The sequence below is a fragment of the Canis lupus genome, chromosome X (assembly GCF_003254725.2).
Source record: "Canis lupus dingo isolate Sandy chromosome X, ASM325472v2, whole genome shotgun sequence".
Classification (NCBI taxonomy): Eukaryota; Metazoa; Chordata; class Mammalia; order Carnivora; family Canidae; genus Canis; species Canis lupus.
In genome coordinates, this window is record NC_064281.1 from 104,567,642 (window position 1) to 104,711,820 (window position 144,179).

The 144,179-nt window shown below is 43.4% G+C and overlaps 2 protein-coding genes and 1 long non-coding RNA gene across 5 annotated transcripts; 1 reads left to right on the top strand and 2 right to left on the bottom strand.

Moving 5' to 3' along the window:
* Positions 1-2,228: 2,228 nt before the first annotated feature.
* Positions 2,229-119,171, bottom strand: GPC4 (glypican 4). 3 transcript variants are annotated; one of them, XM_025431307.3, is made up of 9 exons: positions 119,070-119,171; positions 37,811-37,969; positions 23,915-24,306; positions 12,494-12,659; positions 7,619-7,749; positions 7,366-7,512; positions 6,419-6,555; positions 4,415-4,590; positions 2,229-4,311 (listed from the first exon to the last, which is right to left on the bottom strand). In XM_025431307.3, exons 1-9 carry the CDS (start codon positions 119,140-119,142, stop codon positions 4,109-4,111), a joined length of 1,584 nt encoding a protein of 527 aa, XP_025287092.1. In that variant the 5' UTR covers positions 119,143-119,171; the 3' UTR covers positions 2,229-4,108. The 3 variants fall into 3 exon arrangements, with proteins under 3 accessions (XP_025287092.1, XP_025287091.1, XP_035567864.1); XM_025431306.3 differs by lacking the exon at positions 119,070-119,171 and adding an exon at positions 117,778-118,392; XM_035711971.2 differs by lacking the exon at positions 119,070-119,171 and adding an exon at positions 80,838-80,968.
* Positions 72,233-75,147, top strand: LOC112649187 (F-box only protein 16-like). Its single transcript, XM_025431308.3, has 2 exons — positions 72,233-72,659; positions 72,765-75,147. The coding sequence occupies exons 1-2, from the start codon at positions 72,318-72,320 to the stop codon at positions 73,164-73,166; spliced, it is 744 nt and encodes a 247-aa protein (XP_025287093.1). The 5' UTR covers positions 72,233-72,317; the 3' UTR covers positions 73,167-75,147.
* Positions 119,172-129,070: 9,899 nt separating the features above from the next.
* Positions 129,071-142,188, bottom strand: LOC112649358 (uncharacterized). Its single transcript, XR_004813075.2, has 3 exons — positions 142,075-142,188; positions 133,532-133,731; positions 129,071-129,186 (listed from the first exon to the last, which is right to left on the bottom strand). It is a non-coding gene; the product is annotated as an uncharacterized LOC112649358 (long non-coding RNA).
* Positions 142,189-144,179: the final 1,991 nt, after the last annotated feature.

Consider the following 144,179-nt stretch of genomic DNA (forward strand, 5'->3'; position numbering starts at 1 on the left):
ATGTTGGCAAATTGAACACCAATAAAAAATAAATTTATTATTAAAAAAATTTTAAAAAGTTCGTTATTCTAGTAAGAGTCATTTCTGGGGTATATTTCCTTTGAACCATTCCCAAACATTAACAGTGGTATTCGTGTGCTGTGTTGTCAAAGGATCTTCCCAATTGCTTTGGCCAGCCAGTATCTTCTCCACTGATGAGGCTATGGAAACAAACTACAGGGCATGAACCTTAACGTGAACACACAGTATCCTAGTGATGCACTCTGGGATTAGAGTGCCACAATGCCTAACTGCTCCTCATTCAATTTGATGTTTTTGAGCAAAAGTCACCTCAATTCATCTAGGCCAAATTATAGTACAACTCCCAAAAGGGGGACCCCTGAGCAGCCAAGCCTTTAAATGGGAATCTGCATCTTTAGGTATCCCTCCTCTCAATAATGTAATCGACCTAAAAAAGAGGGGAAAATCTCTATTCATATTTGCTTGCATATGCCTAAGGAAACTTTGTAAAGAGAGATATATAGGTATATATAACCAGACGGGTAATTGGACAGGGTGGATACAGGAACAGGAAGGAAACTTTTCCTCTATACCTTTATGTACATTTTGGTTTTTTTTTTTTTAATTTTTATTTTTTTTTATGATAGTCACAGAGAGAGAGAGAGAGAGAGAGGCAGAGACACAGGCAGAGGGAGAAGCAGGCTCCATGCACCGGGAGCCCGACGTGGGACTCGATCCCGGGTCTCCAGGATCGCACCCTGGGCCAAAGGCAGGCGCTAAACCACTGCGCCACCCAGGGATCCCTACATTTTGGTTTTTAAACCCTGTCAGAACATTACCCAATGAAAAAAATTAGACAAGTAAATGTCATATGGATTTGCCTTACTGCTGGACTAGAATTCCTAGATTACCAGATGATTATCTTTCAGAGATTCTTCACATTTGTATCCATAAGAAAATCACTAGAGAAGGTTAAAAATAGAAACTGAATTGGACAATAAAGCATATCCCCAGAATGCACAGCTATACTGTCCACACAAAGTTCTAAGTTGATAAAAATAGTTGTCAGTGTTTGTTTCCTCATTTCAAAAAGAGAAAGTTGTATGGTAGTTGGGCATTGGCTTGAGAGTGAGCATGCCCGCACGCAGCCTCCTGTAGCAGACCCTGTCAGTGTCTTACCACCCTTCAGCTCTGCAAGAGGGCATATTCAGCAGACATGAAAGGACAAGCAGAATGTTGCATGCATAGCATCATCTACATCTATTTTTATGTCAGTTCTAGAATCACCAATGACAAATTCTACTTCAGGAAAACTGTTAGGTTTCTAACCCTCAGGATCTTAAGTTTTAAAATGCATGTCAATTATTTGTACTTTGTCTTTTATCAAATAATAGGTGCTAATTACAGGCTGTTTTTGAAATAAAATGTAAATCTAAGGGTCGTCAAAATGTTTTTTTCTTAAGGTACAGGGTGGTGAAGTGTTGGAAAGAAAAATAATTTCCAAATGACTTTGTAAAACACAAAATCATATGCTATTAGCTGAGACTTTGGGAATGTCAGGTCTGCCGACAAAGCTTTTATTCTACCTCATACTCTGAACTCTTAAGATTTTAGAATATTCAACTTGCTTTTATTCTTTTTTTTGGCGGTGGTCGGGGTGGGGGTGGGGCAGAGTGCAATGGTGAGCCTGCCAGCTGGTTAGAAGCCAAGAGTTATCCAGTCTGATCTGAATGGAAAAATCTATGATTTGTTTATTTCATAGTTCAAGTTCAAAAGCAAGAGACAATTTAAATAATAAAAAGGTCACAGGAAAAAATGCAAAGAAAGAAAACAAATCAGTGAGAGTCCAGAAGAACCTTCAAGAATATTTAATTCGGAAAATGTTATTGGTGTAGAGAAGTTGACTGAAAGAAAACAGCTGGGCAGAGTTCAAAGTTTTAAATTAAAAACAATCTCACAAGGTCTACGGGGATAACTCTTTGAGCCACATTTTGGAGACCAGATTCATTTCTACCAAGTCAAAGTAATGGCAGTCTAAGCTAAAAAGGAAATTCCTCACAACTGAGGTAGTTACTAAGTATCAGCACATTTTCCAGGTTCTCACAAGGCAGCTTAGCTATTTACAATCCATTTTTCCTCATATATAAATGGAGCACCTTTTCATTTTAGGTCTTCCGTGATTGGTTTTAAAACAACAACAACAAAAAAAACCACTTATACACACCAGCCAGAATATGCCTATTTTATTAACATCATGCTTGAATAAATAACTGGCTACTGCTAATAAAATTAAGCCTCTGTTTACAACAGCCCCCAATATTCCATGTTGACCATTCGCGCAGAATTTGGTGTAAAAAGTCGAGTGAAATATAGACCCTGAGCTATTGAGTAATTATGCTTCAATATAAAAATAGAGAATTAGTCTTACAACTGAAGATCTGAACAGGAACACAAACCACCTCTCTGTGGGTTTTAGCTTTTGTGGAATAGGTCAGGATCTTAATGGGGGTCTAAGGCAGGAAGAGACTTGCAGGATTTTCTCATTTTGAAGACTTTTTGGGAACTCCTTTTTCAAGGGATTTGTTACTATCTCATAGTTTTATGGGTTGACATTTGGTAAGGATAGGAGGAATGGAGTCCTAGGGACCCAGGGACAACAGAACCAGCCTTTGCAAGATCCCCCCATCCCCTGGTGGCTATGGGATCACCACTAAGCTATTATCTTCTGGACTCTCTACTCCTTCCTGTCCCCCCTCCAAACAAAAACATTATGTGAAAAATATCTGGACACTCAGGTCCCACCAAGTGGAGTTCTTGGCTGAAAGGGTGTCACATGACCATGAACTGCACAGCCAGCCCTTTGCCTTTCTGAGGCAGGGGCCCAGGCAGACAACTCAAGTAGGGCACTTTAGAAATCTCTTTTTACAAAAATTGGGATCCCAAACCAAATGTAGATGCACAGGCAAAATCTTTGCTCGGAGGAGTGTTGACAGCTCTTCCGTGAGCCTGGGCTGTGCCCTGGTTTGGGCTGGTGCCCAGACAGTTCCCTATTCTATGTGGTTGGGGTTGAAATCTGGTACACTGTAACAAAGGGGACCAAATGATCTTCTTAGTCAATTGGTCATTTCTGCCATCAGGATAGGAATTTAAAGCAGGTCAGTGTGGACATGAAGACCAGCACACAGCGGCTTGCTAACTTGCCTGGATAAAACACAAAAAGACAAAAACCCACCCCCAAACTAAGTGTGAACGTGTGATAACTCAGACGTCCTGAATGCCTTCTATATTTCTAGGGAGAGTGTATGAAAAAGAATCTTCTAAATGGGTTCCACTTTTTAGTATAAGTGGGTTCGAGAAATAGACCTATCTACCTGCGATCTTAGTTTATGTAATTCAGTTCAGCCAAGACAGGTGTAGTCTGCAGTCTCTTCCAGTCCCTGGCTATCAATGAAGTACAGCCTTCTTCTCGTATTGATGCCTTAATACAACCCACCAAGTGGCTCAGAAGCCCCCCGTGCCTTCACATTCTGTCCTAACTTAATAATAATAATAAAAAAAAATCACATCCACTTCTCTCCAGATAAGGCAACTAAAACAACAGGGATGAATGGAATTTTTACTGCTTGTTGGGCTTTTTCTTTTAATAAGATAACATGATAAATAAAACCTGCTTCTGTACAGCTATTTAATATTTCAGAAATACGTACATGTTACATGCCAAGAAAGGACCCTGGTTTTCTTGTAAGAAACAAGGTAAGATCATAACTGAAGAAAAAAAAACCCACAAACAAAAAGGAAAAAAAAACACAAACAAATAAGAGAGTGATAAAATCACAAATGCACAACTAACTACAGTTCTGTACCTACACTGTTAGCCACATTTAACATGATTCTGGGGGAGCAGGAATCAACTTTACATACGAGTCCCTTTCCCCCACAAAACTGAATGAAAACACAAAGTTGGCATTTTTTAAACCAGTGGCCACATAGTAAAAACTGTACATCGTTGTCCATTCATTTAAAAAGCAAAGTCACTAAGATGGTATAAAAGTGATAACTGGTGCCTTTTTATCTTTTTGATGAAAACTTTTCCCTCTAAGATTCAGAATTATCTCCACTCTCGCTGCATGACCAGGAGCAAGATGCAGAAGACAGCAAGGAGGTAGGGCTGTGCCCCCACAAGGGCACCAGGGCTGCTGGCTTTATCATTGGCATTCTTCCCAGAGTGATCAGTCACGTTGTACTCAAACTCTGAAGGGCACTGCTGATACTCACAACCACTTCCACTTCCCTCTCCACTGCTCTCGTCACCTATTTAAAAAAAAAAAAAAGGAATAGAGATTTCAATCCACTTAGTCCTCATCACAAGCTGGTACAAAGAACAATGTTTAAGCTCCAAACCACAAATGCTTACTGATATCAAAGAAGTCCACATCGTTCCCGTTGTATGCATTCTTCATTTTACTGGTCATAACCCGAAGAGCCATGATCTGACGAAGGATCAGTATGTCTGGTTTGCTGGTGTCAACCTGGACCTCTGGATTATTGCCCTGGTTGGCTAAGCCATTTCCCGTCACTGCGAACAGGTATCTGAAATGAGAAATGACCCTGTGAATAGGAGTGGTTAAGACAAATGGTCGCCGCAGATCATCAGAGTATTCTGCCTAGATTCTAGTATTTCCATTGGGTACAATTCATGAGAAAGTTCTTTCATTTCTTGTTTCTCTGCTTTGATGGTGACCTTTTGGAAAGCTACCCCTTTTACGGAGGTTGGTGAGTCAGAGTCAAGTGCCGATACAGTGGGTACTTAGCAGAGTTACTAAGTGTGTTAGGGGAGCAACACAAGACATCCCCGAAGAGAATGAGGCCTTTTGGGAACTGGAACTTTGGGGAGCCAGGCCATTGGGCTGAGAACCACAAGGATTCAATCCTGTAAAGACCGAACTACTGTTTCTTTGGTGTTGAGTTTGATAAGTTCTTTATAGATCTTGGAAACTAGCCCTTTATCTGATATGTCATTTGCAAATATCTTCTCCCATTCTGTAGGTTGTCTTTGAGTTTTGTTGACTGTATCCTTTGCTGTGCAAAAGCTTCTTATCTTGATGAAGTCCCAATAGTTCATTTTTGCTTTTGTTTCTTTTGCCTTCGTGGATGTATCTTGCAAGAAGTTACTATGGCCGAGTTCAAAAAGGGTGTTGCCTGTGTTCTTCTCTAGGATTTTGATGGAATCTTGTCTCACATTTAGATCTTTCATCCATTTTGAGTTTATCTTTGTGTATGGTGAAAGAGAGTGGTCTAGTCCAATCATGAAATGGGCAAAAGACATGAACAGAAATCTCACAGAGGAAGACATAGACATGGCCAACATGCACATGAGAAAATGCTCTGCATCACTTGCCATCAGGGAAATACAAATCAAAACCACAATGAGATACCACCTCACACCAGTGAGAATGGGGAAAATTAACAAGGCAGGAAACAACAAATGTTGGAGAGGATGCGGAGAAAAGGGAACCCTCATACACTGTTGGTGGGAATGTGAACTGGTGCAGCCACTCTGGAAAACTGTGTGGAGGTTCCTCAAACAGTTAAAAATAGACCTGCCCTACGACCCAGCAATTGCACTGTTGGGGATTTACCCCAAAGATACAAATGCAATGAAACGCCGGGACACCTGCACCCCGATGTTTATAGCAGCAATGGCCACGATAGCCAAACTGTGGAAGGAGCCTCGGTGTCCATCCAAAGATGAATGGATAAAGAAGATGTGGTTTATGTATACAATGGAATATTACTCAGCTATTAGAAATGACAAATACCCACCATTTGCTTCAACGTGGATGGAACTGGAGGGTGTTATGCTGAGTGAAGTAAGTCAGTCGGTGAAGGACAAACATTATATGTTCTCATTCATTTGGGGAATATAAATAATAGTGAAAGGGAATATAAGGGAAGGGGGAAGAAATGTGTGGGAAATATAAGAAAGGGAGACAGAACGTAAAGACTGCTAACTCTGGGAAACGAACTAGGGGTGGTGGAAGGGGAGGAGGGCGGGGGGTGGGAGTGAATGGGTGACGGGCACTGGGGGTTATTCTGTATGTTAGTAAATTGAACACCAATAAAAAATAAAAAAAAATAAAATAAAAAAAAGACCGAACTACTGGAACAGCCTGACCTCGGGCTGCAGCCCCTGTACTGGGCTAGAGCCACCACCGCAGACTTCTGGCAGTACTCGCTGCAACTAGCTGGGTGCCTTCCCAAGGCTTTCGGGGCAAAGCCTGTTCCTTAGATTGTCTAGAGGCTGTCCACATTACTGATGCTTCCCTCAAGTGACACCAAGTGACCCCCGTCTGAAGAGCCCCGCAGTACCAGGCATGTGGGAGAAGGGAGACCACCAATCCACTTGCCCAAAGCTAACCTGCTCTTGCCTTTCCCATTCCAACAATCATCTTCATTGCCATTCCCGGCGGCCATCCTCTCATCGCTGCAAACATTGCTGGGCAGGGAGGACCAGAACTTCTTGGCCTGTTTCAGCTTCTCCTTGACATCAGTAACCTAATTAGAGAAGAGGGAAAAGAAGAAAGAAAAGAGGAGAAGAAAAGAGAAGACCTGTGTAAAAACACCCAACTGCCTACAAATGTGTCTTTTGACCATTTCTAAAGTCGCTCCAGAGTGCTATGCAATGCATTTTCAACTTGAATCACGAAAGAAAAAATGCAGATCAAATTTATACAGAAAAGAACAGAATTACTCAAATGAATGAATGGTGGGATACAAGGAGTTGCCCAGATCCACCGTCTACTCTACCTCTTTATTTACAACTACCATTGGAAGCCTGCTGGCCTCCAGGTCCCATGGATACCATGATAAAACTCCGTGTCTTTCTGTGAGGCTTTCATACTCTGGTTCCAGCGTCTATACCGTCCCCTCTATGAAACCGTGTCTGTCACTGCGCTCCCTCCCACTACTGTGTGTGCAGCATGTGTGGAAAGCAGTTTGCTTATGTTTTCCAACCGTCCTAACACTTATTACATATCCCCTTTTGCTAGTTAAGGCAAAAGGATGGCTGCTTCTCCCGCTTTGTTCGGGCTTCTGGAAAACAAGGATGGGTCTCACTGCCCTGTGCTTCCCTATGACAGGCACAATGATGGTCTCAGAGTAGATGCCTCACGTTTCCTAACTACGTACCAACTTTATGAGCTAGAAAATGAGAGGCAGAATTTATTGACACTCACATGCAATTTGCTTGAAAAGCTTCACCTGAAAGACCTGCACTTGAAAGCCTTCCAACTAAAAATGCATTTGGAGCAAATGTTTTTTTGGTTCTTGGTCATTAAACATGGCCACTGCTGCCAAAGTGCTCACCAGTCGGTCCAAACTAGTGCCAGCTGCTGTGGTTGGGCGTTCCTCAGGGTGATATGGTCTGAAGCGAGCACTGAAAGCCCCCTCAGAGATGGAACGTGAAATCCGGCCGGCTGGGAGGGGCTTGGGGGGTCCACATCCCTGGAAAACCTGCATTGAAGCATTCATGGTCACATTAGGGAAGTTGCATCCCAAGTTCGGGAGGGGTAGGGGTAGGGACTCTGTTTCTCCTTTTCAGTTATCCTGCCTCTGTTACCTTCTGAGACACTTGCACACTATTCTCCTGCATGTTCATTATAGCATCAGAAATCTTCACATCGATGGGATCCATGACCGATTCGATGTTGAAGGGACCCTCGAGCCTCTCCGCCACCATCAGCATCGCGTCTAACAGGGTGTTTGGGGAAGAGCAATATGGCATAAAAAGTAAACCGTTAGTTTGGCCTTGGGTGATCAGTCTGATTATTTTACTGTCTTTGTTTCCTATGGATGGGGGGAGAAGGGGAGGGAAGAGGGCATGTGTCGTAGTCAATTCAGGTTTTTCTGTCCGCTTCTACTACACCAAGCTGCATTTAGTCAGCATGTGTTGCTAGCTCTCTAAAGTGTGAAATGGCCAGGTGAATGCTTTATTCCACAGCAAGGACACCCAATTGGAACTGTTCTATTATAATGATTGTTTATTCTTTCGTGTGTCAGTGGTTGTCACTGTAAGGCGCCAAGCTGGCTCCTGCTGACAAACTTAAGGCTGGAGGCAGAATAACATGCCACTTCCACAGTGACTTCTTAGGATCTTTTCATTTAGGTTCCATTTACAAGACTCAAAAATATAAATCCGTTAAAATTCTGGCGTATCATTTCCTTTCTTTCATTTTTTAAATGAAACCCTTTCAGCTCCTTGAGCGCACAGTTGGAAAGTACAAATGACAGTGTTCCCAGGAATTCTAATGACTTTTCAAATAATGAAAATTTGAAAAAATGCAAATTTGTATTAAGATAAACTTCCCATTTCAAACACAAGGGCCTCAAGTTAAAGCCAAACATGTGCCTCTTTTCATTCGGGTGAAAAGACAACACAAGACACAGTACACAAAAAAAGCCTGCATTCACAGTGTGAGTCTTTGCGGATTATTCTGTGAGTCACCTTGGCATTCTGGAGGAGTCTAGAATGTTTTAGTACACATCAAATCTCTTAAACAAAATATGTGTCACTTGTTTTTCTGCCCTATGTGTTGGCTGCAATTATTAGGCTTGGTGGCTTTGCCGGATTATTTCCTGGTCAAAATGAAAGCAAACTGGAAATGGGAAAAGGGCTGCTTCACTCCTGACAAGCACCAAAGTTTGCAACTTGTCTGCTCTCCTTTCCACTCTAGGGCTTAAGGTTTGCAGGGAGAGGGTAGTCAGGGCCACCTTATCTGCAGGATTCAGGTAGGCCAAGGGTAGCTCCCAGCAAGAGGCCAAGGGCAGCTCCCAGCAAGGAGGGCTAGTTTCCAGAAGACCATGGGCCCTTCTCAGAGAACACTGCAGACCCCCAGGATCTTCTACCTCAGCTTTCTGGTGCAAAGGAGTTTTAGCATCAACATATTAATGAAACCAAATTTGGTCATCAACCTTTCACCTTCCACCTAGAACAGATGCAACACAACATTTTAAAGCACTGGGGGTCATTTCTCTAAACTGCAATTGCAATGTCACAAACCACAAATAGATTTCCGTGAAATGCACTTTTTTTTAAAGTAATAACAAATCAAGTTTCAGATTGCATTGTGGTAAGCACCAATAAAGTGACGCTTCCAACCTCCAAGTAAAGGCTGCCAGCATGAATATACCATTGTGCTAGAGGGGGAAAAATGCTTTTGATGTGCTAGCAAAAGGAGACTTTTGTAAACAAGTGGAGCACGACTTAAACGTGTTCATCATTGTCAAAGTATCAGGGCTGCCAAGTACAGAAAGCACATTCTTCGCAGAAGTCGCTTGCTCCAAATAAAAATATTATGAATAGACAGATAATCAACATCCAAAATGCAGAGGTTTAGACAAGAAAAAAACAGCGCATTTTGAAACTACTCATTCCCCTAGTGGCGAGGAGAGGCCAGATCACTGTGTTTGTGAAAGACTGAAAGGAAACATAAACCCGATTCTTCTGGCTGTTTGGCGTCTTTGTAAACTCTGGGAATGGAGGGAAGCCGAGCCTTTGTTGGGGCCGGTGCCATGGCGTTGTGCGGTGCACAGCTGAGGAATGCGCAAAGCTGCCTCCCACCCCTGGGGGGAGTCATGCTTGGCTATCAATGAGGCTCTGCCCTAGAAGCAGCCAGCCCTGATTAGTAGCTGAGAGAGAGTGAGTGACCGAGAGCGAGCGAGCGAGAGCAAGAGAGCCAAAGATGGTGGCTTTGGGGTATTTTTCTTCTGGTGGGTCTCAGCTACAGGTCTCTCATTTCCAGGATATCTCACTGACCCCTGCCTCCAGCCAGCAACCCCCAAATCCCAACACCCCAATATAAAAGTCCTGCTGGCAGCAACGTGTGACATTAATAAGGTTGGCTAGGAGTCAGATGACAGTAAGGCAACCACAGTATGTGATGGAAAACAAGGTGCATCCAAGCATAATTTATGGTTCTCTAGAAACAGGCTGTTTTGATGGTGGTGGGGGGGAGTATTGGGTTGACCTTTTGAGTCAACCTCTTATAAAACCAAGTCCAGGGTGTTTCAACTGGATCCATCTTGTTGATCAAGGCTGACAACGATTCAAGAGAGGGAAAAGAGGACATGGTAGGAAGAAGGCAGATGTGGAAAATGTATCCTTAGTCTCTTCAAGGGCCTGGTCCAACTGCAGGATTTCAAGGCTCAGGCTATGTGCACGAGGTCGCCCCCATCCATTAACAAAGCATCCCCTTCACACCAGGCAAAGTGATTCCTTTCGAACTGGGCCACCAATAATCATAAACCCCCATGTTCAGCCTCGGGGCCCACTGGGAGAACAAAAGGCAGTTTCCCAACTTACCCCCAAGACCTGATTTAAAGAAGTGGGGGGGGGAGCCCTTTGCTGTTCATTAACTGCAGTCATTTAAAGGGGAAAGAAAAATTCTTTGAAAAAAAAAAAAGGAGAAGAACTAGAGCAGAGGCATGTAAATTGGGCGTGAATTCTACAACCACAGAGCAAATTAAACCCTGGTGAAAATTCATAAAAAAGCACTGGGGATTAACAATGTCTATTACTCCTAACCAGTTAGATCAGCTTATGAGACATAAAGAATAAAATACCCATTAAAAATTAAGTTTAGACATGAATTATATACCTCATCCCTCCAAAAAAGATCATCTCAAATAACTGAGGAAAATTGATTCCGAAATTCTATCAATTTGCACTCGGGTTTAATTTTGTTTCTTGAAAGAGAGCAAACGTAGTTTGAAAACTCTCAATAAGAACAACAGCAGCAACGCAGTCTCCTTGTTTTAGAATACCTGGTTGAAAACATTAATTAAGCAAGCCAGAGTGCAGTTTTGATTTGACATGAACCTGCAAACTCTTTGGAAAAATAGGTCAAAAAAAAAAAAAAGAGCGAGAGAATTTCTATCTTAATACAATGAGTTACAGTTTATGTCAGAACAAGAGAATAAAGCAAGGAACATACCCCTTTGCCCCTTACTCCTGATCAATCTCTAGAAGAGTTGGCAAAACTAGGGAGCTGTCACTCTACCCTGTTTGTACTATATGGCAAATGCTCCTCCTTTGCCCCAAGAATGAGTACATTAGATGCTATAAAGTAAAAAGGCTAACCGACATTTACAAAAATGAATTTAGCAGAAGCAAACTGCAAATCTGGCATCTGGGTGTGGGGGAGAGGGTGGGATTTAAAAAAAGAGTAAAAACATCAACTTTAGATCTGGAAATGCCACGAGTTTTGATTTCCAGTGGAAATATTTTCAAGCTACAATTTCTCCCATGGCTTCCTTCTGGGCATGATGCACTGCTAGTGTGCGCATGCCTCCCCCGCCCTTTGGCCTTCCCTTTCATGGGACTCAGCTCTCCTGCATGTAAATTTTCTCAGGTCTTCTAGCTCTGAGCTATTTAGGCTACAATTGTGCTGAAGTGCTTAATATTCACATCTTTTATTTTTTTCTTGTGTCAGTGTTCTCAAGAATCTGTTGGAGCCAATTTATTGATGCATTTTCAAACAGAGTTAATATGGTAATTAGCTCTCATACAGACTAAAAAGCATTCTCTCCAACTCCAATCCCCCGCCCCCAAAAGTGCCAGCAAATTGCATCCATGTTCCATGATGTGAACAAGTAAGTGAAAAACAGGTGCTTCTAAAGGCACTTATGTTCTGCAATTACACCCATGTGACTGGGGGCCAGGGAAGAAAGCCGAGTTTGTTTTTGTGAGCCCTTAGTGTGTGTATGCAGTGCCACTATCATGGAGGATCAGGAGCTTCTGTACTGTAACGAGGTTTCAGGACTTAACATATGCATTAAGAGTGCATCAAGGAAGTTGATGACCAGTCATTTAAATGATCCCTAAGTTGTCCTTTCCCGAGGATGGTGATTAATCCTCTTGGAAAATGGGTACCTCCCTTACACTGCAGTCTGGACTCTGGGTTTCAGAGACAGGTGAGAATGCTTACCTCTAACATGACTAGAGCCAAAGGACCTCCATTCTTTCGGGACGTCAGTTCCTATTAAATCCTCTACAGAAACAGAACCCCTCAATTCCCCCCAATCAGGTTTCACCTGGTTCAAGCATCCAGCAGTTGTCTGGCCAATAATGCAGAAGGTTCAGTTGTAGCATGATAGACCAAACGATTTCAAAGCTCAGCCAGTGATGGCTGTACTCCCACCTTTACAGGAACACAGGCCTAGGATATACAACTAAAACTGACCTTTCGGGGGAAAATGCCAAAAAGTCATGTTCTCATTACGAAAACTCAGTATTCACTGTGTTTGAGGTCTTCCGTAATGCCACCATTAGTTCAAGAGAACATTTACTTGTAGAATGGTGGGAACTTTGAAGATAGTAAGAACTCTGGCAAACAACAAGGAACAGAAGAACCCTCACGGATGATAATTACGCTATTCCCCATGGCCAGAAGCTGAGCTCTGTCTGGCGACACAAATTTCTCCCTCGCTCACTCACCTATGAAATTGTTCCATTCAAAATCGAGATCCCCTTGGTTAGCCAGACAGCCTCTCATAATGTTCGAGCAGTAGTTGTAACAGGGCTTCACATTCACAAGCCCCTGGCAGTGGGAGCAGTAGATCATCTTCAGCAAGGCATGGGTACACTGGGCTGTGGGATTGACCTAGTTTGGGGAGAAGACAAAGACAATGGTGGGACAGAGGTACCAGAGCAATTCCAAGTCCATCAAGTTGACCTTGAACCTTTGGCCATGAATTCAACATAAGAATGAGTTGTGATGGATCACACTGAGCAGGCCTGGCCTGCTTCTTCTAGAAGAAGATTAGATAAAAGGAAGGGGTGTGCTAGGAAGAAAGCGGGTGGTGGCGAGGGATGAACATCGCTTTACCGTGAATAACCCAGGTGTGCATTATTTCCTCCAACATACTCCCCTTCTCATTTTACATGGCTCAATTGTTTCAAAATCCTCTTACACATATGGTGCCAGGATTGGCCAGAAGACGCCAGAGTAGAGGTGATCTCCTGCCCACCACACATGGCCTGCTGTGGCCTCTACCAACACTGTGTCTGGCTTGCCAGACTGGTACACAAACACGTCTTCTTTTCAAACACATGGACTACAAGACTGGCCTTTGACACTTAACCTCCCAATCAAGGTGAAGAAAGGTATCTAGTGTACACTCTGTTCTGTGCCAGGAGCTGAGGAGAAGGCAAAATCAATGCATCCTACAGGCAAGAATATGAATACATTTAACGTTGGGGTGAGGTGAAGGCCTTCTAAGTCCTGGGAGCAGTAAAGCACAGAGTGCTCTGAGAACACTGAATGGAAGAGACGTGACTTTAGTTACACTTGGAAGAAAGGGTTGGATTTAACTGGCCAAGTGAAAGGAGAACATCCCAACCAGGGAGAACAAAATGGGCTGGAGGAGAGTGTGCAGAGTGCCTGGGGGTGGGGGAATTGTAGGAAGTGTGGCTGGATGCACAGGTAGGAGTGTGTGCGTGGCCAGAACTTAAAGGCACAAGAAGAGGAAGCAGAATGAGAGGTAGCAGAACATGAGGGCTGTGAAAAGTTCACGGGGAAGGGGAGGAGCAAAGCTAAAAGTGGTACCAAAGTCAGAGAGGGCTGGCCGTCCTCTGTAGAGAAACAAGACCTCGTATCTTTCTGTTTCTCTTAACAATGACATTGTCTCATGCACCCCTCCCTGGTGGCTAACCCAAGGTTCCTGACTTCTCCATTCTCTCTGCCCTGCCCTCTGCTTTGGGAGTCACTATCAGAGGATGAGTGCATTCCTCTCTATCGCTCCCAACCAGTTCTGCGCACACAAACTTTTGAAAGCAGATACTGGCACAGGGAACAGATGCTGGAATATGGGGCCATCTAGCAAGGTGCTTCACCTGCTCTGGAGTGTGACTTTGGATACTGCTTATCAACAGGACCCTCAAGAACAGGAATGAGGGGTTAGAACTGTCGGGAGGAAAACTTAACACCAATGGGCTCCTATCTGATGTGCACACACACCACTGCTTATCCCTATCAGAACTCTGGCCTGAAGGGGGCGGGAACCTCCAGCAAACAAGGTGGTAACAGAGTATGTCAGAGTCAACATTCCCTACCCAAGAATTAGGACTTCGCCACAGTTCTAACCAGGCCCAAATTAGTCCTTCTAACTGTGTTTTAATGTGCAGTGAAATCTTGGCTACCCAATACCCTGGGGGAGGGGCCAGTCTGGAGAGCTTGATTTTCTGGACAGCTAAAAGTTCGTTCTTCTAAAGTCATCGATAATTAGGACTTTAATACCTGTCTGCTCCACCCCCTCACTTTACAGATGAGAAAACAGGCCTGGCAAAAGGAGGAGGCTGGAGAATCTGAGGATCACAGAAGTCAGAGTTGCAAGGGGCCTTAGAGGTCACATCGTCCAGCTCTCACATTTAAGATATAAGAAAACCAAGGCCACACAGATGAACTGACTTGGTGACAGTCACCCTGCTATATCGGATTCTAGTACTGCACCTTATCAAACATCTCCCTGCCTTCTTCAACACAAGATGTGAAATTCTCATCTTACGCACACTTGATTTCCTCTTGACACTATACTTCAGTTCCATGTTGATGATACCACTAAATGGCTGTATCTCAGAAAGGTGAAGAGTTAGTGTGTAAATGACTGAGAAACCAAAGAACAGGCTGTGGCATTTGTTGAATATTATGCTTAAGAGGAAACCATGCCCTGGTATGGAAACATGTACAAAGCTCAAGTGTCAACAAATAGTTACTGAGCACCTATCTCATGTTGGGGATTATTCTGGAATGTACTTGTGATTAGGTAGCAAAGCAAGTAGGAATCTATGTTAGAATAGGGAACCTGTTCTTTTTTTTGGTATTTTTTTTAATTGGAGTTCGATTTGCCAACATATAGCACACCACCCAGTGCTCATCCCGTCAAGTGCCCCCCTCAGTGCCCGTCACCCAGGCAGGTGGGCAGGGGGTTGGGGTGACTGGGAACCTGTTCTATGAAGCACAAACACATTCCAAAATAGTATGGGCCTTTAGAAAATAAGCAAAAATCTAAAACGCAATAGTTATATTCAACAAATTTTTTCCCTCCAAAAAGACCTTCCCATTCGTTTTCTTAACTATTTGTGGTCCACTGTATTCTTCATTCCATTGTAAGTCAAATCTGTGATGCAGTAGACCTTGTAGTACAGTGCCCTAACACAGGGAGATGTCAGCTCAAGTTTAAAGACAGGGACCAAACAAGATGACACAGTTGAGTTTTATTAAAGGAAGATTAAGCTGAGTTTGGCAGACTTCTTCCATTTCATTCCCTGGCTAAGTACTGGCTCATGCTCTACATGTAACTGGTTGTCTAACTACTAATAATGATCACCAAAAAAAAAAAAAAAAATCACCAAGGACTCAGCTTTAACATGCTATGTAATCACTAAACACCAGAACGGGGGCAGCCCGGGTGACTCAGTGGTTTAGCACCTGCCTTCGGCCCAGGGTGTGATCCTGGAGACCCAGGATCAAGTCCCACGTCGGGCTTCCTGCATGGAGCCTGCTTCTCCCTCTGCCTGTGTCTCTGCCTCTCTCTCTGTGTCTCTCAATAAATAAATTTTAAAAATCTTAAAAAAAAAACCCATCAGAATGGAGAAGAGAGATGGTAAAGTTCTAGAAGTAAACCACTATGGGGAAGAACCTGTGCCATACCCAGGCTAGGGGAAATTGAACAGTCTTTTGTCTCACAACCGCTATTTAGACCACTCTGCACAACTTCACATTATTCAGACCTGGGAAACAAAACTCTTGTGTGGGAATGAGGCCCTTGTACAGAGAAGGGTTGTTATTTTTTATGTTTATTTATTTGATAGAGAGAGAGAAAGAGAGAGAGAACACACAGAAGCAAGGAGGAAGGGCAGAGGGAGAGGGAGAAGCAGGCTCCCCGCTGAGCAGAGAGCCCAACACAGGGTTGTATCCTGGGACCCTTAGGATCAGGACTTGAGTTGAAGACAGATGCTTAACCAACTGAGCCACCCAGGAGCCCCTAGAGAAGGGTTTTAACACAGGAAAACGGAAAGAAACAGGGGCCCCCCTGCAATGTTCAGCCCCCCGAGAGGAAGTACCAATAAATATGACCATTCCTGAGGCCTTGGGTCCCCACCCTCATGGATCCAAACAAGCTCAGGATGGTGAACCCAAGGTGCCAAGGACCTCTCCCTTTTGACTCTGGAGTACTCGGTGGAGAAACAAAATGGTTGCCTATCTCTTGGAATCCTCAAGGGCTTCCTGCTGGCATTTTACTTATTTTGAATAGAAATTCAAGTTCATTCACATTCTACTCCCTTACTTTCTAGAGTACATTTACATGGGGACCCAAATCCAATGGATGGATCCTGTCACGTGGGGATTAACACAAGGGTTAACTTTACTCCAAGGCCACCTTTTAATCCTTAATTATATACTGATGCTCTATGGCACAGCATGCCAACTTAAAATATTCAACAATATTGTTCCTTTGGGTCACACTCTTGACCAAAATTTGAGGTTTTCCTATTGTTTAGAAGGGACTGCTGAGCCCCAATGCCAGAATCCTTGGGGCTGGGATAGGAATGGGAGTGGGAGTTGGGTGGTTTAGGGTTGCTTTGATAAAAGGCACATTTTTCAGACCTCCCTTAGAGATTCTTAAAACCATATTTAGAAACAGAGAAGGGAAAACTGGACACCCCTCCCTTCCCCCTTTGAACCACTAACATAAAGAATGGACCAATGATCTCAGGAGAAAATGCTTATTTAGCTTCTACGGTTTCATGATCATGAAGAGTCTTGATGTCAAAACAGAAAAGACACATATTCTGTTCAGTGTTGGAATTAGCTGTCTACTGGTCACTTTTATTGGTTTTTACTGATAGATAAGATACAGTTATAGAGTGCTTACTATGTGCCAGGCTCTCTTCTAAGTACTTTGCATGTATTAACTTATTTAAGCCTCCAAATAATCGTATGAGAGGAGTATTATCATTTCATTTCACAGATGAGAAAGGAGACATCAAAAGAGATTAAGGGACTCACACAAGATCTTCAAGGGAATAGCTAAGACCTGAATGTGCACATTTTGGTTCTAGAGCAGGTACACTCAACTTCCTTGTTGTGTATCAGAATGGCTTCTTTTGAGTAACAGAACAGTGAGGGAAACCTGAAGGGAGCACATGAAGCCAGTTCTTCTCCATAACGCCCCAGACCTAGCACAGCCTGTCTACACACAGTGAACATTAGGCTATGAGGTTGGCTGGTTTTCTGGTAAGAATTTGCAGTTTTCAAATTAAGTGACCAAATGAAATCATTTTTACATTGGAGGGCAAGTTAGGATTCATCCACACGGTGGGTATGCCTGACTAGACCTTTGGAGGAGATGACGTACTGCTTAATGACCAACAAAGACTTACTCAGCCAATGCTATATCCTCATAATGGGTCGAGACGCTACAAGGGTGAGGAAAAAATATATAAGCCACCTACCGGTCCCTGCCCACAAAGAATTCAAAAGCTCCAGTAAACACTGCTGCACAGAGAGAGAGAGAGAGAGAGAGAGAAAGAGCTCACTTAAACACTCCAAAAAATAATACACGTATTTTACCAAAGTTTTAACGGTTTCAAAGAATCGTAGCTAAATGTAGCAGAGATTATCGATTTCTACTAGGAAGTGGGAGGTTATGTAAGAAACATGTTTGACATTATCTAAGAATGAGGTGGTTTGACTTGTTTAGTTTTGGGAGACAGTATGGTAGAAAGGGGACATCGTCTGGACTCAATACTTCTATATATTCCCTTCAAATCAAAATCTGAGTTACTGACCCAGAATGAAGAAATATTAAACAGCCAATTTCCAAAACTTATAAAATCCTTCAAGACTGATCAAGGCCTTTTTAAATGTTGAAATGCCTTAGGATTTTAGGAGGCTGTCTGTGTTTCATGGTAAAAGTGGGACTTGGGGTGTGGGACGATGGAGAATCCTCATTACTCTTTTGTAAGATACTCATTCCTGCCACCCGATATATATTTGACATTGACATGTGCATGCCATTTCTGCTATAAAAAGCCTTTGCAGAGAAGTCCCCTTTTCTGCAAAGACTCTTTTAATATAGATTGAGACTTTTACTCAATAATCTGTGTTTTCCAAACACCACATTAAAAACTACTGCAAAGCAGCTGAAAAAAAGAAAACTGCTGGAGAAGAGCTCTTTGTGCAGCCTGGATTTCATTTTGGTAAATCCAAATGAGCCTTAAGCCACACTACAGTGATGGCAGTCAACATGCTGCACTGAAGTTAAAAACACATTTCCTTTTAGTTTATTCCAGTCCCTAACATACATTTGCTGCAACATTTTTTTGGTCTGCAAAGCCAATAGCACCAAACAAACAAAAAGGATGCAAAGCCAATAGCACCAAACAAACAAAAAAGACCTAGATTTTATCCGTTGCTTGGTAACATAAGCACCCAATAAAAATAAAGGGAAATATTTCCCAAAATTACGGTAAAAGAAAAAAAGAGATAGGGAACCCAAACATGCTGTGAGATGTGATGAGTTTATTCAACAATTTCCTAGGGTTTTTTTTTTAAGATTTTATTTATTTGAAAGAGAGAGAAGGAGAGAAGGAGGGAGAAGTAGATCCCTCACCTAGCAGGGAGCCTGATGCAGGGCTCGATCCCAGGCCCAAGATCATGACCTGAGGCCAAGGCAGATGCTTAACCAACTGAGCCACCCAGGCACCCCACAACTTCCTAGTTTTGGATTCACTGAACACACCCAAAGGAGGATGAGATGTTCCTATTACCCTCATAATAGGATTTTTAAGATCTAACAAAATATGCGGAACAAATCAGGGCCCACTAAGGAATATTTGTTGATATGCTGTAGATAAAACTAAAGCAGAGGGCTCAATTTTTGTCCTGAGAGCACGCCATCTCAAGTCCTTAACACTCCCCACTTCCTCCCCTACTTTCAGCTACAGCCCCACCGTTGCAATGCTAGTGTTTAAGGGTTGTGAGTGAAAACAAATTCAGGGTTGAATAGATCTCTACACCTAGCTTTTTAAAGGCTTTTTGTACAGACATTTACACAATTTCCATTTATAATGATTCAGGAAATGGCAAAATAATTTGTGCAGTACTCTTGCAGGTGTTGGGGCATTGTGAACACACAAAATCAAAGGGGGAGCAATGGAAATTATTCTCAAGGCAGGACAACCATTTAGATATCACAAGGGTAAGGCACGGATTTCTAATTATAGCCCCTGGAGTTTGGGGGGGCTGTAGACACAGTCCCATTATGTCAATGTTAATTGAAACCATGAGAATGCAAGTCTCTTTGGCAAAGGAGCTAGTCGTTTTCATGGTGCATGTTACCACTTGTGCACTTCTCAAAGACCACAACAGACTTCACCCTTCCAGGCAAAACTGCTGTTGGAGCAGGTAAATAGGAAAGGCATCATGAGCCATGACAAGTAAAAGAAGGAATAAGTACTACAGAGAGGTGTAGTGCCAGGGTGCTCTTGAACCATTTGTTACTAATTATAGGGACTTTTCTGAGTGGGAATTGTAAAGCTTAGTAAGCTGCCATCACTGGATGTCTGGGCCCAAAAATCTGAAGCAAGGCAAGTATACTTTGACTAAGAAGTGAGTTTCTCTAAGCTTACTGGTGCTAATGGCCTTTAAAAGGCTTAGTGATAATCAAATCATTGCTCAACATTTTAACTACAACCCTTGGGTTGCAAAAGGAAGATGGAAAAATAGGGCAGCCACTTACAAAGAGAAAGTGGGAACATGTTTAAGTATGCAGTAACTAGCTCCCGAGACCACAGTGCTTTTCATATTGGACTTTCAGAGACATCTTTGTAGATGGGGTGGGTGAGGTGACTTTTTAAAATTAGGATATATATTTTCTACTCGGAATGATCTTTCCTAATCCCAAGGTAATTAATTCTACAAGACACCAAATGAAGAAATGTCTATTTCCTGGGTTGCTCTATTTCTACCTGCAGACAACACTTGGACAGCAAGTGGCAGTGGTGGGAGCCCAAGTTGAAAAACAGTGCTTGGCCACCCAAATTGGTAGAGAAGCTTACTTATTTTATTAATCAAATGTAGATTTTTTTTTCTCAACATGTTCAATTTGAAATAAGGTTTTGATAGATCGTTTACTGTCTTTTCCATAGAACTATATCTTAAATTAATATCTTGGTTTATTTGGTAGCCATACTCCAAAAATGAATGTAATAAATGTTTTCTCAAATATCCAAGTATTCCTTGCATGCTTCTAAGTAGAAACATAATGATGAGAGATTTTTTTTGTGTTTTAACTACTTTAAAAATTGACTTGATGCCTGAGTATCTTACTATTGTTAATTTAGGTAACGTAACCCAACTCGGTTGAAGGGTTTAACTTCAAGTCAGTCCTTCCCTACTTAGGAAGCTCAGTAGGGAAGCAAAACATTATTAAAAAGTTTCCAATTACAAATTCAACTTTTAAAGTAGATATAAGAGGATTTTCAACTAAACAATTGACAAGTGATGTTTAGTTACAGTAAATTAAGCCCTATAGCTGGTATTCTCATATAACTAAGTATCTCTTACACAGATATGAAAAATTACAGTGAACATAGAACACAGATCAATTCTGAAGCAAATTTAGGGTTAAATTTAGAAAGGAACTTTCTTTTTTTTTTAAAGATTTATTTATTTATTCATTCAGAGAGAGCGAGAGAGAGGCAGAGACACAGGCAGAGGGAGAAGCAGGCTCCATGCAGAAAGCCCAATGCGGGACTTGATCCCGGGTCTCCAGGATCACACCCCGGGCTGCAGGCAGCGCTAAACCGCTGCACCACCGGGGCTGCCCAGAAAGGAACTTTCTCAAACAATTTACCAATACTAAGGTAACACAGAAAATCTCTTGCTTAAAAAAAATTCATACCAAAAGAAACACCAGAAATTGATTGCGACTCCTTTGAGTCACATATTCTTTATTGTATAGGTTAAGTGTGTTTGAATCTTCTATACAAAAGCCAACCTTATGGATTTCCCACCATGAATTTTAAGCACCAGGTCCAGAAGAAGAATGTGATACAGGGAAGCCACAACTGCTTCTTTCTCCCTACCCTGGTGGTGAGATGGGGTGCACAATGGCAAGCCTTCTAGCTCCTGACCTTCTTCTAATCTGCAATGAAGGGTCTAATCACTTTGTTTCATCTCTGCCTTCCACGGTGGGTTGGAGGTTCTGGAATCTCCAATCTCTAAGAGGGCTCCAATCTAGCCAAGTGAGGCTAACCAGACCTCTGCCAGCCTGGTCCCTCTCCCTAAGAAATGAAAGGGGTAATGGCTAATGTGAAGCAAACACTTTTCAGATGCTTGTAAAGGGCTTTCTACTTCTTGTCTTTCCTTTCACACCCACACGCGCTCGTTCAAAGCACACAGCAGCGCCTTTCCGCCTTTTCGGCTTAGGATGAACACAAGGACTTGTTGAAGAAGGGCAGATGTGTCAGGAGAGCTACAACATGAATAACTGCGAACTGGAGTAACTGTGCCTTGTTTTGGGACTGTGGCATGAGCATCTGCAAGACTCCTCATGGTTGCTCAGGCTGGCAGAAGTTCAGGAATCAGATTATTCCTTTAATTATAACCATTATCCCCCACTTGCTCCCTCATATGCCCTAACAAATGTTTGCAATTTACAAGGAGAATATCAGCAGGATGAGGAGTGAACCAATACATGCTGGGAAGAACTGTTCCCTGAAAGTGTATGGCCTGGAGATGAGAGCATACACACCTGTAATAATGAAGGCAATCAGCAAAGCCTCCTATCACCAAACCCTAGCATGAAATGTCCTAGAAACACCTAATTTTCATGGTATACGATTCTTCAGAATCTTTTCTTCACTGGGTGAATGTACATTTCCTCTCTAACTTGGGTAATCCATGAATCCTAGCCTGCTCAGGACAGCCCTGGCTGCGTTATTAAAAATTAGGAGCACATGTTGTCTGGTATGACTGGTAATAAGCACCCCTTGGTCTAGATAATAAGCATCCTGGTTTGGACAATAAATTCTTTGGTCACTTGAACTCTAAATGAACTCTGATAGGTGATCATATTGATATTCCAGTTGTTTGTATGGCTATTCAGTTTTCATTTTGACCACTCCCTTCTGTCCTCAAAACAACCAAATGATCCAAGTAGAAGCTGCTGCTGTCTTTATGTCTGCAGATTTTTTAGTAAATGGACAACAATTTGGCTTTTCCTTTGAGGGCAGAAATGTTACAGAACCAAGATCAGGGATCCCTGGGTGGCGCAGCGGTTTGGCGCCTGCCTTTGGCCCAGGGCGCGATCCTGGAGACCCGGGATCGAGTCCCACGTCGGGCTCCCGGTGCATGGAGCCTGCTTCTCCCTCTGCCTGTGTCTCTGCCTCTCTCTCTCTCTGTGACTATCATGAATAAATAAATAAAATCTTTAAAAAAAAAAAAAAAAGAACCAAGATCAGTCTTCCAAAGGTAACTTGCCCCAGATTATTGTTTCTTCATTGTTACTAAGTCATAGAAGAGTAGAGGTAGAAAGGCCTTCAAGAAGTCTTCAAATTTCATTTTTTTTCTGGGGAAGAAGGGAGTGAAGGAGCCATAAAACCTTTCCCCCACCTTGAAATCTTGCTCAAAATTATATTTTGAGGGGCACCTGGGTGGCAATTCAGTGTCTGATTCTTGATTCCAGGTCAGGTCATGATCTCAGGGTCATGAGATCGAGCCCTGCATTGGGGTCCTCACTCAGCACAAAGCATACTTGAGATTCTCTCTCTCTCCCTCTGCTCCTTCTCCCATGCTCATTTGCACACACATGCTTTCTCTCTCTTAAAATAAATAAAATCTTTAAAAAAAAAAACTTTGAAAAGTGAGAAAAGCAAAGATTCTCTAGTGCAGCCAGGAGGTAAAGACACAAATGCAGAGTCACTTACTAGAAGACTCCTCATACCTCCCTTGCTGAGAGGGAGACTCAAGGAGGCCCCTGAAACACATCCTTATCTTGTTTCAAAGGACATAGTCCAATTCCTTTAATGAACAAATGAGGAAAATGTGCCTCATTTCATATACTCTTGCCTATATATTACAATTTCATTCTCTTTTGGTAATCCTGTAAACAAAGCCGTAAGTCAAGAGCAGGTGCCCCACACTGTCATAAAAAGCCTCTAAAGAGCTCTGAGTATGCCTTCAAATAAGGAAACAACACATCCTAATGCATGTTAAATACTGCTCTAGACCGTAACTAGTTAAGCCTAATCCTAGTCACTCAAAGCAACCAATGATGGAGCCTGTCTCTTTCTTTCCCTGGAGGAGAAGTAAAATGGGGGCTGAAAACAATATGGCAATATTAAACCCATTTTGAAAATTAAGGTTCCCAAGTGAACATACATCCTGCTTCTAAGAAAAGCTACCAAAGAAACCACTGGAAAGAATGACGTTATAAGATGATAGTCATCACAGCACGGTCTCTAACTATATGGTGTATCTCCATCAGAACAAAGTGTATGAGGGAAAAGGCTAAGAGAAAGAAGAGAGCACAGAAGAAAATGGTTATCAAGCCAGTGGAATTCTACTGATTTTCTACCTCCCAAACTTTCTTTTTATTTACTTATTGCGGGGGTGGGAGCATGAGCGAGCCAGCACACAAGTGGGACGGGCAGAGGGAGAGAGAGAACCCTAAGCAGACTCCATACTGAGCTTGGAGCCTGACGTGGGGCTCAAACTCTTGACCCTGAGATCATGACTTGAGCTGGAACCAGGAGTCAGACGCTTAACTTACTGTGGCCCCCAGGTGCCCCCCAAAACCTTCTTTTAAAATGAAACAACATAAAACAACACAGGATGCAAACAGCACTTACCACAGAGACTTTGCTCACTACGTCTCTTGCAACCGCTAAGCCTTGAGCAAAAGTACGGGCTGCTACAAATGCACGAGTAACCTGCAGCTTCAGTTTCCGAGGGACGTCTCCGAAGGGCTTCAGCTGCTCGGTGTACTTGCTCACACATTCCAGATACTCATCTGTAAAGTGGTACTGGGAGTTCACCAAGCGGAACATCCGCTCCAAAAGGCGAGCCCAGAAGTCACTTAGCATTTCTTCCAGGTTCACACTTCCTGCCACGTAGTAGCGCTTCAGCTCCCCAAAGAGATCTTTGAACAGTTCAGAATTTTGCATGTATAGGCGGCCGTAGGTCTTCACAAACATATCATTCAGAGATTTCTCTGCATTTTCCAGTAGTTCTTTGAAGAATTCTAAAAACAAAACAAAAAAGAAAACAAGGATTTTCAGTAATTAACAGTGTTTTTCAGGTCAATTTAAAAACTGGGGAAAAAATGACAAAATGAAACTGGAAAACATGTTCACAGATGAGGTGGATTTCTTTTGGGGGGTGCAGATGTAGCACAACTGATCATTTATCAATGAAAGTAAATCAAGGTCACAAGTCACAAAGTCACTTACTTGTATCTACATCTAAGATACGGGGAAAAATGATATCTTGGACCAACAACTTCTCAGGAGTCAATATAAAACGTACACACACACTTCTCTCATTCAGTCACAAGGTAAATAAAGAACCAGATAAAAATGGGTACATGAAATCTAAAACATGAGGTTTGCCAGAACTTTCTACTACAAGAATCTAAACCAAAGCTAACTATGCCTTGTAAAGGCAATCTGACACCAGGACAGGTATTTTCAAAACACCTTGTTTTACTTGGACACAATTTTTTTTTCTTTTCTCCTTACATCTACATGACATGCAAGAACACTGCCTGAGGGGGATGCCTGGGTGGCTCAGCAGTTTAGTGCCTGCCGTTGGCCCAGGGCAAGATCCTGGAGTCCCAGGATGCGTCCCTGCATGGGCTCCCTGCATAGAGCCTGCTTCTCCCTCTGCCTGTGTCTCTGCCTCTCTCTCTCTCTCAATCTCATAAATAAATAAATAAACAAACAAACAAATAAAATCTTAAAAAAAAAGAACACTGCCTGGGAAATGCTGGAGGCCAAGAAACATAATGAAATACTCCAAAAGCTAGCACTCAGGTTTTCTGAAAATGGGTCCTCAGATGTTTCCCATGGCATTAGTACAAATTGGGGTATCCAAGTTAACCCTGGGTTCTTAAAGAGTTCATATGGCAACATCATGAGATTCTGTGGGGGGAGGGTGGGAGGAGGGAGAGAGACATGCAATGCCTAGCAGACTCAATTACAGATTTGGTAGATTTACAGGACAGCAGGGAAAATAACTTGAGAAAAATACATTAAGAATACCTGGTTATTCCAGGTATACTTTTTGGCTTGAGTGTTAAGAGATTTTAATCTCTTAAGTACAAAGGGCAAATTAGTTTCTCCTGAAGCTTTTCCTAGGCAGTTCAAAGAAGAAAAAAGTTAGTGGTGTATCTATAACAATAATTCTTAAAGAATCTATGGCTGGTATAAAAATAAACACTTCATGATATCAAGTTTACAAGCAGGAAATGTAATAAATACCAAAGCAAAATATAAGGACCACATCAATTAAGAAAGTGCCTCCAAATGAACATGGAGCAGAAAAGAAAATCTGGTGCCTCCTTTGAAGCCAGAACATTAGCAATCTTCTCAAAATGCAATAGCCCAACAAAGCCATTATCTTCTCATACTGGGTGGGCAAATCAGAGGCTGAGAACTACTTCCAAATAGTTTCTCAAATCAAAACAAAACAAAACAAACAACAACAACAAAAAAACAAATAGTTTATCAAAACCTGCATTGGAAACACTGAAGCCTTTTGGAGGGGATGTGTGTGACTTTGTTTACTTCCAAGAGATACCTATGCCTCTGCTCATCACCACATGGGGGCTTGAGCCTCAAAGTCCACGGTCTTCTGGGTTTCAGCTTTTCAAACTGTGTGTGTTTTGTTCATGGGGTATTTTTGTGGGGAGAGGGGCTCTTTCCTTTTCCTTTGGTTGAGTTTCGCTTTTTATTTCCTGGGTGCTCTTCAAAGAGACAAAGGGAAATGGATTCCCTCTGAAGAGCTAAAAAGAAAGGGTAGTGCACAAGTCAACCTCTCACCTCCATTCCAAGCGCATTGCCTGGTATTTTTTACAGAAGTTTTCTGCCTGGAAGACCACTGGAAAGTACGCAAGGAGCTAGAGAACCATAGGAAAAACGTTACTCAAATCAGATACCTGAGAGGCCTCTAATTCTCTCCAAAATCCCAAGTGATTCTCAAGTGTGGTCCCACGACAGGCAAACATCAACACCATGTTACCACATCACCAGGGCACTTGTTAGAAATGCAAGTTCCTGGGCCCCACCCTAAACCCACTGGATCAGAGATTCTGGGCATGGATCCTAGCCATCTGCAACTCTGTTTACCCTAATGTTTGAGAACCACCACTCTAGCCAAGGAAATGTGTCTCATTTCACCCCTCAATAGCAATCAACACCAGCTCAAGGCTGTGCTAAATACGAAGCATATAGGTTAAACGTTTTAATTAGAATGTCTTTCCAATGAGCTGGTTTTTTTCCCATTTTTTCCCTCACATTCCTGGGTGTGATTTATCATGTTTTGGTGGGGATAAATTTTCTTGTGTGGAAGTCTCTCAACTAAGTGTCCAGATGCAGGCAGCACTTTTCTAGAATTCAAAGCCAGAGAGTCTTGGGGTAAGAAGAGACCTGGAAATGCCATCAGGTCCACTTCCAGTGCCTTGCTTGAATCCCTAGCACCCTGGCCAAGTGCTGCTGGTTTATCAGGTATATAATAAACAAGGGAAGCTGAGTTGTATTAGTATGGGTCCAGTGGGTTACACACATAGCTCTCACATGCTGGGAAACTGAAGCCTGGTCATTGAGATCAGTATGCAAGCCTTGTGTCAATCCAGTGCTATGAGTATTTCACGATCCAAAAGAGAAGATTCCAAAGGCAACCACAGGTCCTTCCCTCACATTGGATTTTTATTATATTGCTCATAAAATTGGCACACATCATTTAGTGTAGAAGTAGGTTGTTGGAAATTATTAGACTTGTGCTTTGATGACTCATTTAATAAGTAACTGAATATTCACTTGTATTTCTAGTGAATGGCACCTTAGTTGTACAGATTTTATGGGTGGAGGCAGAGTGGCATTTCAGAGGTGTTTGAATTTAAAAACATCTATACAATGTCAGAATTCATTGTTTAGGCTTCTAAGTGTTCCAAGTCAAAGAAATGCTAAGACACTAAACATTTTATGGGAAAAAAAAATAAAAGTCGCAGACTTCCTCATTCAGATCAAGAACCTATGGGTTGGTGTCCCTGTATAATGTAGCTGCTCTGGAGCATAAGAGAAACAATCTAATTAAGAGGAGAACTGATTTCAAACCAGCATGCCCTCTGTCCAATACCACCATGGACCTTACTTTGTTTCCTAGGACTCAAATTCTGTCTAGGAAGGGTGTGTGTGTGTGTGTGTGTGTGTGTGTGTGTGTGTACCTGTGCTGTGTGTGATGTTAATTTAAACTTTAAGAAATCAGTTTGGCGCTCCATACATACTAAATTCTAATTCCTTTCATTGTTCAGAAAATGGATTTTCTTTCTGACACTCTTTTAAAGACTCTTTAGTATGGCCATATAAGTTGCAAATATAAAGATTGTTTGAGTGGGCTATACACAGAAATTCTACAAAATTGATGTATAACAAGTTAAAATCTGATAATTTAATCCTTCTTAATGGATATGCAATTTGACAGTTATGTACTGAGTGGCTATTATGGGCTCAAATCAAAGCACAGGTTTAGCACACGTCTTAACCTTCTCGCCCAATCAGACTATAATCAACATTTCCAATAAGACAAATTTCCTTCATCCAATTCACCTTTACTATACCACCAACCCTCCGCACATGGTTTTATGTGCACCAGAGATTTTTAAAGCATCTATAAAATCCTTAATCTTTCATTTCATATAGAAAGTTTTAAAGTATTCATCTCTTTCACCTATGGAAGTTAATGGAACAAAAGTCAAGGGATTCAAAAGACCTAAACTCCCTCCTCTTTAGACTTATTCTTACTGACTCTGTTAAATGGGACTCTTCAACCTATGCCTTTTGCCTCAGAGACCTTATAAGGATGATGGACATAACTTAAATTCTAAAAGTCACTTCAATTAGGTCCAATATCAGCCAAAGCATAATAATTTGCTATAAGGAGAAAAAACGGGGGCTTTTACACCTGCCCCTCCTACAAACTAGTAGCTTTCCTATGTTCGTGTATAACTCTTGTGCATCCCCAGTCCTCCTTTTATTCCTAGGACACCTCCTTCTACAATGAGGAATAGAGCAAAATTAGACATTTGAGTCCTGGTCCACGGCCATTAATGGCAACTTCATTAATCACTGTAATGTTCATCTTCACTTTCTCCTCCATTATTCAGAATTCAGGATCAGGATCAGATCTTAATTGCTGAAGAACAACTGTACAGGCCGGAGATACCTAGCAATCATTCCTTCTTAATTATTATACCTGAAGCCAATTATAAGATACTCAGTGGTGAAGAGAGGACCAACCAGCACGGTATAACCCAGGATTCCGCAACGATCAGAAGCTCCGTTAATTGGAAATTAGATCTCCCTTGTGGCAACAACTTCTATTCGTGGAAAATGGTGGGAAGGGAATCTGTTTCAAGGGATGCTACCAGTGTCTGAAAGACAGAGTCAATGAGGTGATGGTTTAAAAGCATTTAAAATATGGTATCTGTGATCATGGTTTATTTCTCCTTCAGCTTGCAGTTCGGAGGCTTGAGTGATTATGTTCTAAGGATCAAGCAACTGCTACTCCCAGGGCTCATGGATGAGCACTTAACATAGGGGTGGAAACAGAAACTAACATGATACATCTCTAAACCAGTGTGACACAGTGGGGAAACCATGGGATCTCTCACTTACGAACTGTGTGACTTCAGATGGATGAAAGATCTAACCTGATTTTCTGTGGCCTCATCCATAACATGACACTGTTACTACTCACCTTAGATGAATAATGCCCAGCACACCAAAGACGCTCAACAAATGGACACTACTTGTAATAGGTAGTGTTCTTATTGTCACCTTTAGGGTTTCTTCCTATCTACAATCACCTTAAAAGTCTCTTGATGCTTGTTTTTATCTCTCCTAGCAGAGTCAAATATTATCCAGCTCAGGAAGCCATTAAGCCAAAGTTGCTGGAGATCAGTTAAGGAGACTCAAGGCCTTATAATACTGGGAGCGATTTAGTCAAAGGAAATGCTTAACGGCTCTGGCTCCCAATGCTGTGCAATGTCCCAGACATCTACATGGGTGGGAGGGACCATTGAGAGAAAGAAACCAAAGAGAGAAACCTCAACGCATGGAAGAGGTTTTATATCAGAAGAGAGTATCACACACTTCATGCAAAGATAAAACACAGATCATGGTAAAGGATTAAGCAAAGAATCGGTGAAAGGAAAACTGAGAAGGAAGTGGCAGGACAATCACCACCCACCCCTCCCCACACATTTCATCTGCCAGAAGTCAGCTCAGAACAAGGGCTGAGCTAGGGGACTGAGTACTTCCCAGCTCTAAATGCGAATTATTCTTAATATCAATAATACCAGTTGAACATGGGAAAAACTAAAATGAGATGACTCCTTTTCCATATAAACAGTTTCTACTCAAATATCCTGTCTTTTAAAAAGAATGAAGAAGAACATCATTTCTTCTCTCCCCAGCCACTTGTCCTGCATCAAATAAACATTCAAAATTCTTGAAACAGTTCAAAAGGCCCCCAGTTCTGCTATTAAACACCATTAATTACTCCATTATAAACAATTGGCTGGCTATTGATTAATGAGCTAGAAAACATTCTAGAACTAACCCACGACCTTAAGAGATTGGAAGTCCTTTCTTTTCAATCCACTTGGCTGTGTGCTATAAATTACCACCTTGTGTTTATAGTATTAGGAAACTGCCTTTTATGTTGAAGGATTAATTTCCTCTTTACTGTAAAGACTGTACTTCACAGCCCTGGCATGGTGTGTGAACATTAAGTTACCACCTTGACAAAATTCCTGAGAAAAGAAGCCTCCTTGAAAGTGCTACAAATCATACTTTTCACACTGTTAAGAAAACTCAAAGAGTTATATTCACCCATTCATCCAAGAGCATGCATTTAATCAAGAACAGCGAGAATAAGCCATCGATGAATGTAAGAGAAAAAGGAAATTAAACGAACATCTTACTGACTGAAACGAAACTGAAACTTTGGTCTCTGAAGATCTCTTCCCTCTGTCTTGCTTTTTCGATAAAGTCTATTTAAGTTTTCAGCAGGCATTTTCCTCTATCTTGGCAAAATCTTACTCCTCAAAAGTACCTGCTAGGGCATGGTGTACTAAAAGGACACACACTCGATTAATGTTCATCGACCGATAGCACATCAACAGACCTCCCCTAGGATGACAGGACAATTGCCAATCACAGCAAGGGCTGTGAACATACGAAAAGGTGCTAGGGATCCTACCAAAATAGGCACAACCCTTTTTCTGCAAGGTTCATTTTCGTAGTTAATCCATTTTGAATGCTAAAGCTCCTTGTGTTCTCTCTCATGGCTCCCATCTCATGCTATTGTAGCCAGAGACATGGCTAAATACTCTAAGTCTTCCACTGGACACCATTCCTTCCACAGGAAGAGGGCACCTGGCTCCAGCTAGCCAATTCCCTTTAACACACCTATGCCTTCTCATTCCAGTGCCTGAAGAAGGCTGAGGGGATGGTTTAAGCAAGCCAGGAGGCTGGAGCAGCCATCCCAAGTGTTCCATATAATAACTCTATGTGGTTCTATTCTGTGGCCTCATAAACAAACCTTATAATACAGTTTAGGTGCTCATGACTTAGTGGCAAGAGAAAAATCAGGACATAAAGTATCAATAATCTGTTAAGACTCAAATTTGCATCTACATGCACAAAAAAGATAAGGCAAATATGATGCTGATGTAAATACAATGGGTGTCGGGCAGCCCAGGTGGCTCAGCGGTTTGGTACTGCCTTCAGCCCAGGGCCTGATCCTGGAGACCCAGGATTGAGTCCCACGTTGGGCTCCCTGCATGGAGCCTGCTTCTCCCTCTGCCTGGGTCTCTGCCTCTCTCTCTCTCTCTGTCTCTCTCATGAATAAATAAATAAAATCTTAAAAAAATACAACGGGTGTCAGGGACATAGGGTAATTATTTTTCAGTAGGTGTTTCTCACTTTTGTCCACCCAAATTTTTCAGTAACATTTATAACCAGAAAAATACTATACCTTCATTGTACTCAAAAAGTACTTTATTTCCCTTTATTCTATTCATTTAACTTAATCGCTGAAAGTTTCCATGCATTTTTCTACTGTCTACAAATGGTCTACAGTGACCACTGTGATACTTTTTTGGGGGGAACCCCAAATATTTTCTTAAAACACCACCAAAACAGTTATGTTTTTCATAAAAAATACAATTTCTTTTCCTATCAAGTATCCCTTTTCAAGCTATAGCAATCTAAAAAGTATGGAGAGATATGAAGAAAATAGAACCAAATTGTCGATTACCCCATCACTAAAAGACAGCCACAACAACAGTTTATCAAATTCCCTATGTTTTTCCTATGAAGATATGTATTGTTACAGGCTTAAGATCATACCGTATCTGTACCTGTTCTCAGGTAACACCGTACAGTTTTAGCATTTCCTATGGGTATGAGATTCTTTGGTAACACCATTTATAACAACTGCATATATATGACACCATATGCACAGACCGGGATCATTATGAGACATTTAAGACCGATTTCCTATTTTTCATTATTGTAAATAATGCTGTGATGGACACCCCTGAATATAAACCTGTATACAGATCTTTCTTTCCTTGAGATAAATACCTGAAAGCAGAATTACTAAATCAAAGGCTATGAGAGTGTCTTTCAAAATTTCTGACCCACTGAACTCCAGGAAAGGTTGTGCCCATGTAGTGCTCTCCCTGAGGCATATTTATTACAACAGTTTCAATTGCTTTGCTAATTCTTTCAAGGAGAAGCAGGTGGAGAAAGGCCTGGCCTGGCTGGAGAATTCTCCCTGTCAATCAGTGGAGACGCAGTGCAGGATCGAATATGCCCTTTTCTTTGCCTGGATGGACAGATACACGGAAAGAGGGTGGGCAGAGAGAAACAACAGCTTTCTGGACTCACGGGCTCAAAGTGCAACGAACCAACAAAATAGATAAAAGCAGTTCAGTCGAAGCTCTTCCACTGACTCACTTGCTGCTTCTTGCTGATGCCACTACTTCTTAAGAAGTCAAAGCTAACAGCAGAGGCCCACAGAGCCAAGTACCGGGGGCTCTGGGCTCCCTGGAAGTTGCACAAGCATTCTCAATCCGCAGAGATAGCCAATGCTAGAGCCACAATTGGTCACACTTCAGATAACAACTCAAAAGGCAGAAAACCTTTGTCAATACAGAAATGGGTGTGTTTTGTCTGAGCTCTTGATTTGATTACAGTAAGCTGCCAGTGGCTCTTTTTCACCAAGTTTCACAGAGATTATAAAGCAGTTAGCAAAATGTCTGGCCTTCTAGTCCCCTTCACATGGAAGGAAAAGAAAACAGAATTATAAAGAAAAGAGTAGTAGTGTCTTCTAAGGAAATCAAAGACCATTAGCATTATGATCTAGAAAGAGCGCTGCATTTGCAGGATGGCGAGAAGGCCTCATGTCTTTCTTTGTAGTTCTGTAGTTACTCAGCCTATGAAATGTTGTCCACTGCACTACAGCAGAGGTTTTAAAAAAGCAATGCATTTTTTTAATGTCTGAATGTATCAAATCTAAGGTGAGGATTAAAAAGCAACCCTAGGACATATGTAGGTTATACCCTTCTATGACACATTTATTTGGAGGATTTTTTTTTTTGACATAAAAAACTCCCCAGGGGTCTTTAGGGGGTCTTCAGTAAGTCAGTCAATATGGACACGCAAAGGACAAGAATAAAACCATGTAGTTGAAAAAACAGTGAAGGTCAGAGGTATTTGCCTTTTAAAGTGAGTAGCCAGCTTCCTCCCACTGAGGTCACTGTGTTCATGGGCCTGCGAATTCTAATGCCGTCAACTCCCTGCACCTCCACACTGGTTTCTCAACCGGCCTAATGAAGGGATGGCCAGTGTGAACTCTGGGAAACTTCCAGTCAGTGATTAAAACACAGATTTGGCAAAATCTTCAGAGTGCGAAACGTCCTGCCTTCGTGAAATGATAGAAAACAAGGGGGCTGAGGGCTTCAGGGAAGGGTGGCCACTTTGATTTACACTTGGCCTGTGCAGATAGATGGGACAGACAATTATTTCTTTTATGTGCGTTTTAAGCTAATTCAGAAAATTTCTACTATTCTTTGAGTTAACAAGCCTCAGGCTCATGGGAGGGTTTTCAAAGACCTGGGGAAAGTAGTGGAGTTAAGAAATGATAGCAGGAAAATAGAGGGTACCAGACAGGCGGCTAATTAACATCTTGTAAGACCTTTCACTAAAGCAGCTGGTCTAGTCACATGTTTAGAAGATTCACAGAATTTTTAGAATTGAAAGGGTCTTTAGAGAGCATCTAGCTCAACCCCTTCATTTTATGGATGGGAAAACTGAGACCCAGTTAATTGCCCCAGGTCACAGTGGGTTCACAGCAGAATCAGGCTGACAATTCAGTGTGCTCTGCCTCCCGAAGTTACTACATTTGCTCCCTACACTGATGAATTAACAGAGTTTTTGCAGTGGACTAGCATCAAGACAACATCTCTATTTCCTTAAGATTTAACATGCAAACTATTTGATTTTGGAAGTTAAGCAAAAATAAATTTTCGAACTTGTTACATCGGTTTTACTATGTGATTCAGAGATATATTTAACATGGCAGCTCTAATCTTCTTAATCTATTTGGGTTGTTTGATTGAACTATGCTTCTTTTAAAAACAACTAGTCTCTCACAAAACATGACATTTTGGGGTGGGCCTTTATGTTGTGGTCCCTAAACACGGATTATGCCCCACTTCTATTATTTCTATTCCTTTGCCTGGCAATTCTTTCAAAGCCCCCTGAACTGAGCATCTGATTAGCATATTCATGAGATAACCGATTCAGCTATGTTAATTAGCAGTTCTACTTCAAAAAAAAATTTTTTTTTTCCCAGAACTCACCAAGAGGGGGAGCAGCTAGCTCTGCCACTATCACTTTCTAGCTCCAGGTCTCTAGCCTAGGATAGTACATTTGTACATTTCTGGTACAGATCCTCAGTTAAAGAATGGGCAAGAGAGATTACAGTGTAGAAAAAAAAGAGGTGAGACCTTAAACTCAGACGTACAAGTTTAAAAATGAGAATCCTGAGAATTTTGGTGTGGAGGGGTAGTGCCTAAGTAAGTATACTTAATGTACTTTCTCCAGGTCTGTGAATACACACATGTACACAGTTTACAACTTTAAAAAAATGGGTTTACAGACTTTATAATCTCTTTAGATGGCAAATAATAAAAAATTAAACATGTAGAACGAAAAGCCTTTAAAGATAAGGGAATTGGCTCCGAAACACCAGGACTGGCATTTGAACTCTGGAGCTCCCTGAGGAAGAATGATAGAAAACCTGAGGCAATGGGATGATTTCTAGTTAATGAAGGCTGACCCCCTAAAAGCCTACAACCTTATTTTTGTTGAAAAGTTTATAACTTTAATAAGCAGGGTACCTGGGTAGCTCAGTTAGTTAAGCATTTACCTTCGGCTTGGGTCATGATCCCGGGATAGGGCCCCCGTGTGTGTGTGTGTGTGTGTGTGTGTGTGTGTGTGTGTGTGTGTGTAGATCCCTTGCTTGTGGAGGGGGGGGGTCTGCTTCCCCCCCCCCGCCCCTGCCCCTCTGCTCATGAGCTTGTGGAAGAGGACACATGCACATGCCTTCTCTCTCAAATAAATAAATAAATAATCTCAAACAAAAAGTTTATAACAAATTAACTGTTCCAGCCTTAGAAAGAAGTGTTATCTCAGAAACAGGAGTAAAGTTCTGATGGTAGAGGACCCTGGGCTCAGGGTCACCACTTTAAATTTACACTGTAAGCTTGGAGATGGCAAAAGAGGCTCTTTTGAAATTGCCTGACCTTATAGGTTCCCATGTGTCCCTCTGTTATTTCCTCAGGATTTGTCGTCAGCCTTTTTCCTGCCACCTTGAACACTCCATCATGGTTCTTCAGCTGCCATCTTATTGCTCTGCCCAATCTCTTCCCTTCCATTCACATCAATAGCCTCAGGCTTGGACAATTCTTTGACCAAAGCACCCTGCCACCCTTGGATTACGGAGCATCAAGACAGCCCCTAAACAATTTCACTCAACATCCTCTTTAGGCCTGAGGCACATTGGTGGGTCCTAACGGCCATCCTTAAAAATCAGTCAACAAATGCAGTACCCACTTGAGGATTATGGTTTATTGGATACCAGTCAACTGAAGTTTTAACCATACAAACACATTTAATTATCTCAGAAAACCTAGCTTGGAGGAAATAGGCAACGTATCCCAGAGGTCTGTTCTGATCTCCAGACCAAACACATTTAAGCTACTACTCCTTCAAAAGAAATGTAATCTGTATTAAAAAAAAAGAAAGAAAGAAATGTAATCTGTGCTCACTACCTTTGTTGTCTATGCCATATTTTAATTTGAAGTCAGAAGAAATAAACGAAAGCTTCATAATCATTTTTCAAGACCAGTTTTGAAACTGATAAAGAAACAATGTTAACACATTTATTGAATGTGAAACCTGGTAGGGAAGGGCCAGAGAATCGGTTTTTCCATCCTTTTTAAAAAAACATATGTTAACACTTACTGATAGTGTTTCTCTGTATGGCTTTTTAAAAACTACACGCTGGAATCATACGAGTAATGCTATAAAACCATGGGGAGTGGGAAGGGGAAAGAATAGCTAAAGCAGCAGGCCTGCAGGCAAGAGACGTCACTAATGTCTGTGGGCTCCGTACCAGGAGGAGACCCGTCTAACAGGAAATGGGGTGACTTGGAGGTGGCAGAACCTGAAAACAGCTTTGTCTCCACTCCATCATGCTACCAACAGGCTAGCCATTTGTAAAGAGCAGGACTTTTTCCTCCTACATGCCCTTATTAAACCCCAAGGGGTTGTTTTCATGTGTTAGCATCTCAAGTTTTCTAAGATGGCCATCTAATTGTCTAAGTATCCTCTTCAAAGTCAAAGAAAATGCTGAGGTTACTGTCTTGAATAAGAAATGCCAGTCAAGCGAATACCAGTCTTTTCAATGATTAAACTAAGAGTTTAGTGACCAAGAGAAACAGAGGTGGCCTAATGATGTCTTTTGGCAATAACACCCATCTTCGAGGGATGTTACCATGTTGTTAAGTACTCTTTATAGTTACAGCATGTGTTATGGGGTGGGGGTATAGACTAATAGACAGGATATACAGACATATAAAACATTTTCATCCACCCAGGAGAAGGAGGAGATAAATTCAAGATTGAATACAATATTGCATAGTAACTGGTGGTAAAATGGGTATGATAAATGACATGCTACATAGAGAGAACTTTAGTTCAACTACATTACAAATTAAATATGCTTTCATGGTCTAGCCTGGGAACCGAACACTTATTAAATTGGTTCTAAGTTTCAAATAACAAATCTCAAAAGCCAACATTTGAAATACAACCTGTTCTTTAGCTGGGGACTGCCTTATCAGCTATATAAATCTAATTTAGTCCAACTTCTCACCATGGTAACAAGCCCTTTGCAGAAATACTCAAAGACATTTCACATCTCGAAAATTTGCCTTGTACTTCACCACCACACATAATGTCAGGAAAAGCATGCTTCAAAGGTACTATGTAATTAGAATGGCCTTTAAAACAGGCACAAAGGAAATAATTCCTATTAAAATTAAATCTACTTCATAACACTCTTCAAACTGAGTGAAGAGCAACAGAGAAGAGAATCCTGAGGTGTTTGGAACCCAGACTCTAAAAGTCTGTTATCTGTAACATTGCCTCAGGTATGATTGAAGTGCTTCTCATTTGGCTTATCTTGGCCATTTCTTCACTATTAAAAGAAAGCGTTCATATGAGAATTCCTGTTTGGCGCAGGGGACTGAAATGGGTTGGGTCATGGCTTTACATGGATAGACTAAGCCAAGGTACTAGCTAAGGGATGAAACCCAGCTTAACGACAATTATAAATACAGGAGCTACTTCTGGGTCCCTGCTGCATGCAAACTCAAGAGCTGAATTTTAATCCTATCCATGTTCTACAGGGCTCCTAGGAATTCTGGTTGTCTCTGGGGAATCCAGTTTGAAATTTAATTTGAAGTCCAGCATCTGCAGAATCTCTATGCTTATTCTGTTTTCAGATGCCTGCTTTTTATTAGGGAGATTTTTTTTCCCCCAGTAACTTGCGTCAACAACACTATTTTGTGTTCACCCAAGAAAATAAATGAAAGCCTTTAAATTAAACTACTTAAATCTCTTTTTTGGCTCCTTGTGACCAGATTTCCATAATGCCTACCATACAGATTCTACTGTATCCAGAAGGATCCTAGCAATGAAGCTGGAAGGCTAACTTGCCCTTAGGGATCCAACAAGGAGAATGTCTTCGGAGAAGACAAAGGAGCTGTGAAAAAGCAATTGTATGAACTGAGCTGTTACTGTAAAATGTGACTTGCATAAAAGGTGTAAAACAAAGTCAAGAACAAAGCACATATTGATGCTTCTTTGGACCAGAGTTCCAATACCTACCATCAAACTTCTTGTAACGGGAAGCAAAGATGGCTTGCAAGTGGTTACATTGTTCGCTGACCACACTTTTGAAATCATCTTTACTTTGCAGGCTGTATTTCTCCTCCATCTCCTGAGAGCAGCAGGTATAGCCCTGGGGACAGATCTTCAAATGATCACCTGGAAGATAAAATTGTACGACAATCAATCTCCATCATCATTCATCAGGTCTAAGAGGCAAGACTTTTGCTTAAGTGCACACACTTCAATTCCACCTGAGAGGTTCCCGTAAAAGCCTAGGTATCATGTGTATCTGAAAAGTTTTATTGAAACTAAAAAAACATCAAGGCAGCTGGCTGGCTCAATCGTGTAGAGCATTCGACTCATGAACTCAGGGTCCTGGGTTTGAGCCCCATGTTGAGGGTAGAGTTTATTTAAGAAAATAAACTAAAAACATCCATTCCCTTATGGAAAAGCTAAAATAATAAAGCCACCTACAAAAGACAAAAGAACTTTCAAATCAAGAAGATTGCTATACCACAGGAGAATCAGTGTGGCCAATAAACAGTATCATTCAAGATCAACCCAAGGATTTTTTTAAAAAAATAAATTAGTCAAGATTCTATGCTAAATACTCTATAAATTATGCAAATGAGACATAAGTTTTTCTAGCTTTTGGGAGTTGACATTCCAAGAGAGGGTACCCTTAATGAATAATGATTTATAAAATATCTGACAGCCAAAGACTAAGCAAAGACACCAGAGGTAGTCACACTGTGGGGAAGCAAAGGAATAAGTGGATTTCAAGGAGTTGGTGGCCAAGAAGAAACAATGGGAGTTCACACTGGATAACTTCAGGCTTTAAGTCACAAATGGTAATGGCAAATGACCCTCAAATTTCAGACTTTCTCATCCAGTATCTTCTGCAGTTAGACACTATTTGACCTTATGATACTGGGATATGTAGCCACTCATCCCAATATAGACTGATAGCTTCCAATAAATGTAATCTTTATGAAGTAATGTAGTCCTCAGAGTCCAGAGAAATGCTTTAATATGCATCACTCCACAGCAGCCCAACCCGTAAAGTATCTCCCTCCCCTACACCAACTACATTCTGCTTGTGGTTAGCACAGGAGGGTTAGGAGGGCTTTTTTTTACTTTTAATAGATCCTGAATTCCACCCATACCTTGTTCCTCTTGCCAGAGAACACAACTGTGCTTTGCAGAGACCATACCTCTCCTTCATAATGACTAGGAGATATGGTGCCACTGAAAACCCAACCCCAACAGTTATCTAGTTTTTACACGTGTTTACAAGCATTCACTGCCATGGTTCCTCCTGCTATTGCTGTTCGTGTTCCATGTAAGATGAGAGGTCTGAAAACAAATCAAGATCGCAGGTACTCAGGAAATGAGTATGCTGAAGACATATGCACCTGTCAACCCAACCATAAGTACATACAATAAATAAAGGGCTGGAGAATGATGAGCCAATCAAACACCACCAATCATGGGAAATGAACTGAGCCATCAGCTGGCCATTGCTGCTTCTTGGCTAAGTGTGCTTAGAAGAATAAATCTTGACCTAAGACAGATATCACAGTGGCTTTGGTGATGTGGGGTACAGCAGATAAAACAAAGGTAAGCAACTTAATTTGACTAAACTAGGACTGTCAACAGCATGTATGCAAATCATTACATAATCTGATATATGCCTGATCATTCTTCCTTCTTGGCAATTAAAAAGTAGGGAGAATGTTACTGCCACACAAAAAAGGGGGAATATGTAATAAAGGACTATTGAGGGAAGGGAGGAGGGAAACAATCTTCAAATAACTTCCTCATCCAGAAAGAAACTGCTAAAAGTTTCTTTGAGCATTTTGGAAACCCTTGGTCAGCAGACAAATCTAACCCAAAAAGGAATGGGGGTGGGTAAGATTGTGTATAAGAGTTTAGAAGCTGTGAAGCTTCAGAGTATCTTAGATCTCATTAGCCAAAGAAGAAGGTTGCTAAGGCTCAGTTTTCTGCAAACATCTTTGTTACAACCAAAAACAAAACTCCCTCTTCACTGGCTTAACAAGTTCACAGTAGGACTTTGGTACTGAGACACATAATTAACAGAGAGCTATCCAGTTGTCTCCAGGTTTCAGGGTTGAGGATTTCCCCCAACATGGTCTTAACATGTGAACTAATACGAAGAACCCCAACTAATACAGCAATTGCTGTAGTTGCATTAAATAATCCATCACACACCCCACATAGAAAATTAATTGGAATGCTCAGAGTGAGAGCTTAAGACACGCAGTGCTATTTAAATGAATTATAATAAGGGGGCAGCTACTTTTTAAGATTGTCACAGGCTAAAATTCATCACATGCTGGTTTTTGAATGCCTGCAAAGATTCCATTGGGGTATGCACAGAATCTCCAAGGCAAAACAATTCATGAGTTTGGAAAATAATCCATGTTCAGGGGCTACTTATTGGATGCTATCAAAATAGGCTTCTAAGTCCAAGGGAAAGCCCACCTTTTTTCTACCGCCAATGCATACACACACAGACACACAACCTGAAGCTGGAAAACTTAGAGACAGCAGGAAAAAATAATTTTCTATACTTAAGAATGTGCTAGACAAAAAAAGAAGGTGCTAGACATTGAGGGGTATAAACTGCCCCACAGAAATTTTACACTGAGACACCCTTCAAAAATGGGTAACAGCAATAAAAGTTACCAGTAACCTGCTGAATGAAAACAGCACCATTTCCACTGACACATGAATACACTGGAGCATCAAAAAGGCCCAGCATATTGGGGCACCAAGGTGGCAGGTGAATCTTGATTTTGGCTCAGGTCATGATCTCGGGGTCATGGGACTGTGCCCCATGCCAGGCTCTGTACTCTGCACATGGTCAGCTTGTCCCCTTCCCTACTTCCCCTTGCTCTTGCATACGTGCATGCATGCTCTCATAAATAAATAAATCTTTAAACAAATAAATACATACACAAATGGCCCAGCATAGCCAGTGTACTCTGTCCATTTCATAGCCACCAGGGGCCCCTGGCAGGACCTTATGGAGACCAGCTTATACCAGAACACTGAAGTACAGATTTTTTGGCAATACCTAATTAAAAAAGAATCCACTTTCATTTTAGAGAGAAGGTATTTCCAGGAAGACTTTAATAGTAAAAGGGTTGCCTTGTATAAAGGACAACAACAGGGTTAAGGGTAGACACTTGGCTAATGCTTCTGCTGGCAAAGTCGTCTTCCTCTCTGTGCAAAGCAGCCCACTCCAACAGGCTACTTTTGCCCATGTAGCCTTGAATATGCCACTTACTCTGTCTGCATTTCTAAAAAGCATTACTTGAAAATGTAATCTGACATCTTTGCCCAAAGCCCTGTCTGAGACACACACAGTCCAAGACGCACTTGTAAATTAAATCCCAAGACATGCATACGCTACTGGGGACTCAGTGCCACAACCAATTTCTGCTGATGAGAAGTACAAGGAGGAAAGGGGGGGCAGTCTCAGTGCATTTGAAAATGGAACCAGGGCAGCCCCGGTGGCTCAGCGGTTTAGCGCCGCCTTTGGCCTAGGGTGAGATCCTGGAGTCCCGGGATCAAGTCCCACATCGGGCTCCCTGCATGGAGCCTGCCTGTGTCTCTGCCTGCCCCTCTCTCTCTCCCCTCTCTGTGTATTCTCATGAATAAATAAATAAAATCTTAAAAAAAAAAAGAAAATGGAATCAGAGCTCCGCATTCTGATAAGAACTTGAGTAAACTCATTTGATTTTTAAAAACTTAAGGGCATTTGGGTGGCACAGTTGGTTAAGCATCCCACTCTTGGTTTCAGTTCAAATTGGGATCTCAGGGTTGTGGGTTTGAGCCCCATCAGAGCCTGCTTGAGATTCTCTCTCTCCCCCTCTGCTCCTAACCATATCCCCCCCACCATCATGCACTAGCTCACTCTAAAATCAATCAATTTTTAAGATTTCTGGAGCACCTGACTGGCTCAGTCAGAAGAACATGCAACTCTTAATCTTGAATATTTTTACTTAAAGTGCCCAAAACAATTTATATTAAAAGCCAGGGCACACATAATATCTGAAAGACATTCTGCTAGGCTGCACCTGCTCCTAAAATGCTGTGTCTGAACAAGAAAGGCCTTTTCTTTTTGGAGATCTCCTTTCTAAACCTGGTGATCCTTTCTCATTTAAGAAAGATGGAACAGGGTGCCTGGGTGGCTCAGTTGGTTAAGCATCTGCCTTCAGCTCAGATCATGATCTCAGGGTCCTGGGATCGAGCCCTGCATTGGGCTCCCTGTTCAGTGGGAAGCCTGCTTCTCCCTTTCCCCCTGCCCCTGTTCATTCTCTCTTGCATTCTCTCAAAAACATAAAATTAAAAAAAAAAGAAAGATGGAGCAGTATTTTCTTGGCTGAGTGAGCAGAGGGACAATGGGATCCAGTATGAGACAGGTGGGCGCAGACAGTGCAACGGTAAGTGCTGGGCATATGCCTTTTTTTAAGGAGCTCTAGGTAATTCTGCTACATACACTTCTCTAAGAATTACTACGTGAAAGGCTTAAGCAATAGAGCCATGGAAGAGCTGGGAACAGTCATAAGCCAGTGAATTCAATGGCTCAGGTGACGATCTACAACTGTTGTTTGTTTCATCTATCGCCCTAACTCAACCTCCTCCTTCCATGACCTTTGCTGGTCATGTGGCTCTGTCCACATAGCTCTTCCAGGCTGTTTTCACTCCTTTCCTCTACCCTTACCATTCTGTGTGGCCCTCCCCCACAACTTTGGACTGCACCGAGTATGAACCTAAAGGCTTTTGTTTTTTTATTTATATTTGTTTAGAGTTCCCTGTTCTTCATTTAAAAAGCAGGGAAGTTGAAAAGGTTTTCTAAGGAAGCACCTAAAATAAGTTGCTTTTTCTACATGGCCCTAGACTTATTTTTTCTCTGTGGGTCAGTGGCCTTCTAAAGAAAAAAAGGTCCTCTAGCCCTGTCCTCTGAGGCTTGGATGAGATTCAATGAAGCATGCTTTTAAAGCATAACTCTGTGTAAAAAAAAATCACTCAAATAAGCCAAACTTTTTTCAATCATACCAGCTCTATGTAATTTCTCTTTAGTGTTGATATCCATGCCTTAGTTTTCAAAGATGAACAAAGACAATCACAGTAAATTACTACTCGATCCTGCCGAGTGTGTATTTGTTCTTTTTTGGAGGCACTTCAAATCAATGGTTAAACAAGAAGGCAATGAGAATGGGGAATCTAGTCTATCCTATAATAGGACTTGGTGGCATAACATCTGTGGAAATGTGCTTTCTCGTTTTATCTTGTCAACTTCCTTTTACCAAAGGCTGGCTCTGATGTACAAATGGGGTGTGGCCAATGTCTGTGGATGTTCAGTTGCTCATACTCACTTTCCCATAGAAAGTGTTACAGATGGATATCAGTTCCCAGGCCAGCTCTCTGCTTATTTACTATCAACTAGACTATTTTTAACCGTATCTTACAACCACTTCTCTAGGTTTTTCTCAGAAAATTCATTTTGAAGTCCGACTACATGCCAAGAAAATGTCTCTCTGATTCTCACATACTTGGGGGGAATGGTGATAGAAGAATACTTGTCACCACTAAGGTGTTAGTTTTCTGTATACATAGGAGATAAAGTTAATCTCAAGTCATTAGTCCCCCAGAGTTCTAAGTGGAGGGAACGGCGGCCAGAAACCTTTATGGGGCCCAGTGGCAGAGAACCCAGGCTTGCCTGCACCAGCAGGATTTGTAGGGCAAACGTTCTCTGCACTCCAAATGATTTTACCAATAAAACCACCAAATGCCATTAGTAAATAAGAGAGACGCAAATTGTACCCTAAGGGTGAGGGCTGCAGAGAAGAACATTTGAGAAGAACGAACTGGAAAGCACTTTGTAAATTGCAAATGTAAGAGACTGTAATTTTACATTGGTTGTTCTTGCAGAAACAGAATGCCTCACTTGGGTTTTGAAGAAAACTTAGCTCTTTACAAGGGGTTTTGAGAAAGGGAGTTTAAAAGGTTCCAAATACTTAACACAATTCAGAGGTTTTATTCTGCAAGGCTAATGGTAGTCTCAGGATAAGAAGACTCATGTGGGAAGTTAGGATCTGGGTTTGAGTCCCAGCTCTACACGACTCACGGCAGGCTCTGTGGAAAGTCAGAAAGTCACTTACCTACTAGAGCCTTACAAAAGCCCTTTGTAAACAAGGAAGCATTATGTAAATGAAAAAGTGCAATAAGGAAACAAAGACAGAAAGAAAGAAAGAAAGAACATCTATTATACCCTGATAAGCTACTGAAGTCCTCCAGGAAGAGACTTTTCTGACAACTTGTACTAGTTGAGGGAGAGGGAGGGGCTAGGCAGGCAGTACCTTCTCTCCTCTGGTTAGTTCAGGGAAATTTCTCCTTCAAGGGTGGATTTTAGGGGAGTCAAAATAGCCAGACAGGAGGTGTTGAATGGCATGCAGAAGTGATAGTGAACTGATGAAAACAAAACGCAGACATCTCAAGGGCCATCAAAAGCAAAGCCCTGGGAGCTTAAGGAGACATGATGATGGAAAAAGATATGGTATCCTAGATGGGTCCCTGGAACGGAAAAAAACATTGGGAAAAAACTAAGGAAATCGCACAAAGATGTGTATGTGAATATTCATAGTAGTATCATTCATAATGGCCAAAAGTCCATCAGCAGGGAGAAGCAAAATGTAGTATATCCGTACAATGGATCATTCAGCCATAAGGAGGAATGAAGTTCTGATACGTGCTAGAATCTCAAAACAAAACAAAACCCACGTGGCAGAATATCAAAACAAAACAAAAACAAAAACACGCCACAAAAATAACACACAACTACGCAAATGAAAGAGCCAGCCACCAAAGTCCACCTATTGTATGATTCCATTTATAGGAAATGTTTGGCATAGGTCACTTTACAGACACAGAAAGTGGATTAGTGGTTGCCTAGAGGAATGGGACATAAGGGGAGGCTACAGCTAAAAGGTAGGGGATTTTCTTTCTGGAATGATGAAAATGTTCTAAAATTGGTTTTGGTGATGAATCCACAATTCTGCAAATATATTAAAAGCCACTATATACTTTATTTTTTTTAAGATTTTATTTATTCATGAGAGACACAGAGAGAGAGAGAGAAAGAGAGAGAGAGAGAGAGAGAGAGAGAGAGAGAGAGAGAGAGAGGCAGAGTCATAGGCAGAGGGAGAAGCAGGCTGCATGCAGGGAGCCAGATGTGGGACTGACTCCAGGACTCCAGGATCATACCCTCATCCAAAGGCAGAGGCTGCTGAGCCACCCAGGCGTCCCAACCACCCTACACTTTAAAAGGGCAAACGTTTAGGATTTGAATTGTGTCTCAATAAAAGCATTAGTAAAATAAAAAAAAACTATGAATATCAAAATATGGTAGGGACTTCAAATAATAATGCGTCTTTACTGACGTATCAATTGTGACAATGTACCACACTAAGGTAAGATGCTAATAATAGGAAAACTATCCTGTGGTATCCTCCCAACTTTTGTAAATCTGGAACTCTTCTAGGATAAAAAAATTATAATTATTTTAAAGCAAGCACCAGTTTTCAAAGGAAAAAGGGGAAATGTGTGTATATGTGTCGGGGGGGTGGGCTTTCACGAAGCTTTTAAAAAATATAAACAATTGGTGTAATTTTACTAATGTGACCTACATTAAGCTATTATTTGCAGGGTGTGATTTCCCTAATCCCTCAATTGCCACTTTACTCTTTTTCTAACTCTTATTTGTTCCAAAAGTAAAACAATTCTTGCCATCAGTGTCAAGAGTTACCAAAATGATTTCTGCTCAGTTTCTAGATCTCTAAATCCATGCAGCCACAAAGTGAACTAAAAAGCAGGTTGCTGTGTAACACCAGTGCCTCTAAGCCACCTAAGAACCCCAGGAGGAATATACAATGTTCTGCTTCCCAGGAACAAAGAAAGAAAATCTCAAAAGGTTTTTCATACTCCCAGTGGGGAGGAACATATACATTAATCCACCCTCCTCTTTGCAAAAAGGAGTGAAATTACCGCACAGGATGCGCAATGCACATCGAAAGCCTTAAGTCATTTGACTCAAGCCTTAGTAAGAAAGCATATAAATTATGGTTATTATGCAGATGTAGCATTTGAGATTACCTACCAATCAGCAGGAGAAATGCAGCTAGTTAGTATTTTGCAAAACCTTGCCAAAATACAGCTCTGGAGGGCTTAACACTGCCAATTATTTTTAGGTCCACTAATCCTATAAGGTAGTCTAGAGAAGGCCAATCGGAAACACATAAATTCGGAAACTCAGTTGTATTACATTTTTCTAAGAATATCTTCCTGTAAGTGTAGTTGGAAGAGTTAGGGCTGCTACTTTAAAACTCCATGCATCATTCCAAGGAGCTTGCAACAGCTTGCAAATCCACTCCAGATAGAAATCAAGCAGGGCTTTTATTGCTTTTTAAATGATAAGCAAATTATGAACCAAAGTTTCTCTCTGGCAATCCTGGAACTCCATTTTAGTGGTAGTAAACCAAAGGTTTCCTCAAGTTAGGCCTATCAGCCCAGTGATTGAGTGGTGAGACATGCACTCTCTGCTGTAGGTTACCAGTCATTCTTGAGCAGCTAGAGCATTTGCATCGATCTTGCCCGTTTACAACCACTTTGTTCAAGGCCTCTGAGCTGGAATAGTAATACTGGTGATTAACCCCACACTCTTCAGTAATCTAGAGGACCCAATACATACTCCTTAAGCATCAGGTGCTAATGAAGGCTCACAAAACTGAGTTGGGGACTCTTCAGGGGTTGGCTAGGGGCAGGCAGGAAAAGACGAGCACTAATGAAAGAGAGCTTTTCTTGTCCGGGCTTTGGGAGTATATAACTTGGTAGCACATTTGAGAGTTTCTCTCCAACACCAATTTATAATTGTCTTTGGGCTCATAATTTAACAGAATGCCTAGAGGCATGCCTAGAGGGGTAAAGGATTCCAAACATCTCAGTTCCACATTTGGCTATCCATAAAAAAGTAGCCTAGAGACGAAATACTATTCATTGGCTAGGACATTCCTTTCTCTGGGGCCAAACAGTACTTCTGGCACGTGTGTACCCAAGCAATGATGCATCAACAATCCCTGGCAGAGCAAGGCTTCGGTAGGGTCATCTCTGAGACAGCTAGTCAGGCCAGGCTTGGAGGGCCATAGGGAGGGATTTCCAGGGTGGGGGAATGCTAGCCACCAGCATCTCCCTTTCTCTGCACACCTGCCTCTCCCCCCCCACCCCCACACACACCACCACAGTGTGCAGAAGTCTTAATGGTTGCCCCCGTGAGCAGTCTTCTGTGGGCAATCACTTAAGACTACAGAGAAAGTGGATGAGGGAGAGTATCCTCAGAAATACAGAGTGATTTTCTTTACTATTCCTAAATAATCTCTCCAGAAACCCACAGGAACCCTGTTCTCAGATAACCTGCCAAAGTCATTTTAGGTTAAGTAGCAAGACCAGAGAGGGTCAACAGCTGAGTCCTGAGTTTATCACAGGAGTGGTGGGAAATGCAGCCGATGGATGGGGAAGCTCACAGACACACACTTGCTCTAATACAAATAGGAACACCTTTCATTTCATATACATTACACAGGTCATGGCGGGTCATGAACATTTTAAAAAGTAGCTTCTCTTTTTTTAAATGGTTGTTTTCAATTTGGATACCTTGGAAAATAAAAACACTCCTAAGCTTTTTTTTTTTTTTTTTTTTACTCTCTTTCATGATACACCAAAAATTCCTCCCTCCCAAATACAGTGGGAGAATAAGTCTTCAGTAAACCCACTTTCTAGGAAAAATATACCTAAAGAACAACTCATTCATTAATCATGAATCCTCCCAAAGACATTTCTCCAAATGGCTATCTAGAAAGCTTTTTTTTTTTTTTTAAGATTTTCTTTATTCATGAGAGACACAGAGAGAGAGAGAGGCAGACACAGGCAGAGAGAGAAGCAGGCTCCATGCAGGGAACCCGATGTGGGACTCGATCCCAGGTCTCCAGGATCACGCCCTGAGCCCAAAGCAGATGCTCAACCTTTGAGCCACCCAGGAGTCCCTAGAAAGCTTTTATACTAAGTGATAGCAACATCTGCTGCTTCACATAAAGAAAAATTATTCTCTAACATCAGATTTCATGCCACATGAACCATTCTTTAAAATTCTAGCCAGATACCAATGAAATGGTGAAGAAAGAAGCATTTACATTTTCAGTGTTTGTACGTACATAATAACATCACTCAAAATCCACTTCCACAAAATTCTTGTTCGAGGTTATGGTGAGTTAGAGCTTACTGTGATACAGACTTGCATCAAATGACTCTTAATTAATCTCCATCCCATGGACATGGACAAGAGCCACAGGTGAAGAGAGGTTAGTTTCTGTAACATAAGGGGGAAAACTGCACCTTAGTGCAGGCAGATGCAGGAGGGGCAGGGTCCTCCTTTTACAGGGCTGAGTTCCAACCCTCAAAAGACCTCCTCTCCTCACCATTATCAAATACCATAGCACCTGGGCCTGCCACCTTTGGGGCATACAGCCTAGAATTTATTCCCTTTTAGCAAGTTCTTTGCTATTTAGAAAATGTTTGCTGACAGAAGTTTCTTTTTTGTTTTTTTTTTTAAAGGCTTTATTTTATTTATTCATGAGAGACAGAGAGAGAGAGGCAGAGACACAGGCAGAGAGGGAAGCAGGCTCTATGCAGGGAGCCCAATATGGGACTTGATCCTGGGACTTGGGCCCAAGGCAGACAGATGCTCAACCACTGAGCCACCCAGGCGTCCCAAGAAGTAATGTTTTCAATGTCTACTTCCTCTTCTAGGTCATTTATTGGATCTCTAAGTAAAATCTGTCTTGTTCCTAATTTTGCAGAGAATGTCACCACTAATATCACTCTCCAGAAAATTATCTTTTCTATTCCATACCCTTTGCTTCCTTCTTCCAAGTCAACTGTATAATGTTTGATGGAACAGTCCCACACTTCTGTGTTGATGCCAATTATTTTAAGTTTCCTTGGTGTGCAAACTCACATATAGCTTTCTGAAAGCCTAAGTAGATCACCTGTACTGGTTTCCCTTTGTCCACACATGCTTTAGTTGCTTGAAAACCATAAAATCATTCATTGGCCAAGCATAGCTTCTCCTCAGAGAAATGATGTTGCCTTTCCCAGAGGACTGGGTTTAAGTTTTCAGTGTTCTCACTCTTGATTAGAGATTCTCCTAGCTTACCTTTATAGTGAGGAAGCCCATGTCTGATTGGGATTTATCCTAAAGGCAATCCCACTAGAGCTCCTTGGCACCACTCCATCCCCCATCTTACCTTTCAGAATCTTTCTTTTAGGATCAGACCTGTTGATTAATTACATTTTATTTGTTCCTTAGGATTAGAAAATTTGGTATTATTTATCACTTCTTGAACTGGTTACTTCCACCGGTCCACCTCACGAGATTATCTGGGAAGAGAATGCTGCCTTAAAAATTTTCCAAGCCTACATCAACAGTTTACTTTACCCAAACTAACCTTTGACCCAATTTGGCAACACAAAAACAGTAATGCAGTATTTATCAAGCACTTCTTATGTGCCAGATGCCATCCATCAGTGCAGAAAATACAAAAGGCTTGGTCTCGACCATCGAGAATTACAAAATGCTCAGACATGAATTTTATTATCGCTCTACAGGCTTTTTCTTTCTCCCTCTTACTCTATAATCTGAATTCCTCCAGCCCCTATCCCCCAGAATCTTCAAGGTCCTCTGATCTTCTCTTAGAACAAACAACTCAAGCTCAAGACAGGAGAGTTGATACTTTTCTAGGGAAATCCACCCAACCCATGCTTCTCACACTGGGGCTTCAACAGATGTGCTTCTGGAGGTGCCTTTGGACAAACTGGGAGGAAAAGTCACATACTCAAATATAACTCATGTGTTACCAGATATACACTGTGTTCATTTTTTGAGTCATCCAAAACAGTAGGTATTTGTTTGGGCTCAAAGGAGAATCTTGCAAACTCCATGGGGATATGGTTCAGCTATCTTTCTTGGTCATCAAAGCAAAATCCACAAAGCAAAAACTTCTCACACAAATGCTTTTTAGTTATTTGGCTGGACACATAAGGTCACTAAACATTCAATTTTATTTTAAAACACCCCATTTCTCAGATGTTAATGGTTTGATTAAAAAAAAATATTGGGGTGCCTAGGTGGGTCAGGAGTTGAGTGTCTGCCTCTGGCTCAGGTTGTGATCCCAGGGTCCTGGGATCGAATCCTGCATCAGGCTCCTGGCGGGCAGCCTGCTTCTCCCTCTACCTATGTCTCTGCCTCTCTTTCTAGGTCTCTCATGAATAAATAAATAAATAAATAAATAAATAAATAAATAAATAATCTTTTAAAAATAAATAAAATAAAAAATTTTTTAAATTTAAAGTATCAAACTCTGATCACTTAAGGCTGAACTTCCCTAAACTTATATTCCAAATGACAAGAAATCATTGAAATGGCCTCATTCAATTTCCCCAACTGAGTTCTCAGGAAAAGAGCTTTTAGGCCTTTGGGTGACCAACACACCAAATAGCAAAGGAGTTGTGATACTACACAATTCCTCCGTGCCACACTAGGAGTAATCTCTGTTTGTTCTGGGCTCTGAAACTGATAAAACGGTGCTTGAAGCAAAATGCAAGGTATCAGTTAGGGAATTCTTCAGCTGGGCTACCATGCCAAGCTACCTACCATTTTACTCTTATTTCTTAAATATCGCAGAGAGGGAAAAAGAAAGGCAGATCTTGGGCACGAAATTGAAGTATTAATGTGATTATTTAGGACTTAAAAAAATTTACTTCCTTAAGGAAGAAGATGAAACAATGATTGCTGCTTTGCCAACAAGTGACAAGGAAAAGAAAGAAAACCAGTCATTTGCTCTGCATTCAAGTCCCTACAGGCCTATTCAATTCCTGACCATCCTCACCTGCCAGATAAGAGGCCTCATCATAGTTACCCCAGGGCCACATAGATGTGAATGTTTCAAAAAAACAAAAACAGAAAAAGCTAGTGCAATGGAGGTAGCCTGGCCCTCATTACTGCAGAACTGTCAGATAATCAAGAAAGAAGGGCTGCCTATTACCATCTTTGCTTTGGGTAGGGATGAAAGGAAAGAGGCCATTCTAGTGTGAGCCTCTAAGAAGAAAAGAAAGTTGCTGTCAGAGGGCTGACATTGGAGTCACTGCAGAATGGTGCCATCATAGAACCTAAGAAAGGCAGCAGAGCTTCAGAAACCTAGGCAAGGACAGACCGGGTGGCTCAGTGGTTTAGCGCCGCCGTCAGCCCAGGGCGTGATCCTGGAGTTGCAGGATTGAGTCCCATCATCAGGCTCCCCGCATGGAGCCTGCCTGCCCGCCCCCCCCCCCCCCCCCCGTCTTTCATGAATAAATAAATAAAATCTTGAAAGGAAAGGAAAGGAAAGGAAAGGAAAGGAAAGGAAAGGAAAGGAAAGGAAAGGAAAGGAAAGGAAAGGAAAGGAAAGGAAAGGAAAGGAGGAAGAAAGAAAGAGAAAGAAAGAAACAAACCTGGGCAAGAGTTGAGCTTGAGACATATGTTCATCATTCAGTGTCAGAAGCTTGCTATGGACTGGAGGACTGGAGCAACTGAGTAAGTGGGTGTGCGTTTCATTATGTCAATATCCAACTTGCCTTCCATATATCTTTTGGGTCATGGGTCAACTGCTCACTTGTAAAGCAATGAATTTGGTCAAATATCTGATCCCAAGGAAGTTCCAATCACTCTCCCAGTGTCAGAATGTGACCCATCATCAAGGCCACAGGAGTGAGAAAGAACAGACAAGAAATGGGTGAGGGACAAAGATAAGGAAGTTGGTATATGACCCGGGGCTGAGGAGTGGCAACCTGGCACCAGGGCCTCACGTTCCACAGCAACTCTTACCAAGCAGAGGGACATGTTTTCCTCCCTAGTTTCCATTACACAGAGGCTGCAGATGGCACACCATTACTACTGCAATTATTGACTATAATTATGAAAATCTGCTATCTTTGATGTGATAGCAAAAATTATTAAAATGGCCCTTCTTAGAAAAAGAAGGGCAATAAATATAGCCTCCTTTGCAAAATTCGATGACCAATTTCATACCAGAACCTTCTGCCAGAAAAGAGATCGTCAGTTTAATATACTTGCTTTCAGCTTCTCCCCTTCAAGATGTTTTATCCCATGTGGAAAATGAATAGTGACATGTGGTTCATGACATATTTTAAGAGTATACTTAAGGGTGCTTCAAAGGAAAATAAAAGGGTAAACTTCTCCTTGCAGACACACACATGTGATTTGCACAAGCTCCTAGATTTTTCTGCTCCCACAGTACCCAACAAGAGGTAATTTTTGAAATAGTCACTGGGCGCCTGGCTGGCTCAGTCAGTGGAACATGCTTCTCTTGATCTTAGGGTTGTGGATTTGAGTCTCACGTTGGATGTAGAGACAACTTTAAAAAAAAAAAAAAACTTCAAATTAAAAAATGAAAATAAAAGTCTTCATTTATGAGAATGAGAACAAATGGCAATAGATAAATGTCAGTCTTGGTTTAAAAAGGTAACACTTGGTGGTGCTGTGCTTATCTGTTGGAATTAGTACATATTTTCATGTACTTAAATGGTATTGGTAACTAGAAATATCAAAAGTGAAGGGCTCACTTTGGTCTCTTTGTCTTCTATAGGATCACAAACCGTGCAAGGTCACATTTTAATTCTTTTCTTAATCTACCTAATCTTAGGTTGAAACTAAGTCATAATCCCAAGTGTAGCCCATGTTAAAAGAGCACATACTTTAACACAGTGCAAGATTTTTTTTTTTTTCTCGATGTCAAAAACTTTTTTGTAGTAGGAACCTAGCATTTGGTCTCTGTTGTTATTCTTTTTTTTTAATTTATTTTTTATTGGTGTTCAATTTACTAACATACAGAATAACCCCCAGTGCCCGTCACACATTCACTCCCACCCCCCGCCCTCCTCCCCTTCTACCACCCCTAGTTCGTTTCCCAGAGTTAGCAGTCTTTACGTTCTGTCTCCCTTTCTGATATTTCCCACACATTTCTTCTCCCTTCCCTTATATTCCCTTTCACTATTATTTATATTCCCCAAATGAATGAGAACATATAATGTTTGTCCTTCTCCGACTGGCTTACTTCACTCAGCATAATACCCTCCAGTTCCATCCACGTTGAAGCAAATGGTGGGTATTTATCATTTCTAATAGCTGAGTAATATTCCATTGTATACATAAACCACATCTTCTTTATCCATTCATCTTTCGTTGGACACCGAGGCTCCTTCCACAGTTTGGCTATCGTGGCCATTGCTGCTATAAACATCGGGGTGCAGGTGTCCCGGCGTTTCATTGCATTTGTGACACAGTGCAAGATTTTTAATCATATTCTGGTAATCAGTTTCAGAAGGGGCCATTTCAAAAGCTGAAGCTAAAGCAAATGTCCAGCATTATAAGCCCTGCTTTTTTGCAAATGATGACTTATGTCAGAATAAGTCTGACCAGGCTAAGTGGGGTATCTCTATTTTTACTATATGATCCCAGCTCAATACAAAAACATCAACTAATCTAACTCAAGTATAAGTCTTCTTTGATAAATCAATCATACAGAATATTAATGCTACAATAAGCTTGGAGAAGAACCACAGTTTAATCTCAAGTTTCACAAACATTTGAGGAGGTGCTTGGTGGCACAAGCCTGAGCTTTCATTTGGCCTATATGACCAGGTTGAGTATGGGTAAATGTGGAGCATACTTATAAAAAGGTATGGTTTGGGGGCACCTGGGTGACTCAGTCGGTTAAGTGTCTAACCCTTGGTTTCAGCTCAGGTCATGATCTCATTGACTGGGAGATCAGAGCCTTGCTTCAGGCCCTGGGCCCTGCACTCAGCGGGAATCTGCTTGAGATTCATTCTCATTCTCATTCTCTCTCTCTCTCTCTCTCTCTCTCTCTCTCTCTCTCCCCCTGCCCCTCCCCCCTTGGCATGTGCACTCTCTCTAAAATAAATGAATCTTTTTGAAAAAGGCATGGTTTCATCATTGTGAGATTAATCCTCATGATTTGTGGGAACAAACAAACACAAATTATGCCAGGGATTATTACGAAATGAGCCTGTGTTTAAAAAAAAGAAAGAAAGAAAAAAAAAAGTCATGACGCATCTTGCTTATTGGTTAAAAGTCTTATAATAGCACTGACAAATTTGGTGGCCCTGGAAGAGTAGACAGAAGCCAAGCTTCTTTTTCAGTACCAAACAAATGAAGAAAGTCACAACAAGTAGGATGCTCACTGAATAAAGGGAAGAGAAAAGCTTTCCATACACAGTATTGGCCCTAAGTCTTTGAGGCAGGTAGGCTCCACGTGATATAAAGAGCTTCACTTAAGGACATTTGAGTTAAACAGGCTTGAATCTGAACTCAATTCTGTGCAACTCTGGTCAGTCTCTTCACTTCAGAGACAATTTCATCTTCTAGAAAATAAGGACAAAACTAGAACCTACCTCACAGAATCACTGAAAGCATTAAATGTATATGATGCCTCGCTCGATAATAGCTATCATTATAAATACTGCCATCAGAAAGACTCTCTATTCCTCAGAAGGGGGGGTCCTTTCTAGACCTCGGGATTGGCTATATATTTAAAGGAAGAGTGTTGTTTTCTTGTTACTCTTCTACTAGTAGTAGTCGTCATCATCTTTCGGAAGCATTTATTTTTAAAATTTACCCACCAAAGAGCAATTTAGCTTTATTTAGCCAAATATAAACTGTCTGTTGGTAAAAATCCAGGCTACAGCAATACCACTCTGGGATTACAGGCTAGAAAATCTTCTCTTTAATTCTGAAATAGCTGTTATGACCCTGGAGATTAATGAAAAACAAAGATGGACTCATATGAAACTGTCATTGTTTTAGGTCAAAAAGGCTAAGTATCAGAGATTTTATATAGCCTACACCTGATTATTTTGAGGAATCAACTTGGCATTAACATCCAAATATCATACATATCAACTGTTTGCATTCTAGAATTCCTGCATTCACGAATATGATTCAGAACAGTAAAAGAATATTTACTTCCTTAAATGTGCACCTTGCTTTTTACAAATGTGTGTGTCTAGGGTGTGCACTATGTCACTGCACCTGTCCCGACACATGATGGCCTCCTCCTTCATGGCCGATTGTTTTGCTGAAAGCACACCCTGCTCTATCAAATAGAAGTAGATGATTCAGACATTTAGAATATCTAAGGATAAACATATGTCAGAGAAAAAAAAAAACAAAAAAAAAGGAAAGAGAAAAGAAAAAAAATCAACAAACCCACCCTGAGATGAAGGGAGTTTGTTCCCTGTCACATCAAAGGGAGGGAGAACAAAGATGGAAATGACAGCTCCCCGCACAATTGTGACACATTTAAGTGCCATTTTTTTGATGTTTCCGATGAGAGTGTATCGACCTCAGATCGTCTGTCAGTTTAGCACCTGATCACCTCCTTATACTCTATTTCTTAAATATTTCTGTCAAATACATCTTCCTCTGCTAGGTTTTAGATGGGCACCATATATTTCCCTCCATTGCCCTCTTCCGATTATGCAGAAGATTCACAGACACGAATAAGAAAAAGAAAATTCATCAACATAATGCTTAACCTGCCAAGATGTGTAGGCAAGGTTTGGAGATGAAAAATGATGGCTTCCTGAACAAGTGTTTCTAGAAGTGTGTAGGAGGAGTGTGCAGAGAGGGAGGGAGGAACAGGTGCATTGGGAGATACCCTGGCCTTGGTCCTTAGTAGCATATAGGAAGGAGGGCACCACATAATCAATCAGATCAACAAGCATGTAATGGCAATCACAGCACTAATTCAACAGTGTGATTGGGAAAAGAAAAGTTCCAAACCCATTAAACGTAGTTTTCCTTATTTTAGGCTAAGAAGCTCTGGCAAAACCAGGCATTATTGAGGGAGAAAGAAAGAGTTCCAAGAGTAAACAACGTGCAAGATGCCTAGAGATTGGTTTAAAAATAGAGAGAAAAACAAGCCTTACCTATTGTTACCTCAGAGTAAGTGCTCCCAAGTACTTAAGATTTAGAGAGGGCTGCAGAGAGAAGGGAACCGTTTGTGTGGCTAAAAGGCAGAGTGAAAAGAAGTGAAGGTATCTTTGATGAGATAAAGAGCTAGTCCAGACGGAGAAGAGAGAAAAGCCCATAAGGCACTGCAGATTAGACACAACCTAAAAAACAGGCAGGAGCAACTTGCAAGAGATTGCAAAGCCAAGAGAATAAGAGGCTGTTTTTGCTCTATCAAAGGGAGGAAGCCATTTAGAGCATCGGCCGACCCACTTAATCACAGTCACCAGACTAAAAAGGAGATGGTCGATAGACTGAATGAATTCTTTGTCTTCTAAGGAGATTCGCATTCCCAAACCAGAACACTGAACTCCACAGGTCAGAGGTACTAGATCAAATAGTGGTAAACATGATGCTCTGCATCTAATCAACAAACCAGTAGTAGATAAATCACTGTGACCAGATGGTATCCACCAGCCAGTTCTGAAGTAAGTCAAGAGTGAAATTGTTTTGGCCAACATGTGTAGGTCGACTTTACAAACAGCCACTGTGCCCAAGAGACTGGTGCTTGTCAATGCGATTCCTAAGCTATTCATAAGAAGGGTTCCAGAAGGGACCCTGGGAAGTAGAAACCAGGAAGACTCATTTCCATATCAAGCAGGCTGGCAAACTTTACAATAAAGGTGCAATCACTACACATTACAAAAGTAAAGCCTATGGGTGAAGAGAAAAATAATTTGGCCAAGGAGACAAATCGCGTTCATCTAATAAACCAGAGCTCCTGGGGTGGGCAGTGCAAGAATAATATGCAGTTGGATAAAGGGACCCCTGAAGATCAAATGTACAAGGGTGTTAAAAACACAACAGAAAATAATACCCACGCCACTATGTCCTGGCACTGAATCTTGAGAGAGAAAGAGGGAGCTCAGCAAAATTTGAAAGTTGGATGAAAAGACAGGGGCAGTTCATTTCAGAGATGTGGGAGAGACAAAAGAAGATAAATTAAGGTTCAGTGTGGAAAGATGGGAATCTTATTTCTTTTAATCAAGCATATGGAGAGGCTTTAAGTATTCTTTTTATAGTCTCCTGATATACTGAACATATTCAACAACCAACCCTAGAAGTAGAGCAATGGCTCATTTACACACTGCTTCAACTTTTCGAACACCCCAAAAAGCAAGGGAAGCCTTGGTCTAAACAGAAACAAACAAACAAACAAAAAAGGATAAGTGGGATCCCTGGGTGGCTCAGCGGTTGAGCACTTGCCTTCAGCCCAGGGTGTGATCCTGGAGTCTCAGGATCGAGTCCCACATTGAGCTCCCTGCATGGAGCCTGCTACTCCCTCTGCCTGTCTCTGCCTCTCTCTGTGTGTCTCTCGTGAATAAATAAATAAAATCTAAAAAAAAGGAGAAGAAACAAAAAAGGTTAAGAAAAAAACATTCAAAGTCTGTAAAATTTGCTGTAGAAAATTGGAGCCACCCTCTGAGACACAGACTTTATTTTGCACGCAAATATTCCAGTTGCATGTTTAACCAACTCTGCTGTCTGATTTCTAGACATTCAGCTCTGCCCTGGATGAAAAGAGCCCTGAGGACTGACTGCTTTAGTGAACCATTTCTTAAATGATTTTCATGATGACCCTGAGTCTTCCTTTCTTCCTTAACTGATTACAGTTTGTATCCTCTTGTTTATAAGCCAGGGGAATAAATATTTCAGAAATATTTTCATTGAAATGTTTAGAACATTTTTAAAAACTATTTGGTATGTGAAAGAGTAATTATCTGGAAAAATCTCTTACTCAAAATATTTCCTTTTCAGATGAAGCAAGATAACGAAGATGTTATTTTAAAGCCACAACCATTAAGGTCAACAGTTGGAACAGGATGCAACTCAAAAGCTTCACAGAAGTTCTAGATGTATTCAGAGAGCAGATCAACAGGGTGATTTATTAAGGAAAATTCACTTGTTTTGTATATATTTAGATTCTTTGAATTTGTGTTCCAAAAAAGAACATTCATTTTCCTTCCACCTGACCACGGTGTCCTTGCCAGAGACACAACTGACCAGAGAACTGACCCATGTGGCAAGGCTATTTTTCCTTTCAAAAGACATCAAACAGCGGATTCATATTAGCAAAAACATTAATCTCAGAAGACTTAGAAGAAAAGAGTTAAGTAAATGTGAAAATAAGGTTTATTTCTTAGAATGGGCTTATTTATTTCTTCAAACACATAATTTCCCCATTGAGAAGAGAGATTCTGCTAACTGCACTCCTCACCATTCTTAATTCCTCTCAAGACAAGCCTGGTTTAGTGAAGGAAACATATCCAACATATTCGAGAAGAAAACAAAAATAAGATGCTTAAGGAAAACCAAATCTCAAGCCATGTACCTTTTAGGGCAGGCCACTGTGCACATCAGAAAAGCACCATTTTCGGTCTTTGTCATAAAAGGTATGAAGTGCTCCAGAAAATGAAATGGAACAAGCACTGGGTAACAGCATGGAAGGTCAAAATACCAATGTTTCCTGGAAAACTAAATTCATGCAGAAGTTCTATCATTCCTTCTCCTTCCTATCAGAATACCCAAATGCAAAAGTTACTCCTCTCTCACAGAAAAGAAAAGGTCGCAAGGCAGGATTCTGAGTAAGGAGAAGACTCCTGAACAAATCAAATACTGAATCATGGAAACAAAGATACTGAAGAAAAGATGGGGCAGGGAGAAACTGTGGCTCACTCATTTTCATCCTAAAAAGGCCAGTGTACAAAATGTCACATACCATATCTGTACCCTACATATGACACAGTACTAATGTTCTACATTTGAAAGAATGAGTTAAGAACGGTTTTACAATTTTAAATAGCCTTGTTCTGCAGACTGAACTTTGATATAAACCCATCATTGCTCCCAGTCTCTCACAGGGCATTTTATAAATGAACGTGTGTGTGGCCATGGATGGCACTTAGCACTGATATTCGGAGATCATTTCTTTAGAACAATGGCCTCTTAACATTTCCTACTTCTTAGCGGGATCAGACACTAAAAGCGCCAGAGTAATGCCTTGCTAAAGAAGGGATGAAAAGCTTACAATATTGCCAGCATTTCCGAGAGAAACAAACATCCTCTGTGAGGGCTGTCCTGAAAACAGCCCTCTGTGGTGGCTCACACAATCTTTATTTCATGAAAACCTACACAATGGTGACTTTTCAGTGAAAGCTTGTCAACTCCTGGTTTCCTCTCAGATAGCTGCTGTGGGTCCAGACCCCCTCAAACTCCTTCCACCACACAGCTATCTCCAACTAAAAAACAGGTAAGTCAAGTCAGAAGAGCCTGGCTAAGGGTAGGGAGGGGAAAGGGGAGGATGGGCTTCTTGGCAAAACAAGTGGTGGTGATGGTTTGCTCTTTGGACAGAAAGCTGGGTCAGGCATCACAGGGAGCTGGGAATGCCATGGCTGAGAGGTCAAGAGGCTCCTAGGTCAGTGTCATCACCACTACTGGTTCTATAACAGGAAATGAACCACATATGCGTGCCCTCAGCCAACAATCTGACAAGTAATGCTTGTTTTTAAACACATAATTTTGCTGTAATGCTTGTGTCGACCCGGGTTCCACATGTTGAAACAGAACACATGATGGTAGTTGTAGGTGGTACTTTGGAAGTAATTAGGTCATGAGGATGGAGCCCCCATCAATGGGATTAGTGCCCTTATAAAAGGGGCCCTCACAGCAGGCAAGGAATCTTTGGGGCACCCCGACCTTGGGACTTCCCAGCCACTGAAACTGTGAGAAATACACTTCTGTTGTTTAAGTCACACAGTCTCAGGGATTTTGTTATAGGAGCCAAAACAGACTAAGTAAGAAAAGCTAGTTTTTTCTCACACCTTTACCCAAACACCCTCAAGCCTTTTATTATGAAAATATGCCATTTACTGGCTGCTCACCTGCCAACATTTACTGCGTTCTCCCTAGGATGGAAAACAGTGAAATAAGGTTAGGTGTTAAGTAAAGGCTATCAAAGTTTCCAACCACTAAGAAGTGGAAGAGATCCATGGCCTTGAGATCTGATTCCCTCAGTTCATGGAAGAAAAGATGAAGTTCCCTGCAAATGTGAGTGAAACTGTCCACAGCGGCACGGTACGAAGTCATCCGGGATCTCCTGCCACCCAGTTTGATATTCCTTATCAATCAAGTGAACCCTGACATTAACCATTAGGAAAAAGCAAATGGGAAATTCATGAGTCCAACATAGTGCTAGACCCAGTGCTCATCCCCCACCCCCAACCATTTAGTATCTTCCCCCAACTATTCTTTAATTAAAATATAATTCATAACATTTAATGTGTACAGTTCATTGGGTTTTAGTTTATTCACCGAGTTGTGTAATCACTATCTAATTCTGGAACTTTTGCATCATCCCAAGAAGAAATTTCATTCCTATTAGCAGTCACTGCCACTCCATTCCCCCAGCCACCCATACACATCAGGTCTAGGCAACCACTAAGCTCTGTTCTGTCTCTGTGGGCTTGCCTATTCTTGACATCTTATATGAAAGGAAGTGTACATGTAGTCCTTTTGTACTGGCTTTCTTCATGAAGCATAAAGTCCTTAAGGTTCATCAGTTGTAATGTCTCAGTGCTTCTTTCCCCTTTTATGGCTCTATGTTATTCTGAGTGGACTGCACCAGGTTTTGTTTATCTATTTACCAGTTGATGAATATTTTAATTGTTCCTACCTTTTTGCAACCATGACTGCTGCCACAAACATCCTTAAATTATATTATTTATTATATTATTTGCTTTTTATTTTGACATTGGATACAGACATTGATAGGAAGCCCTTAGCAACACTAAAATCTTAGTAATATCCAAACTTACTTTTGCTTTCTTTTTTTCTTTGCCCAAAGGGTTTCAAATTCTCTTAGGTATATACATACCTAGGAATGGAAGCTCTGGGTCACATGGGCCAAAAAGTCTATGCTGAACTTTTTGAGAATCTGCCACCCATCGACTTTTCGGAGGTAACAATTCCATCTGGACCGGCCTCAGATATAAGCTTAACACAAGTTATTGGTCTCCACAAACTAGCTGCTCTGGCCACCAGAAACAACAATGACATTTAAATTGGGAGTGATGACCAAATCAAAACAAACCCCAAAACATGGGTTTTAATCTCTCAAATAAGAAAACACACTTAAATTTAGTCACTACTTCCTGTTTTCATCCTAAAATTTAGATGAGGCATTCTGAACTTCAATACACACGCATAATTGTAAAAGTGGAATGAAATGGTAAATAAGAATCAGATACCCACCTTTCTTTAATAACTCCCATGTGAAATACATCTTTCAGATATGGTAAAAGGAATACATAACTTTCTGGATAGGAACACAACAAATTATCTCAAAGAGATGTAGATATGAGTGCTGCTGAAAAATCTAAGAATATCCACTGTTCCTGACACAGCTAAAAACTCTGCTTCCTAGAGTTACTAAAACATTTAAGACAGTCCCATTCTCTAAATTAAGAGACCTTACTAATGCAGACATTATCAACTCATTTTAGGAGGATAGCCTAGGTGGGTAAATGGTCATTCTTGTCAAAGATGGGGGTGGGCAGCAATGGGCCTATCTTGGAGAGTCACGGAGCTTGTTGATTTCTTTTCATTCTGAAATTCTTTTTATTCATTACTAAGGCTGCTGGGCAGAGCATTTTCCATGATCACTGCTGCAGATTTTTAGCCCCAAAGCCAAATACTTTTTTACAACCTCCTCAATTTGTTTCTTAATGTTTTATTCTATTTCAACTATAGTTTTTTGATGGCTGCCTGTAAGGCACAACCCCCCCCCCATGGTTTCCACTTGATTTTTAAAACTTCACCTTTTTATCCCAATTTCATTAACCTTTCACCACTCCCATGCTTGCTCTACCTATATTCCCACAAGCTATCTTTTTCTTCTCTAGTCAATGAACATTTATTGGCTACCTCATATATATCAGGCATGGTGCCAAATTCTGAGGGTAAGAAATGAGCACATTCTCTGCCCTAAAGGAGCTCAGAGTCTAGTATAGATTATCTCGGCAGTGCGTCCTCCTTCTCATTTCCATCACAGTTATGACACCATCTTCCCAAGTGTCCATGTCAAAACCATCTCTTTGAGAGCCTGCTGAGTCTGAGATTTGGCTATCTTGGTGTTTCCTGTTCCCAGGAGACCCTCTACAACGGGATACAGACACTGATAGGGTAATCTCTTCAGAACATGAGAATCTTCAGAATCTCCACCCTTATTTAATAAATCAAAGTTGGAATGATTTTTATTTTCAAAGGTTTTTTTTTTTAAATCACAGTCTGTAGGTTTTTTATTTTGGGGTAGAAAAAGGAAACAAGCCTGTTAAAACCTGCAAGTATGCACTATTTACTGCATTACTCATCTTTCCTAAATAGTTGCAGCTGTTCTGCAAGTTTTTCTATGCAAAACTATGGGGCAACATCCTACACTGGATGCTAGGTTAGAGGGCATACGTTTTAGACAATAAGATCAGAATGGCAAATGGCTGGATGGTGAAATATTCACAAGCAATCCCTCAGGAGCTGTACAGAAAGAACAGAATACTGTAGCAGGACATTCATCAGCTCTCCGGGTGTTTACATGCCTTCTCAAGTTCTTATCAGCTTCATGGATTTCAGGTCAAATGTAATGAAGGCATGAATCAGGTATGCATGGAGAGGATTCAAGTTTAAAAGTATTTCAGTTCATAATATCAAGTTCCAAGACCCAAGCTCCAAATGTTATCATTACATAAAAGTATACACATATGTTTTCAATGGTTCTGTTCAGTGGTTCCCATACTGTGGGTCTTAAGAGGTATTTTTCCAAAGTCTATGGATTTACAGGTCTGCCAAGGACTCTCTGCACGCTGAATACCATCTCACTTACAGAACACACTATAGTTTTCTTGGACTACAAAAGGTTGGGATCCACTGCAGCCAACACTCGGCACTACTGTGCAGGGAGATCAACAGGTAACAGAATGTAGGCAGTTCACGAGACTGTGTGAGCAAAAAACAGTTGCAGGTAAAAATCCGATGAGCTGGTACACTTAAGACAAATTATCAGAATGGTTTAGGAAAGGATGGTGAACCCTTCTCACTTATGTACACTCAAGCAAACGGTCACCACAGAGGACACCAACCCACATCCTGGTGGAGCAAAAAGAGAGAGGACAACATTGCACAGTATCATCTAAGAAGCAATGATGAATAAATCAGAAACTATGGTCCTCGAAGTGACGACCACTAAGTGGCTGTGAGATGTGGGGCAAGAATCCCCCTCTCTGGCTCTCAAAGACTTCATTCTGTAAAATGACTTTTACCTCCTGTCTGGCTCCAACATTCAGAGGAGCTCTAAGATCGTATGTTCCCATGATTCTGTTTCTCAGAGGCACCCAGGGGCCTCCTGTGGAGGGCAGAGTTGACAAACGTTAACCCCCAAATGAGCTCCTAGACTGCATGCCTCTGCAGCAGCCAAGGGTTTATTTAATTCACCTGAGCATCCTGAGGGCCACAGGAGCTGGGTGAATTGCTCTCAATAAATACTTGTTTTGGATGAATGTGAGGGCCAGAAAGGGCTTATGACCACAGATGAGTATCAAATCTCTCACCGCCTAGTCAAGTGAGGTCCTTAGAGATTCGTAGGGAAATCTTCTGATAATTTCTGATTCTTTCTGCAGTGAATGTACTTTCTCTTCCCTAACCCTGCCTCTCCAAGCTCAACGGCAATTTCTACATTCTGCATTTAGTAGCAGGCCAAATAGGGTAGCTGTATTTTAATAGATTATGTATGAAACTAAAGCTATGTCTACCTCTGCAGGGTGGTTCAGTTTTATACATTCCAATCTCTGAACGCCAAAAGCTGGGAACCAGCAGGGCTTTCAGTCCATTACATCTGCAAGGCTGGAAGCCGGCCAAGGCTAATGGGGGGACATTTTTAGAGATAATAAACCGGCCCCTCTGCAGACTTTTGCTTTAGAAGCCAATTTAAACTTACACCACTGACAAACAGAATATGATTCCCATTCTATCAAAGGGTGAAGGACTGAAAAGCAGTAATGAATTAAAGCAAAACACTCTTCCCATGGCCACTGACAAGACTAACCTACCCTCAAGTGAAAACCTAGCAGGATGGAGATAAGGCCATAGGACCAATTTCATAAATTGTAGCCAAACAAAGCATTTAGCTTTCAGGATCTCAGTTTCCCCTTTCACACTGGATGCCCTGTAGGCTATTTCCAGTTCTAGTGTACTCTGGTCTTTATTTAACTTTTCAATTAAAAGAATCCAGGGGAAAACAAACTATTGGGATTACATCAAGTGAATAAGCTTTTGCACAGTCAAGGAAACCATCAACAAAAGGAAACCCCAACCTACTGAATGGGAGAAGAGATTTGCAAATGATATATCCATCCATTAGAGGGTCAATATCCAAAATATACAAGGATGTCATAAAACTCAGCACTGAAAGAAAACATAATAATCTCATTAAAATAGGCAGGGGACCTGAATAGACTTTTTTCAAAGAAGACATGCAAAATGCCAACAGACATGAAAAGATGAAAATCATCAATAATCACCAGGGAAATGCAAATCAGAACCACAATGAAATATCACCTCACACCTGTCAGAATGGCTAGTCTCAAAAAGACAAGAAATAACAGGTGTTGGCAAGGATGTAAAGAATGGGGAACCATCGGGGGGCCTGGATGGCTCAGTCTGTTGACCATCTGGCTCTTGGTTTTGACTTAGATCATGATCTTGGGATCCTGAGATTGAGCCCCATGTCAGGTTCCATATTCAGTGCCGTTTGCTTGAATGCCCCTCCCACTGCTCGCCCTCTAAATAAATATGAAATAAAATAAATCTTGAAAAAGAATAGGAAACTCTCTTGCAGTGTTGGGGGGAATGTAAATTGGTACAGCTACTGTGGAGAGAGTATGAGGGTTCCTTAGAATTAAAAATAGAAATACCATATAACCCAGTAATTCCAATACTTGCCCAAATAAACTGAAAACACTAATTGGAAAAGATATATGCACCCCAATGTTTACCGCGGTATTATTTACCATAGCCAAGATATGGGAGCAACCTAAGTGCCCATCCATAGATGAATGGATAAAGAAAATGTGGGATACACACACACACACACACACACACACAGAGGAATATTACTCAGGCATAAAAAAGAATGAAATCTTGCTAATTTACAACAATATGGATGGACCTAGAGAGCACTGTGCTAAGTGAAATAAGTCAGACAGAAAAAGGCAAATACCAAACTATTTCCCTTAAATGTGGAATCTAAAGAACAAAGCAAAGAAGTACAGAAGACAAACTGATGGTTGTGGGGGGTGGGGCAGGGTGCAGTTGGATGGGCAAAATAGGGGAAAGGGGCTAAGAGGCACAAACTTCCAGTTATAAAATAAATGAGTCATGGGGATGAAATGTATGAGGAACATAGTCAATTAATATTGTAATACTTTTGTCTGGTGATAGATGATGATGACACCTGTTGCGATGAGCACTGCTTAATATATACAATTGTCACATCACTATGTTGTACACCTGAGGTTTAGCGCCTGCCTTCGGCCCAGGGCATGGTCCTGGAGTCCTGGAATCGAATCCCACATCAGGCTTCCTGCATGGAGCCTGCTTCTCCCTCTGCCTGCGTCTCTGAGCCTCTCTCTCTCTCTCTCTCGCTCTCTCTCATGAATAAATAAATAAAATCTTTTTTAAAAATCCAGGGGAAATCACTTGCAATTGACTGAAATAAAATCCTAAGGAGTAAGTGTTTTAATGGCCACTGAAACCGAAAGTCAGCAAGACTAACTTAAACCCATTCACATTACCATAAAGGTCCATACCTTAAGTCCTCTAGCATGAACTGCAAAGACACGGGGCTCCAAGGGGGAGCGTGCTTAGGTGGTCCCGAAACTTCTAGGTAATGAACCTGTACATTATGAGCTAAGATACTTTCAAACCCTGAAGATCTGTGGCTTCATCCTTGCTTCTGTTTATTCTCCTCTCTATTCGGACTGCTTCAGGGGCACTTACAACTGCTACAAGGTCATCCAGTGATCTTCAGGAGATATTCACTGGTAAGAATCTTACCCACTGCTGCCCAAATAACTCAGTTTTCCTATAATCAGCAAGGGCTAGACTGGGACCCCACCATGGCCTGGCTTATACCTTCCCCACAGAGGACCTGCCACTCAAGGCTCCAGTTTACAACATGGCCCTGGAGAAGGAGCTGACCCACTCTGGTTCCCCCAGAACTAAACCTAATCCTGCAGGCTTTCGTATTTCCCACTACACTTGGAATGCACATACTTGTCCAGGGCCTCTCCACATCCTGAAGCGCATTATGTTCACTTGGGGCAAGGGTTGGAGCTGTAGGCACTCAGAAAGCCCTCCGTGACCTCCCCTATTTTAGCGAGTGAGACACCACACAAGGCTGATTGAGTGAATACATCTCTTGGAAGCAAGTAATTCACTTCTTTAACCCCAGAAGAGGATTTCTGTATCTTTGTTAAGCTTCAGAAAGTAGAAAAGGGTCCGAAGGCACAGAGGGATTAAGGGACTTATCCAAGGGCATCTAATACAGCGCAGGAATCAGTTTCCTAGCTCCAAGGCCACTAAACCACATGCCATCATAATAAGCACATAAATCTGATTGCAAAACACCTACTCTCCACTGTTTGGACATTTCTGTACAGCTCGGGTCTTATGGTGTTCCTGAGGCTGGTGATATTTGATCACTGGGCACAAAACCTAATTCGTACCTTAGCCTACAGCACTGTAACCAGTTTAAAAAAAAAAAACAAAATGGAAAAAAAAAAAACAAAATGCACAAATCCAAAAGAGAGTGCTTCTTTACTACTCTTTATAAACCTCTTCCCGGGGAGTAAGAAGGTTTATAAAGAATAAAAGATTCGCTACCAGTCGTTTCAAAACCAAAAACATTGGCAGGCCCTGAAACACACTTGCATACTGTGCATTCAACTTTCACACACAAGTTACATGAAGGGAGGCAGATATTTGTGAGTCCACAGGAGTCCTACTAGGGTGTGAGCCCCAACTCTTTCTGCATCTGCTTGCGTACCAGGATAATATGAAGGGATGCTCATAATGATGGCCCTGATGTGCGATCAGAATCATACTCAATTCTATTCTGTAAGATTCTTTTTTAGACATCAGTATATATGGCTTTCTTGCCTCTTTGAGAAGCACTGTCCCAACATAGGCAGAACCTGCTCAGCCAGGAGATCTGCCTGATGGTACTTCATTCAACAACGTAAGGCTAACTTACCTCTAGCCAAGAATTTAAAGTTCTCTCAACTTTTTTGAAGCAAAACTAGTTCAAATAATTTTTAACTCTCAAGTTCTTTTCTCGAATATCCCATTTCTTTTATTTTATTTATTTATTCATGAAGGACACAGAGACCGAGAGAGAGGCAGAGACACGGGCAGAGGGAGAAGCAGGCTCCATGCAGGGAGCCCGACGTGGGACTTGACCCCAGGTCTCCAGGATCACACCCTAGGCTGAAAAGGCTACACCAAACCACTGAGCCACCGGGCCACCCGAATATCCCATTTATTGTCCTCAGGGTGACCATAAATGATACTCCACAGCAAGACACATTTGAGAGGGAAAGGAGGCCCTATTAACCATCAGGCTGGGATAATAGGTGTGAGCCTGAACCACGCCCGGCAAACCAGAGCAGTGAGCCCCTCCCTCTCTTACCTATACTGTTTCAAGTATCTTCTGCTGAGATTCTTTTTCTTTTTTTAAAGATTTTATTTATTTATCAATGACAGACACAGAGAGAGAGAGAGAGAGGGGCAGGCAGAGACACAGGCAGAGGGAGAAGCAGGCTCCATGCAGGGAGTCCAACGTGGGACTCAATCCCAGGTCTCCAGGATCACACCCTGGGTTGAAGGTGGCACTAAACTGCTGAGCCAACTGGGCTGCCCTGCTGAGATTCTTTCAAATAAAAAGGGTAAAAAAAAAAAAAAATGTAACTGCTAAACTCCTTGCCATCTCTTCCAACTGTGAATCATCTTGAAACAGAGCTAGAGATTAACTGGATGTGCTTGGTTTTTTTTTCCTGACAGCATACAAAGTCTTAATTTCACTTCAATTATCAGGATGACCAACGTAAGCATATTTTCCAGTACTCCCGACATACAAAGTGACTAGAGACTGCATTCCTTCCATCCTCCACACCAAAGTCTAAGGGAATGTTTTTGATTCATGAAAGGGCTGTTAATAAAATCAGCTTTCAGGGGTGCCTGGGTGGCACAGTTGGTTAAGGGTCTGCCTTGGTCTCAGGTCATGATCTCTGGGTCCTGGGATGGAGCCCTGAATCAGGCTCCCTGCTCAGTGGGGAGTCTGCTTCTCCCTCTCCCTCTCTCTTTGCTCCTTCCCCCTGCTCATGCTCTTTCTCTCTCACACACATAAATAAATAAAACCTTTTAAAAAAATCAGCCATCTTTCAACACATTTTATAATCCTTATCATCTAAGTTTTGTTGCTTCATTTACAGCTTCACTTGTAAGATTATTAAGAGCATGGTTATTTTATCACTGAAGAAAACACTGAGAACATTACTTCAATATAATATATTAGGTAACATGTTTTTATACTCGGATGTGGCTTCTTGATTTTGTTCATATATCCAAGAGTAGACCCTACTTTACACATAGGTGTATATATGGAGGATGTCATAAATTATAGTGTCTTATACGCAAAACCAGAGAACTAATTTTATTCCACTTGCAATTCAACAATCATAGAAAACCACATCCTTAATCCCCCCAAGAGGTAGGATGTACAATTAATTTAATCCTTAATAGTGCTATAGGTTTGCTTTCAATCCTGTTACTGTATTCCTTCACGCAATTAAGTGCTCTTGAAAAACTATTATATCACTTAAGTTTGCCTCCTCAGAGAAAGATTATGACCCTCTTATACCCCATGAGGCTTTTGACCATAGTTCCTATTTTTCTTATATTTCTGTTAAGTTACAGTTCTCACAGAACCATCATCATTTACATGAGATAATACAAGTCTGTCTTAAATGATACGAAACTTGTAACCATTAGATAGTGTGAGCTAAGCAAGAAAACCTAATATTATGATGCAGTTGATTTAAAAATGACATGAAAATCTAGTCAAGACTGTCAAAATATTTTTCAAATGCTTCGCTTGCACAGTGACTTATAATGCAGTCACACTCAATTCCCTGGTTTTGCATATCTTAAGGTACTGTAATTTATGACATCTTCCATGTGTAAGGTAGGACTCTGTCCTTGGATATATGAACAAAATCAAGAAGCCACCTCAAAGTAGGGGTGCCAGGGTGGCTTGGTCGTTTAAGCATCTAACTCTTGGGTTTGGCTCAGGTCATGATCTTGGGGTTGTGGGATAGAGCCCCGAGACAGGCTCCAGCCCCGAGTCTGGTTCCATGTTCAGCGCAGTCTGCTTGGAACACTCTCTTTCTCTAATAATTAAATAAAATCTTAAAAAAAGAAGCCATGTCAAAGTATTTTTTAAAAAGTGTTGATCACCCAGTATCATATTTCTTTACATTGAAGTAATTTAATTTTTTCTTAGATGATAAAAGTACTACACTCAATCCACAGAGCTAGTTTCTTCAAAATGAATTTAAATTGAATTAAACACCCTAGTATTTACAAAGCTTTCTTCCCAGGATAAATCATTCTTTCCGCTTACGATATGAATATTTAAATGAGGATTCTTGAACAGTAAGTAATTAGTTAGATGTATAGTACTGGCCATTTAATTATCCTAAGAGATTGGGGAAAGACAAAGTTTGAGAACTGGGATTCAAATAAATCATTTTCATCAGAAAACTATTTAGTGACCTATAAAACATGCAACCAAGGAACCTGGAGTCGAACACTCACAGCCCAGCTGTGACTAATATTACTATTAACAACCCACCATTCAAGAGGCAGATCAAAATAATTAACACTCAACTTGATAAAAAAAAAAGGCCAAATTATTCCCATATGATTGCTTGTAAAATAAGCAAGTTATGTCAACTAGTTGATTACTTAGTTAAAAATGAAAGTTGACAAGGTAGATTGAGTGGAGGTGGGAGGTCAGGTCTCTCAAGCCAGTACGTATGAAAATAAAATTTCAAAGTCAAGTGTCTTCTTACCAAATGCTTTAAAACAAAAACAGAAGAGCTCCTCAAAACCCACCCACATCGCTCCCAAAATAAGCTTTTGCCCTGAGAATAGAGGATATGCAATCTGAGGATTTTGTTCACCTCAGCAGCCACAGCAGCAAAATCTGTCCCCCCATTTTTTGGTCAAGTCAACAATCTGTTTTGTCTTTTACTGTTAACCCAAAACAAAAGATGGTTGGAAGGGAGGGAGGAGGGGACTATTTTATAACAGTTGGTTAAGAGCTCCAGCATTGTTTTTATTTGCTGGAAAAAGCAATTTTCTAGGGAACCACTTGAAATAATGCAGCAAACAACATGGAGCACTAGGAAATTCATTACTTTAGCTCATCTGCATCAATTGAGAGCTCCTGTAAAGTTCTTCAGTTTTGTTGTCAATTGGAGCTTATTTTTTCATACCTTCTTTGTTCCAGAGGGACAGTTCCATCATCTCTACTTTTCATCCGAGATCACATTTCCAGGCTTACCCAAGAGATGCTTTAAATGCTCAAGTTGTAATAACCCTTTTTTTCTCCTTGGATATTCTTTGGCCTCCAAAAGCCACTTGCAGATTTAACTAATTTCCCTTCCAAGGATTGAATGACCACTACACTCAATAACTATTTGAGGAACTAGTTCTACATTCAGAAAAATTCCACAGCATTGCTAACCAAAAGAGATGTTCTTTTAAGACGGTAGCTCTTGGAATGGAGTGGGGGGAACTCAAAGCAAAAAGGGAAGTTTCAATTACTTTGTGAAGTGAAGCAGAAAAATTAAGTGAGATCCAAGCAAACTTTATTAGCTATGACAAGCAATCCTTAATGCTTTTGTCTCATGAGTGCTCTGAAACCTTTGCTAAAATATTTGAAAAATTCGTCAAGCTAAGGCATCCCAATGTAGCTGCTGTGTGTCTGGATGTGCGTGTATGTGTGCACTTCCACACATCTGAAATTAGTCTTTAAAAAAGCAAGTTCCCATTCGATGTTTCAGGAGCACGTTAGGAAATGAAGTCAAATCCTAAGCCTTCTTCCTGTTCAAATATAAATGTAATTTGAAACTATGGCAAACTTAAAAACTGTTAATTAGAAGCCTACTTTAATTCTTGACTTTTAGGCCTAGGCTAGCCTCACTATCTCTACTTCTCAGGGTTTGTCATGACCAGTGGAACAAACAAGACAAGGCATAACTACAAACCACTAAGAAGCAATTCAGACTCAGTTACGTTCTTAGGGCAAATATTCAGTTCTTTGAATCACGGTATTCATGATTTTAAGTTACTTCAGTTTCAAGACTGAAACTGTTTACACACACACAAGTGTGCACGCACTTCTACAAATTCTACAAATTCTTCTGCTTTACTCAAATCACTGTTGTCTTCTGGGAAAAGTCAACAGCCTCCTCTGCCCCGATGCTGAAATAAGCTCAGATTTTGTAATCTCAAACTTATCAAATAAAAGCCTGCAGCTATTACTTGTAAAATAAATAAAGCCATCTCTATACACAAGGCTTGTCCTTAATGGCTATATCAATTCTATCAAATGAGTGTATCAATTCTTGGACAGAAAAAAAAGTATGTTTTAGTTGATTTCTCTTTTTCCAAATTGATTAATACAAGGAACTTTAGGCCACTAGACCAGTTACCATGCTTCTCACAGGGAGAGGTGAGTTAATTAACTCACCCAACAGAAACTGAGGCCTTGAGACAAGCAATTTACTTTCCGGGACATTCCAAAAGTCATTGTAATATTGAGTCAAGGGAGCTGCAGGTGATTTCAGAGAAATGCTTGCTGCTCCCACCCTAAATGAGTGGGTTCGTGCCTTCATCCCTGAGCCCAAGTGCCAAGCTACTCCATCCAGACCAGGGCTCTACAGGTTGAAAGATGTTACACAAAACCCAAATTTTGCTTTTAAATTTCAGAAAGTCTTTTTGTTTTGTCATATATACCCAAGGGTATATGTTAAGGGTAATCATAACATGCCAGTATTCATTTTCTAGAAAGAAATCTCCTGACCGGGCAACACCAGCGCTTGAGGCTTGAAGAGGGAGGTGAGCTGAAAGAGGTATGATTTTTCTTATGGAAGGATATTCAGTTATTTTATGATGGCATTTGCACCTCCAAAATGCATAGATGGTCCCAAAATGCAGACAAAGATGAGTACCTGGACACCCCTAAACCATCAGCTTTTGAATGATCGGGTATTTGAAGAAAGAAGAGCTCTGCTTGGAAAATGGTTTGACAAATGGACAGACTCTCAACGGAGAAGAATCTTGACAGGCCTGTTAGAACGTTGCTCCCTGTCACAGCAGAAGTTCTGCTGTCAAAAGCTTCAGGAAAAAATTCCAGCAGAAGCTCTGGATTTTACTACCAAGCTTCCAAGGGTGTTATCTTTATACATCTTTTCTTTCCTGGACCCCCGAAGCCTATGTCGTTGTGCACAGGTGAGCTGGCATTGGAAGAACTTAACAGAGTTGGATCAGCTCTGGATGCTCAAATGTCTACGATTTAACTGGTACATCAATTTTTCTCCAACTCCCTTTGAGCAGGGTATATGGAAGAAGCACTACATTCAAATGGTAAAAGAACTTCATGTTACCAAGCCTAAGACGCCTCCAAAAGATGGGTTTTCCATTGCCAATGTTCAACCAGTTACAAGCAGGTCTCCAGGGGAAAAGCAGTCTCCTGCATCAGCTTTCCGGTCCTCTTCCTCTTTGAGGAAGAAGACTCACGCAGCGGAGAAAGAACTCCCACCCTGGCGATCCTCTGATAAGCACCCAACTGATATCATTCGCTTCAATTATCTGGACAACTGTGACCCCATTGAGCAAATCTGGCAAGGGAGGAGGAAAAGACATGAAATGAACCCAGATTTCAGTCGACAGTCACGTGATAAGAAAAATAAATTGCAGGACAGATCTAGGCTAAGAAAAGCGCAGTCACTGGCTTGAGAAGATTAAATGAAATAATGTCACCTGAGTGGCTCAGTCAGTTCAGCATCCGACTCTTGATCTCAGGTCATGATCTCAGGGTGTTGAGTTCAAGCTCTGAGTCGGGCTCCATGCTGGGTGTAAAGCCTACTTAAAAAAAATCTAAAAATTTCCCCGAATAGCCAGGGGAATATTAAAAAACAAAACCCAGAGCCAGGGACATCACAATGCCAGATTTCAGGTTATACTACAAAGCTGTGATCATCAAGACAGTGTGGTACTGGCACAAAAACAGACCCATAGATCAATGGAACAGAATAGAGAATCCAGAAATGGGTCCTCAACTCTATGGTCAACTAATATTCGACAAAGCAGGAAAGACCATCCACTGGAAAAAAGTCTCTTAAATAAATGGTTCTGGGAAAATTGGACAGCCACATGCAGAAGAATGAAACTAGACCACTCTCTTACACCATACACAAAGATACACTCAAAATGGATGAAAGATCTAAATGTGAGACAAGAATCCATCAAAATCCTAGAGGAGAACACAGGCAACACCCTTTTTTGAACTTGGCCACAGCAACTTCTTGCAAGATACATCTGTGAAGGCAAGGGAAACAAAAGCAAAAATGAATTATTGGGACTTAAGATAAAAAGCTTCTGCACAGGGATCCCTGGGTGGCGCAGCGGTTTAGCGCCTGCCTTTGGCCCAGGGCGCGATCCTGGAGACCCGGGATCGAATCCCACGTCAGGCTCCCGGTGCATGGAGACTGCTTCTCCCTCTGCCTGTGTCTCTGCCTCTCTCTCTCTCTGTGACTGTCATAAATAAATAAAAATTAAAAAAAAAAGCTTCTGCACAGCAAAGGAAACAGTAAACAAAACTAAAAGACAACCTACAGAATGGGAGAAGATATTTGCAAATGACATATCAGATAAAGGGCTAGTAGTATCCAAGATCTATAGAGAACTTATTAGGGACACCTGGGTAGCTCAGTGGTTGAGCGTCTGCCTTCAGCCCAGGACATGATCCTGGAGTCCGGGATCAAGTCCCACATCGAGCTCCCTGCATGGAGTCTGCTTCTCCCTCTGCCTGTGTCTCTGCCTCTCTCTGTGTGTCTCTCATGAGTGAATAAACAAAATCTTAAAAAAAAAAAGAACTTATTAAACTCAACAGCAAAGAAATAAACAATCCAATTATGAAATGGGCAAAAGACATGAACAGAAATTTCACAGAGGAAGACATAGACATGGCCAACAACCACATGAGAAAATGCTCCGCATCACTTGCCATCAGGAAAATACAAATCAAAACCACAAATACCACCTCACACCAGTGAGAATGGTGAAAGTTAACAAGACAGGAAACAACAAATGTTGGAGAGGATGTGGAGAAAGGGGAACCCCTCTTGCACAATTGGTGGGAATGTGAACTGGTACAGCCACTCTGGAAAACTGTGTGGAGGTTCCTCAAAGAGTTAAAAATAGAACTGCCCTATGACCCAGCAATTGTACTGCTGGGGATTTACCCCAAAGATACAGATGCAATGAAATGGCAGGACACCTGCACCCCAATGTTTATAGCAGCAATGTCCACAATAGCCAAACTGTGGAAGGAGCCTCGGTGTCCATCAAAAGATGAATGGATAAAGAAGATGTGGTCTATGTATACAATGGAATATTACTCAGCCATTAGAAATGACAAATACCCACCATTTGCTTCAATGTGGATGGGACTGGAGGGTATTATGCTGGGTGAAGTAAGTTAATCGGAGAAGGACAAACATTATATGGTCTCGTTCATTTGGGGAATATAAAAAATTAGTGAAAGGGAATAAAGGGGAAAGGAAAGAAAATGAGTGGAAATATCAGTAAGGATGACAGAACATGAGAGACTCCTAACTCTGGGAAACAAACAAGGAGTGTAAATGTCAGTGAGGGTGACAAAACATGAGAGACCTAACTCTGGGAAATGAACAAGGGGTAGTGGAAGGGGAAGTGGGTGGGTGGTTGGGGTGACTGGGTGATGGGCACTGAGGGGGCACTTGGTGGGATGAGCACTGAGTGTTATGCTGTATGTTAGCAAATTGAACACCAATAACAAAAATAATTTTAAAAAATTAAAAATTTAACACATTAAAAAAAGAAATAATAAAAAAAAAAAAAAAAAAAGAAATCTCCTGACCACTCTAAAGTTTAACACTTAGAGCCCACTCTCCAACCATCTACACTTATGACCAAGTGCCCCCCTGCCCAATACAATCAGCTTCAGTGTTGCTTCTGGCAATCCCAAGTCTGAGATGCTCACAGAGAAAACACCAGAAAATGCATTTTCTGGTTCAATAATAACATTTAGTGACTAGCTCACTCAGAATTCTTCCAGTTTTTAACATTTTTTGGAAATGATTAAAATTCAAGACACAGGACATAAAGGGGAACGTATCCCCCCACCGCCTCTCTCTCCCCCTCACACACACATACACACCCCAAAGGTAAATTTTAAGTTTTCCTAAAAAGCATAATACAGTAAGATTTCTGCTCTATTGCCAAATGTCAGAGAAAAATAACTATGGTCTCCATTTATCGATAAAGAAACCACTACCCCTTCATCTTTCCTGAGGAAGACTGCATTTCTTAAAAATCTGGTTGCTAACAGTTGTCTTTACAAAGTAAGATACCTTGCATCTCCTAAAATATTTCTCTGACCTTCTCTTTTACAATCTACTTAAAAGCTTCTCCTGAAGAAACAAGATCCCAACTCTAGGACAATGCATTATTATTACTTAAAGGTCAGACACCCAGATACGTGTCCCTTATTTTCCTGACATGCAGTTTTGTCTTCTGGACTGTTAAAAATTCTTTACTAAGAAGGAACAGTGAAAGCGATTTTTTCAGAAAAGCTTCTTTCCTAGTTGTATTGTAGCTAAAAAGGGGCCTGAGGGTGGGAGCAGTGAAAATCTAAAGCCTAACATGAGGTAGTTTACACTGATGGGGCTGGAACATTTTTGTTCGGAGCTCCCATGTCTACAGCACACAGTTGGAATGGTGCTCTTGGAAGCAAGCAGTGCCAACTTCTAAAAGAGGATTCTCTCAATTCCCTCCCTTTTCTTATCAAATCCTTTCCCACTAGGCCACAGTCTACTCTTAGAAAGGTCCACCTGCCTCCAGAGCTGAAAGGAGAATAAAATGATAATTCCCTCCTCCCCACCCTATGACTCAAGAGGTTAAGCTCAACTAATACGCATAATTGCCAGACTGGAAGTTTTGCAAAGCCCTTTGATAAGGTCTCTGGTACAAATTAGGAACATTTTAGGCGTTTGCTTAAGAGCAAGCACATGTCTTTTAGGAACTGCCGCACTGCCTGTCACTTTTTGAAAGTTGCCGGGGTATTTTAGATAGCAAGCTTTGAAAGTTCAAAGCAATTTTCAATATTCTGTTCCTGAGTGTGTGGCTTTTAATATCCTATTGTTGGACAACATTAAAACCAAATGACCCAACAAGCTTCACTTGTGAATTTTTGCTGATGCCAGAGGGCAGTGTGTGCTATGTCATGGAAGGCCCTGAACTCCTGGCATGGCACTATTAACATTTTACTGACACTTTCTCAATTCTATACCAGGCCCATGGTGATGGCAATTCAAGGAATCTGAGATAGAAACTGTTCATGCCCACTTATTTTTCTGACTGCAACAGGCATGTACTCAATCGCAAGTAAAAGCATTCCTTACCAGAAGCTCCTCCTCAGATAAAGCACTATGAAGAATCAAAGCAGCTACCCGAAGCACAGATTTCTACAGCATTAGTAGGAAAGAATAAACATAACTGGTCCGGGATCCCTGGGTAGCGCAGCGGTTTAGCGCCTGCCTTTGGCCCAGGGCGCGATTCTGGAGACCCGAGATTGAATCCCACGTCGGGCTCCCGGTGCATGGAGCCTGCTTCTCCCTCTGCCTGTGTCTCTGCCTCTCTCTCTCTGTGACTATCATAAAAAAAAAAAAACCATAACTGGTCCTCCAAACCTACTTTTTTTCCCCTGAATGCTTACTTCACAGAGTATCATGGTGTTGGCTCCTGGATAGGAAAACTCACAAGAAACATAATAAGAGATGAGTACATTTATAGTAAGAGATGAGTCCATTTCTGATCAGTACCCAAAATGGGATACAACCTGAATGTATGGTGATACCCATTTTACATGCTACTTTTTAAAATTATTCTATTTAAAAGAAAAGCACCCCAAAAAGCACAAAAAAAGAGGAAAGCACAAAAGTAAAAATGAGCTCAATTAGCTAACAATGACAGGTATGTGTCAAAATGCTAGGGTAATTCTGGGGCATCTGGCTCTTGGTTTCAGCTCAGGTCGTGATCAGGGTCATGGGATGGAGTCCTGCATTGGGCTCTGCACTCAGTGCACAGTCTACTTAAGACTCTCTGCCCCTCTCTTCCTGTAAGCCCTCTCTAACATAAATAAATAAAATCTTTAGGGATGCCTGCGTGGCTCAGTGGTTGAGTGTCTACCTTTGGCTCAGGGCATGATCCCGGGGTCCTGGGATCAAGTCCTGCACTGGGCTCCCCTCAGGGAGCCTGCTTCTCCCTCTGCCGGTGTTTCTGCCTTTCTCTCTCATGAATAAATAAATAAAATCTTTAAAAAAAAAGGCTAGGACAATTTAATCTCCATTAATATCAGCAAGTAAATTCACTCACTCGGTGAATGCTGTGTGCCTATTATGTGGCAGACAGACATTAGCCCTGGAACTCGGGTTACAAAGTCCCTGCCCTGAGGAAGCTTCCAGTCAGGGGGTTTCCCATCACCAGGGTTTAGGGGCAAAGAGTAAGCAGTCATCTGACAAAAATGAGGTTGCCGGAAGTCAGACAGAGAGGAAATTCACACAGAGGTCCTCCAAGGGCCCATTCTGGAAGTCTCTGGCATAGGAATGGCAGTACAGAATACACTCATCTCCCAGTTTATTTGTCTCTAAAGCAGTCAGTGGCAGGTCTGGCCAACGAGGAAGGATGGGCAAAACTCAGGAAGGCTACCATCAAGCTGAGTGAGTGGGCAGCCAAATGACACCTTCCTTTATGGGGACAGGACTGCAGACTGGGCCCCAAGACATCAATCTGTGCACAGAAAGCAGCTGCCGAGGCCTGGGAGAGGAGGCAAGATACAAGGTTTCTTCTTGGGGTGACAAAAATGTCCTCAGCAGACTGTGGTGATAGCCACACAACTCCGGAAACATATGAAAACCGCTGAATTGTACACTTGGAGTGAGTTTTGTAGTATATGGCTTCTACTCCAATAAAGCTGGGAAAGAAAAAGCCAGCTATCTATCATACTGTCACGGCTGCAAGTGTCTGACATCACGGGAAGGGGTTAAGAGAAACCAAACCTCCCCCTATAGCCTCTAAGGAGAAAAGCCCTACTCTATATCCAAAAGGGTCATTTGATTGTGCCCAGACTACCATGCTGTTCTAAAACTCAGGAAGACTATGGAATAGACTTTCTGCAGAAGGGTGGGGGAGAAAGAAAAAAGAAAAAAGAAAAAGGCACAGGAAGGGAGAAGCCCAGTGGGAGAAATAGCCTAAAGGTGCAAGGTAGTTGGGGAAAGACAAAAAAAAAAAGAAAATGTGCAAAGTCACAAAGAGTCTGGCCAGGGTGAACGGAGCTTCTTTGATCATGGAAATCTTTAAAAGCTTAAGAGTACCCAAAATTGGGAGGTGAAGGGGGTGAAGGGTAAAGGAAAGCAAACCTACAGTTGGTTACACATGTTGGGAGGAAACAAGGCCCAGCAAGTCAATCTGCCTCTAGGACCTTGAGAACAAATCAGTGACCCTTCTTGGGCTTCCACTTCCAGTCTTCAAACGCACTGTGATTCCTAATTATGCTCAAATCCTTTCTCATTAATCAAGCAGAGCCCTTAAAGAACCAGGAGCTCTTCATGGCAGGGCTATCAGATTCCACTCTAAGTTCCCCACACAAAAATTTACTAAGAAAGTCACTCAACAGGTATATGGATGGCATATAAATGGACTAGCATTTCACAGGAGATATCAAAACCCTCTGAGTAGCCCATAGGGTTTTAAGACCTTGGCAAAACCTTTGACAAACCTTGTTGGTTTAGGCTGTAAAAAGTCCCCAGGAACCTGCAGGTTTGTTATGAAACTGTTGCAGCCTATTACGAGACTGTGTATTTTTTGCTGCCTGGTTGGCCAATATCATCTAAAACAAGTAATATAAACACTTCCACTTCCACATACTGCATAATAAAGTATCTTCAAAGCTTCTGACCATTTCAGACCTCAATTTGTAAATATCATCTATCATGCATGACAAAGTATCTCACAGGATTAATACTATCATTGAAACCCTGCCAACATTTGTGTATTGTGGGATTACAGAAACTGAACTACCCACCCCTGGTATGTGTATATGTAGTAGTCCACAGCTTTCTGCTTGTTAATGTGTCCTCAAGGAAATAATTTTAATGGAAGCACTTCATAGTAAAGTTCTCCCCAAGTACCAAAAGAAACATGGTAACAAGCTGGATAAAGGCATTTTTTGTAGATTTATACCAAAAGGCAGCTTAAGGAAAAAGCCAAAAAAAAAATCTGTTCATCTATTATAGTGTCCAGATTCTCAAAAACAATTTGTTCATAGTCATTGAAAAAATAGGATTTTTTAAAGGTAAAAGCCACTGACACTAAAAAAAGAAAGCTTAATAGGAAACCACTTTACAGCTGAGGCAATTTCCATTTCTTAAGAATATTAACTGCAGAAACTACAAGTAGTTACACATTCTTGAAAATGGCCCACTTGTACTTGGGAATACCACAGCCCTTGGCCCCTTGGCGATCCAATTCTCAAGCTCTGTTCAGGAGAGCAAAGCCTTCCTGCTTTCTTTTTCTTTACAACCCATGAAAAGCAGACTCCCCCCCCCCCCCCAAGAATGAGAAATGCTAACCCAGGAAAGTCAGTAGTGGCTCTAACTGGTGCGACTATTAAAAACGAGTGCCTAGATTTGAAGTTTCCTTCATATTGTCCACTGCAACGGTCCTTAAACCATTTTATTGGTCTAGATACTGGTCTAATCCCCTCCATAGCTGCAGGGGATTACGCCCGTAGGGTTTGCAACAGTAAAAAAACTTTTAGGAAGGGAGAGAAGAATGTTAACTTGCAACAAGACAGAGAGAAATGGCCCCTCTTCAAATTTCCCAGCACAGCTTTGAGAGCTGTCCTATAGCCAAGTCTCCCCGGGGTTCTCCTAATCCTCGGCAGCCACTGAAGAGAGCCAGGATGAAACTTTTTTCTGAACAAAGAGAACTGAAAAGGGCCAAGTCTCAAAGTCACAGGCTCCCAGCTCGCCACTGGCTCAAAGCCAAGGAGCAGCCCGCGTGCTCAGGCCAGCGGCCCTGCAGCTGATGGACAGACAGCAGGCCGGGGAGGGCTGGGCGGACAGGGGAGGCCACAAATCAGTCTGAGCCCGGGGCCCTCTCCCGCTGCCCAGAGAAACCTCCCCAGGGTGACAGAGCTGCCCACCCGCGCCCCCCCCCAACCCCTGACCCCCGGGTCCCTGCCAATGGCATTTAACACTCGCCAGGCCTTCTGGCAGCCAAAGCCCCGTATCTGACATGACTGCCCAAGCATGTGTCTGGGCACGGTGTGCGCGTGTGCGGCTCCAGCTGCCATGACATTCCTACCTCCATGACGGAATCCGGCACGGACGCCCTCATGGCCTCGCAGGAGCGCACACCCACGCTGCCCGCGCTTACCGGTTCGCTCGCTGCCTCGCGGGAGGGAAGCTCAGGCTCTGCCCAGCTGAGGCGCACACGCGCTCTGCGCACCACCCCAGGCCACGTACTCTAAGGAGGTGCACAGTCGGCAGAAATGCACTCTGGGAAAGCCAACCGGGACCCGGACGGTGTCGGCACCGGACACGCTCGGCTGACAGCCTGTCCGCCTGCACTTGCGCAGCCTGTTGTCTGGAAGAGTTCTTCGGTCCCTTCGTGCGTGAGATTGGGGCCTGCCTCCTCGAGGAGGAGGCAGGGAGGCTGCCGGTCTCTGCCTTGGCTGCCCCCACGGGGGACGCTGATGGGGAGGCGCCACGCAGATTCTTGAGGCATGGAGCCTGCGAGTATGAACACAGACAGCGGTGGGCGCGCTTTTTCTGGAGGGCCCTCAACCTGAGAGCCGCGGGCCAAGCTGCTTTGTTCCAATTTCTTTTCACTCTCAGATCCGTGTGGTTCAGACTCCTGCCGGGGCCCCCCCGATCCCGGATTTTTCCTGTTTCCCCTGAAAAGCTGCTGGTTTGCTACCATGAGCACCTAGCTCCCAGGTCCTCAAAATCCTCAAAACCCTGGGGAAGGGAGGCATTCGGGAGAGAGAGAGGAAAACATACCCAAGGAAGCTAATCTATACCAGGACTCCTCCAACTGTGGGATCATGACCTCCAAAGAAACCGGAGAGAATTTCAAGGGGGTCAGAGGCCCTGGAGCCCAGAGCCCAAGACCTCCCAACATCTGTTGTCAGTGAGGGCAGAGTATTCTTTTGTAATACAATTTCCTCTCCTGCATCACCACCAATATTCTTTTTCTAGCCCCCATGTCTACCCAGCACCCCCTGCCACATGACCTCATCTCTCATTACTATCCAAATTATTGCCTCATTACATTGTCCTGTATTGTTCATTTCCCTTGGCAGCAGGGCTGAACTAAGAATTTTAAGAGGAATTCTACACATTTCCTGCCTTTGCTGCCCTATCATGAACACCATCTATCAGTTGGACCTTCAAAAAATATTTTATGATGCTAATATTAATAGTTAGCAACATCCACTGAGCACTTGTTATGTCTCAGGCACCACGCCAAGCACTATATTATCTGTATCAGCTGCTTTGATCATCTCAATTCTAGGAGGGAGGTACATAACTTACTATTTTACTCCCTTCTACATATATGAACACAGGAGCAGAGTCACTAAAGAACTTGTCTAAGACCAGAACTAGTAAGTGGCAGTAAGGCTCCACAGCCTACACTGCTTTTCTTCATGTTTTAGTGAGATATAATTCACATGTCATATAATTCACCCATTTAAAGTGTGCCACACATTGCCTTTTAGTGCATTTAGAGTTGTGTAACAATCACCACAATCAATATTACTCCCCTCCCCAAAAGAAACCCCATACCTTAGTCATCACATCACTTCCTGGGACCTCAGCAGCCAGCCATCAGCCACTGATCCTACACTCTCTCTATGGATTTGCTTGTTGTGGATCATTTCTCAGAACTGGAATCATACAGTATGTGATTCTAAACCTCTACCTGACACTGAGGAAGAGGATGTCCACTGACAAACTTCAAACCCCTGTTCCCCAAGCCAAATCCATATTACCAACAATTTCCCCCACAACATGAGACAGTATACATGGTTTCTGTTATTGGCTAGAGGTGAAATTGGGCAGGGGGTTGCTGGAGCCCTTGGGGAGTTATTAGGAGACAGCATGGCTCAAGAAAATGAGCACAGCCTCTGGAGTCGAAAAGATCTGTGCTCACCTCACACACTGCTGATGGTAATGTAAAATAGTACACAGTCACCATGGAAAATAGTTGGGCAATCCCCCCAAAAAAGTTTAACATAGAATTACAATGTGACCTGGTAACTCCACTCCTAGGTATACATACACAGTTGACCCCTGAATAACGTAGGGGCTTGGGACACCAACCCCCACCCCTACCAATGCAGTCAAAAATCTGCTTAAAACTAGATACCCTGAAAACTTAACCACTAATAGCCTACTGACCAGAAACCTCACTGATAACACAGTTAATGCATATTTCGTATGTTATATACTGTATTCACACAATAAAATAAGCTAGACAAAAGAAAATGTTACTGAGAAAATATAAGGAAGATGGGGCAACTGGCTGGCTCAGTTGTTAGAGCATATGACTCTTGATCTTGGGGTTGTAGTTTCGAGCCCCACACTTTGGAGTAGAGGTTACTTTAAAAATATAAAGAACTTTGGGGAAAAAAGAAAACCATAAGGAAGGATGAGTAACATTTACAGTAATGATTTTAAAAATCCACAGGGCAGGGGATCCCTGGGTGGCTCAGCAGTTTGGCGCCTGCCTTTGGCCCAGGGCGCGATCCTGGAGTCCCAGGATCGAGTCCCACGTCGGGCTCCCGGCATGGAGCCTGCTTCTCCCTCCTCCTATGTCTCTGCCTCTCTCTCTTTATCATAAATAAATCAATAATCTTTTTTAAAAAATCCATGGGCAGCCCCAGTGGCGCAGCGGTTTAGCGCTGCCTGCAGCCCAGGGCGTGATCCTGGGGACCCTGGATCGAGACCCACGTCAGGCTCTCTATATGGAGCCTGCTTCTCCCTCTGCCTGTGTCTCTGCCTCTCTCTCTCTCTGCATCTCTATGAATAAATAAATAAAATTAAAAAAAATAAAAATAAAATAAAAATTAAAATAAAAAAAAATCCACAGGGCAGCCCGGGTGGCTCAGCGGTTTAGCACCACCTTCAGCCCAGGGTGTGATCCTGGAGACCCGAGATCGAGTCCCACGTCAGGCTCCCTGCATGGAGCCTACTTCTCCCTCTGCCTGTGTCTCTGCCTCTCTGTGTGTCTCTCATGAATAAATAATTAGAATCTTAAAAAACCTCCACATATAAATGGGCCTCCACAGTTCAAACCTGTGTTGTTAAAGATCAACTGTAGTCAAGACAATTGAAAACAGGTGTTCAGACAAAAACGTGTGTGTGAATGGTAATAGCACTATTCAAAATAGCCAACAAGTGGAAACCCAATGTCCACCAAATGACAAATGGATAAAACATGTGGTATGTCCATGTGGCGGAATAGTATTCAGCCATAATAAAAAGAAATTAAATACCAAAACATTATGCTAAGTGATAGAAGCCAGGTACAAAGGCCAGATTTTTTTTTAGGATCCATTTACATGAAATATCCAGAATCGGCAAAATCCATAGAAACAGAAAGGAGATTAATAATTGCCAATCTGGGAGTCCCTGGGTGGCTCAGCAGTTTATCACCTGCCTTCAGCCCGAGGCGTGGTCCTGGAGACCCGGGATCAAGTCACACATCAGGCTTCCAGCATGGAGCCTGCTTCTCCTTCTGTCTGTGTCTCTGCCTCTCTCTCTCTCTCTCTCTCTCTCTCTCTCTCTCTCTCTCTCTGTGTCTCTCATGAATAAATAAATAAAATCTTTTAAAAATTGCCAATCCAATGGATATGGGGTGGGAGAGGAGTAGTAACTTAATGGGTGCAGAATTTTACTTCTGAGAGGATGAAAATGTTCTATAATTAGAAAGTGTTGACAGTTGCACAATGCCGAGAACATACTAAGTGCCACTGGATTGTACCCTTTAAAATGGCTGAAATGGTGAATTTTCGGGATGCCTGGGTGGTTCAGCAGTTGAGCAGCTGCCTTCTGCTCAGGGCGTTATCCCAGGATCCAAGATCGAGTCCCTCATCAGGCTCCCTACAAGGAGCCTGCTTCTTCTCCCTCTGCCTATGTCTCTGCCTCTCTCTCTCTCTCTCTCTCTCTCATAAACAAATCTTTAAAAAAAAAAAAAGAAATGGTAAATTTTCTGTTATGTGAAACTTACCTCAATAAAAAATAAATGAAAGAGTAAAAAAAGTGGGGGGATACCTGGGTTGCACAGTTGGTTAAGCGTCCAACTCCTGGTTTCAGCTCAGATCATGATCTCAGGTTCATGAGATTAAGCCCTGTGTCGGGTTCCAAGCTCACTGAAGGGTCTGTGAAAGTTTCTCTCTCCTGCCCCAGCCCTCCCCACGCTCACTCACACTATCTCTAAAATAAGAAATAAAATAAGTAAAGAAATCTTAAAAAGAAAGATACTAACACTTTTTTAAAAATTAAAAAAAAGAAAATCCTGGGGCACTTGAGTGGATCAGTTAAGCATCTGTCTTCAGCTCAGGTCATCATCTGGGGGGGGGGGCTGGGGGGGGTTCCTGAGATAGATGACCCCCACCCATGCATCAGGCTCCTTACTCAGGGGCCAATCTGCTTCTTCCTCTCCCTCTGCCCCTCCCCCTGCTCATGTGCTGCTCTCTCTCAAATAAATAAATAAAATCTTCAAAGAAAACAAAATCCTGGGGCACCTGGCTGGCTCAGTTAGTGGTAAGTATGACTCTTGATCTCAGAGTTGTGAGTTTGAGCCCCATGCCAGAGGTAGAGATTTCATTAAAAAAAAATTTTCTGGTGATCCCTGGTGGCTCAGTGGTTTGGCGCCTTCCTTCAGCCAAGGGCGTGATCCTAGGGTCCCGGGATCGAGTCCCACATCAGGCTCCCCGCATGGAGCCTGCTTCTCCCCCTGCCTGTGTCTCTGCCCCTCTCTCTCTCTCTCTCTGTTTCTCTCATGAATAAATAAATAAAATCTTTTTAAAATATCTTTAAAAATTTTTTTTTTCTTTTAAATCTGGAGTTCAAATCTCATGCTGCCTGATCCTGTGCAAGGGGCAGAAGTCACAGTTCAACTGAGTGCAAAATACATTTGACGATGTTTTTTGTGAGAATTAAAGGAGGAAATACATGGAAATCAATACTGACACTTAGAAAGTTCTCAAGTAAGCGAAGCCATTGGTGAGCCAAGGATCAAAACCACTGCCCTCACTCTAAGCAAAGAGACCAGCTCCTTCCTATTCTCTACCGGAAACAGTGACATTTCTATCAACATTTCTACAGACAACAGAGTGATCCTAAGTAGCAAATAACAACAGAAAAATTGGAGGATCCATAACAACAGGACTGCTTTGAACTGGAGATTGGAGAATCCAGAATTTTCTTTACAAAACCTTTTTAAGGGACACCTGGGTGGTTCATCGGTTGAGTGCATCTGCCTTTGGCTCAGGGCGTGGTCCTGGAGTACTGGGATCCAGTCCCATATTGGGTTCCCTGCGTGGAGCCTGCTTCTCCTTCTGCCTAGGTCTCTGTCTCTCTCTGTGTCTCTCATGAATAAATAAAAATTTTAAAAAACAAAAACAAAAACCTTTTTAAACCATCAGACCCCAACCTAGAGGGCCCATTCCCAATGAAGCACAGCAACCTCATAAATTTGATGTAGCTCCTGGATAGCAAAAAGTTTTAAGGCTAAGAATCTCAGTCAATCTACAGAAAAACCCAAGGCTTTTCAAGAATAATAGAGCCACTCTGGATCCAAAGCATCTTTAGTGAGGGGGATTATAGGAGATGATACACACAGAGCAGAGCATTTGTAGTTTGTGAAGAATCCTTCCCTCCAAACAGAAAATAAGGTATTTCTTTCCTGGAACAGAAGGGCAGCATTTTATTGTCGTTGTCGTCAGAGTGCTTGTCTATGTATTTATATGCGATATGAATGTCTATTTTTGAAAACTAATTTCTCTCTAAGGCACTGTTTTCCCTTTGGAAATGAGTCTTTAACATGATCAAAAGTTTCCCGAGGAAGAAATGGTTTCTATAATCCATAAGAGGAAAAATACACAGAAAGAGACGCAGACACCACTGAATATAGGCCTGTTAAGATTCATGCCAGACTCTGGAAAGACATGCTTCTAATATGCTTTCAATGACTCTATGAAGACTGTTCAAGGAGGGCTTAAATATGCGGCCAGCCCTAGCTCACCTGGCTCCAAGGAAGCCTTCTCACCATTCCACACTGGACAATGCTTCATCCACCACATCAGCAATTTTGAGTAAGCAAGAGGTCAAACAATCCAGCATACCCCTCAATATAAAACCAGAAGTCAGCTCTCTGCATGTTACCTGGCCCTCCCACGCAGCACAAGATGCCCCTGGTGAAGGGATCGACTGGTGCTAAGAGTCATGGTCAGTGGGTCATTAATGGCAGCAGTTCAGACAGCACAAAGGAGATCATCTAGGAGAAGCTACTATGAGAATGAAAGGGACCTACTATGCTCAAGAATGCATAGTAGGGGGGCTCCTGGGTGACTCAGTCAGTTAAACATCCAACTCTTGGTTTGGTTTCAGCTCAGGTCATGATCTCAGGGTCCTAGGATCACGGGAGTCCACTTGTACCTCTGCCTCCCTCTCTGTTCCTGCCCCTGCCTCCCCCCACCCATTCACACTCACACTCTCTCAAATAATCTTTTTTAAAAATGAATGCATCAAAGGGTATTCACTAGAGCCTGCTATAACACTCATTTTGAAAATATGAATTTGTTCCAATGTGACTGATACCTTAAGAAATAACCTGAGCATGTGAATTTCACATTTGCTAATGTCACGTTTCACTTTTGCCTGCCATATTTGTTGTACTTATGTATTTCCTAATCACTTAGCACATGCAAAACTATGCTATTTTTTATTAGGTTCTTTAGTTTTTAAATGTGCTATTATGTTTTTTAGTGCTGTACTCTAGCCCTAATCTTCTCATGCCTGTGGTTTTACTGCATGATTCTGCAGAGCACAATGGTCTTTAGGAATTAATATGTTACGTTACAGCAGGACTAACTGTACTTTCCTGCCAGGTCTGTGAAGTCAATAGGTTGAGTGGCGGGTGCACACTTAGTTGATCACTAACTTTTTACTTACCCTTTCTTTTTTTTTTATTTTTAAAGATTTATTTATTTATTTATGATGGGGGGGGCAGGCAGAGACACAGGAGGAGGGAGAAGCAGGCTCCATGCCGGGAGCCTGATGTGGGACTTGATCCCTGGACTCCAGAATTGCGCCCTGGGCCAAAGGCAGGCACTAAACCGCTGAGCCACCCAGAGATCCCCTACTTGCCCTTTCACCAGAACTTCAGGTTAATAAAAGTGACTCTTTTGCCAAGCCCAGGGGAAGGTGTACCAGGTATGGTCTGCTTAAGACCCTACATATCTAAGTGGAAAATGTAACCAAAATCAAACTTTCCAGCTGCCAGTCAGAAGGGACCAAGTTAACATCTGTCACAGGATCAAATAATATCAAGAGTAATAAGAAAAAAAATAGCAGGCTTAAAAAATGGGGCAAAGATGGGCAGCCCAGTTGGCTCAGTGGTTTGGCACTGCCTTCAGCCCAGGGCATGATCCTGGGGTCCTGGGTTCGAGTCCCACATCGGGCTCCCTGCATGGAGCCTGCTTCTCCTTCTGCCTGTATCTCTGCCTCTCTCTCTCTCTCTCTCTCTCTCTGTGTGTGTGTGTGTGCCTCATGAATAAAAATCTTTTTTTTAAATAAAAATCTTTTTAAAAAATGAGGTAAAGACTTGAGCAGATATCTCAAAGATCTACAGATGGCAAATAAGCATATGAGAAGATGGTCCACATCACAGGTCATTGGGGAATTGTGAATGAAAACAACAATGGGCTACTGCACACCAATGAGAATGGCCAGAATCCAAAACACTGACAATACCAAATGGTGCTGCAGGTGTGGAGCAACAGGAACTCTCATTCATCGCTGGGGGCAGGGGGGGGGGGCGGGATGCAAAATGGCACAGCCACTTTGGAAGAGAGTTTGGAAGTTTTTTATAAAACTGAAGATACACATACTCCTTGGTATTTATCCAAATGAGCTGAAAACTTATTCTGCACAAAAACCTGCATAGAGATGTCTAGAGAAGCTTTGTACAAAATTACCAAAATCTGGAAGCAGCCAACACAGCCTTCAATAGGTAAATGGGAGAAACAAACTGTGGCGATCCAGACAATGAAATATTATTCAGGGCTAAAACAAAGTGAGCTATCAAACCACGAAAAGACATGGAGGAAGCTTAAATTCCTATTACTCAGTGAAACAAGCCAAGCTGAAAAGGTTACATACTGGATGATTCCCACTCTATGATGTTCTGGAAAAGGCAAAACTACGGGAGACAGTAAAAAGATGAGTGGTTGCCAGGGGTTCGAGGGAGGGAGGGAGGAATGACCAGGCAGAGCACAAGTGATTTTTGGGGCAGTTAAACTCTTCTGTATGATACTATAGTGATGGACACACATCACTATACATTTGTTCAAGCTCAAAGAATGTACATCACCAGGAGTGATCCCTGACATAAAGGATGGTCTTTGGGTGATGAGGATCTATCAGTGTAGGTTCACCAATTTTAACAAATGTCCCACTCTGGAGCAGAATGTTGATAAAAGGGGAGGCTGTACTTTCTGCTCAAATTTGCTCTATGAACCTAAAATTTCTCTAAAAAAATAAAGCCCATTGAAGAGCTCTTAAATCAAAGTAAAAATCCCTTTCAAAAACATGTATGCTCATTATTGTAGCAATGCAACATGAGAGTTTTCCTCAGAGAACTCAAAATGCACAAAGAATTGCACTTTAATGTATCCAGATGAGGGCAGCCCGGGTGACTCAGCGATTTAGCAGTCTCCCAGAGACCCAGGATCGAGTCCCACCTCAGGCTCCTTGCATGGAGCCTGCTTCTCCCTCTGCCTGTGTCTCTGCCCCTCCCTCCCCCACCTCAAATAAATAAATAAAATCTTTAAAAAATAATGTATCCAGATGAACCCACTACCAGAGCAAACAGCCATGCACAAGATAAAAGGCCTAATGAATCGTGACAATCTTGATTCCTGTATAAAAAGGAGCCATGCAATCTTTCTCTTTTTCATGGCAAGAGTAGAGCTACCCAATTTTTCAAAGTTAGTCTGTCCCCGGGATCCCTGTGTCACACACAGTCCTGTCCTTCAGCAGAAGACCAGAGCAGGGCCACAACCTGTTGTTAAATCTGCAGGGAATTAAGGTCATTTCCTTTCAAAGAAAGTTTTTTACTGAGGATCTCAAAGTTCAAACTTGGAAAGAGGAAAGAGAGAGGAGAGGAACTTTCAGGTTGCTATAAATGTCTCTTTCGGTCTTCGGTTTGAAAGGTTACATAAGGATGCACAATTACCTGAGTAGGAAGGAGAGCCCAAGCCAAAAGCAGACTCCAGGCATTGTTCTTGGCACATGTAAAGCATTTCCAGAAAGCTTCAGAAGGCTTCAGACCTTGCACTATGGAACTACGTGTACAAGCAGGGACCTTGAAAGGTTCCAAGTCAGGTATCACTCCCCCAGGGTGTCATCAAAGACCTTAACAGGAACCAAGAGCCCTAAGATGTCATATCTCAAGCATACTCATCCTCACTCCCTCTTCAAATCTCTCACTAGCCAGAGCTCCCCTTTCTGACCCACCACCTGAAGAAGAATATCTAGAGTATCTGGACTCCACTTGAAAACTAAGGCCTTGGGATGCCTGGGTGACTCAGCAGTTGAACATCTACCTTCAGCTCAGGGCATGATCCTGGAATACCGGGATCAAGTCCCACATCGGGCTCCCTGCATGGAGCCTGCTTCTCCTTCTGCCTAAGTCTCTGCCTCCCTCTCTGTGTCTCTCATGAATAAATAAATAAAATCTTAAAAACAAAACAAAAAAAACTTAGGCCTTCTCAGTACAGTCTCTAACCCTGCTGGGAAGCACTGCCCTTCAGATGCCTCTCACCTCTACCCCAAAGCCCTTTGGAACTCAGAGGCCACACATCAGAGCCTGGAACCACATGCTCAGGCTCATACTCAATGTATATCTGCTTACATCAAAATATTCAAATGTATCTTGATACAGGTAACTGATGCCTCAAGAGCCTGATTATTATTTCCTCACCAATCTCCTGTTCTTTTTCAACTTGTGGACAAATAAAGTAAATGGATTTATAGGCAACACAACCTCTGCCTCACAGGAACGTGTCTTTTTTTTCTTTACAGTAGAGAATTTAGTCCAAGGATTTAGTACATTTAGTTTGAGCATTTTAGTACTGCTCGCAGACTGGGGAGCCTGCAGTAATGTCTGCGAATCAATTTTTATGGGGTGGCAGGGGAAAAGGAGCATAAAAATATTTGTCATCGTGATGGTCTTAGGAAACACTGAAGAATTCAGTTGTTAAACATCAGGAACAGTCAAAAGAATTGGGCTCATTTGGTTTTGAATTTTACTTAAGAGTACTTATAATCAGAACAGAAGTAACTGTTGTTTTTTTTTTTTCTGAGATAGGCTCTCTGTCCAATGTGGGGCTCGAACTCATGATCCTGAAACCAAAAGTCCCACAATATGGACTGACCCAGCCAGTCACCCACAGAAGGAACTGTTTTAACAACGGCAACACCTCACATTCACATTATGCTGAAATGTGCATATATATATATAATCTTCACATATATTATGTTGTCCTCACCCTAAGCTCTGAGGGTATAATCCTATTTGACAGTTAGGGAAACTGAGGCTCGGTTTCCAATCAGAAAAACAAAGATGAAATCTGCTTCTAAGAGGTTGGTGAGGCTGGGAGAAGGCACGCAGAGCTAAATACTGGAAGTGCCCGGCCCCCGGCTAACCAGGATGGGCACTGCAGTCCTCATTAAAATGCAAGCCCTCCAACTGCTGAGAGCTGCTGAGCTGCCCCATGTCCACCTCCCGGCCACAACTAATGTTTGATTTGTGGATGTATTATAGATGCATATGTATAATTAGGCTAATGCTAAAATTAAAAGACATCCCTAAAATAATACCAGTTTGACAGAGGGATAGGGCCGGGATTTGGGATTCACTGAGAGCACGGATGAGGGTCCTTTGTACGGTAGCCTGCCTATGCGAGGGGCCTTACAGGGGAAGGGGAGGCCACTACACAGCCGTAGGGACACTAGAGTCCATTTTACTTGGGGTTTTTTGTTGTTTTCTTTCTTTCTTTCTTTTTTAATCTAAGCAGTTCTTTCAGCGGATTCTAGCAGGGACACAAATGGAATTGAAAAATGTTTAAACAAAGAATACATATTTGCTTGTTCAAATTAAAATGACTTCGAGGCACATTATCAAGAAACTTTATCTGTAAAGTAATTGGGCAAAGCACAAGGGCTCTTAATTTTAACACGTAATGTTTCAGAGAGAATGAAAGGGACATGATTTTATTCCCTTTCAAAGAGCAGCAATAAAGACCCTGATGATCCTGTATTACACACGATATGCAGCTCTTAATGCCATTAATGGAAATGGGAGGCAGGTGCATATACTCAGAGACTAAAGAACAACCTGAGAAGTGGCTATTAAGTCAGAGATCTGTCTATTCAGATCCCCCCCCCCCTTCTGCCCTTGTTTTAAGGACCAGCTCAATAACTGGCAGAGTTGTTAAGGCATTAATAGTCCTAATTCACGCTGACACACTTGAAGGAAAAGTATCTATTCTGTGAGTACAAAGGACTCCCCCCTTCGTCCAGTTTCTAGTCTGTTTAGTTTGTTTTTGAGACTAGAGCTAATTTTATGCAGAATTAGATTTTCAAAAAAAAAAAAAACCTCATCTGTTAATCCACCCAGTGCTTTGGGACCCCAAGCTAATTCTCATGCCTATTAGAGATCAGATTCTATCATAATACTCAGGGGAGGGGTGGGGGGGAGCAGCCAGAAGCCCCCCCCCCCATCCCTTCAGTCAGGGAATCCTCGTGCAATCTGGCACGGTGGTAGCAAAAGCTGGAATGTGCAGTACATAAAGGAGGGGTCCCTACACCTCTGGTCAACAGGCCGCTTAAATCTGCACTGACTTATGATCAGCCAGATCCTGACAGGACCCTGTTTTCACATATGTCCACTAAATCTTACTTGGCCACAATGCATTAGCCTGCATTCACAAGAGCGAAGTGGCTTTATGGACAAAAGCCTACAGTTATCCCAGGGGTGGGCTGAAAGTCTCTCCTTTGGTCTCCCAGTATTTCCTGTTATTGTAGTAATGCTGCATGAAAGACAGCAGTAGGTTTCAATTATATGCTGCAAATAATTCTCCCGAAACATTTTGTAGTGATATTAGTTCCTTGTTGTTTATCGCTGCCAGAGTGGAAATTGGAAGCAATTCTGGTGAATAAAGGTTAATATCTGAACATCAAGTAAATAAATAAGAGTCCACAGAAGACTAAATGAGATTTCCACCTTGTTAGTGAATTAGGGTTTATGGCTTTAAAATGTTATTCTCAAATTCTTTCCTGAAAGGTTTAGGAATAATTATATACCACTTAAAGGACAGGCAGGGCCAGATAAACCTAATAAGTCTATAATTTGTACTAGAGGCAGGGCTTCCTGTAAATGCGAGCTGGATTTAATTTTATCATTTGTACTTTGAAATGTTTGTTGATTATTAATCACATGGTATGTCAGACTTCTGAGGCTGCAGTCCCTCGTTCTTCTGATACATGAGGGCTCAAATGCGTGAACAGGGTTCCCCCAGTAAGCTCATCAGTTACTAACTTTGAGCATCCATTCACACTCAGCTCTATTGCCTTCATGTTAGACTCAGGTTTAAGAACTAGATGATCAGAAGCTGGTTTCTGCTAACACCTGCGTATAATCTAAAAGCCATTTTCTTGATTCTACTGCTGGGCTCTCCTATAGCTAAAGTAGGTAGATAGTATCATATCCTTTCAACAGATAAAGGCACTAGAGATAAAGGTTTGCAGCTAAAGGCACTTTAGCAACTCTGGGCATAACAAGTTAGGTGGCAGACTAGAATGTGCACTTATCCAGGAGCACAAACAGGCAGAAGTTCTTACTTTTGAGGCTTCACACTGAGAAGACGACCGTGCCTATACCTGGCAGTGACCAGTCTTAACCCTTGATGTTTTCAATCCACTTTATATCGAGGGAAGAATGTGCTTCAAAGTCTAACCTCCCCACTATTAGATCAAAGCACTATGCTAAAGATGCCGCCTTGGAAAGGGCTTCTGGGAATATATGCCTTTTTTCATGTGAAAGAAGTGGAGTATTTTTCAAATCAAGCTAATAAACATTTCCTGAGACTCTGTACTGTATGCAAGGCATGATGGGATTATAAAGCTGAGTAAGACATGATACCAGACTTTGGGGAGCTTCTGACCCTATAGAGGCAATAAAATCAATAATCAATTTTAACATAAAGTATTATTCCCTTGAGAACTGAGACTGTCTCTTATTCATTTTTTTATTTAAATTTTGTTAGCAGGGCACCTTGGTGGCTCAGTGGTTGAGCGTCTGCCTTTGGCTCAGGTTGTGATCCTGGGATCAAGTCCTGCATCGGGCTCCTTGCATGGAACCTGCTTTTCTCTCTGCCTATACAGTGTGTGTCTTACTTGTTTTTATATCCCTACTACCTGACACTTAGCTGGGCACACAGAAGATGTTTAATAAATGTTTATGGAATAAACGAACAATTCACTATCCTGATGTCCATTCACTTCTTCACTTACTCATTCACAGCAAAATGCTATGGGGAAGAAGGAGAGATGTCCACCCACGGGTATCAGAGAAAATGGATGTGAAGGTCTATGTGAGATGAGCGGGATGTTTCATTGTCACAAGTAGGAAGAGGCGACAGTTCCCACTATTCCCTGGGAATGAGTAGTCTGACTTGGCTACGTATAGATAAGAGTACAAGGTGTGGGAAGAGGGGAACATAAATCTGGGAAGGTAGAAAGATCAGGGATGGATGGGAGGGTAAAGGGCCTCTACCTCCGGTGACTGCTGTGACCACAAAATACACATGTGGCCAGCACCACAGATTGTGGGTATGTAACCACTATGGGTCTGACGGCTATAGAAACTATTCTGAACACAATGATTGATCATTTGAGTTAGGTTTTCATGCAGAAACTATGGAAGGATACCTATTTGGATGTTAATACCTTGCAGTTTACAACATACTGAAGGAGGAATAGTTTGATTCAAATTCCCACTCTGGACTATGCATTGAGACAGGGGAGTGGGATCTCCGTGGCTGCTTTCAGAAGTTTGTGTGCAACATTCCAGGCACCAGCCAGATAACCAAACCATAAACATACACATGGACTGAGGCAGCCTGTACTGCCAAGCACCCTACTTTAAGCAGACAGGCACATCCAAGCCAGCTTTCTCTTTAGAATCCAAACTTCAGAAGTATGCCTCCAGCTTTCTCAAATAGCTACTTGTCCTAGCTATTTACTTCAAACTTAAAAAAAAAAAAAACCCTTTATGAAATAAGGTGTCTTCTGATGCAGATCTGACTGTATAGCTAGACCCTGGGATAGACTGCCTTCCCTGGCCCCCTCCCCAGCCCCCTCTTCTTGGTCTGTTCCTTTGCCTCCTCTTATTCACCTGCTTTTCCTTCTTAATTAGCACAGAGGAGAAACATGCTTATTAACTACACGAATGTCTAGCCTAAGACAGATGGGAATATAGTGACACATAGCCTATCTGGAGCCTTGAAATAAGCCCCCAAAGGCTCTGATCAGCCCAAGTCCAAGGGCTGGAGTCCTAGGAGAGGCCCTTCCTCACAACTTATGTGTGCTTCTTGGCATAGAGTTCTGATGAGCTTAATGCTACGGTTTCTAAGACCACAAGGGAAGCAGCCAAGAAGGAGGGACAGAAGTGACTAAAAGCAGGCATGCTGACAGCAGTACAGAATGACAGCTGACGGCAAGGAAGGAGACAAAAACCATTCAGAAAGCTCAGTTACCCAGAACTGCTCATTTCAAGGTTTTATTGTATTCAAGAATACATATGCAATGAGGAAAGGGCTTTCCTCCTATTCCTCTTATCTTTCCAGATCATCTCATCAGCTCTCAACGCCTTTGCAGTGAAAACACAGAATATCAGAGCTGGCCAGGATCTTGGTGACCAGCTAAGTTCAAAGCCCTCATTTTCTGAACACCAGGAACGGGGCCCTAACATGCTGACTTCCTGAATGCCCATCACCCAGCCGGCCAGTGGCAGAGCAGGGAAAAGCACCCAGGTCTCCTGGCTCCTGGCCCAAAGCTTTCTTCTTCCTGGCAGGGATATGCTTCTCTGCTTATGTTATAGCTTGCGTGCACTTAAAGAACAGCAAAACAAAACAAAACAAAAATCAGCTTGCTTACAGTATAATGAATCTGAAATTCACAACAAACTGCAAAGACAGTAGCTTAGAACTTCTGAAAAGGTCAGTGAAAGGAATTAAAAGCTCTATATATGTTGTCAAGTTCCTAGAAAGCCCTCCCTAGTCACATTTTTATTGCTGTTATTGCTATCAATTGCCCTCACTTAGAAGACGGAAACATCTTTAGTATCGGGGCTCTAGAAGTTACAGTGAATTTGTAAAACACCATGCAGCAAGCCTCCCTTCAAGGACAGAAAACTTTCTCGGCCTCAGCAGATGGCCCCTTTCCACTCATTGTTACCATAGAGTGCTAGCACAAAAAAGCAATGTGGACTGCTTTTACTCCCTGCATTCACTCTCCTGATCATTCCCCATCTTCCCAGGAGGCCACTGGTAAGTCAGGATTGGGAGAGCAAGAGAAGAAAGTCTGGAAAAGAAATACCTGGATCTCAGATCCCTTTAGTTATACACTGGTGTGGTTTTGGTGGTTTCAACTGGTTAGCTCTTTAAATTGGCTCGCACCCTACATCTTGTTCTTAATTATTAACAGGGCTTTAGTCTGTTAAATGTGCTACAGTCGACAACACCAAAAAAAAAAAAAAAGTGTTCAAGTACAGAGGGAGGACATGGGAATCAGAAAAACTCTACCTTTCTTCAAACTACCTGGAGTATTATTGTATAATTCTGGGCTGTGCACATGAAGCAAGACATAAATTGAACTGAAGGCTCAGAAGAAGCGGAGGGGGGTAGTCTAGCACAGGGAAGAAGATTTAAAGGGATTTCTACATAGTAGTAATTCTTAGGACATCATTAAGTCCCATGAGCCCTAGGTGTGACAGTCTACCAACAACCAAAGGTTACAAGTGGGGAGTCCTTTCACTTATAACTCATCCAGAAGCCACTGGTCAATCTGCTGTCCCCTGTAGCTATTATCAGCTAAAGAAAGCGTAGCCAAAGCCACATCAGGGCTACTGGGGGAGAGTCCTGAACACCAGGGTCCCTGGGACCATGTGGACACCACGCTGGCCTGGACTCTCAAAGGGACAGCTCCTCCCAATAAGGATACCGAGGCTGTGAATGATTTATCACTCCTGTGCATTACAGGAAACTCATCTACTCTGTCGCCTCTTCTGGGTCCTCACTCTGTTCCCATAGAGGGTACCCCAGGAAGAGGCAGAAAAGCCAGAAATGGCCCTGCCCTAAGAAAGGTACAGCTGTCTTACAACCATAGACCTTACTGGCACACTCCTCTTTCAAGGCCCCATTGAGGGAGAAGAGCATAATAATCATGCGCCATTTGTCAGCCCCAAAAGCAGCAGCTACCCACTCTCCTCTTCCCCTGCACCCCCCCTGCATGCCCCTCCTCCTCCACCCCACCCTTTAAAAGCACCTCTTTCACCAGCCACCTGTCAAAATAAAGCAAGCTACGGATCTTTCAAAAACTGACACTGGAAAGAAGCCGTTGGACAATTTCTTTCCAGGACCTGTTGAAAGATAAAAGACGAAGCAGACAATTTAAAAGGCGAGACTGTACCCTCCCAATCACAAAGCTGAAAGCAGACAAACCGTGGAAGCCAATGACATAGGAAACGCCCTTTGACCAGAGGCAGACATTAGGCATAGCGAAGTTATTTTCCATAAAGAATAAGAAGCTGAATTAAGCCATTTCACAACTAATAGTCATAAAATCTTTTCATTGTAAAAAAGTGGGAGAGGAGGGAGAACGGAGGGTTATTACGAGCTCCTCCTTTTAGAAACAATGACACTGCTTTCTAGGAAGTTCTGTTTAGATGACAAATGTTTTAGGAAGCGTTTTGTTTGGGTTGTTTTTTTTTTTTTTTTTTTTTTTGCCTCGTTTTGTTTTGTTTTTTTTAAAGCAAGACACACAGACATGTGGGAGACTCTGCTCCAATGAAAGAGCAGAAGAACCACAGAAGGAAGGCCCTGCCCTTCAAGCAACTCCTTTCTACTCACGTTCGGGCTGAATCCCCTCCCACTCGCCAACATTTCAGCTGTTTCTGGGAATATGGCTGAATGAAGTTTTTAGGAACCAAAGTAGGTGCAGGTTCCTGCCAAGAGCTCAGAGAGGGTACAGCTGGGAAATGCCAGGGAAAAAGTGAATTCTTAGGGCTGACCAGCAACCCGAGTTAAACCTCAGATTTCCTCCCCTTTCCCTCCCCCTGCAGACCTAGAACACAGCAGCCTGGTGTGTGCTGCACTTCCAGTAGGCTTTAGGCACCAGGGAAGTTTCCTGCTTTTACACCTTCTGAACATTTATAAAGCAAGCAAACAAGAAACTCATCGTAAAACTGAATTTTTTTAAAGATTTATTTATTTATTCATGAAAGACACAGACAGAGAGAGAGAGGCAGAGACATAGGCAGAGGGAGAAGCAGGCTCCTCACAGGGAGCCTGATGTGGGACTCAATCCTGGATCCCAGGATCATGACCTGAGCTGAAGGCAGGCACCCAACCGCTGAGCCACCCAGGCGTCCCGTAAAATTGAATTTAAGGAAATCATTCAACAGAAGCCTAACGTGGAAATGAAGATCATCACTATTGTGCTCAATATAAAACCAAACACAAACATGCACACCTATACAAACCACAGGAAATAATCTCAACGTCCACATGGGGAGCCCAGAACAGAGTATACTACATTTACTTCAGGGAATATTACACAGCCATTTGAACTGTACAGAACAGTGTATAACTGTAGAGGTACTTTTCATGGTACGTTAAAAAGAAGAAATATACCAAGTAGTGTGTACTACACTTTAAACCAAGTGCGAGACGCCTGGGTGGCTCAGCGGTTGGGTGTCTGCCTTCAGACCAGGGCGTGATCCTGGAGTCCCGGGATCGAGTCCCACATCGGGCTCCCTGCATGGAGCCTGCTTCTCCCTCTGCTTCTGCCTGTGTCCCTGTGTCTCTCATGAATAAATAAATAAATAAAATATTTTAAAAATAAATAAATAAACCAAGTGCAACCGTATGCACATGAGTAGGGACTGGACAGCGATCCGCAAAGGATATAGAAGTTATTCTTCATTATTGTCATACCATCTTTCCAATTGGAAAAAATGTAACCTACCATAAACCATAATCTCTGGAGGCCAAATAACACTATAACACTACACAGCTCAGTGCCAGGTTCAAAGTCCTGAGGGCAAGGAGAAGAAAAACTGGCCAAAGGAGCAGAAGAACTACAGTCCAGATCTCCCAAATGGTCTGAATTCCTAGATCTCAAGTGGCTTCAGCCCACAGCTTTGCCTTTCCCCCGGTGTGCAACTCTCTGGTTTTCTGGTCCATTCCAGGTGGCTGTGTTGGCGGTCATCACGATGTTATTAGCTACTTCGCAGGACAGTTTGGACTCAGAAACCAAAAGATATGAATTCATACACAAAAGAAAGCAGTTACCAACAAAGAAGAGTTTGATTTTTTTAGACTGAAGACAATACCATGGACCAGAAGGACTGACCGGATTTCTCAAATCTCGTTTCTTTGGATTTCATGGCAGATCAGTACAAGAAATGAAATCACTGATGACACTGATCATTACACTGTTCACTGTTTGGCTGAAGAATCTACATAACAAATACTTTCTAGATTTAGCAAAAAGAAAATGTCTCACCTAAGGAGCTGTTAAGGCTTCTTTTTATCACATAAACAGAAAATGCAGAACCAGTTTAGGGCCCTGTTTTACCTCCACTAACTGCAAAGCCTACTAGTCAAGTATGGATGCCTCATTCCCTGCAATAATTGCCTTGTTTTTCAAGTTCTTTATTCCATCTTCCCTCCATGTATCTTTTTATTTTTGGTTTATATAAAATAGTACATAACACATTGAAAAAAAGACCCATAGCAAGTGCTCGGTAAATGCTATCTACAGTTACTGAGATAATAATTAACAACACATGATTGTACGAATCTTGTTGAATATGGACTAAATAATTTTAAGTATGTAGGGTTTACATCATTACAATTAAAATTTTAAAACCTTGGAAGAAAATGACATGACTTCTTCAAGTGTCAGGCTCTGCCAGATTTTTAAAAATTAAAGACATATTGTTGAAGGATGGGTCACTAGCTCCTTTCAAAACTGCACCCTTGATAATTAAGGACCAACAGATTTCCATTAATAAAGCAATTAGAAGGCTGATGAAATCATGCCAGTCTCTTCTTGGTTGTTTTTGTTAAATGGGAAAAAAATGATCAATATTGACTGATTAAACAAAACAAATAGGAGAGAAAGAAATGAGAGATGAGAAACGCCCAGTCGGGGTTACAATAAACTCTTTAAAAAGGAAGATGAGCGGCGCCTGGGTGGCTCAGTTGGTTAAGTGTCTGCCTTCGACTCAGGTCATGGTCCCAGGGTCCTAGGATCAAGCCCCCTGTCACTGAGCACCCTACTCAGCAGGGAGCCTGCTTCTCCCTCTCCCTCTGTATGTATTCTTTCTCTCTCCCTCTGATAAATTTTTTTTTTTTAAAAAAAAGGAACATGAGGGATCCCTGGGTGGCGCAGCGGTTTGGCACCTGCCTTTGGCCCAGGGCGCGATCCTGGAGACCCGGGATCGAATCCCACATCGGGCTCCCGGTGCATGGAGCCTGCTTCTCCCTCTGCCTGTGTCTCTGCCTCTCTCTCTCTCTCTCTGTAACTATCATAAATAAATAAAAATTTAAAAAAAAAAAAGGAACATGAGCACCAAGTCAACACTTCAGTGGACAAAATTCCATACAACTAAAAAACATACTTATGTTATGTGGTATCTGAAGAAATTAACAACATTTTACATTTACCTGGAGTAAAATGCCTTGCTATTCTTCCTCATTTAAATTGATCAAAATTTTCCTTCATTTCAAAGACTGATAATCATAACTGAAGTACTTGAATTACATTTTAATGGTCCCTTGGAAACTGTCTGCAGTTGGGGGTTATATTTTCTTCCACAAGAGCACTGCTGAATACACAACATTATACAAATCTAAGGTTTGACATAACTCTCTGATCACACATCAAGTAACTGTTGTAAAGGGTGAAAAACACCTTTACAACCAATTTTTGTTAGGAAAAATACTTAATACTTGAGGCAATTTATATTTGGCAAAATGTAGGATCTAAATCTACATTTCTTAAATGTCACCCCAGGAAGCCACAAAGCATTGGCATAACACTCAAGTATAGGGCACAGATTCAAAGACATTTCTGAAATTAATAACTGTGCCAAATGCAATCATTTCCCTTTATTCTTAGTGATCAGCCTGCAATTTTCTCACATTAAAAACACATCTCAATTTTGGGGGCTACTTCTGCAAAATACGAGGATATAACAGCGGCTGGAACTTCAAGAAAAACAAATACTCCTAACAGCAGAGGTGCCACTAGTCTCCCATGTTAATATGATCAATAATAGAAATGTCTTCTATGGGGGATCCCTGGGTGGCTCAGTGGTTTGGCACCTGCCTTTGGCCCAGGGCGCGGTCCTGCAGTCCCGGGATCGAGTCCCGCGTCGGGCTCCCAGCGTGGAGCCTGCTTCTCCCTCCTCCTGTGTCTCTGCCTCTCTCTCTCTCTCCCTCTATATCTATCATAAATAAATAAATAAATCTTTAAAAACTAAGAAATGCCTTCTATAGATCTAATTAAAGGGAATATGGGCTGAATTATACAATATTTTACAATATCTCTACAATTATATACTATCTCTTCTACAAAGAAATGCACTCATCACTTTCAAACACTAAGTGACCCCTCCCCCAGAAGTGGCTATGGGCAGCCAAAGCAAATTAGAGACCTACTTTAATAAGCAGAGATAGATTTATAACTAACACAATGGTTTCAATTAAAACCGTTGTTCCCAAGGTGTTTGGAAATACTCTCCCCCTCTCAAGGTGTTAAACATCTCCTAATACCATATTTAGGCCATTCATGTGCTTTTAGCAAACCCTTCTATTACAAACCCAGCTGAGATAAACACACTAAGCCTCAGCCTCCACTATCCCAGAATCTCATGGTGTGTTTACTTCATTCTTAAAGCTTAGAAGCAACTGAGAAAATCTCTGGGCTCCAAGGGAAACACTAAGAGGTTATTGGTGAAAACAGTACATGTTGTGTCTCCTTTAAAAATAAAAGCAGAGGGTAGCCTGGGTGGCTCAGTGGTTTAACACTGCCTTCAGCCCAGGGCCTGATCCTGGAAACCTGGAATCAAGTCCCACGTCAGGTTTCCTGCATGGAGCCTGCTTCTCCGCCTCTCTCTCTCTCTCTCTCTCTCTCTCTCTCTGTGTGTGTGTGTGTCTGTCACGAATAAATAAATAAAATCTTAAAATCTTAAAATAAAAGCAGAGACAATCACCCCCTCCCCCGCCACGCCAAACTTAAAGCTATGTTTAGACAGCTAAGGGCTGGTTCACCTTATCATGAACTCCTACATCGTAGCCCATACCATGAGTACTTCATAGCATATGGACCATCTGATCGATTACAAAGAAATAAAATGCTTATGTCCTGAATCAGGAAACTATCTTTATAATGATAGAGCGAGCCACAGTATTTTAAATAGGATAAATGCCATAATCTTTATATTTCAATGCATATTTAAAATAAGGCAACTTTATTTTTTTGACATCTTTTTTAAAAGTAAGCTCTATGCCCAACATGGGGCTCAAACTCACATCAAGAGTCACATACTTGGGCAGCCTGGGTGCTCAGTGGTTTAGTGCTGCCTTCAGCCCAGGGCCTGATCCTGGAGACCTGGGATCGAGTCCCACATCAGGCTCTCTGCATGGAGCCTGCTTCTCCCTCTGCCTGTGTCTCTGCCTCTCTCTCTCTCCCTGTGTCCCTCATGAATAAATAAAATCTTAAAAAAAAGAAGAGTCACATACTGTACACCTTGATGGCTCACTCGGTTAAGTGTCTTCCTTCAGTTCAGTTCATGATCCCAGAGTACTGGGATCGAGTCCTGTATCAGGTTCCCTGCTCAGTGGAGAGCCTGCTTCTCCCTCTGCCCCTCCCCATGCTCATGCGCTCTCTCCCTCTCAAATAAATAAATAAAAACTTTTAAAAAATGAGGGGATGCCTGGGTGACTCAGAGGTTGAGCATCTGCCTTTGGCTCAGGTTGTAATCCCGGGATCCTGGGATTGAGTCCCACATCAGGCTGCAGGCAAGGAGCCTGCTTCTCCCTCTGCCTATGTCTCTGCCTCTCTATGTGTCTCTCATGAATAAATAAAATATTTTTAAAAAACTGGACAGGGGGATCCCTGGGTGGCGCAGCGGTTTGGCGCCTGCCTTTGGCCCAGGGCGTGATCCTGGAGACCCGGGATCGAATCCCATATCAGGCTCCCGATGCATGGAGCCTGCTTCTCCCTCTGCCTGTGTCTCTGCCTCTCTCTCTCTCTCTCTCTATCATAAGTAAATAAATAAAAATTAAAAAAAAGAAAAAAAAAAAACCTTTAAAAAAAAAAAAAAAACTGGACAGGTCCAGAGGCACCTGGGAGGCTCAGTCAGTTGCACATCGGCCTTCAGCTCAGGTCATGATCTCAGGGTTCTGGGATTGAGCCCCACATCAAGCACCTAGCTCAACAGAAAGTCTGCTTCTCCTCCCTCTGACCCTCCTACCTACTTGTGCTCTCTGTCTAAAATAAATAAAACCATTAAAAAAAACTTAACACTCACAGAGGAAGACATAGACATGGCCAACATGCACACGAGAAAATGCTCTGCATCACTTGCTATCAGGGAAATACAAATCAAAACCACAATGAGATACCACCTCACACCAGTGAGAATGGGGAAAATTAACAAGGCAGGAAACAACAAATGTTGGAGAGGATGCGGAGAAAAGGGAACCCTCTTACACTGTTGGTGGGAATGTGAACTGGTGCAGCCACTCTGGAAAACTGTGGAGGTTCCTCAAAGAATTAAAAATAGACCTGCCCTACGACCCAGCAATTGCACTGCTGGGGATTTACCCCAAAGATTCAGATGCAATGAAACGCCGGGACACCTGCACCCCGAAGTTTCTAGCAGCAATGTCCACAATAGCCAAACTGTGGAAGGAGCCTCACTGTCCATCGAAAGATGAATGGATAAAGAAGATGTGGTTTATGTATACAATGGAATATTACTCAGCCATTAGAAATGACAAATACCCACCATTTGCTTCAACGTGGATGGAACTGGAGGGTATTATGCTGAGTGAAGTAAGTCAATCGGAGAAGGACAAACAGTGTATGTTCTCATTCATCTGGGGAATATAAATAACAGTGAAAGGGAATATAAGGGAAGGGAGAAGAAAAAGACTCCTAACTCGGGGAAACGAACTAGGGGTGGTGGAAGGGGAGGAGGGCGGGGCGTGGAGGTGAATGGGTGATGGGCACTGAGGGGGGCACTTGACGGGATGAGCACTGAGGGTTATTCTCTATGTTGGTAAATTGAACACCAATAAAAAATTAATTTATTTTAAAAAATAAAATAAAATAAAATAATAAAAAATAAATATAAAAAATAAAAAATACTGAACAGGTCTGAATAAGAATATAGCTAAAAACACTGGCTTGTCACCAGAAAATACTGAGAATAATGGGATTTCATGACTACTCATGGCCCCCTGGGTAAACCTTCCAGGTATGTGAGGTCAGGCCCATATACACTTTGAGCCTCAGTTCCTCATTAGGACTGAACAAACTAACAAAAATAGGGTCCTACTTACAGTAATTAATCTAAAATTCTGAAAAATATCACAGGGCATCTGGCTGGCTCAGTGGGTAGACCATGCAGCTCTTGATCTCAGGGTTGTGAGTTCAAGCCCCATGCTGGGCATAGGGACTACCTAAAAAATAAAATTCTGAAAAATATCAATCATATTTCGATTTTAAAAAGTAATCTGAGGGGCGCCCAAATGGCTCAGTGGGTTAAGCGTCTGACTCTTGACCTCAGCTCAGGTCTTGATTTCAGGATTGTGAGTTTAAGCCCTGCACTGGGCTCAACGCTGAGTGTGGAGAATACTTAAAAAAATAGTAATCTGAAAGCTAATCTTTCTTGAAATGGAGAAAGCCCTGTTCTCAAAGCCCTGATACACAGCAGGGATGCTCCTTCCCAAATTTACTCCTGGGGCTGCATTTGCTCTTGATCCTATCTCCCTAGACACTCGGCTCCCCAAGCCAGCTCCTTCCTCCCCTCTGGGCAACCTCTGCATACTTGCTCAAGATTAATACAGTATTGGGGAGGGCAGAAATTCTGCTATCAATTGACAGGTGCATCTGGTCCATATTTTGCTGAACCAGAGTTCTACTGTAACAATCATGCTGGGCCAGAGGGCTTCATTTTGAGCCACTCATCATTCAAAAAATCCAATATTTCTGTGGTCTCTGTGGCCCAAAAGTGGATGCTCAACTTTCCCAGAACCCCGAAGGCTTTAGCGCTCCCAGTACTGAGCTGATTACTCTGCAGAGCACTTGGAGAACAGAAAAAAATGATGCAAGAGTTCATTTTGCATTTTGGGGTGCCCATGTAATCCCAACCCCTAAAATGATGGCTGAGGCATATTACCAGAGAAGAGTGCTCCATGAAAGCCTCAGTAATTTAGCCCACCTCCCCTGCACTGCTCTACCAAGTACTCTAGAATTCGCCTCAGGACCCAATGATAGAAACAGACCCTGGCCATTCATGTATGGGGGGGGGGGGGGGGCTTGTGATGGTGTCAAAAAGCCCTACTCCTGGGAGATGAGAAGAGCCCCATGGACCTAAATGCTGAAGAAAACTATGTTTCACCCTGATCATCATTCACCCAAGACCAAGGGCTTCTCCTCAGAAACAGTTATCACAGTTGTAGTTGCAAAGAATAAAGCAGAGAGGGAGAGGGACAATGTGTGTTTGCGAGGGGGTGTGGGTTCGACTTTAGAGGTCAAGAAAGGCTTCTCAGTTAAGGGAATAGGTAATCAAAGCCCCAAAACATTTGAGGGAGCCATGGTGCTATGCGGGAGCAGTGCTCCAGGTGTTGAGAGTAAGGCAAAGGAACTTGTACCGGAGTGTGCCTTGAAGACCAGAGACACCAACATGTGGTGGGGACCGGGGGTGGGGGATTGGGGGAAACAACATAGGAAAAGACAGTGTGGGCTGCCATGGGAGGGGGCAATGGGCAGACCCCAGAAGGCCTCACAAGCTTTGGCTTTCACTCCAGATGGCAAGGGGAACCCCTGGAGCATTCTGGGCAGAGAAATGATACTGACTCAGGGTTAACAGAAAAGGATCTCACTGATTGATGTGCTGAGAAAGACTGGGCAGGGGTGACATGGAATGGGAAAGGAGACCAGGACAGTAGCTGCCCAAGGTGGGTGAGAGGGGGGAGGTAAGAGGAGGACAGATTCTGGATAAATCTTGAAAGCAGTGTCCAAAGGTAGAACTTATGAAAGAGCATCTCTACAGAAGCTGCTTCCTACTCAGCCTCCTGATTCTGCTCAGATCACAAGAAAACTGACACAGTCCCTTATTCTGTAAGGCTGTAGATTTCCTCATTTGCCCTCCAACTGGAGAGATAAACAAGGCTATCTTCTGAGATTGCCACACTGCTTAATCATCAATCAGCCTCCCGCCAGCTGAGCCTTCTTCCTAGAGTGTCTAGGCCCATCGGACCTGACAGGGCAGGAAAAAGAAAAAGTTAGTTCCAAACTAGCGGAAAATGAAGCAGAACATGAACCAAGCAACCAGCCAGGGGCATTGGGTTCAAATTCAGTCTAAAGCAAAACCACAGGAAGTCTGGGTGGCTCAAATGGTTGGGCGTCTGCCTCATGGTCTCGGGATCCTAGAATCAAGCCCTACATCAGGCTCCTTGCTCAACGGGAAGCCTGCTTCTCCCTTCTCCCTCTGCTCCTCTCTGCCCTCGCCCGTGTTCTCTCCAATAAATAAAATCTTTTTTTTATAAATAAATAAATAAAGCAAGCAAGCAAGCAAGCAAGCGAACCTGCTGTACTCCTCCCCTTAAAAGAATTCTCCCCCATCAACACAAAACACTTCCTCCTCAGAGCCTCCAACATCCTAGGTCAGGGAGTGATTTTTAAGCCCGGTGTCTCAAAAGCACACCAGTGAAAAGTTGTCTTGTTTTGCAATTTAGAATCTTAGCATGGGGAAATATTCTATAATTAAGGCAATTTTAACAATAGCAGATAATAATTTGACTATAAATTGTAAGGAATGTAATGACTGCTTATTCTGGCACCAAAGAAACAGGACTTTCTGTGAAGTGACTGCCAAGAAAAATGATACTCCCACTCAGACTGGACCATTGCAAGTAGTAACTGTTAACCACATGCTCTACACTGCAGTTTGCAAGGACACAGCACTTTGTTTTCGTCTCTAACCAAACACCAGGCTGAGAACCCAAATGGAGACAAACTGTGGTAGAACAGAAACAATAACTGAAAGGGGGAAAAAAGTCCTGTGGCTTAATGCTCACTGGGATGCCCACGTCAAGAGAGAGCGAGGGAAAGTTCTGCAGCCCAAAAGCACCGCATATCAAGAAAGAAGCCAGGCTTAAAAGGCTTGCAAAAGCCAACTAACACAGTAGCTGTAAGAAGAAAGGGCTAGAATGAAAAGGATGGCTGGGATGAAGCAGAGGCCAGGTGACCTTGAGGTAGACTAACCAAGAACATGAATCCTGCCTGGGGCCTGCCCCAGGCCTCCTGGGGAAGCAGCGGGGAGTGAGCAAGCCTCCCTTTTCTAAAAGCACCTCTGCAGGTATGGTGGCATTCCTATTAACATCTGGACTAGATGGTCTAAGAAGCAACCATTTGTCCACCAGGATTAAAACAAACTACATGAAATACTCAAGCTCCCACCTCCAAGCAAGAAGTAACACTACCTTCTAGGTTTGAAAAGAGGATTCTGCTTTTTGCCAGCTCTCATTTAGGCATCCAGGAGTGAATGCAGAAATTTTAAAATCAATAGCTATACATGAATTCACTTAAAAGGGACAAATGGATGGGGCACCTGGGTGGCTCAGTGGTTGGGCATCTGCCTTTAGCTCAGGGCATGATCCTGGGATCCGGGACTCAGTCCCACATCAGGCTCCCAGTGGGAAGCCTGCTTCTCCCTCTGCCTATGTCTCTGCCTCTCTCTCTCATGAAGAAGTAAATTAATAACAATTTTTAAAAATTAAAATAAATAGTAAAAGGGACAAATAGAAACATTGACAATATATAAAAGGCAAAAGTCACACCCAACCTTATTTTTGAACCACAAACATTGCTCAAATACTTCCCATGTGCCGTTCAGTGTGTCAGAAACTGGAGCTATGTGGTCTCAGAACAGGCATGATGGAGTAAAAAGGGCTTTTTGTTTTAAAGGTTCAAATACGGGACATGGTCAAAGCCAAGGACCATCAAATATATGCACTCCAATCCTTAACTTCTAGTGCTTTTTTATTACGATTATCCATTGACTCAGTTTGGTAAATGTTTAAAAAGGAAATCAATATTCAAATATTTAAGCCTGTCCCCTCACCAAAAGCCAGCTCTTGCCTCTTGTGACTTTAGGTCACAATGTCTGTTTCCCAAGCAAAGTGCAGTAGCAGAGCACAGCAGGCAGTAACATTACTAAGGAACCAAATGGAACTTGGATGTTCTAGAGGGCTTAGAAGAGAAGGTGGGGAGGAACAAGATCACCAGCCAAAAGGTCTAAAGTGAAGAAGCCACCGAATTAATAATAGTCTTTAACTTTTTTTTTTTAAAGAAAAGGACAAAGTGACACATTGAATGGACCCCTTATTGATCCAGCTCTGGGTAACCAGGTGCCCTCCAAGGGTGAATGGGTTAGTGAAGTGAACCTTCCTTTCTTTCAAGAACAAGTTTGGATTTCAAATAGGCCTACTCTTTCTGAGGTCCACTCACTATATATTTAATTATGCCAAACACTATTATTTGATACTGCCCTGAAGCATCCTAGTGTCCTCGGGGGTTGGGGAGCTGCCTCTAAGCATTCGTCCCATTCTAGAAGAGTTCAAACAACTGAAAGAACAGTCAAGATCAGCAAGTCCTGGTTCTACTGCTCAGCTTCTGCACCCAACCACCCCCATCACCCCCCCACACCCCCTCCCCGGCCACCTGGTCACTCTCGCTTCTCCCAGATGTCAAGTCTTGACTGCCTCTAAAGCCATCCCCATCCTGGTGACTCCTCCACTCCTCAACCATCACTACCTGCTACTTCTAATTAGCCAGGGGCCGGGAGGCAAGATTACCATTCTATCTTCCCACTGTCCACCTGATTTGAATGCAAGAACCTCAAAAGCTTGACTGATTTTAAACCTCTTTGAATCCCTAGCACCCAGCATTTTGCTCTTGACAGAAGAGCTATTCAATCAATGATTGCTGATGATAAATTCCCAAAGGCCTGGTCTCCAAGTAGAATGCATGGGCTTTATGACAGCTGTTTCCATCATGTAGCTTTTCTGCTTACTTCCACATTCCCAGCTGTGTTCTGGATGGCTGTGCCGGCCAGAAGCCTAGGGATTTACTGTACTTCTATTTCTTGATAAGATACTTGAAGAGAATAAACACATGGCAAAGAGGACATTAAAGTAAGGGATAAAGAGATCTTTTTTATTTTACCAATAAAGAGAAAGGGAAGAAATATCACCTAGCACACTGACACTTAATAAATGACAAGCAAGACTGGATTCCTTTCTAATTCTCTCCAAAGTACTCTCAATGGCCTGGGCTTACTTCTATACCCTCAGCAAAGCATCATAGGCTATGCGTCACTTGCATCTTGATTACAGAATATATTTTTCCAAGTACAGCAGACCTTCCTCCTAAATTCAAGTTAGCAAAAAATTAAAAAGAGCCAGCAAGGAGAGTCTAAATTGAAGCTCCCTTCTGAGACGATACTTGTTGAATTTTATCAGAAAATCGAGAATCATAGAATCTCCGAGGTGGAGGGACCTGGACAAAATCTAGGGTGGTGGTTCTGGACCATGGCTGCTCACTGGGACCACTGGGGAGCTTTTAAAAATTATCATGACCTAGCCCCACTGCTGGAAAGTGTGATTTAACTGGTCTGGGGTGGTGCCCAGGCATGAGATTTTAAAAACGCACCATGTGATTCTAATGTGCAACCAGGGTCAACCATCCTTGATCTAACACAGCACTCTAACGCCCCTGGCTCCTATTTTTCAGACAAAGAGGGGAGGAACCTGACCAAGATATCCAACAACTAATCTGTCAGGGCTTAGCTAGGACTGCCCCTTCCAGGAAACTGTGTCCTCTCCATGTAAAAACTACTACCATCTAGGACAGTGAGGTTTTCCTAGCTTCTCTCCTCAGTAAACCAACCCCCCTCCCCACCCATCCCAAAGTGAATGCATTTTCTGAATTGTCTCTGCCTTGGAATCCCATTGCAAAATTCGAGAAAACCTATACTATGTCTGTTTCCCTGCATCCACTTGCTCCTTTTCTCTCCAAGAACTCTTGAAAGGTTAATCAGGCATGGTTTCCCCCTTCAAGAAGCCACCGTGCTTTTCTCCTCTGATAGGACTAGACTCACTGAGGGCACCCCTGTCCCCATCATCCTCACGTGGGCCTTCTTTCAAATCCCTCGCAAGGTGCACCTCCAGTTCTTGTGGCTCCCTCACTTTCTAGTCTGTACCTGCCCTGCCATACCTCCTGGCCTTCCCTCTCCTCCTGGCCAAAGCTCTTTCCATTTTGTGAAAGATTCCTTTTCCCCTGAAGCAGCCTCTTTTGCTCTGCCAGTTAGTCATGCCGGCTTCTTTTTTTCTTCCCCCAAGCAGCTGGTCTTTTTGATGTCTGGCACACATTTATCTGGGCTTCCAATAAGATGTTTTTACATAGTTTCCAGGCTTCCTGGAGGTTATTGACTTTTTTTTTTTTTTTTTTGGTAACTCTTCCATTCAATTTTTTTCTCCTAATTTCTAACATTTGTTAGAGTTTCTTTTTCAAAAGTTGAATACCTGGCTGATGGATCTCTTTGATTTCTCTCTCCTACCAGATTGCTGAATTAAATGCATCAGAACTTAAATATAACATTTCAAATTACCTACAGAATAGAATCGCTTCATGAATTTTCTGCACTTTCATGTTCTCTGTAGTAAGCAACAGATGCTTAGCCAAGTGGAATTGAAAATGCTCGTTCTTACCTGTGCGTGTTTCAGTGGGGCTGCTTACATAAAACATTCTGATATCTTTAAGCCGGTGTTCTTCTGCTTGGTTAAGACAATCAACTTCAGATTTTATTTTCTAAAAGGTAACAGCTCTACACACCAAATCTGATGTGCTAAATTACTCTTCTAAATTTGCTCCAAATTGTCTAACACAGAAACCTCAGTTACCTATTCCTTAAAGGAGATCTCACAGCACAAAGGAAAACAATTCTGAACCTTGCTGACAAATTCTGATAGCACTCCATTATTAATCAAGTGGTTGAGTACTATCCCCCCAAAAAAATCATAAAACATTTAATATCTGCTATATCAACATATTACAGAGATTTACCCTAAATTCATTTCACTTCAGAATGTTTAGCTCTAAAAGATTCCCAGGAGAGCAAGATACCATGGGATGACAATCTATCATCAAGGCAGTATAAACCCTATTTTTTTTTTTTTTATTTTATTTATGATAGTCGCACAGAGAGAGAGAGAGAAGCAGAGACATAGGCAGAGGGAGAAGCAGGCTCCATGCACCGGGAGCCTGACGTGGGATTCGATCCCGGGTCTCCAGGATCGCGCCCTGGGCCAAAGGCAGGCGCCAAACCGCTGCGCCACCCAGGGATCCCAGTATAAACCCTATTATGGCAATGGGATCCTGGCAGAATTGTCTACGTCATCCCCCGCCCCCACACATTTACTGAATACTGCCCTTGAGCTTTATCACACTTGTCCTGAGTTGCTTACAGTTGAGAAGGCCCATAGGTGCCTGCATGCACAATTAACAGGAGACCATTAGGTGCAAAGACCATCGATCTGATTCAAGCAAAGAATTAGGAAGAGGGCACATAACTCTGGGGAGTTCAGAAGGGACTTAATGAAAGTATCATTTGCCATACTTGAAGCCACTGAAGCTCAAAGCAGAGGAAGGGTTCCATTCAAAGCACCGCAGTAACAAAACGATGCTCAGCATGGAAAGAGAGGGTAACAAGGCAAGAGAAAGGCAGACCCATTAAGAACTATATACTTATGTTCAGTCACTATATCGTATACCTGAAACTAACAGAACACCGTATGTTCGCTCCACTGGAATTAAAATAAAACTTAAAAAAAAAAAAACTGCCTACTTAAAGCAACCTCCTGACAGCTCTCACTGCCTTGATTCCCCTCGCCTCACCGACCCTTAACTCGCAGGGACACCAGTTCTCTTCCTAAAAACAGTGACTAATGACTTTGCCCTCCTCAGAAACCATCACCACTTCCCCATAACCCAAGAAATACAATTTATATTCCTTCTCCTGTTAACACTAGGTTGTCTGTGGCAGGGTATTAATACTTTGCCTGTAAAGACATGACTGAATCCTCTCTCTACTATAGTTATCAGACTAGCACTGGGATGGTCTTTTGCTGGTCAATGGTCCTCTCATAGCTCCTATTTCTAAAGCTAGCCCTCCACGGGTGGTGGAAAAGTAGTCTTACAATCTAACTGTACAACACTGCACAAAATGTTCTTCTGGGTCAGGGAAGACTTGGGTTCAGATCCCACCTCTACCATACACTAGCTGTGAGCCTGTGAATCTATTTCCAAATCACTTTGAGTCTCAGTTTCCAGGTCTCATAAAATGGGGAAGATGATGAAGATAATAATGCTTTTGACTTCATATGGTTGTTGTAGATTTTAACTGCAAGAACATGTAAAACCCTTGGCTTCGGACCGGGTCCAGAGAAAGCAATCAATAGCTGCAAGCTATTTTCCTGAGGCCAAAATGCATTTTTTATTGTGAACATATGTGGGAACCACCTCAGTGCCCAAACAGTTAACGTTACTGGGGAGCCAGACACTCCCTTCCAACTGATTTAGATTAACGCTGATGTTGTTTCCCTTGTAGAGACAACAAGAAACTTCCTTTTCATTCCTCAGTCTAGTCTCCAGCTAATCCTGAAATTGCATGCAACCCAATGTGAGTCAAATAAAAGGAAAATAGTAATTATGCTGAATCAAACATTTTATATTTGTATGTTCTAACTAGAGTTTGAGCTGCATAAGCCAGAACTTTTATTAAGTTCTTTTTTGTGTATGTCCAGAAAGTAGTTCCTATACTACTTGGGACTATCTCTATACTGACAGGCCCCGTCACTCAATTAGACCCTCTTTCTTAAGTGAAATCCAAGTAGCCAAACTGAGGATTCCAACAGAATAGAAGATCGCCAAGTTCTCCGCAAAATCCAACCCACCCACTTGAAGTAGGAAAGACGAAATGCAAATCGTGAGGACTTATTCTGTCTTACATATAATAATCAACTCAGTACCAGAAAGTATGCCTTCCTCTCCAACACATATAACACATATATACTTTTTGCCATGTGATCCTAACATAGCTTATGTCATTCCCAGAATCCTTTGAGACATACATATGTGCATGTATGTGTGCTCCCCTCAAGTGCACTGCTCATGAACATGAATGGGAACAAGAAACCAAAACTCCAAAACTCACAATTATGACACAAAGTTCTCCTTGGTATCCTTCAATGTCCCTATGAAAGAGACCTATGGCGGGATTAAGAACATCTCTACCCAACTGCCTAACTCTAATAAACAATTTCAGAGACACTTGAGTGGCTCAGTGGTTGAGCAACTGCCTTCGGCTCAGGGTGTGACACCAGGCTCCCTGAAGCCTGCTTCTCCCTTTGCCTATGTCTCTGCCTCTCTGTGTGTGTCTCTCATGAATCAATAAATAAAATCTCTTTTAAAAAAAAGACAATTTCAGCAAAAAGTAGTAATAAAATGCCAACTGTTGAGGTTCCTGGCTGACTCTTGATCTCAGGGCCATGAGTCTGAGCCCCATGCTGGATGTAGAGATTACTTAAATAATAACTTTGGGACGCCTGGGTGGTTCAGTGGTCAAGCATCTGCCTTCAGCTCAGGGCGTGATCCCAGAGTCCCAGAATCGAGTCCCACATCAGGCTCCTTGCATGGAGCCTGCCTCTCTCTCTGTGTCTCTCATGAATAAATAAAATATTTTAAAAAATCAAAAAAATAAAACTTTGAAAAATAATTGAAAAAATAAAATCAAATGCCAATTGTTGCCTCTCTCTAACCCTGTCTTTATGGAGGGGAAGCACAATGCAAATTGTTAGATTTTTAAATTTCGTATTACCATTGATATTATGTTTTCCTAGTGAACTAGCATCACCAAGTTAATAATCCAGTCCCAAATACCTTCTACCTTGGAACTGTAGGCACTCCTTACTCCTCATCTGTAACCCACAGGGAGTACTTCTCTCACAAGGTGTTGCTGTGTGCACGTGGCTTGTCTTCCTACTACTTGGAAAGGTCCTGGTGGCAAAGGCCCCTCTGGCCCTTCTTGCTGCCTCCAGGATGGCCAGCACAGAATACTGGACATAGTAGGTGCTCCAAAAGAAAATATGTCCGTTGAAGGCTGAACAAAAACAGGTCCTTGGTGTTAATAATCCCTTTTGATATACACGTTATTTGGTAAGTTCGGGGGTCAAGGAAACAGGCAATGCAGGATCTCTCCTAGAAGACCTGTCAGCATGATATACTCCCTGATACCCTTAAGTATGATCCAAAAAAGACTGAGACTCCTTAAGAACACAGAGTATTCTTAAAGCCTGTTCAAACCTCTAGAAGACAAGGCTGACTGGAATAAAATCTTTCCACTTGGGTGAAGCCTGGTGCTAGGTACCCAGGCATTATGACCCTTTGCCTGAAAACAATCCTGGACTTTTTGCATATTAAAAAATGGGGGATCCCTGGGTGGCTCAGCGGTTTAGCACCTGCCTTGGGCCCAGGGCGTGATCCTAGAGTCCCAGGATCAAGTCCCACATCAGGCTCCCTGTATGGAGCCTGCTTCTCCCTCTGCCTGTGTGTGTGTGTGTGTGTGTGTGTGTGTGTGTGTGTGTGTCTGTCTGTCTCTATCTCTGTGTCTCTCATGAATAAATAAATAAAATCTTAAAAAAAAGAAAGATCCCCCTGCCCCCGTGCCACACACACACACCCCTGGCCAGGGAAAATGCCTGGCAATTCATTCAGACACAGGCCGTATACATGTCACTATATGGACTACCCTCCCAAAAATGACCAAAATTATCTGAGCGTAGCCCAAGGAAGACAAGGCTAATGTATGCATCTAAACAGGCCAGGGTGATGGTAAAGATTACCCCCTGTTTCTATACTGGCCGTCTAAAGGTATTTACTTGGGTCTGTCTGTGTTGTGACAGTGTCCTGGACTCAAATGAATGCCTCTAACACTCCACATTTTTGAGCCATTCAGTCATGCATTTTTGTTATTGTTGAAAGTGGTGCGAAATTGCACTGCATGAGCTAAAGTCCTTGGTGGTCTTCCAAGGATTCCAGCTAAAAAGGCACTTCCTTTGTTCCTCAGGAGAATGCAGTCCAGTAGGTCATTCAAAAGGGGAAATAAAAGCAGCAGCCCTGGGAGGGAGATGAAGGACAAGACAAAAAGAATAAAATGTTTTGGGTGTGAGCACATTAGTTTCCATTTCCTGCTGCTGGTCACCAATAACTCTCCTATCTTTGGGGGGAAATATCCATATAGACATTTATGCAAAAATATCACTCAGGTGTTTGCTGGGGACCAGGGCAATCAAAGGGAACACCTAGCACAGTCCTTGAGCACCCTTCAAACTTCCTGTTCCCTGGGATGCTGGCTGGGGAAGAGGTCCTGCTGTCAGGAGCCTGCCCTGAGCCAAGCTGGAGAAAGGGGGGGGGGGGGGGCAAATCTCACAACCCACTCCTTGAATGCCTCCAGTCCAGCTCAAAGACACATATTGTTTGCAGGAGCAGAAGATGAAAACTTGTCACATTCCCATTAAGTGCATCGCTGCATCTCTCCCTTCAAAATGCCGGAATGACAACTGTAACTTTCACGCCAATCATCTCTGCTGGGCCCAGGCCCAAACCATGCAGGGCACAAAGCCCCCAGGTCTGACCTGCAGAGCCCCCAAGCTTCAGTGACTGCTGGGTCACTTCGCTGTTTCTGGCGGGGCGGGAGGGAGAGGGGAAAGAAAGAGGGCTTTTCAGGGCTCCACAACCAATAAAATCATGCCGCTGTGAGGACATTCTTGAGTTCCCCAAAAGACAGGCAGCTCAAGGGCAAAGAGTCTCTAATCAGTAGCGTGCGAGTTATTTGATAACTACCAAGGTACAGTGGGCTCCTCGGCTGCTCCAACAATTTCTTGAGTTCTATTTCTAGACGGATGCCGAATACCCTCAGAAAGTGCCCAGCGACTTCCCTCAATTACCTTTGTAATTTATATGTAATTGAGGACTGCACTTAATCTCCAAGGTTATTAATAGCCCTTCCAAAAAATGACCCCCACGTCTTTCTTAAGCCTCTGGAAGCGCCTGGTTGAAATTACAGTATTTCCTTTGCTGGCTGCCGGCCCCCTGCCTGCCCCACCCGGGTGACCGGCCCCGCGAGGCAAAGGCGCGCTCTCCTCACTTCCATGAAAGGTTCGGAATGAAGGCTTGGCCCCCCGGGGGCTCGAACCGCTCTCTCCTCCGTTAGGTTACGCTGGCCAGCAGCCAGCTAGAGCCGTGCTGCTTTCTAAACCCTCAGGGTGAACGGGCTACCTGCGCCGCCGCCGGCCCCGGCGCAGCCTGCGGGGCTGCGCGCAACAGTTGCCCTCCGCGAATCAGAGACCGCGACCCGGAGGGGACCCAGCTATCTGCCGGCCGCCCGCCGCCGCCGCCGGCCTCGCGAGGAGGGGCGGAGGGCGTCCGCCGAAATGCCGCCTCCCCAGCGCTCCTAGAAGGGCTTTCACCAACACCCCACGCACCGCCCCCCCCCCCCGCGCCGAAATCCGTTGAACTTTTTCACAGGCTAAGGCTTCTCCATTTGCATAACCATCTCCAAACTGAGATTCGGGTTTCCTGCAGTCAGTCCTTTCAAAGGTTTGTAATTGAATGTGCAATTAACCCTGAAAATGAGGTGAGAAAAAAAGAAAGGGGGGTGGTGGAAGTACCCTTCCCGTGCAGCACCTTCCGGAAAGCAGGAGAGTTCCCAAAAGTCAGGGTTTGGAGGGGTGGAGAGTCTTTTGCTTTTTAAAGGCGACTTCTAAAGCCGCTGGAGCTACTAAAACTCCTAATCCGCGTCAGCGGTGGAAGAGAGGCGGGGAGAGGGGTTTTAAAGAACATCAATGAAACCTCCATTCGAGTTTCACGTTTGGTGTCCCCAGGAATCCGGCAAGCCGTAGGTTGCCCCACCACCACTACCACCACCACCCCACCGGCGACCCTCACCCCCTCCCGGCCTCTCGTCGCCCACACAACAAAGCGTGGAGCCCAGTGAGGAGTTCAACCCGGAACAGGCGAGGGAGACCGTGACACGCACTTTGCGGGCCATAGTCCTCGGGGCTCCCCGGGACCGGGAAGACGCGGCGGGGCGGGAGAAGCCGCGGGGTGGCACCCGGCCCGTCGGCGGTGCCCCTCCACTCGCGGCCCCGGGGGCCGCGCTGTGCCGGGGCTCGTTCTCGCGCTCTCTCCTGCCTGCCTGCCCATTGCTCCCCCACCCCCCCGGGGTACCTGCGGCCTCGCGGGGGGCTCCGCGGCCCCTTCCCCGGGGTGCCTGCCTCCGCGCGCGACTCCCGGGGGCCCCTACCTACCGTTGATCTCGTGCGTAGGGGCATCGTTCTTATTGAAGCCTTTGGACACGTAGAGCCGTCGCACTTCCGAGCAACTTTTCGACTTGGGCTCGGCAGCCAGCAGCGCGGCGCAGAGCACGGCCAGGGTGCAGAGAAGCGCGGGCATGCCGAACCGGGCCATGGTGTGGGCCGGGGCCGACGCGCTCCCACCTCTGGGGCAGGCGGAGAGTGGCGGGCGCGGGCAGAGGGGCGCGCGGCCGGGGGCTCGCGGGCGGAGCGGAGCGAGGGGGCGAGGGAGTTAGGGCAGGAGTTGGGAGAGCAGCGGGAAGGAGATGCGGGGCGAAAAGTGGTGCTGGGCCTCGCGCGTCAGGCAACGGTCCCTGGTGCCAGGCGCCCGGCCGAGTTAGGAGGAGGAGGGCGTGGAGGCGGCGCGCGGCCCACGGGAGCGGTGGCGCGGGCCGGTGGGTTCTGGGCTCCGCGGGGCGGCGGACGGGGCGCGCCGGCCGGCAGCGGGACAGGGGCGCGGGGAAGGACGAGAAGGTGGCAGGCGCCGCCGGGGCCGCGGAGGGCGTGGGCGGCGGCGGGCGCTCGCTGCGCGCTGCTCGGGCTGCCCGGCGCCGGTCCGCTCTCCTGGCTCCGCTCGGCTCACTCTGCCCTCGGCCGCGCGGCTGTGCCCTCCTCAGCTCCGCCGCTGATTGACTGGCCGGCGTGCGCGGCGACGCTCGGCAAACTTGGCCCAGCGGGCGGCACTCAGGGGGAGGGGGCGGGCGGCGGGGGGGCCGGAGACGGGCGGGAGCTCGCAGGGCCGGGACAGGAGAAAACCTGGAAGCGGGCTAGGATCCGGAGCGGCCAAATCCACTTCCTAGGGGGCCGCACCGGGCGCGCGGCGCTCCCTCGCGCGACACGCCCCGCGGGGCTCCTCCCTCCTCCCCTCCTCCCTCCTCCCCCCTCCCTTTCTCCCCGCCTCCCCGCCTCCCCGCCTCTCCTCCCCAGGGAGGGGAGGCGAGGAGATGCCTGCCGCCCCCCACCCAAAGAGGGAGGGCTAACTTCTCCGACGGTGTAGGGCCCAAGCCCCGGGGAACCGCGCGCCCGGGCACTTGTCCTGCAGCCCACAGCCGAGTCACAGGCTTTCTGCGCGCGGCCACCTGACTCGCTGACGGTGGGCCAAAGCCAGGCGGAGCCCTCCCGCCTCGGTACCTGCCCTCCCAGCCGCCCCGCTCCTGGGCCCGGAGGGAAAGGCGCTGGCACGACTCGCATTGTTTCGCCGCAGGCACCGGAGGACTTCGGACTCCCAGCTGGCCCGAGACCCTCACCTGGCCCTCTCAGACCTGCTTCCCATCCAACGGGGCTCCATGAGCGCCGACTAGTTCGGAACCCGGCAGGCATTCTCCTCCCCCGCCTTCCCCTAGCCACGCCTGGTTCTGCTGCAGATCTACCCAAACCCTGAAGTGGGAGAACCTCCCCCTCTCCCCATGCGCGAGGCGATGGGACAGTGAAGCATGAACTCAGAGACTTTAGATACCTGGCCCAAATCCTCCTTGTGCATGTAGGGAAACTGAGGCCCAGGGAAGGGGAGTGACTCGCTAAAAGCATGCAGCTGGTGTGTGAGTCCAGAACCCTGGGCTACGCTCCCAGGTCACGTGGAGTAAAGGTAGCCGGAGACCCGCCCCCCATCCCCTTCTGCCCTCAAGCCTCTTGAGAGAGGCTTAAAACCTCACTGGGACCCAGTCTACGCTTAGCCACCAGAAAACTGGAAATGGGCGAGTCTTCCCACCTTCCCAGCTTTGTCAGATTCCATTAATGAGTGTTTTTGAAGCTCCCAGGGCTCCTTTAATGAAGGGAACTGTGCAGATTGGGAACTTGTCATTACCCTTGTTATTGTTACAATCTGCTTTAAGAGGTTAGGGTGAGAAGTGCCTCAGACACCTCGGGAGTGTGCTGGGAACTGGGCAGATAAAAGGGGCTGGAACTTATTATTTGGCTAGACTTTCAATTCCCATAAAATTACATAGGGTGAAGATATGAACCATCATTACAATTATCACCCTCATAGGGTTTGTTGAGACTCCGTCCACTGCTGTTTGTAAACCACATTGACATGTTGGCTCTGTGGAGTTGTAGAAACTTAGGGCAGCTGTTGTTTTGAATGCCCACTGCAGACTTTTCTACATTTTACTAACTCTTGGAGATCATCAAGGTAAACAGATAGTGACCTATTAGTGAAACTTACAATTTCTGTGAGTTGGCAGAACATTTAACCCTGCAACTAGCAGAGGACTTTTTCTAAATAGGCAAACTCTCCTCCAAGTGAATCTCCTGCCATTTTCAAGAAACTATCAAGTAGTCCACCTTTGTCTCAACCTAATACCATTCAAATTATTGCTCGGGCTTAACCCAGCACTTCTAACTTGCATTGATTGATATTTACTTAAAGATGTTCTTTAACAAAAATGATATAATCTGAGATGCAGCCAACAGTAATAGCAGAGTGAAATCCAGTGACCATAAGTGAAAAAAAAAAAAAAAGATCCTCCCAAACCATGGACCCCAAATCAGAAAGCTGCTTTTCACAAGTCCAGGGGAAACTCATTCCTTGCCCCCTCCCCATTTACTCCTGCTTTTCCTGTTCATGTATTATTAACCAAAACTTGAGCCTTTTTCACCAGAAACTATAACCTCTGGCTAGAAACAGATCTGGACAAGTCTGAACTTTACCACACAAGACAGGAACCCCAAGCCCTGCTCAGAGGCGGCTCCCACTTCAAAGCCTCCTTTCATTTAAATACAAACAGGGTGAACAACTGGCAATCTACGAAACAAATACCATCCAGCTTCCCTTTTCAGATGGCCCCTAGCTCCTCCTTTCCTCCTCCCACCCCCACTCCAGCTTTTCTCTTATAAAGAGGCTCCTTAGTGGAGATGCACCTACTCTGTAAGTTCTCTGGATGCCAAGAAAAAATGAATGGGGTACCGCATGTAGAATGTAACAAACGACAGCTTCTCAAGATGATTAACCCTCACTTAGCACTTTTATTGTGGTAAAATACACAAACATAAGACTTCTCATTTTCACCATTTTAAAGTATGCAATTCAGCGGCATTTAGTACACTCACAAAGGTGTGCCACCATTGCCACGATCTAGTTTCAGAATAATTTCATTATTCCAAAAGGAAACCCCGTACCCATTAAGGAAAGTCTATTCCCACCCCCTGGCCCCCGAAAACCACTAATCCGCTTTATGTATCTATAGATTTGCCTATTCTAGATCTTTGGTATAAATGGAATCATGGGGGCACCTGGGTGGCTCAGTGGTTGAGTATCTGCCTTCGACTCAAGTCATGATCCTGGGGTCCTGGAATCAAATCCTGCATTGGGCTCCCCACGGGAAGCCTGCGTCTCCCTCTGCCTATGTCTCTGCCTCTCTTTCTGTGTCTCTCATGAATAAATAAATTAAATCTTAAAAAATTGAATGGAATCATGCCACATGTGACCTGTGTCTGGCTTCTTTTACTTATAGCATCAGGTCTTCAAAATTCATCCACCTGGATGCAGATATTAGAACTTTTTTTCCTATTCCATTTTATAGATATGCTACATTGGGTCATATACTACTTTACAGTTTGCAAAGTGCCTTCAGGTGCACTCACTGTCTGCTCTTAGAAAATCCTAGTGTTTTTTAAAAAATAGTTGAATGGACAGGGTCTCAGCAAGGTTACATGGCTCATTCACAGCCACAGCAATCTTGAGTAGCTGAACCAAGACTGAAAATTATAAGGCCTCTGACCAAATCCCATGTGATTTTTTGGTTTTTTTAAAGATTTTATTTATTCATGAGAGACAGAGAGAGAGAGGCAAGACAAAGGTAGAGGGAGAATCAGGCTCCATGCAGGGAGCCCAATGTGGGACTCAATCACTCCCTGGGGCTGAAGGCGGCACTAAACCCCTGAGCCACCCAGACTGCCCCCCCATGTGATTTTTTTGGTTAGAAAACAGTACTCTGGGTCTCATTTAGGGTCAGCTGTGAATGTGCAACTACCCAGATCCTGTAGAAGCATCCCTATTTCAGATTATCACATATTCACTGAGCACCTAGTATGTGCCAGATGCTGCTCATCCCCAGAAGGAAGGAAGACATATGCACCAAAAGGAGTTTATAGTTGAGTGTACTGGGTAAGATCCATATGCCAAGGCTTGCTTAGATAGAATGAATTTATGGTGTACCTGCTTTTCCCAGGTGAGGCATTTCTCCTGATGAGGCACTGGGGTACATTCACTGGTGGGCAGAGGAAACAAGATACATGCTCACTGCTGATGTCCTTTCCAAGCCAAGAACTACTTCAGTCAGGTCCACTCTCTTAGCTCTGAGGGCCCTTATCTTGGCCTGGTGGGGAGCCAGCTTGGTTGCCAAATATGGGGATGGCAAGTAGAATATGACTTCCTTTCATAGGATAGGTGCTGTCCTACAGCCCCCTAGCCTCTCCCTTTACCCAACCCATCTTTCCCACACCCATCAGAGTGAGCCTCTGATGACACCACCTGAACAGTGTCCCTCCCCAGCTTAACTCTGCCCCTATCCCCCACAGGACCCCATTGCTTTCTAGATCGATTACTAAATAGATCAGCAGAGCTGGATCTTTGCTATCAGGCCATTATCTACATTACCAGTTTTTTTGTTTGTTTTGTTTTTACTGGCCCTTCCCAACCTTGTATCTGGTAGCTCAGCCCCACAAGAGCACATGCCATGGACATTCTTGTATCCCTGCTAGGAATACATTTTCATTCCCTTCCACTCCTGGGATGACTCCTTCATATACTCATCCATTGAGACTCAGCTGAGATGTCACTTCTTCTGGAAAACCTTCCTGGATTCCCCAAGCAGAACTAATGGCTCCTGCTTTGAGGCCTCCAAAACACTGCCTGCCCCAAATAACCACCACACTTGCCCCTGCATTGGCATGACCATGCATTGGTCATGTTTTCTCTTAGAATTCTTCCACCCCCAGCCCTCAAGAGCCCTCTCAGGCTTTATTTTTTTTTGAATGCCTGTTGCCTGCAAGAGTACAGGTTCACCTGTTGGGGCAGTTTCCCACAAAAATAAAAGACCTAGAACTGCATTTGAAATCTCCTGATTTTTAAATGTTAGTGACTTAACATTTAAGCTTAATATGTTAAGCTTAAGAACTCATAAAAGTTTACCAAACTCAGCCAGTCTTCAGCCTAGATTTCACCAAATAACATTCTCTCTGCCCCCCATGACTCTCTTTTTCAAGCAACCAAGCAAGTAATCCCTGCTGACCACTTGCTATGTACAGAGGTTGGTTCTGTGAAGGCTCTAGAAACTTGGAAGACTGGAAGCATTTGGAAAGCTGACTCTCTGCTTAGAGGTGGGAGCCATAGCTGCATGGAGAAGGACTCTGGTGAGGGTGATACAAGGCAATGCCTGTCCCCCAGGACAGTCATCCCAATTTTCTTTTTGTTGCATGGTTGCCAGTCTCTTCTTGGTCCCCTTGGAAATTTACAGAAGTCCCAGTAATTGAAGGCCAGTCACTTGGAAAGAGTTGATGTGTGTAGTCTGTTCCTGTCTCCTAATCTCATGCTTCCCTTCAGTATTCTTTCTCTAATGCCCAAAGTTTGCCTTACCTTTCCTTCTTCCTCAGAGAGCTCATCTGTGTTTACAACTTCAACCACCAGCAACAGGTACCTAGCCACCATACTTCCCTGTCTGTGCCCGTGTTGGTCACTGGACTCCCTTTATCTTCTGCAATCACCTGGATAGATCGAATCTTCCTTTCTACTCTGTGGCCATCAATGCTTATCTGGGTTCCATTACCTCTTGTCTGGACTGTAGCGCCAACCTCCTAATACATCTTTTCTGGCCGCAGACCTCTCTCTCTCTCTCCATCCATCCACCCAGGGGCCGTCACAAAATCAGTCTGATAGCATTATTTGCAAACTTCCCACTCCTTCCCTAAAAAGTCTTCCACAGGAAGCCAATCTCACAATAAGAACTGCTATTTGTTTAGAACTACAGTTTAGGAATTGCTTCCACATGTATTATCTGTGAAATATGTATTATTCTCCATAATTTATGGGTGAGGAAACTGGTTCAGAGCCCTAAATTGAGGCCCTCTGAGTCCAAGTCCAGGTACAGTCATTTCTCACTGTGCCCCAAGCCCAAAACATACCCAGGAAAACTTCAAAGACAGTGCAAGGCTAATGTGAAAAAGATTGGAGAAGATAGGACCTCCTCTGGACCACGAAAGACATGGAAGAATTGCCAGAGGAGTGGGGGTGTAGGAGGCCAGTGGAGGCTTGTGAAGACCCGATTTTGGCGGAGTCCAGGTTCATCCCGGAGACTCATGACATGAGGTGCCAGAAGACGGGGACACGTTGCCTCAGGATGACAGTGCTATGCTGGTTCCATCAACACTGAGAGGATGTGCAAGCAGGGACTGAAAGGGCAAAAGTGGTGCCTTAGAAAGAACAATCTGGGGAGATAAGGAGGCATAGAAGTCTGAAGAACGAGGCCTCAGTTAACTCCTCAACAAAGTGATGAGAGCCCAGCATGTCTTTATTCAGGGATTCCGCATGAAGAGCAGAAAACAAATGTATAAAGGAAAAGGCAGGGATGCCTGGGTGGCTCAGCGGTTGAGTGTCTGCCTTCTGCTCAGGGTGTAATTCCGGAATTCCAGGATCCAGTCCCACATCGGGCTCCCCTCAGGGAGTCTGCTTCCTCCTCTTCCTGTGTCTCTGCCTCTGTGTGTGTGTGTGTGTGTGTGTGTATCTCTCATGAATAAATAAATAAAATATTTTTTTAAAAAAATAAGTAAAGGTGGGATCCCTGGGTGGCGCTGCGGTTTGGCGCCTGCCTTTGGCCCAGGGCACGATCCTGGAGACCCGGGATCGAATCCCACATCGGGCTCCCGGTGCATGGAGCCTGCTTCTCTCTCTGCCTGTGTGTCTGCCTCTCTCTCTCTCTGTCTGTGACTTAAATAAATAAATAATAAATAAAATATTAAAAAAAAAAACAAATTAAAAAAAATAAAAAATAAGTAAAGGGAAAAGCAGTGTTTCCCGGTGAAATAGGCTAGGCCATGGGGCCAGGCTGACTAAGAGTTGAGTCCTGGCTCTGCCATTTACTGGCCACATGGCCTTAGATCAGTAACATACCCTCTCTGAGCCTCGTTTTTTCCTCAGGTGTCACACTTACCTCTCGAGGATTACAAGAAGAAACATATGAAAAGCATTCCTCTCACCCAGAGCACTTTCTGTGCCCTCAGCACAAGGCATGGAGTATAAAAATACTTATACATGGACATAATCAGAAAGCACTTAGCACCCTGCCTAGTACAAAGCACTCACTTGCTATCCATGTGCTCGTTCCTTCATTCAACAGGTATTCATTGGGATCAACACTCTTTAAGGCTCTGGGAACATAATTATGAATAAAACAGTTGGGGCTCAATAGAGTAAATATTAGCTAATACTCTTGTTATGGTTATTATACATCCACTTCCAAATTTGCTCAGACCCAGCCCTGCCAGTAGTGAAATTTATTTAAGTATGATAGCATATTGTTCTAATAATTTTGAAGATTTATTTGGGGGCAGGGAAAGGGGCAGAGAGAGAGGGAGAGAGAGAGAGAGAGAAATGTAAGCAGACTCTGAGCTGAGTTTGGAGCCCAATGTGGGGCTCAATCGTACAGCCCTGAGATCTTGACCTAAGCTGAAACCAAAAGTTGTATGTTTAACGGACTTGCACCACCCAAGCACCTCTTGGTCTAATAATTTTGTATTGGAACACATGAATTATATCTACATTGGTCCATAGTTAGCATGAATTATACAAGTTGGAGAACACAGAGGAATTGGAGTTAATTTTACCCACTAGGGTTCTCTCACTACAAGAAAGGTGTTTCTTATGCCAATTTTCCCCCTTGAAATCACTGAGGCCCAAAGAGTCACATGGACATTCTTATGCAATAATCACACATCACTGGTACCAATTCGTTCTCATATGTTAATACCTAGGCAAAGGTTTCCTGAAGTATGTAGCTTCTGTAAAAATGACAACACATATCTTATGCTCATAGGAGAACATGGATCAAATCTGTACAGAAATCTGGTTAGTATTCTCTATACCTAAGCTGTTATCTACAGTCTGATTTATAAAGAGCATTTCTAATTACTGGGAAAAAAAAAAACACTTTTCAGTGGGTGCAATTCCCTGTGATGGCAAAACAGTTGCCATAGATATTCATTACTCTAGTTGTGGCCTATGATTTGACCTACAGCTTTAGATGTAAAATGTGCATTTCAATATAATTGGGAGAGAGTTCCTTCTCTAATTTGCCCACTGGACATAAATGGTGCATTCATGGAAAGAAAATTATTTCTTCATATCCTTTTGATTCAATAAAACCACTGATACTTTGTGTTTGGCACTCAGATTGCGAAGGTACTTCCAAATCGTTCATTTTTCTATTTTTTAAACCTTCACTTTTTAAAAAAGATTTTATTTATTTATTCATAAGAGACATACAGAGAGAGAGAGAGAGGCAAAGACACAGGCAGAGGGAGAAGCAGGCTCCATGCAGGGAGCCTGACATGGGACTCGATCCTGGGTCTCCAGGATCACACCCTGGGCTGAAGGCGGCGCTAAACTGCTGAGCCACCTGGGGCCACCCAGAACCGTTAATTTTTCAAAATTGTTTGCATGGCTCTTCCACATCTCACCCAGTCGATGAGAAAATTGCATGAGCAGAAAGACAGGGTAGAGGCAGGCAGCGCGGCATTGTCCAAGCAGAGGCTTCTCGAATGTGAAAACTGGAAGGGACCTTGACATTTGTCTCATCAATCCACCTCAAACTTGACCTTTCCTTTTGCGTTTGAAATTTCAATCCCATGAAAGACTGTCAGAAGCAAAACATGGGTTCTAACTAGAACGATGGCAGTAGTAATGGTGTTTTCCAGCCTTGCTGCCTCTATGCAGGATTTCAGAGGGAACAAGGGTTTCTAGGTTTCAGGCACATTGTGGCTTGAGATCACAAAGGACACCTAATGACATGAGGTACTGCACACTGCATTCTATATTCATTCTCTACCTTGTTTGGAAAAACAGACAAGCTATCTGGTGGCAGCTCCCCCCACCCCGCAGGGCTCCAAGGATCTGAAGGGCAACCTCTCCAACTGGGGCCCTGAACATCATGTCCTCCCGACTCTCCCACCAGCTGTGAGGATCAGGAAACCTAGCTACAAAACCAAGGCCCGGTCAGAAAGGAACAGAATACTTTAAGCGACATAAGATAGTCCTTAAATGAAGTGCCAGTTGAGCCCTACAGGTAGTGAAACTCCTGCTTCAAACCTGAAAAGTCAGATTGAATTCCTTTTCATTCTCCTTTTCCTCCTCCTCCTCATCTTTTACTTCTTTTTCCATAGCACCATCATCCCTGCCTTTATGTGAAGAGACAATGTGCATTTTTTAAGAAGACCCAGCAGGGAGTAGGCATTTTTATTCCAAAGAGATACCACAGATAAAAAGAGCTGAAGAGAGTCAGGGTCAGACATAGTTTGACATTTGTCATTTTCTAACCACTGATGGGTGATGTCTACAGAACTGTTGCTATAACAATAATGAATTCAAATGAGCAAGGAAACTATAAACCTGCACAGACATTCCAAGCATCTGGCTGAATCCAGGCTACACACACAGCACGGGGGTGGGGGTGGGGCTTGGATGGTGGCCTTTCGCATGTCCCCCCCTGCTCATATATACATGCTTCTCTTACCCAGACTGACTTTGAATAATTCAAACCAACATTTTCTTAATTCTCAGAGTACCCAGTACTGTCATTCCAACATGCAGGCTTCAGGGGAATGGGTAGGACGCACAAAACTGGGCAGAAGCCAGGAAGGGGCTTACGCCTGCTCACTTTTACCACCTCCAAGAGAACCTTGCCTTTCTTTGACCTCTCAGGGTCAAGGGAAGGGGACAGCTAAAAAAAGAAAAAAATGCATCAAGGAAGGGGATCCTGGCTGGCTCAATTGGTAGAGCATGCAACTCTTGATCGGGAGTTCAAGCCCCACATTGGGCACACACTTGACATCAAAAAAAAGTTGGGGGTGCCTGGGTGGTTCAATAGGTTGAGCGTCAGCCTTGGGCTTGGGTTGTGATCCCAGGATCCTAGGATCCAGCCCTGCCTTGGGCTCCCTGCTCAGCGGGGAGCCTGCTTCTCCCTCTCCAGCTCCCCTTGCTTGTGTGTACTCTCTCTCTCTGTCAAAGAAATAAATAAAATCTAGAAAAGAAAAGTTGAGGCACCTTGATGGCTCAGTTGGTTGAGCATCCGACTTTTGATCTTAGCTCAAGTCTTGATCTCAGACACATGAGTTCAAGCCCTGCATTGGGCTCCAAGCTGGGTGTAGAATCTACTTTAAAACATTGTTTTAGGGGATCCCTGGGTGGCTCAGGGGTTTAGCGCCTGCCTTTGGCCCAGGGCGTGATCCTGGGGTCCCAGGATTGAGTACCGCATGGGGCTCCTTGCATGGAGCCTGCTTCTCCCTCTGCTTCTCTCTCTCTGTGTCTCTCATGAATGTATAAATAAATAAAATATTTAAAATAAATAAATAAATAAAATATTTTTTAAAAAATTTTTTAAAAGAAGAAAAATTTGTTTTCAGAAGTCAGATTTCTAATTTTATTTTTTTCCCCAAAGATTCCATCTATTTACTCATGAGAGACAGAGAGAGAGAGAGAGAGAGAGAGAGAGGCAGAGACATAGGCAGAGGGAGGAGATGCAGGCTCCATGCAGGAAGCCCGTTGCGGGACTTGATCCCAAGACTCTGGGATCACTCTCTAAGCCAAAGGCAGCTGCTCAACTGCTGAGCCACCCAGGCATCCCAGATTTCTTATTTTAAATAATCAAATCTAATTTCTATGATTCCTAACTTTATTTCCTTTAAAGTATGGATTCATATGAGTTTGTCTACCTTTAATACATGTATACAAATAATAGGATTTTGAAAATTTGGTTTTAGTCAATATTTCAGGTATTATAAAATAATTCAATGTTGTACAACCACCACCAAAAAAATTTCATCACCACAAAAAGAAATTCTTTACCCATTTAGCAATAACTCCCCATTTACCCCTCCCACCAGTCCCTCCCATCCTCTAACCTACTTCCAGTATCTGTAAATTTGTCTACAAATGGAATCATACAATATTGGTTCCTGTGTGGCTCCTTTCACTTAACACAGTACCTTTGAGGTTCATTATCCATGCTGCAGCATTCATGTAGCATACATCAATACTTTGTTCCTTTTTATGGCTGAATAATATTCCATCATACTGATACACACATTTGATTTATCCATTTATTGCTTGGTAGATATTTGTGTTGTTTCCATTTTTTGCATGCCCAGGACTGTATCCTAAAGAAATAGCCAAGGAGATGCATAAATCATTAGTTTAAGGATATTCATTGTGTATATATCTATATTACAATTTGTTAATCCATTCATCCTCTGATGGACATTCAGGTTTTTCCCACCTATTAGCTATTGTGAATAATACTGCTATGAATATGCCTGCACATGTATGGGAGCACCAGTTTCTGATTCTTCTGGGTATTGACATACTATTTTTTTAAGATTTATTTAAATAAATAATCTATAATTAATTTCTGGGTGGCTCAGTGGTTGAGGGTCTGCCTTCTGCTCAGGGCGTGATCCTGGAGTCCCAAGATCGAGTCCCATATCAGGCTTCCTGCATGAAGCCTGCTTCTCCCTCTGCCTCTGTCTCTGCCTCTCTCTCTCTCTGTCTCTCATGAATAAGTAGATAAAATCTTTTTAAGAAAAAGGAATTTACAATTTTATTTTTTAAAACAATTTTTATTAAGTAAACTCTATCCCCCTACATGGGACTTGAACTCATGACCCCGGGATCAAGAGTTGTATGCTCTACTGACTGAGCCAGCCAGGTACCCTGGAACTTCCAATTTTAGTGGGCAGACATGTTCCCCAAGAGACAATTGATGGCCTGCAACAGCACATGTCAAACACCAATGATTAGTCTCACAGGTGTTTGGAGAACGTTTTCCTTTGACCCTACTTTCTCCATTCAACACACGGAAGCCTTTTCAATGATGTTCCGATTTCTTGCTGGCAACAGCTGCTGCCACTGCCAGTACTTTAGACGTCCTGAGTTCTGCTTAGTTGGGACATTAGGCACAGGGACCAAGGGCAGCAGTGAAAGCAGCGATGTCATAAAGGTGGAAGCACTGAACTGTCAGCAGTGTCCAAAGCTGGCTGCACAAAGCTAGAAGTTTTTTTTGTTTTGGATTGTTTCACACATTTTATTTTATTTTATTTTAATTTTTATTTATTTATGATAGTCACACAGAGAGAGAGAGAGAGGCAGAGACACAGGCAGAGGGAGAAGCAGGCTCTATGCCCCGGGAGCCCGACGTGGGACTCGATCCCGGGTCTCCAGGATCGCGCCCTGGGCCAAAGGCAGGCGCCAAACCGCTGCGCCACCCAGGGATCCCTTTTTTAATATATTTATTTTTATTGGTGTTCAATTTGCCAATATATAGAATAACACCCAGTGCTCATCCCATCAAAGCTAGAAGTTTAATAGGGAATGAGGAGGGACGCCTGGGTGGCTCAGTGGTTTAGAGCCTGCCTTCAGCCCAGGGCGTGATTCTGGAGTCCTGGGATCAAGTCCCACATCAGGCTCCCCGCATGGAGCTTGCTTCTCCCTCTGCCTGTGTCTCTGTCTCTCTGTCTCTCTCTCTGTCTCTCATGAATAAATAAATAAATCTTAAAAAGATAATAATAGGGAATGAGGAGCAGCTGGCCAAGCCACCCCCTCCCCCCACCCCGACCTGGGGCAGGGCTGCGTCCCTGAGCAGGAGGAAAAGCGGTAAAAACTCCAACCCTACCCCCCCAACACCCGTGAAGAAACACTGCTTCACCACCTGCCTTGCAGCCTTTCGGCTCCTTCTGTGAAGAAACACAGCTACAAACCGCACCACACCCTCTCCATTCACTGCCACATCCCTTCTTTGAATTCCATTTTAAATGTTACTTGACAATTGGGTAAAATCATGTTTCAAAGAATGCACTGGACAACATGCAGCAGGGACCCATTAAAATACTGCTTTGGTATATACAAAAATATCCTCATTTTCACAGATTTAAATACTTCTCAGCTCTCTGCAAAGGACTGCATGACAGATGGTTTCAAAGCGAGTCACATTTACAAACAGCAGACAAAAATATTATTTAGCAGATTCTCTAAGAGTTCTTCTGAGCTGTTCAGAACCAATCTTTTCCCAAGGGCTCTTTTATTCCTAATTTGTGGAGGCCAACAGAAAGGTCTCTCAACTTCCTAGCAACCTCTGCGGGTGGCGTTTCTTGAGTTTGTAGAATATGAGAACCGAAAGCAGTTCTAGAGCTATGAATGTCATTTTAGAAAATACAACCTCGGCCTGAAAAATATGAATCATTAGCCCATCACAAGCCCCAAGCCACAAATGGGGGAGTCGGAAGGGGAGAGGGGGTGGGGGAGAGAAAGGACGAAAGAGGAGCTGATGGAGGAATTGTCACAGGAGTTATGGACAGGAATCACGTACTCAGCCAATTTAGTAAATTATACTTCCTCGATTAAGGTCATCAAAACAATGACCGCCTCCTGGACAACTCTGCTTTTAAAGTTTTGGAAAAGATCACGTGTCGAGCACATATCATGAAAAGGGAACAAGCCACAGACCTGGTCTGTAATCCAGGAGCATCCACTGTGGGCAGGGACCCGGACATTACCGCCTGAGGCAGGCAGTGCCTGTTAGCTCCAGATAGCCCGTGGTCCTCACCATCAGTGGAGGGGTGAGGTCACTGGGCCCTCTCAGGGTGGGGCCAGGCAATGGGAGATAGCCACAGCAAAGATCTCAAAGGGATAGGAGGTTTGTTAGATAAGCAGAATGCCTTAAACAAAGGTCTCAAGGATGAGAACTTAGAGACAGGCAGAGGGAGGAGAGTGCCCGATGGCCAGCTTGGGGGAAAGAGTGGAAACAGAGGTAAGGAAGGACAAGTGAGCCAAACCTATGGGGCTGGAGGCACACAGCCCTGTCTGGCTGGATGGAGAGAATGTTCGGGAATGTTGTATGACCCATCGGCGTATGCTCTCTTACTGTACCCATGAAGACTATCTTTTTTCTCTTCCTGCTAGCCTCACCCTCAAAACCAACAGTATTTACACTGTCTCTAACATGCATTGACAAGGAAAGGAAAAGGCTGGAGCAGAGCAACAGTATATCTAGCCTGGGTTCTGATGAATAGCACAGTTGTGGATTGTCTGAGTGAAGCCATCCTGCAAGAAGTTAGTGCATTTCATCTTTTACAGTGAAATTTTCCTGTTTATTCCTCCCACTCATGTTCTAGAATTTTATTTATAACACTTTTTGGCCTGCTCTTTAAAGTGTGTGTGCGTGCCTCTGGGTGTGAGAGACTGAGCAGCTCAAGTACTCTTATTGGGCTCTGAGCTTCTGGAAAGCAGGCCTCACATACATTCCAAGTATGATAATTATGATCCGTTATGCAGAAGGAGGAGCAAGGTAGACGGTGCCCCTCTGTTCTGGCTGCACCATCTTGCAGAACCGCCTCCAGGCTAATATCCACACAGCCTCGCCTCCCCTTTGGTCCCAGCAAGGCAGCCTGCCTGAAGCTGGACAGACACAACTGGGGTTTGTCCTTTGCTATCCCATGGTCTGGCTTAACTCATTCATTGCTAGAGGGCAATACGATGTACCGGAAAGAACTGTAGATTTGGAATTGGGTAAATTTGTGTTTGGATCTTCTCTCTGCCACTTGGTTCATATGTGATATTGGGAAAATTATTTCATTTTTCCAGGCTCATTTCCTAATCTGGAAAATGGTATCTTCCTCAAAGGATCGTTGTGAAGATTAAAAGTATCTTTTTTTTAAAAAAGATTTATTGAGCGAGCAGGTACTCGTGGCCGAGTGGTTAAGGCGATGGACTTAAAAAAGATTTATTGGGACTCCTGGGTGGCTCAGCGGTTGAGCATCTGCCTTTGGCTCAGGGCTTGATCCTGGAGTCCTAGGATCGAGTCCCGCATCAGGCTCCCTGCATGGAGCCTGTTTCTCTCTCTGCCTGTGTCTCTGCCTCTCTCTTTCTGTGTCTCTCATGAATAAATAAATAAAATCTTAAAAAAATAAAAAATAAATAAAAGATTTATTTATTTATTTGAGAAAGCGAGCACAAGTGGAAGGGGCGGAGGCAGAGGGAGAGAAACTCAGGCAGCAGGTGGGGAGTGGGGGGATCCCTCAATCTCAGGACCCAGAGATCATGACCTGAGCCAAAACCAAGATTAAGACATCTAACCGACTGCACCACTCAGATGCCCCAAGATTAAAAGTATTTTGAACACAAAATACACATGACAAATATTAGCTCCTTTCAATTTGGGGGGATTTATTTATTTATTTTTTAAAGTAACCTCCACCCCCAATTTTCCCCGAGGTCAAGAGTCCCATGCTCCACTGACTGAGCCAGCCAGGCACTGCAGTTCCCTTCCTTTTTGATCTTGATGTGCCATACCAACTTTCAAAAATCCATTTCAAAACATGCGAAGGATTGATCTTAATTTCTCCATTGCTTTAAATACTGCTTTCCCCAACGATACCACTGCCTAACATTTTTGCCAGTATTTTGTTTTAGGGAGATGTGGTTGTGATGATTTATATAGCAGGATCTCACCTGTCCATTCAGAACTTTTTATTCCTTCGGAGGTGTTTTGTTTTGTTTTGTTTTGTTTTGTTTTTCCTCTGTGTCCTCTTCAGATTTGTCTCTCACCATCCTGCAGAAGCCCAGGCTGGATCCAGGCCTCTGGGTAAGTTTTTATCACTGCAAAGCGCTGACGTGGATGAATGCTCTCTTGTTTCTGCAGACTGATGCTTCTATAGAACAAAAGACTGATAGTGCGAAATCACATGTAAAAGTGACCAGCATAGACTGAGGCTGCAGTAACAAGCAGCTGCTATTATGATTATTACTACTTCTATTATTATTATAAAGCAGGAAATGATAGGGGAAGACCCTCAAGAGGAAAGCTTTATCATTCCTCTCCTGGCCAGAATGCTGAGTGCCAAATGGGTGCACCTCAAAGGCCTATTCAATCATCTCAGCAAGATATTGAAATACTGCCACCTAAAGTCAATGAAGTCCCCATAAGTTGTCAACTTGATCCTTGAGCCGGGGACCAGAGAGAAAGAGGAGGCTGGCCAGCCTAAAGTTCCTTTTAAAGACGCCAAACAAAAGGTTAATAAGGAAGTGGAGAGGCCCTTCCTGGAGGGACACAAAGGCAGGACCCTCCCCTCAAGAAACTTAGACTCTCCCCTTGGCTCACTCCTCTCCCTATTATACCCACTTGTATGTTGCTTTGTAAGTGCCCTTAAATCTTTTCTCAAGAGAGTCACTTGGAGATCACTAATTAGGCCTGTAAACCCGTCGGGGACAAGGGCCCCTGGCTTTTACTTCTTTTGTTCCCTGTCGCTCTCACAGCCGCCAGAACAGTACTCAACACAGGCCGGAGCCTCCATAGAAGTTGCTGTCTGACCTTGGGGACTTGGTCAACAGGCTAGATAGAAGCCTCAGCTTAAATTGTGTTAAGTGGCATTCACTGGTGACGGTGGCTGGCTGGCTGGCTGGCTGGCTCAGACAGAGCAAAATGAACCACAAAGTGCAAGCATGCCAAGGGCAGTTCAGTGGAGAAAGCCAGGCTGTGAGCAGATGGGGGTGGGGGAGGCGGCCGAAGGGGGGGTGGAATCAGTCATCTCCTACAGTAGATTGGAGATAATTACCTCTCCAACACGTGCCCAGATTACCTTCCGTGGCATTGAGTCTTTGACAGCAAAATGCCTGTTAAAAGTGATAGAAGCCAAAGGGAGGGGGAAGGAGGAGGTGGGGGTGGGATGTGTGCACGAGTGTGTGGATACTTTAAAAACCTGACCTTTTAAGATGTGTTTAATACCGGAACCATCTGATACCTTCTGCGTGCTCCTACCACCACCACAGTAAAGGCACTAGCTCTATGGGGCTTTGTGTGACATCTGCTTCTGATGGCTAAGGATTCATCGGCTGCATTAGCCAAAGCACAGCATCCTGGCTGACAACTGAAATTCAGGGCAGCCTTTTTGTCTTGAGGCAGAGGAGAGATCACCTGGAGTCAGGAAGGATTCCCGGTAGAACCATATTATGTGATTTAGGGGCTGCCCTGTCTTCTCTTGGGGGCTGGGGAACAGCGCTCCTAAGGCCTGTGGGGGGAAGACAACAGATTGAATTCTCGTGGTTCCTGAAGGAGGGACTGGGAACAGAGGGTAGATGTTACAAGGAGGCAGATTTCCACTCTATATAAGGAAGAGCTTTCTAACCCACCAGAGCTGTTAAAATCTAAATGGGTTGTCTGCTAAGGTAATGAGTTCTCCATGTGGGTGAGTGTTTAAGTTTCTGATTTTGTCTCCCTAACCACATATCCTGCCTCTTTGCCCAAATTTGCAAAACCAAAGCCCTAACCGCCCATGATTTAAAGTGACTAACCATGAGACCCTGGCATCCTCACCTCTGTGGCTGTTGGGTCTGCTGCCAGTTGGGGCTCAGAGGATGGGGATTTCTTCCCTCAGAAATTGAAGTTGAGTCTCCTAAGCCTGTGTCCTGGAGGAGGCGTGGCTCAGACCCAGTGCTCCTGGGGTGAGTTAGGATGATCTTGCTCTGACCCTGGGGGAGTTGGGCACTCCAGGTGTTGGGCCTTCCTTCTGTTGTTGTACTTTCCAAGTGCCAGGCAGGCCCTCCAGGGCTGAGCCAGCCCAGCCAGGCACAGCTGGTGTATCCCACCTGTTCGGCCCCTCTCGGAGGCAAGTCCATTCTTCTGCCCCAAGGAAGAGCTGCCACCAAGCAAGCTTGGCAAGTAAATACAAGACATTTATAAACTCCAAACCATTTTTCACTGGCTTGCCAGTCCCCTAGAGGTACTCTAAGAGTAAAGGACATGAAATTAGCATTCTTGACCTTTGACCCTACACAAATCATCACTCCCTGAAAGAGTGGCTATTCACAAAGCCAAATTCAGCCATTTGAGCCAGATACACTCAATCTGGAGATGTGTGCTTTGAGAGGCAGATTTGGAGCTATATCTTGAGTGCCATCTAAGTTTTCAGTGTATTCGGCCCTTAAGTGAATATTTATATTAAAGAAAACTTTCGAGACTGTTGAGTGCTACTTGCAATAATACTTTACACTTGGGAGAGGGAATCCATAACCATTTACAATTTACAAAGAATTTTCAAGAACCTGGACTTGTTTTTCTTAAAGATTTTATTTATTTATTTATTTGAGAGAGAGCAAGAGTGAGAGAGCACAAACAAGGGGAGCAGCAGAGGGAGAAGGAGAAGGAGACTCCCCTCTGAGCAGGGAGCCTGATGCGAGGCTGGATGCGAGGCTGGATGCGGGCGCCATCCCAGGACCCTGAGATCAGGAGCTGAGCCAAAGGCAGACACTTAACCAGCGGAGCCACCCGGGCGCCCCTCTAGGTGCTACTTTCATCATCCCGACAGCCCGCTGAGATTGATGTTAACATCCCTGTTACATGGATGGAGGAAGAAACAGGCCCTGAGAGGTGCAGGCACCTGCCTGAGGTCACACAGCCGCTTTCCGGATACTCATGTGCACTTCACTTCAGCACTCCTGCTGCCCCAGCACTACCCACCAGGGAAGATGGAGGAGACCGATGACAGGAGATGCTTTCCCTTCTGGACTGTCTGCGGTTTCCACGCACCATGCTGAGCCAAGGACAGTCTGGAGCTGCTCTGCTCTGCTACCTGTTGTTCTCTTCCCATGTTGACCTCTCCACCCCGCCAGGGACCCCAGGAACACACAGTCTATAGTGTGCCTGGCTTCCCCTCCCCCTTCCCCATCAGGGACTAGCTGGAGCTCTTATCTGAGAATTCAACCCTCCCCGGAAGCAGGAATCTCTGTGCTAATGTGTTAATCCTCCTATTCAAAAGGTCGCTACTTCCCTACTGTGGGGACCAGCAGCGGTCTATAACCCGCCCCACACAGTATTTCTGTCCTGGGGTGAGCCTTGTTCCAGCCTAATTATAGCACAAAGGGGAGTTTAGACCCACTCATGCACTTGTTTAAATTTACTGGGAGCAAACAGGGCTTGGGGATTTGGAATGTGGCAATAGGGTCCAGACTTGCAAGTTACTGGAGGCCACGAGATGGCCAGAGCTCTTAGGGAAACTAGGAGGACATGGGAGGGTCGTGCCTGTGTGGCCTAGCCTGAAAGATCCCCTTAAGGGGCAGAGAGTGTGGGCAAATTACCCTACCCCTTCACTGAGGCCAGGACTGGTGTGCCATGGGAGCCTTTAAAAAAGTTGCCTCCATTGTGGGAACCTTTCTTTCCTGTGTGGGAAAGAACCAGGCTCAGGTTTCAACCAGGCCATTCTGAGAAGGCCCCGGAAAGAAGGGAATGGTGGGAACAGGCCACCAGGCCTTTCGTGTTGATGGGAGGCACCTAGGAGAGGCAATGGTGACCTCCTTCACTACCTGGCTGGGGCTTCCAAGCAACAAAGGCCAGGTGTAGTTACGGGTACTTGCTCCTACTTTGCTGAACAAATGAACCAGAGGAGAGTATCTGGGAGAGAAGTATGTGACATTCTGCTCTCTCCTGCCTCTTCTCAGCAGTGGTGGTGGAGGAGGAGGAGGGGGAGGGGGAAGGAGGAGGCAGTAGCACCAGTCACTGGACCTGGAAAGCTTCTGATAGGATCAGTGATGGAGGGGAAGGAGCACTGGACTGGGAGTCATAAGGCAGGAATGCCATTTCTTTCAGCCCCTGGCCCTCTGCTGGGGAACTTCACAGCTCTGGTATTCCAGAACTTACCTCTTGAAGAGAGTTTTTAGAGCTTAAAAAACAGGACAGGGTGTGAAACTAGAACACATAGAGGACTTCCCCTTGGTGAGTCAAAACTGGGATGCCATGGTGGTTGGGCATGCCATGGTGAGCAGCCTCACCCTCACTGAGGCACTTGTGTCAGGCCACAGATAACCAGCCCTGGCTGCTCCTGAGAGTCTCTGGAGACCACTGAAGAACACAAGTCTATTGTTGCCCTGTAAGGAGCTTCTGACCAACAGGAGGGCCCAGGGGTGGCTGGCTGGCTCAGTTGGTAGAGTGTTGGACTCTTGATCTTGGGGTTGTGGGTTTGAGCCTCATGTTGGGTGTAGAGATTACTTAAAAAAATGGGGGACCCAGATCCTAATGAGCAAGCTGGGCAGAGTGGGAAAAAAATGCACCCAAATGCACCAGTGGTTGTAACGATCTTGAGATTGGGGACAATGAAGTTTTCCATTTTCCTTTATTTTTCCAAATTTTTTTACAAAAGTACCTATATCAATTTTTCTAAAAATTGCTTTGCTCAAGGAAAGCTTGCCAGAGGCCATGATCTATGTGGCAATGTTACCGGGGCCTTTACCTCGGAATTGTATTGTCCAATATGCTAACCGTTAGCCACATATAGTTAGTTAAATGTAAATTAATTGAAGTCAAGAAAAATTTAAATTTCAGCTCGTCCATTGCACTAGCCACATTGCTAGTGCTTACTTAGCAGCCACATGTGCTAGTGGCTACCATACTGGATAGTACAAATATAAAATATTTCCAGCGTCTCAGAAAGTTCTACTGGGTAGTACTGCTTTGGAACATCTATGGAAATCGGTTTGAAAGTCAAGGTAATATCAAATGTGTGCTAACAACACAATGGCCTTACTACGGAGACCAAAGATCTTTATTTTTTTTAAAGATTTTATTTATTTATTCATGAGAGACCCAGAAAGAAAGGCAGAGACACAGGCAGAGGGAGGAGAAGCAGGCGCCATGCAAGGACCCCGATGTGGGACTCAATCCTGAGAATCCGGGATTATGCCCTAAACCAAAGGCAGACATTCAACCACTGAGCCACCAAGACATCCCGAGACCAAATACCTCTATTTTTTTCCCCAAATACCTTTAAAGCATCTATTTAAAGGCATCTTGTTGGCTCAGGCAGTGGAGCATGTGTCTCTTGATCTTGGGGGTGGGGAGTTCAAGCCCCACGTTGGATGTGGAGATTACTTAAAAATAAAATCTTAAAATAAATAAATAAATAAATAAATAAAATCTTTAAAAAAAAGCACCTACTTGGAATCTTTTGCTTATAGTAATGGATTGCTCCATTTTATTTTCTTGTATATATTCAAAAAGGTGAACTCAATCTCTTTGGGCAACACTTTGTTAGTTGTTACTGTTATTGCATGAATAAAAGTCATAGAACTGTCATTCCTGAAAGCAGGCTCTCACTGCTTTTAAGATAGTAGCTGGCCTTGGCACATCCTTCTGGATCCCAGCTTTTGCTCTCATTCTAGAAGATAAGCAGTCCATTCCAGAGGCCACTATTTTGCGGGATGGGTGAGATCTCCTGAGAGATCTTGTAATGCCTGATAGGATTACAAAGCTAATTGTTGCCCCTACACCTTGCTCACAGAAAACTAGACCTTATTGTAGCAGTGGAAGCAGGAGGCAGAGTGGAGGTGGGATGAAGGGGTGGGACATGGGAAGAAATCCAGGCAACGGTGACATTTGACTATTATCCTGGTGTTTCTACAAAATAAAAAAGAAATCCTCCTTCTATGGAGATTGGGAGCCCCCAGGTATCCTAGTCTTTCCCTCTGAGCCCTCTCCCAAGAGAAAACACCCTTACTGGATGGACTCTTGCTGTTGTCTCACCCATTAAAAACTCCCCGGGGTAGCTTAAATGTCATTAGCTGGGCTAGACTACTCTGGCCAGGCACCATGCCAGGCACCAGGGACTCAGGAATGACTAAAACTCAGTCCTTGACCTCAAGGAAATCATGCTTGAGCAGGAGACACAGACTTCTAAGCAGTGTATTTCAATCCAGTATGCTAGGGGAGCAAAGATTGGAAACATAAGGCTCCAGCACAGGGCAGAGGTGGATAGGAGTGGGGGGACACCTGACTGATGGGGGTCGGCATAGCAGGCCAGAGAGGACCCTATGTGGAGTTTGGACTTGATTTTTATAACAATGGGAGCCTCCTAGACGGCATACTGGCAAGAATGGACTAGAGGGGAGTAAGTCTGGGCAGAAAAAACCAGTGGAGTGTCAGGATCTGCTTCTACTCCCAAGACACTTACTGGAATCACTCACTCAAGGTCACTCAGGTTCCAACCCAGTTCTATCTGTCTCTACAGCACATTCCATTGTCTCTGAACATGTACCCCAGGAAATAGCCTAGGAATTAGCCAATAGACTAATTTCCACTTATTTAACTGGTTTATACAAATAACACAAGGTGCAAGGTACAGAAATATACGGAAGAATAAAGCATGGCCACTATCCTTAACTCTCCTGCTCTTTAAATAACACAGAGGGGCACTTGGGTGGCTCAGCTGGTTGAGCATCTGACTCTTGATTTCAGTGGGATCATGATCTCAGAGTTCAGGGTTGTGAGATCAAGCCCAGCATTGGGCATGGAGCCTGCTTAAGATTCTCTCTCCCCTTCTGCCCCTCCTCACTCTGTGCTCGTGCTCTCTCTCTCAAGAAAGAAAGAAAGAAAGAAAGAAAGAAAGAAAGAAAGAAAACCCAGTATTTAAATAATCTAGAAATGTATCAGAGGGTTTGATCATAACTTAAACAGCAGTGAATGTGGCACTACTCTAAGACATCTAAACATATTTAGAATTATAAGGACTTCTAACAATAACTTTGGTAATACAAACACCGATGTTTAGATCTTCTGATTTGCCCAGAGAAGTGAGCATATAACCAGAAATCCGTTAGCCAGTCCCTTCTATGGCCTTGGGCATATTCCTTCCTCTGAAAAATGAGGACAGATCTAACAGTGCTTCTACATTTGACAAGGCTATGCTAGAAAGTTTACTATCGAGTCCCATTAACTATTGCCATATACACTCATATATATGCAAGACATTCCGCCTTTATATTTTTTTTTCTTAAAAAAAAAAAAACCCTCCCCTTACTCTATTTCTCAGGAGGATTTGGTTCTCTTTCCCCCTATGATTTCCAGAACATTTCAAAACTCTTCAAATGAAAATATGCGAGTCATGACTTGTGGGTAGCAAGTTAGGACTTGTGGGGACAGTTAGGGGGAGGGCAAACTGTGAGATCTGCCAGCAATTGTTTTCTCTCTTGATTCGAACGAAGGAAAAGATCATGTTATTTATACAGCATAAGGTTCCAGATTTTCAGGAATGAAATCTGAGCCCAGCATGTCAACATATTGGTCTGGTCTGTCTTGGAATCTACAGTAGATGGATTTCTTTGTGCTGGGAAACATTAGGAAGGTCAATATTCTTTTCTGATTTTTTTCTTTTAAGAAAAGAGTTCATTCTCACACTCTAAAGTGGTGGTATTAGATATCATCCAGATAATACGCTCAATGGTGGTGCCGACTTCAGTTTCAAATATAAAGCCTCAGGGCAAACAGCTTTTATGTATTCAGTTACATGTTCTTTACTTTACAGATAATGTTTTTCCACAAATACTCCCAGCCTGGGAGGAGATACAGAAGTGAACAATCCCATGAAATAAAAATAATAGTGACGTTAATAACAGTGAGTTCCAAATCGCAAAGAAGCCAGGAGGCACCCGGACCGGGGTTTCCCAACCAGGGGAACCTGAGAGAAGCAGGTTGGGCAGAGGCCGCGGGCGGGGGCCGTGGTGGGAAGAGCGGCTGGGCCCGGGACCACGGGACGGGGCTTGGAGCTCCGGCCTCTGTCTGATCAGCTCTGCAGCAAGGCGGAATCCTCACCCTTAGCCTCGATGGCTTTCAGTTTTCTCATCCGCAAAAGAGGGGGGTTGGCCTGGATCTAGAAGAAAGGACCCAGGAGCCCAGGACAGCCCGAGGCCTGCCCCCTGGCTCTGCCCCCGGCCAGAGTGTAACCCTGGACAGTTGTCTCTGGGCCGCGTTCCCCTCCCCCCACCTGTAAAATCAAGGACAATAAGACTTTCCAGATTGAGGTTCACTGAGGATGAAAGGAATCGTGTTTTTACAGCGTCTGGCACATAGTAGGCGGCACTCGCAAGGGACACCCGAGCTCCTCTCCCGCTCCCTCTGGAAGTCCCTTCCAGGGCCCAAACACCCTGGCCCCAATCCAGATCTTTTGTCTCCCCACTCCAGTCCGTGCCTTCGCAAAGGCCCTCATTCCCCATCTCGGCAGGGGCACACACACCTGAATTGCTTCTTTCAGTTTTCCAAACGGCCACTAAAACTTGCTTCTCGCGAAGTATTTGCCCCCCTTGGGCAGCTCCCGAAGCGCCGCCGCACTTTCTGGCTTCCCGGACTCCGCTTCCACTTCCCTCCTCCCCCCTTCCCTTCTCCCTCCCCGCCCCCTCCCCCGGCGGCGGCGGGCGACCCCGACAGCCCCGGCACGGAGCGTGGCCTCCCACTTCCGCCCCTCCAGGTGTTTCAGGGTAGGCCGGCGATTTAGGGAGCGTTTCCCACGTAGGAAGGACTCAGACCCGGCCCATCTTCCGGGAGCTGGCCTTGGGATTAGCAGATCCCAAAATAGGGTCCCCTGGGGGGTTGGTTTGTTGGCGGTTTGACTGACGTGGCCCCGGGGGAGAGGGCTGCTGCCTGGTGGTCCTTCTTTGGGAAGGGAGCTCCTGCTCCGGAATTCCTGAATTCCAGGGAGGCTTCAGATACATGTTTATAAAAGTAACATATAATTTACATATATTTATAACAGTATTATAACCACATTAGAAGACCTTTGAAAAGCACAGCAAAAGAAAAACCCCTCCCCATTTATAATTACAACTCCCAAACGCAGAAGCCCGGAGGATTTTGCTGTGTGCTCCTTCGGTTGGGTTCTTTGAATCCTTTCCCAAAGCTTTTGTTTTGTTAGTTCTACATTCTCTCTCTCTCTCTCTCTCTCTCACACACACACACACAGACACTCACACACTTTTTGTACCTTGTTTTTCACACTGTAAACTTTTCTAGGTAGATCCTTCATAATCATTATTTTAGTAATTGCAAACTACACCTAGGGGATTCAATAGGACGGATTTTACGGATTTTCTTGTTGGCCCTTTGGGTGGTCTCCAGTGTTCTTCTGTTGTAGGCAACACTACCATGAATGTGTATTAGCTTGACACCTTTCCACCCAAATTTCTTACCATTTCCTTAAAGTCACCTCGAAATTGAAACAGGTCAATGAGCATGAACTTGTTCGTGGTTCCATCACTCTTGCCCGGATGCTTTGCAAAGGATTGAACCAATATCCACTCTGACCTTACTGCAGGTGAGCATCCTCTCATCCCATGGGTCCCAGTGCACTCTATCATCTATTACTGGTTTTGTCTGTTTTTTAAGCAAGCCTTTTGAAGTGAGTGGGATTTGAATGAAGAAAGATGGCTTAGTGAATAAAGCCTGGGAGGTTGTCCCATCAGGATTTTCAGAGAGCCGGGGTGAGTGGAAGAAATGGATGACAGTGCTTGGTGGGGAGGAAGGGAAGGGGTAGTGAGGGATGAGTTTAGGGGGGAAAAAGAACAGTGCCACTCCCCCTCCAAGTTGCTGGTGCAAGCAAGATGGATTCAGAAGCAGCACTTTGGACCAGTTAAAAGCAACAGAGCCTGGGCTCCAGGCACAAAATCAGCAGCAAAGATTTGGTGAAGAGATGAAAGAGAAGTGAACTTTGGATTATAGGAACGACACAGTCTATCAGGTACAATAGAGGAAGGAGTCCCGCACTCTCTCATTTATTGAATACTTTCCCCATGCCCACTTTTTGGAGGCTATCTCAATGGATAATAACCCGAGGAGAGACGTAGTAACATTATCCTCATTGTACAGCTGTAGAAACTGTCTGAGGGGTTCAATGTCTCAGCCAAGGCCGCATATGTATATCCCAAGTGGCAGAAAAGAGGATTCAAAACCATGCCTTCCTACTTCAAACCCAGGGCCTTCGGGTTCAAGAACAAGATCTGGACAAAGGACAGAGGACAAACAGCATTTATCTAGGAGAAAGATCAATGGCCTAGAGACCAATGGCTCACATCCCCAAATTCTTTTGGGAGTGGGGGCCGAGGGCTGCCAGAATTCCAGCCTGAGTTTGAACCACTTTGCAGGGGGTTCTCGCTCTGTGTCAGGTTTACAGAGGCCTACTCTCTCCCCTCATTTCTTGTTGTCATCAACCTTAATTAGGTTGATGTGATGTTCAGCACAAAGGGCCTCCACCAACTTGACATACACAGACTCGTCACAGTTGGATGCAAGCACACAAAGGTGGGCTTGGCCTTGTCTAAGGCTCTGGCAGCTTCGCAAATTCCTAGT

Coding starts and splice junctions, on each gene's coding strand:
- LOC112649187 (XM_025431308.3), top strand. CDS start 72,318: ATGATGGCATTTGCACCTCCAAAATGCATAGATGGTCCCAAAATGCAG. Junction 72,660..72,764: donor GCCTATGTCGTTGTGCACAG/GTGAGCTGGCAT, acceptor CCCTTTGAGCAG/GGTATATGGAAGAAGCACTA.
- GPC4 (XM_025431306.3), bottom strand. CDS start 117,937: ATGGCCCGGTTCGGCATGCCCGCGCTTCTCTGCACCCTGGCCGTGCTC. Junction 37,970..117,777: donor CCCTACGCACGAGATCAACG/GTAGGTAGGGGC, acceptor TTTATCTTCCAG/GTGATCATTTGAAGATCTGT. Junction 7,513..7,618: donor GTGTGCAAGTGTCTCAGAAG/GTAACAGAGGCA, acceptor GCTTCAATGCAG/GTTTTCCAGGGATGTGGACC.